Source organism: Dasypus novemcinctus, chromosome 21 (genome assembly GCF_030445035.2).
Source record: "Dasypus novemcinctus isolate mDasNov1 chromosome 21, mDasNov1.1.hap2, whole genome shotgun sequence".
NCBI classification, from domain to species: Eukaryota; Metazoa; Chordata; class Mammalia; order Cingulata; family Dasypodidae; genus Dasypus; species Dasypus novemcinctus.
In genome coordinates this window covers 55,454,089-55,584,102 of record NC_080693.1, presented here as the reverse complement: position 1 = coordinate 55,584,102, position 130,014 = coordinate 55,454,089, and the positions used below count along the sequence as shown (strand labels likewise).

The window sequence follows — 130,014 nt, the reverse complement described above, 5'->3', positions numbered from 1 at the left end:
AGAGACCAGGCAGAGATTACCAACCATCTTGCTTCAACATGTGGCAACTGACCTTGGTGAGAAAACAACTTCGAGTTGGACTCTTTAGGGCCTTGTAACTGTAAACTTTTACCCCAAATAAATAACCTTTATAAAAGCCAACAGATGTCTGGTACTTTGCATCACCACTCCTTTGGCAGACTAATACACCCACCCTCATGATATCCCTAAAGGGTCACTGTGAAAGACACAAGATTTGTTTGGACTATGAAGCCAAAAAGGCATCTCATTTTTTCAAATGTCCAGGATATATATATATATGTATACAAAAAAATCTCCTTATATAGGAAAATATAAGCTTAAATAAGCTTCCTAAGGGGAACAGGTGTTTCTCTTAGTCATCCTCTACTTTCTTCAACACCTAGCCCTGTGAGCATCAGGCAGATGGTGCCCATCAGACAATGCATTAAAAAACACCATTTCTATTGCCTAGATCTGGTGGCATGTGACCTTGGGTACCTTATGGAACCAGCTAGTTTCCAGAGCAGCACCTCCCTGGGAACAGTTTGTATCCCCCACATCTGGCTTTCCCAGGACCCCCAGAGATGAAAATCTCTGGAGAGGATCAGTGATTAGGTATATTCCCAGAAGACTGTGTATAAATCAAAAGGCCTATTGCTTTATACAACTCCCCCCCCCCCCCATTAGACCTCTGTTCTCCACTCATTCCCACTTATCTTCTTCAATTCTCTCTGCCTCAAAAATACAACTGCCCCTGGGGTAAATAAACTACAATACCATTAAAATTCTCTGCCTGATCCCACATCCAATCCCTCTTCCCTTCCCCTCACACCATACACTAACTCAGGCATCAAATATCAGGAAAATCCAATCCAAAGATATCAGATTTCCTTTAGACCCAAGGCATACTCTTCAGAGCTGATTTTTAGTGACAAAAATATTACCTATAAAGGGCTTTTGTAATAGAGAACTGCAAAATAGCACCACAGATTCTTATTCAATTTCATCTTCTGTGCCAAGGTAAATGAGATTTTCCCCTTCCTGCAACTGTCTTCCTCTCCATCATCTTCTTCAACTTCCAATTAGACCTCATTTCCTCCAGATGTTCCTCAACTGACCCTGTCACACACGAATGATTCTCTTAGGTCTTGGGTAGTCTGTTTGTAGTCCACTATTTTGTATTAGCTATAGGTAGCTTTTTAATTTCTCCTAAGTCATTTTATATATTTGTCCTTTCTTCCCAACTCTGTGAGCAAAGGGACCCATTTCTGTTATTTCTTGTCCACATCCAGTGCAAGCCATTGCATCCAGCAACACTGAGGTAATGTTGCTTACTTAAGCATTCAACTGTTTCTCCAACTAATATTTCTGACCACTCCTGAGAGTTGAGGCTAAAAACTCTGCTGACTGAAAGTGGGGGAGGCTCCAGGTTTTGTGAGGCCTGACACATATCATTTCAGAGTCCCTCTTCAAGGAAAAGAGTAAAAAGTAATAAACATAGAATTAGTCCCAGGGCCTTGGAAGGGGCCTGTGTAAGTGAGGGGCTCTGACCCTTAAGTTTCATTTGCTGTGCTGTAAATCTGCTTCTGACTGAAAGAATAAAGCCCAGAGACATTCCGTCCATCTCCTCAGCCCTGACTGAACTAGATGTCTATTCCTGGTCTTTCCCGTGGATTTCCTGAACCCGACACATCTAGTCCATAAGATGGCTCCAGCTCAACAAAATGGCTTTGGTACCAAGTCTCTCTAATGAAAAAGTCCCTGAAGGCTGAATTGACATTCCTCCCTCTTAGTAACTTGGTGGCACTTTTAGAGCAGGTGGTTTCTCCTGCCATGTATGTTAGAGGGTGAGGATCTTATAACCAATTTGGGAAGCCCCTGATGGCTCAATGCCTCCAGGAGTTGTGTTGTGCAGCTGAAGGGCCTGGAATGTTCCAGCACATTCCACCAGTGACCTCTGTGACCCCTGCTTACATTCAGTTTGGGTAAAGGCCTGTTAGTCTACAAAATAGCCTGTATTCTGGTAGGGTAGGAAGCAGCTTGGCCTTGCTTCCTCCATGCCACTCTGATAATATCACACAAGTTGGCACCTTCCCTGGAAGTCCCACCCAAATATGCTCCATCCAATTCTCTGGCCTCCTGGGTGTTTGCCCAGAATGTTGAGTCAGGGTTTAGATACCAACCCTGCCAATTTCTTGACCCTGTACACCCAATACTGAATTCTTCCCTAAATAAGTTAGAGAACTTGGAATCACTGAATCAGTGCTCAAGAAGTTCCCTCTACATGTAGAGACAGTAACTTCAGGACCCCAGGAAGGAAGCAATGAAACAAGGACAGTACAAACCATGTGTCCCCACTACACAGCAGAGAAGAAAGCATCCTCTTATTGAATGCTTACTATAGGCACATCATCTCATTTAATCCTCATAACTACCTTATACAGTAGGTATAATTATCCTCATTTCACAGATGAGAAAACAGAGGCTCAAGAGAGGTTAGGAAAACTGTTTAAGGTTTTATAGCTATAAATGGTAGAACCCTGGTCTACCTGCATTGAAAGCCTGGGTTTGTAATCACTACTAGGTTTGTAATCAGTGAATTAGGTCAGAGAGACCCAGCCCTAGAAGTATACTTCTGACCCAGAGATTGAAGGTCAGAGTTAGGAAAACAGGCCAAGCCAGCCATGCCACACCCTACTTCTCTGCCTCTCTGTTAAGTCTCCCAGCCTTAAACTCCCTGGAACCCTGATTTTGTTTATATTGTGGGGAAGCAGTGCTCAAAAATTATAAGGTAAGTCTGGTGGGTTCTAGCTGCTCCTGGTGTAGGAGTTGAACATTTCTTGGAACTTCTCCTGGGTGAAAGCATTACTATTATGTCTCCATCTCCAATGTACTAGCCTAGAACCAAATCTAGACTCCTGGGAGGAGGGAGAGAGAAGGGAGCTGGGGATTTCCATTAAGGAGAAACCAGAGAAAGATTAAAGGAGGTAGAAGGGTGGTGCTGCCCTTTAAGAAAGCCTGCCAGAGCTCAGGAGTTGGGGACTCTTAAAAAACTTCTGAAGTGTTCCAGGTAAAATGAAAAAGTTCTTTGTGGGTCAAAACAGAAGCTACAAGAGGAGACCCTGAGGGGCAGGAGGGACTAGACAGAAGAGGGTAGGAGAGGAGCTATGAATCCACCCAGGATGGAATATGTGCTTTAATTCTGAAACCACCAGTATCAAAAGAGAAAGGTATTCACCCTTTGCCTCTGTCTCTCCACCTCTAGGGGTGGGACAGTCAACTAAGGGGAACTCTTGATGGACTGTGCTTTCCACTGCCAGAAAACACTGGCTACGTGGCCCACCCAGCCAGCCAGAGCGCTGCTGGAAAGAATGACGGTCCACTGTGTATGGTTGATGAATGATGGGCACCCCTGCCTGCTGTACATTCTCTCTGGAAAGTCTTCAGCCTTCTGCCTGGTAGGGAGCCTCAGGAGAGGGGTGGGGGAACAGAGTCCTGGAGACAGTAGTTACTACTCTGTGATTTATAGGCTGCTGGAAGGGGAGGGGTGGGAAGCTTAAGAGGGGAAACCTAGTTTCCATGAAGCATCACACCATTGACAAGATTCCAGGTATTAATATCTATTTTCTTGATGCCTTGTGCCTTCAGGCCCATCTTGTCACAAAGCTGCTCAGCTTTGCGACAAGATGCAGCTCTCACACCTCCTGGGGCTGGAGACTCTGGTACCATCTACGGTGAGACTAGTGGAGCCAGCTAGGAGAAGGCTGGGACGAGGCTAATGGAAATACATCTAAGTCCTCAACCTTTCTTTAAGCTCCATTATGCTAGGAAAGGGAAGGAATAAGTGAGCTCGAGCAGCTCAATAGCTGTTTTGGGAGGATTTATTTTTTTTAATGTGCAAGAATTCTTTTGAACCCTCCATGCCTCCAAGTAAAACTATTTGAAATGTCCCTGCTTATGGGGCCAGGGGGTTAAGTGCCAGGGATGGAAGGCTAAATGCCAGGGATGCTGGTTGCAGGGATTCTTGGGACTGGGGCTAATGGCCTCCCTGCTGTGGGCTCAGGAATACCAGGCTCAGACCCTGGTTGCCCTTAGAGATGCAGCCATTTTTACTTTTGATTGAAGGGTACCACCTTCTGAGACTTCCCCCTCTCTGGTGGGAAAAAGTGTGGAATATGCTCAGGGGACTGAAAGGGCATATGCCTACGAGTCTGGAAGGCACTTAAGGAGATACCAATGTGATGTTGGGTGAGATCAACGGTTTACACAGTTTGAAATTCAGTCCCCGCAAGTGGAAAGAAGATGCATTTTAGGAGAGCACATTGTAATTGCCCTCCACAAGGATGATCTCAAAAGGTCAAGGGATGGCCCTTGAATAGCCCTAATGTTCCTGAAACAGTCCATTGTGTGGCTATTGTCCACACATGTAAAGGAACCCTTCTTGACCCTATTCATACTTTTTTCTTCTTTTATTTTTTTGTCTCTGGGGTTTCCCAAGTGAATAATTACATACTACTTATCCCCAGACCCAAGTGTATCTTCTTTAAGCTTCAACAACAAAACAATTCAAAACATATTTCTCTAGTCCCTACTATGTGCCAGGCATTGTGCTAGATGCAGGAGCTATAGAGCTGAGTAACACATGGCTCCTTCTCTGGACACTCAAGAGTCGAGATTTCAAAATATTTTCCTTAGCACTAACATTTTGGGGTTTGGTAAACAAATCTGCATCTATTTCCTCTATATTTTCATGTACATAGATCATATCCTCAGCCTCAATCTTCCCACCATCTTTTAAATCCTGCCTCATATGGTAACATTCCATTTTTCCCTTGACCAATTTAGGTGACTTTTCTGTACTCTGATCTGCCTTCTTTGGGGGTAAAATGACAAGAATTAGACACTATATTTCAAATGTGAATGCTATATAAATGTGTACAAGAGTAACATTATGGTTTCTAACTTTTCATTTATTCACCCACCATTCATTCATTCATTCATTCATTCATTCATTCATCCAACACTAGTTAGTTACTGGGTGCCTACTAAGTGCCACATACTCTGCTAGGTCCTGAGGATGCAATGTTAAGTAAAATGGGCATTGCCCTTATGAACCTACAGTTTTGGGTATGTGCTGGGGAGATAGATATAAAGAATCAAAAGAGTACACAAATAAACATATAACTACAAACTGAAACAAATACTATGAAGAGAAGTACAGGGTGCTAGGAGAGTGTAGAAGTGGAGATTCTGATCTAGTCCAGGAGTCTTAGGGAGGGCTTCCCCAAGGAAATGACATTTGAGCTGAGATTTGAAGGTTTAGTGGAAGTAGATGAAAGAGAATATGGGGGAAGAACATTCCAGGCAGAGAAAAGAGCATGTGTAAAGGTCCTGGAGTTGAATGAACCAGTGAACTCCTAAGGAGTTGCAGGAAGGCCAATGAAGCTGCAGCTCAGAGAATGAGGCAGAGGGTTATATGGGATGGGACTGGAGCTTAGCCAGAAGACAGACCATGCAGGATACTGCAGCCCAGGTAAGGATTTCAGTCTTTATCCTACAGCAGGACATAAAATTCAAGTCTTTACACAAGACCCAATAATGGCTCTTTCCCCCAGGTTGCTAATGCTGCTTACACTTACATTAAAGGAGACCAGCAACAATGGTCTGAATTGTTCAGAACTTTTTCCAGTGACCTAGCATAGTATGGCCATGCCTGGCTGGCACGAGGAAGGCCAAAACTGAAGGGTTTGTCCCAGCCTCTTGCGGGGGTGGGGGTGGGGGGATGGCCCCTGCCAGTGTGGACAGAGGGACAAGGGCGGAGGGTGGGTGGGGTGCTTTGCATGAAGTATCAGCTTCACATTGACATTTGGAATGGTCCCAAGACTATGGCTCTTGTTCCTAGATAACGCTATCATGTGTACCCCATTTCAATGGGTTGCTGGCCCTGCCACCCTTTCTACAGCAGCTACGCTCCCCACCCAATCTGGGAAAGGTCCTCTGGATAAGAACTCTGACTCCTGGGTCTTGATCTTTTGAATTCAAGCCTCAGTTCTACTGTCTGTAACCATGTGTATACATATATCCTTGATTGCTTTCCAGAGGTAGTAATAGAAACCATGTGAGAAAAGATGAGGGTCAGATCCAGAAGTCCTATCTTTGGAGAATGTGGTTTGGTGTAGTGACATCTGCTGGCAAGGCTGGGCAGGTAAGGAAATGATTGGATGCCCACTCATCCTCATGAAATTTCCAGACTAGCAAGGAAGTCATCATTTGCCATTGTGACAGGAACTTTAGCAGATAGAGCATGGAGCTAAGAAGCCCAAGGTTGTAGGTTTGGACCATGTATGTTTGCCTTAAACAGAGGAAATGTTTTTCCCGGTGGTAACCTACATTCCTTGCCTTGGCCAGATGATTCACACTTGGGTACAGTTAGTCACAAGGGAGATTGGTAAGCATGTATAAATGATTCAGAGTAGACCCATTCTTAGCTATCATTCCTGGGAATGCATCTCCCAACAAATCATCCTCATTTTACAGATAGCAGAATGCAGGGTCATTTTTTATCCTCCTGAGGTCGATTTGTTTGGGAAATATTTTTTCCTGGGACTCAATTTCATACATAGTGTCTACAGAACTATCTTTATGGTTCCTATAATGGGCCAGACTTAATGTGGCTTTTAAAGTGGCCTCTCAACACTTGCTGAGGTGAAGCATGACCTACCTTTTCACTGCTTTCATCCATGTCATTTATACATTCTGTTCACAAGTTCACTCTCTTTCTCAATAGCATGGATACAGGACAGACAGAATTTGTCACTAGATTTACTTGGGAAGCCAGAGTAAAAGAGCAAGAAGAGGAGAAAATAATAGAAAAATAACCGACTCTGTAAGTAAATGTATAGATAGCTATCTATACATATCTACCTATCAATCTATCTTTCTAACTCTCATTCAAACTTAAAATCATTAAGACCCCAACAGAGAAATTAGTAATGAACAAGAGTTCACAGAAGAGGGAACAGAATTAGTAGATTATTGCATGGAAGACTGAAGCACATCCTCACTAGAAATGAAAATCAAAAGCACAAGTGAGGTGCAGTTTTCATTTTTATTAAAATGGCAAGATTTTAAAAAATGGCAAGTTTTAGGAAGAATGTCTTAAAATTGGCATCCTTACACATTGCTGGTAACACTGTAATTGCACAAATTTTGGGAAAAGAACGAAGGCAATATGAAATAAAAGGCAGAAATAAAATTCAACAAGAGAGAGCTATTGATGCATGCATGCACTCACTGCAGCATTATCTGACAAAAAAGACCCCCAAATAGCCCATAATAGGGGAATGAGAGCACATTATCCCATAGTACTGTGGTGCAATATCAGGCAGCAATTACCAGTAGGAAGGGAAGCAAATTTGGCTCAACTGATAAGAGTGTCCACCTACCACATGGGAGGTCCAGGGTTCAAACCCAGGGCCTCCTGACCCATGTGGTGAGCTGGCCCATGTGCAGTGCTGCCGTGTGCAAGGAGAGCCATGCCACACGGGTGTGTCCCCTGCATAGGGGAGCCCCACGCGCAAGGAGTCTGCCCCTTAAGGAGAGCTGCCCCACACAAAAAAAGTACACTCTGCCCAGGAGTGGCGCTGCATACACAGACAGCTGACACAGCAAGATGACACAACAGTAAAAGAGACAGATTCCCAGTGCCGCCAACAAGAGTACAAGTGGACACAGAACACACAGCAAATGGACAGAGAAAGCAGACAACTGGAGGATGGGGGGGGGAAGGGGAGAGAAATAAATAAAAAATAAATCTTAAAAAAAAAATACAAGACTAGAGGGTAACATGGAAAATGTTGAGAATATGTAAAATATATAAAATTTCATTTAGACAATGAGTGTATCTATATAAAAATGTACACATATAGTAAAATGTATGCATGTGGAGAAAAACTGGAAGGCAATAAACGAAAAAATAAAAATAAAAATAGCCTTAGTAGTTATTAAGAATGACTATTTGTTTTCTCAAAAATGTATTTGGTGGGAAGTGGATGGAGCTCAGTGGTTGAGTACCTGCTTCCCATGTACAAGGTCCTGGGTTCAATCTCCAGTACCTCCTAAAAAAAATTATTTAGTGTCATTACACCGGGTTAATAATTTTTGACAAGGTGGAGAGGGTTGGGAATAGGTGAAAGTCATACTCCCCAACCCCTCCTGTACACACTAGTGCTACATCATCAGCCCCAGGAGTAAAAGGACCACATCTGTTCATTCACAGTGTATACTCAGCTACTAGTCCAATACCTAGTACATATATATGCTCAGTAAATATTTCTTGACTAAATGAAAATGGCTGCATTCTAAAAGTCTCCACCCATGGGTCACTGAGTACATTCTATCTTGGGGAATAAAGAGAAATCAGATTTTGCTGGAATCCAACTCTGAAGCCCCATCCATAACGGCAATTCCCTGGTCTTTTTCGTAAGTGAATGTGGGCATGGAGAACCCAAGGAGACACAGTCTGTTAAAGCAAACCCAATTACCACAGAGGAACATATGTTGCCCTGAGGCTTCTGCTGCCATAACAACATCATGTAACTATAACTACAGCCCCGGAGGGCTCTGGCCCTGTCAAATATGGAAAAGGATGTCTTCATCATAAGTTGACTTTGTGCTCAGATTGACTTCCCTGGGGAGCTTGGATCAGGGAAAGAGGTAGATAAATGGGGGAAGTAGGAGATAAAGGGCAGGGTGGGAGAAAAACTGCTATTGAATCAGGATCAGAGTAATTTTCTAAGCAATTTCAAAATGTGGTTATTTGTTTAGCTTTGGTGGTTATTTATAACTACAGCTGCAGAGATGGGGAGCTTTGCCTAAACCCACTAGGATCTGTCCAATAACTTCCCCTAAGGTGGGGTTGGGGATAAGGGTGATTACAAGAACCAAATTAAGAAGTGGCCAGGAAGGTAAGAGAAGTTCCAGCCCATCTCCAACAAGAAAAAGAAAGGAGTGTTCATCAATGGCTGTGCTGACTCTATTTTTAAGGCAGCTGTAAATGAAAAGATTTCAATATGAATTATGGTCACATCAGCAACCTCTTAAAGATTCTCCCAAAGGAACAGATACTAGGCCAATACTTTTTGTCAGAAATTATGGGTGACACTAGGCTACACTAGCATTGCCTTAAAAAGGTCAAGGTCCATTTCCCCCAACTCACAGGCCAATTATTTGCACACAGAGGAAACTGCTGTTCCTTAACTGCTCCTAGGCACATTACTGTCAAAAGGAGATTTAAAAGAGAGAGGATGGTTGGTTCTGTGCAAGTCTTGCCTAACTGAGCCATCACCTGGCAGTGGGGTAGGCAATATTCAATTCGGTGCCACCCCATTTACTGAGTGCCTTCAGGTTCCAGGCAGCAAGGGAGAAGCTGGAGTTGATGGTGGCCAGACAAGCAAGGCTTCCAACCTCCAGTAGCTCCCAGGTTTTAGAGGCAAACAATGAACAATTACACTTTATATTTGAAATATATTACCAATCTTTTTACTTACAAAGGGAGTGTTTTAAAGGAAATTGAGGAATCTGTTACGGAACTTATAAATGTAACAGGAGACAAGACACAGCTACAAGTATGACAATACACTAGAACATACATAAAAGACAGTCCCCCCGGCCCCTGCCCTGTTCATTTTCTCTTCATCTTTGGCAGAGGTTATTACAGCAGTGTTCTAATCAGTGGCCCTGCCTTTGGTTTCTCTGCTGTTGATCAATACCCCTCACAGGTGCTAGAAGAGGTCCCTAAAATCCAAGTCTGATTGTATGACTCTTCTGCTTAAGAGTCTTTTAGAGGTTCCCATCACCTTGAGAATAGTTCAGGTTCCCTGGCAGAGCTTTCAAAGTTCTTCATGAACTGGTTCCGAAAACCAACTTTTGATAACCACTCCAACTCCACCATGCCGAGTTAGTCACCCCTATACCCCACGTGGCTCCACATCTCTGTACTTTTGCATATACTGTTCCCTTTGCCTGGAAAGCCCATCCTCTCCTTGTCCACTGGCAAATTTACCCATCCTATGAAATTTCACATCTCTTCTACGAATCCTCTCCTATACCTTCCAGACAAAACCATCCATTTCTTCCTCTTCACCACTTCTGAACTTTGCTCAGCCTTGAACTGAACTAAGATTGAACTGACAAAAACAAACAAGCATTGAGACCATGAAAAAATATATTGACAAACATTAAGATGTTATAGCCATGACCAGGGTAGCTGGAATTATAAATATCATTGACAACAGTCATTTACTGAGCAGGAACTGTGCTAAGTGTTCTACAACAAGAATTTCTTGTAATCCTTACATCAGCCCTGTGAGGTGGGGATTAATGTTCCTGCTTTACAGATGAGAAAACTGAGGCACAAATTAATTACAGTACTTGTCCAAGAGCAATGCAGACCTGAGATTCAAAGCCAGATCTGACATCAAAGCCCTGTACTGGACACCAGTAGAACTGATGATAAATAGGAGTTATGTTCTTATTACCTGTTTGAGAAGGGCAGTAGGGAAGAGAAAATCTACCAAATTGTATAAGGGAAAGCAAAAATATAGCAGTAAGTGCAAAATAACATATCACTATGCCCTACTACCCTAGAAAGAATAAGTTAGGAGAAAACTTTCCAAAGAAAGTAAATTTTCAAGAGGTTTGGAAGATGCATCCAGGCAGGAAGAAAAGCTTGCGTAAAAGAGTAAAGGCAGGAAAGACAATGGAGAGTACTGATGTGAAGTGTGGCAGATGATTGGCAAGGAGCAACTGGGCAGAGATTTTGAAACCAAGTGAGACCTAACTGTTTGAAAAGAAAAAAAGACACTCAAAGTAAAGATTATATTTGGTTTAAAAAAGAGAAAGAAAGAAAAAGGTTTTAGATTCCTCCTCCCCCATTTTAGATATACCTAGCTGGTCTAATCTCATCTAAAGTACACAGTTTTTCCCCTTAGGAACGTATTTCTACTCTCCCCGTGTTAGGTTTTTCATCTTTCTTCCAGAGTGTACACTTTCCAAGGACAAGAACCACATCTAAATTAAACTCTAATTTCTTCAGTGTCAGCTGCAGTTAGAGAATCCAGTGTGTAAGAGCTTAACTAATTTCCAAGGAGAGATACTTGACCATCTCTGAGTGCTGCACTATTCAGAGACTGGAGCGTGGAGATGATACTTTGATTAGCCAGCATTCAGTGTGGTTAGGGCATGGTCTGGGCATTATTAGAGGGGACAGTACAATAGAATTGAGATTTGCTTTAAGCACAAAAGGTCTTTAGAGAGGTGGGGAGCCAGAACATCCAAAACTAAACAGTACAAAACATTAAGTACAAAATAACGGAGTAATAGTGTGAAATTGAAAGCTGGATTACTGAGAGGCTACAAAGGAAGAAATGTGAGCCATTTTAAAATAAGTTCTTTTAAGCAGTTCGACCTAAGTAGGTTATTCCGAAGTATTTATATTCAATACTAAAAGCTAAATACTAAACACTAAAAGCTGTTAGTGTCAATACTAGCCCGGGATATCTCCGAGGAAAGCTCTGACCCTAGCGTCTGGAACTTTTAACCCTTCAGAGTCCTTTGTTTAGCCCATCAACCAGATATTTGCCTTCTGTTGCTTTGTTCTTCAGTTCTGCTCCTTGGGGGAAATCTCCATTTAGCAGGCCTCAGGTTGGAACGCCCGTCCAGGATCCTAACTTAATGACTGAGCTTGCCTGATTCCACACAGCCTCTTTTAGCCAAGTCTTGGTCCTCTCAAGGCTTTTTCTCTAGCTAGGTTATATTCTTGGCCAACTTCTTCCTATACTCTCTCAACGCAGACCCTATCATTATCATTATCACCCTATCATCATCATCATCGTCGTCATTATTATTTAAATATCCATGCCTTTTTGAACTGCAGCTTCAAGAAAAACATCCGTTCTTCTTCTCCCCTCTCCCAACTGCCGGCTCATGCAACTGAATTTCCAGAGGTCACTTAGGCTAAGTGGGGTTAAATGCTTCTCCGACTCTGGTACAACAATCCTGGCCACTCAGTAATCTCAAAACCATACGTAATGGGGGAAGGGAGCATTCACCACAGGGCTAAATTGGAATTCTTTGGAGCTACAGCTTCGGAAGAATGGTTTTGTCTCCTCCTTCCGCGAGAAGCACGACTAACTTACGTACTGCTCGCCAAGGGCAAGGACAATGTCTCCTCTACCAAACACCAAACTTCCTGAACACGGAAGCCACATTTTCCTTCTTTTTACAAGCCCTCCATTCCCTCCCCTATTGAGACGCAGAATGGCTCTTAAAACACGGTTTCTTGTGCAAAATATCCCGTATCAACTTTGAGTTTATATGATAACAGAAACGTCCTTTAGTCAATTAGGCAACGAAGAGGTTAAATTTCGGCAACATGAGGGATTTCGGGGGGTTCTTTTCCCGTCTCCCTTAAATTAAAACGGCCTGGAAGGGAAACTGCCCAAGGTAAAGATGAAAACCGCTACCTTCAACTGTCAAGCTTTTGCCCCAAACAAGAATGGCTAACCATGCCCACAAAGGCCGCCATTCACCTAATCAAACCTGGTTGGCCCGGGTTTCTACTCTCGACGCCTCTTCCTGCCCAATTCCAAAATGGCGCTTACTAGCCTCACCAAAAGGAGCGAACACCTCTCCCACTCCCCCCTCCCCCGCACCATCTCTGGCCGGAACGCAAAGTGACGCGACCTCAGCCGGAAGTGAAGGAAAAAAGCGCCCCAGCCCGCGGCGCCTGCGCAGAAGACTCCAGACGCTGTGAGGCAGGAGGCACTTGGGATCGTCTGCAGGATTGGAACTGCTATAGAGGCCGCCACGGAGCCCGCCGGAGCCGCCGTTCCTACTGCTGCTGCCGCCGCTGCCCGAATCGGAACCGTCGGGCCGCAGCCGCCGGCAATGCCGCGAAGGAAGGTGAGAAAAACGATAGAGGAGGGATGGCGGATTTTTAAGGACAGTCGAGGGAGCAACGTGACGCATCTGGCCACGCCTCACAGTGGTTAGGTTCCAACTTCCCGCTTTCCCAACCCAGCTCATCAGCCCTCTCTTCCGTCCGTACCCTACAGAAAAACGTGGGCCCGACCCTGGCCTCGGCCTATGTTTGCTACTATTCCCGCCCTCTACTTGGCCGAACCGGAGGCGTTCTTATCGTTAATTGGTCGTTGAAACGTCGAGAAGCAAATTGATTGGCTGGTGACACCGCCCATTTGAGTCCAACGGTCACCTCCCCGCGTGCGGGGGCGGTGCCTGGGCCCGGCCCTACCACGCTCCAACTGGCGGTAGAGAACGATTCCTCTTTTCTTGATTGGCCGCGCCTGGCAGTCTGCCCCCCCCCTCGGGGGCGCGGTTCGGCAGGACCTCTATTGGGTGGCACGAGTCCCCTCCCCTCCGGGTGATGATGATGATAGGTGCAGAGGCAGCATTTTTGAGACCGCCTTCCTTTCCAGGTGTGGGGATCAACAAAGCAGAGGAGTAGGTGGTAGTGAACCAGCGCCCATCCCCAAGGGATCCGCTCAGTCCTGTTGATTCTAAGCTTTACTTTTCATTATTTGCTTAGCTCGGTAGCGCCTAGAACATGCGGTTTGTAAAATAAAAAAGAACTTTTATTTATCACCTGGGAACCACCCCGCCCCTCTTAATTGAGTGCAGTGGCAGAGCCAGAACTACACAACAAATCTAATTCAGTTCAGGAAAGGTTTGTTGACTGCTCGTGGTCGGCTGGCTTGCTGGGGATTTTAAAATTACTTAGACATATTCCCTGGCTTAAGGGACTCACAGTCTGATGGGAAAACAGACATAACTGTAGAATAACCTATACATTCTTTAAGTAGAGAAATACACAGTGTATTATGTAAGGGCAGTAGGGAGCAGTTAAATCTGCTCTGGAATAAGATGGGGAGTATATATTGGTGAAAGCCAGAGAGAAAGCCAGGGTAAAGCTGGAAAGGAATGGTCAGAGATGATCAGGGACTGAAATATCTGGAAAATTGAACTAGATGACCTGTAAGACTGCTCCTTCATCCCAGTAATTTTTTTCTGTGTATGTGACTCTTAAGCCTCCATTTATTTCTGCACAGATTACTTTTGAGATATTTGGAAAGCTGGGTGATGGTATTGCTCATTTCTCCAGAAATCTTTCATTTCAGAGAGGCTTTTGAGTTAAAACAAAACCAAAAAACCCAACAAAGTTTCCTAAAATGACCAAAGTTGGTAGGTGGTATTTATGTTAAAGCAGAAATAGTGTTGGTACCTTGGAATAGGTCCACAGTCCCCTTTCTGCAATTTCCAAATACAGAGAGCTCTGGAAAATGTAAGTTCTTTAGTACCTTATTTGGTGGCAAATCTGTCTTAAACTGTCCAGCAGCTATTTATGGTTTTTATATTTCCCATTTTGTGTTGTTATTTATATATTTTCCTGCAGAAATATTAATGAGTTTGATTATGGGGCATTATTTATAAGATTTATGTGAAGTATTCTTTTTCCAACAAACTAAAAAATTGTGAATTCCAAACACAGCTGGACCCAGGCATTGCAAGTAAAGGATTGGAAACTTGTAGTTTGAAGCTCTGTATTTTCTAGTAAATACTCTTCCTTTTCTGATTTAATAAAGGATATAGTGTTAACGCTCAGTTAATAAAAATTATAGCTAATCGCTCCTGAGGAGGCTGCTAATTGCCAAATTTTGAATTGAAAAGATGATAAAATATGCTTTTTAACACCCCCCAAGTTTTCATGTGCAAGCTATGGTTATCGGCACTTTTGGAGAAACCTTCAAGGGGAGGTGACCTAAGAATTTCTTTTTCTACTTAAGTTCTCTTGGGATCAGAGTTGAGGATCTTGATATTTTGAATTAGAATATGGTTTTCTTAATATGTGATAGCTATTCATGGCGACTTAGAACAAATAGCACCAACATTTTTCTCACTATCTTAAGACTTTGCAGGTGCATGGTTATATCAGCCAGACCATTTTGGAGTTGGGTACTTTGATTTCCATTTTGTGGTGCATACCTCCAAGTAAAGTTGTTTCAGAATTAGTGATAATGCAGTAAGAGTTAATTCTCTTTATTTATTTCACAAAAGTACACTATTTGTAAGTTATCTGTTTAAATGTTCTTAATAAAGGATAATTAGCTCTGGACTGGGAGAGGAACTGTTTGTTGAATCCTTTCTGAGTGGAACTTGAAGTTTTCAGCTTCATGGTGTGTTGTATTTCTGGTATTAATCAAACCTACCCAGTAAATGCTTCTGTGCTAATGTATGGATCTGTGGTGTTACAGAGGAATGCAGGCAGTAGTTCAGATGGAACCGAAGATTCCGATTTTTCTACAGATCTCGAGCACACGGACAGTTCAGAGAGTGATGGTACTTCTCGACGGTCTGCCAGAGTCACCCGCTCCTCAGCCAGGCTAAGCCAGAGTTCTCAAGGTAAAAGGCTTTGTTCTTCTGATCATTCACAGCTGACTGGCTGGTCAGTATGTTATTGAACTAGTTAATGTGGAAACGGTCCCCCTTGTTTTGGTATAGATGATAGACTCTGGTGAAATACCAAATGAATAGCCTGCAAAAGTATCAGGTCTTTAAAAATGGTTCTATTGGGGGTGCTGTCCAACTTGTAGACCCAAAGGAACTATGTCTGATAAAACGATACATTAGAGAGTGACATGTATGTCTTGAATCATTTACATTTTTTAGACTACAGTTTTCTCATCACTCAAATGGAAATACTACCTCTTCACTTTCTGTTAGAATGGTTTAGGGACTTAATATTGTCTTGAACCTTTTATTGGAGGAGCTCAGTACTTCTAAAATGATATTTAATTCTGAAATATAGTCAGATACACAATATATACGAGTATTGTACTCAAACATCAGTGTGTGAATATCCATTATTTTGCTTTGGGAGTAAAGAATCTAGACCCTTAGATTTCAAAGGATGTTTAGGTTCTTTAGAGCAATTAACCATCTAGGCTTGGATATGGAGAGCACCCCTGACTCATCCTGCCTCTGCTCTGGAATTCCGATAGGAAAGAAGGTTGTTGTAAATGCACGAAGCTGATAATCAGTAGGTGATACAAGATTAAGAAAAAATTATGATATGCTTTGAGTGCTGAATTGGTCACTGTAATACAAGCGTGTTGCAAAACTGAGAGAAAAACATTAGTTTTTCAAGGAGAGTGGGAATATTCTCTCAGTAACTCTTCCTAGCTTTTTTATTTTTAAATTAAAGAATTTAAAGTTTAGCTGTGTCTTGATTCTCAACTTTTCAATTTTTTCTACAATTGTAATATTGATAAATGCCTATTAAAATTCAAGCACTGTGCTATGTCCTGGGATGCAATGATGGAAAATTATAGTTCCTGCTCTCAAGGTGGAGTGCCCACCTGAGAGCAGGCCTCCCAGAATGAGGTTTTAGAGGATCAAATAGGAAACAATGGGAAATGGTGTTCTAGGCAGAAGGAACAGCATGTGCAAAGGAAGAGACATAATGTTCTTAGAAAATGTCGTGGGTCATGCCCTGGACATCTGAAAGTTGTAAATATTAGAGACAGAAAATTCAGGAGGACTGGGTCTTATACTTAATGGCCAGAGGTTTCCATTCAGTATAGTTTATGTAAGGTGATTCTCTCTAAAGCAGAGCACAGACTACATTGTGAATTGAGGCTCCTGGAGGTGTGCAAACCAACAGCATTGCCGTGTGCTTACTTTTTTTCACCTCGTAGTTAGGGAGTTTCAGTTTTCTTCTTTGGAGAAGCTATAAGATTTATATATTAATGTTATTTTAGGAATTATTGTTATTTAATTTTTGCTTTGAATTTCTTTTATTTCGTGATCAGGTTGGAGATGTAGGGGCTGCTGAATGTGTCAGAATAGGTTTTGCCATCCAGAAGTATTTAAAAAGCCGTATTCTTTCCTTACCTTTATGAATTTATTATAATTTTGCCTAAGTGTATCAGAGAGGGTAATTAGGAAGAAAAAAATAGACCTTAAAGTAAGGAGATATTTGTATATTTTAATACTTTAATAGTAGAACATCTGCTTTGTGATCAGTTAGAATAAGGGAAGAAAGAAAGGATGCAGCTAATATTTATAAGGCATTTTCTGTGCACCATGAATCATAGTTCTTATATCCATTATCTCATTTACTCCTCACAATAACCTTATGAGGATGTACTACTATTATTTTCCCTATTTTACAGATCAGGAGACAAACTTGGAGAGATTAACTTCCCCAAGATGTCACAACTAGTTGGTATGGTGGAGTGGGATTGAATCAAGTTTAGTCTTGATTCCAGAACCTGAACTAGTAATGCTACACTGTACCTGAGCAAGGCTGTTTTGCTTTTATTCGTATAGATGTTTTAAGTGTTTGTTGGATTTTTTTAAATATGAAGAGGAGGAGGAATCTGAAATCTGTGAAATAAAACAGATTTCCTTTTTTCTTTAATTATTTTATTGTCTTTTAAAATTGGGATCAGATTCCAGCCCTGTTCGAAATTTGCAGTCTTTTGGCACTGAGGAACCTGCTTATTCTACCAGGAGAGTGACCCGTAGTCAGCAGCAACCTGCACCAGTGACTCCAAAAAAATACCCTCTTCGGCAGACTCGTTCATCTGGCTCAGAAACAGAACAAGTGGTTGATTTTTCAGATAGAGGTGAGTGGATATGGTATGATTGAGCTTATGCTCAATTTTCCTTAAAGGGGTACTTGGGGGCAACTGCAGATAGATGCCTAAAATTGACAAAGATTTAAATTCATCTAGATGGGTACTGTTTGCCTGATTCCTTTCTTATGTCCTGCTGAGGACAGTTTGGTGCTAAAGTATTCTGGAGATTCAGACCTATAGTAGGAAGAAGGGTCTGGAGCCTCTTCAACCATAGATAATAAAGCTTGAATCAGCTTTTTTTATAGCCATGTTTGTCAGTCCTTTTCTCTCTGAACTTTTGAGTAGTGTTGATCAGTAATGGGGAATGAAAAACTATTGAGATTGTGATTCACCAACTCTTTAAAGCAGAAGTTACACACTGATGAGCTTATTCTAGCCTACCAACATGGTTAGCCTATCAACATGGTTGGTTGGTTAGATTATGTGTGCTTATCAGTGTTTAAATTTTCTAAAAAAAAAAAGTATTGTCAGTATTTGAAAATAGAGATTTCATATAAAAGCCCAGATTACTAGTTTTCTTTTAAAGTTGAAAGATCTGGGAACAATGGGTAGTCATTTCCTCGCTGTGATAATTGGCTGGAGCTCAGTAGTAGTTGTCCCCATTAAATGTGGAGTGAGCTGTTCCACATTGTCTCTTTTCATTCCTATATGTTACTCTTCTATGCCATGTAGGCATTAGTCTTGTAACCCCTGACTTAAAGTCTAGAATTTCAAGGTTGACTTTTTAGATTACCAGTGAGCTGACTCTAAATCCATATCCTATTCTCTTACATCAAGCCTCCTTGTTGTCATCCAGAAAGAAACCATTTTCACTTATCTTCCATCCTGTGAATCTCCTGGTAGGAGAGTAGGATGATAATTTTTTTAAAGTATTTAAATCAAGTCTTTTTTCTTAAAAAAAAAGTTTGTTTTTTTTAAAGTTAGAGCAGTTGTAGGTTTACAGAAAAATCTTGCAGAAAATACAGAGTTCCCATATTCTTCCCTACCTCACCCCAAGTTTGTGATTATTAACATTTTGCATTAGGGTGGTATATTGGTTACAGTTAATGAAACAATATTATTGTAGTTGTAGTATTATTTTCATCCATCGATTACCAATGATTGGGGGCATAGGGGAGCACAGATAAGTGAAATGTATTAGATAAACCCAAGATTTGATTTTAGTCAGAATTTCAAGTTGCATAAAGATGGTGTTAGTGTTTCTTTTCACTTTCTACTTAACCTTATAGCTAATAAGTTGCTAAAAGTTACTGGTTAAATCATAGAATTAGAATCTGGGAAACCCATAAACTCTTCTGAATAATAAACCTAAATAAATTAATCCCATTCACAAGTTCTTACAATTGCATTTACTTTAGAAACTAAAAATACAGCTGATCACGATGAATCTCCACCTCGAACTCCAACTGGAAACGCACCTTCTTCTGAGTCTGACATAGACATCTCCAGCCCCAACGTGTCTCATGATGAGAGCATTGCCAAAGACATGTCCCTGAAGGACTCAGGCAGCGATCTCTCTCATCGCCCAAAGCGCCGTCGCTTCCATGAAAGCTACAATTTCAATATGAAGTGTCCTACACCAGGCTGTAACTCTCTAGGTTAGTGTGGCCCAGCTTTGTGACACCCTGTGTTCTGTGGTTCTTTTCAGAAATGTTTTGTATTCTTTTATAGTCCAGCTTCTTAGGCTCTTCACCGGTCATGTGTTCATAGTAACAATGAGTTGTCCACTTAAATAACATTTTTGCTTCCTGGCCTACTGTCCATAATAATAGTTCTTTGCTGATGTGATTGCAGGAAATTACAATGAACTAAGTTTACTGAGAACTTTTCCTGGTGAAAAATCCCTTCCTTTTCCCAGTGAAAGCGAAAAATGGAAGACCTCCTATTTTCATATATCTCGTATGGCAAAGATGCAAGCTTAATGAGGGCTACTGGAACATAAGTTAGTGTAGAATTGTGGTTGAATGATCCTATCTATTAAGAGAAATGAAAAAAGCAGGTTTTTAATCAAGAACTTATGAAACTAATAGGGTACAGATGAGACTTTGACCTTTTGTAACTTCAGTAGTTTTGGTCCCATGGCTTTGTGAACTAAATATAAACAAGATAAAGTATTTCTTCTCAGATAAGTATCTCATTTATTTCTTAGGACTGACTTTTTACCCCTTATTGAATTACCTTAGAAATTATTGTCATGGTTTTAACCTTGTTTGTGCTTCTTAGATGAGCTTAGATGGCAAATGCTGGTCTTTAAAGTTTGTATCTAGGGTTGAAAGACACTGATTGGGAGATAAGCAGCCTTTTACTCCTGAGACTGCTTAAACAAATTCAGATATTGAATGTGGCCATCAAGTTCAGAAAAAGCCTGCTTTGGAGGCAGACAGTGTATTTATTTGGATCCTTTCCTAATCATAGCAGCAGTTTCTTAGATAATCACAACCCATCAAAATGCATAAAGAGAACAGAAGTTTCCCTGAACTCCATAATCACAACTCAGAGATAGTTGTTTCAGGTCTAAATTGATGTTTTGGGATAAGTAATGAAAAACTAAGAATATACAACCTTTTGTAAACACCAATAGCAGAGATGGCTGATACACTTTGAGAAGGTTAGGATCTACTTGTCACACTGCAAGGAAAGGAACTTTTCCTCAATTTCTGCTAATCACTATCCATGCATCCCTAAATTGTTACCTTTACTATGTTTAGTCAGTCGTTCAACTGATATTTGTTGAAAGTTTGCATATGCCAGACACTGTATTATTAATAAATTCTGGGAATGCAGCTATGAACCCGTCAACAGTTCCTGCCCTCATGGAACATTAAGTCTAACTGCGGAAGGGGAAACAGTAGATAAATTATTGCATAATACATCAACTGGAGATAAATGCTATGAAGGAAAATAAACCAGGGAGTGCCGAGAGGGTAGGATATTGCTGTTATACATATATGGTGGGTCAGAGAAGGCTACTCAGATATAGTGACGTTTGAGCAGAGAACTCACCATAAATGAGAGAGTGAACCATTTGAGTACAGGTAGGGGGGATGGCAACTGCAAAGGCTCTAGGGCCTGAGAATGCTTAAGAAGTTTGAGGAACAATTAAGAGCCAGTGTGCCTGAGACAGAGTAACCAGGGTGGACAGGAAGAGATTAGGTTACAGGAGGGACCAGATTATTATATATGCCCAAGATTTAACTCATCGATTGGGTAGACCATAGGGTAAATAGAAATCTGGTACATAAGGGGAAAGTTTACATTGACTTTTGGTTTTAATGTATTGGCCAAGTTTGGAAAGGATGAATCTGAGCTTCCAGAATTGTTCTTGATCCTGTTTCATTCATCTTAGGCAAAACATCTGTATTTCTTAAAAAATTTTTGTATAAAAATATTACAAGTTAACAAACAATTAAAACCTACAGAAGGCTTTGAAGTATATAAGTAAAAGTTCTCCTTCATTCATTCCCCTAGAACTATGCTCTAGGTATAAAACTACTATTGGTAGATATTATGAATTCTGGATAGTTTGTATACATATGTAAACATATGTATGTATGTACATGTCTTTTATTAACAAAAGGATAAATACTTATACAATGGTTGATTGTGTGTCATGAATATATTACATTATTAGCACTTCCATCTTTTTAATGGATACTGAGAATTCCATTATACTGATACTTAATAAATTGTTTAAGTGGTCCTATGTTGACTGACATTTAGATTATTTCTCAATTTTAGCTGTTTTGAACAATATTGTAATTGATAGCCTTGTAGTTATGTATTTCCTAGAAAATCTAGGATAAGTCATAGAAGTGAAATTACAAGGTCAATATATCAACTATCGCTTTTAAAGTTTTGATATAAATATATTAGATCTGTTTTAAATTACATATTATTAAGTAAGACATAAGACTTGAAAAATTTAGTCAAAAGTATTGGATGTATAATATTAAAAAACGGTCCACTGTAGCAGTGGCACTATACATTTTTTTTCTTTCTTTTCTTGAATTTTATTCATCATGAAAGAATCACTCTAAAGAATGTAACACAGTTTAGTATATACATAAACTTTTTGGTATCTTTTTTGTCCTTCTATGCATTGACAGTAATGCAATGCTGTAGGATGCATGTGTGCCCAACTCCATTGAGGGTATTTTTCTGTGTCTAAGATAAGTTGTATTGATTTCCAAAATTACGATTTTAATATCACAATTCCAGAGAAGTGGCATCCTGTGTGTCTAGATTAATTTCCCCCAGTTACTTGGAATCCTTGTACCCATTAAAGCTCACTCTATAAATCATGTATACTTTTAAAAATCCCAGTGTCGTCTTTACCCAAAATTAAATGTCTTTTCCATGAAGGGTAGAGATTTTTGTAGTCTTGGAAGTCATCTTAGTTATCTTTTTTTATCTCATAAACATTCTATCATCAACTCCTCTTAGGTGTTTTATAAACCTCTTGGTTGAAGAGATGTATAAAAAGGAAATACTTAAAAAAATTAGAAAAATGAAGAGATACTCCTTTAGAAAAAATGAGCTTCTGTATTTTCATACTAACATATTCTCTTAAGAAAGCCTTGTGTTACAGCAAATAGACACAAAGAACAGACAACTGAGGTGGCGGGGGAAGGGGAGAGAAATAAATAAATCTTAAAAAAAAAAGAAAGCCTTGTGCTAATTGCCTGTTTAAAAGTTTGATTATAGAAGAAGCCTAAGTCTTCAAACAAAACAAGTCACCCCTCCAAAAAAAGTATATTTTATCTAGTTCAAAATTATCAAAATAAGTTTACTTTTATAATAGAAAAGGCCATTTCCTTCTCTATTTTTCAGAAAAATTTTTTCAGTCATTGAAAGGAGTTAAATTCAGATTGGATCATGCTGCACAGCAGAAAGAAAATTGCACCTCTTTATCATAAAATTTGATTAATTTAGCATAGAAGAGTTAAATTCCACCCAACAAAAGAATATGTTCCTATTTATAATTTTGTGCCTTTATTATAAATGTACAGCTTTATGATATTTTAAAACTTCAGAAATATGTCATTAGAGCAGAAGGAACTACATTTTATATTGAACATACACAAGTATGATTGCCAGGTCCATCCTGTGGAAGAAAAGAATTTATAGTATGTGTAATTTGTGGCCCTAATAGCACTTACTTTTCATGGATTCAATCTGTGATGAGGCATATATTCGATAAAAATGATACAGCCAAAAGCAGGTTTTCTGTAGAGAAAAATATGTCTTTCTAGGCTTAAGTCCTCTTGCATTTTCAGATGAAATTTTTTCCTTTACAGGACACCTCACAGGAAAGCATGAGAGACATTTCTCTATCTCAGGATGCCCGCTGTATCATAACCTCTCTGCTGATGAATGCAAGGTAATTGTACTTTTCTCACCTATTCATTGATACTTATTGAGTGCTTACTTGTGCCAGGCACTTTGCTAAACACTGGGGATACAATGGTGAACAAAATGAGCAAGGTGCTTGCTCTTACATTCTAGTGGAGGAAACATAAAAAGTAATAGTGTTTAAAAAAAAAAGTTAAAAAATAATTATAACGAATACTTTGAAAGAAATTAACAAGGAGATTAAAGTCAACTTCTAGTGCATTGACTTTGAAAGACTGCTAGGACCTCTTCCACTAGGAATAATTTGCATAAATATGTGATCTCAGTATTTATTCATTGAGTTCTACTAAATCTATGAAATCATTTTGCTTTTTACAAAATTTTCTTAATTCCTTTCTTCTTTCTCTATTTCTGCTAAATACTTGATGCATTTGTTACTCTCATTTGGGCCTTCTCTTGGCTACTTCTTTTAAATTTCTGAAAAATACGGCTCCTAAGTCATCTTTTGAGTTTTGGGATAAAGTATTTAGAAGTAGAGCTTAAGATCCTATCTTCCCTGTTCTTGTATGGGCTGCTGCCAAATAACTGATGATGGGGAAGCAAGAGTTGAAGTGTTATTTATTAAAAGGATTGTATAGGTAGTATTGGACCGGTTATCTAAGCTGTTAGATCACAGTATTATTGTTTTTGTTTTTATTGTTATGCGCTAATGAGGCCAGGGTCACAAGTTTGTTCTTATGTGTGCCAGTTTCATCGTGAGAAAATGTAGATTACCAAGATAACATTAATTCTCTCCAGTTCAGGAATTTGCTCTCTTGTTTGCCAGTAAACCATGGGGGAGGGGGGAACAACGACAGGGCGAGGGAACAACAGGGGAACAACAGGGCAACAAGACGGATGGGGCAAGGAACATTTCCTTATTGTGTTTTATCTTTCCCCAAAATCGCTACTTCAGTGCCTGGGTGGATTTTAAGGTCAAGGGTCCTTACTTTTGTTTTTCTTCATTCTAAATCTGCTATCTGACAAGACATTAGGTATTTTTTTCTCTGAAAATAACTGATCTCTATTTTCTGAGAGTTGTCTTCTGCCCCTTGGCTTTAAAGATCTGATACTATGGATGGTTTTACATAAATATTTTATTAAGATATACTTTTAGGGAAACGGACTTGGCCCAGTGGTTGGGGTGTCCGTCTACCACATGGGAGGTCGGTGGTTCAAACCCTGGGCCTCCTTGACCCGTGTGGAGCTGGCCCTTGCGCAGTGCTGATGTGCGCAGGGAGTGCTTGCCACGCAGGGGTGTCCCCAGCATGGGGGAGCCCACACGCAGGGAGTGCGCCCCATAAGGAGAGCCGCCCAGCACGAAGGAAAGTGCAGCCTGCCCAGGAATGGTGCTGCACTCGCGCAGAGCCGCTGTGGCAAGATGACGCAACAAGAAGAGACACAGATTCCCATGCTGCTGACAACAGAAGCGGACAAAGAAATAGGGTGCAGCAAGTGGACACACAGAACAGACAACCGGGGTGGCGGGGAGGGGAGAGAAATAAATAAATCTTTTTTTTCAAAAAAGATATACTTTTAAATTGTTGGCTTGTAGCAATATGAATATGTTACCTTAAGCAATTTTTTTTTTTTTAAAGGAGAAGGAAAAATTCGGTTTGGGAAGAAAATTCTAAAACAAAGAGAATGTTTCTATTCTGAATTTTTCCCTTTCTCTCCCTGCTCCACCCTTGCAAGGGGAACCAGACTGAGCATAATCCATCTTTACTACTAGAACTTGTGCGTGGAGGATCAGGAGAATTTCTGAAAGATGATATATTTGTATTACATTTAGAATGCCAAATGGCAAGATTAGACTAATTCCTCACAGTTACTCAAAGCTTCTGAGTTTTTAGAGTACCTGCATATCCATGTTTCTTTTGAGTTTCTGTTGAGGTCATATATTTATGTGGCTGCATGTGTCATACATTGTTATAGACATCTGAGGATTCAGTGAATAAGATAAAAGACTGCCTTTGAGGAACTTGCATCCTAATAGGGGAATAGGGGAAGGCAAAATAAACATAAATTAATAAATAAGAATTTCATATAGTGATAAATGCTGTGAGAAATAAAAAGAGTAGAGACAGAGAGAGTGACTGTTTTGGGGAAGAGGCGTAGCACTGCTTTTGCTAGAGTAGGTAAGTCCTTCTGAGAAGTTGGCATTTGATCTGGGACATGGATGATGGCAAACAGGCAGTTGTATGAAGATCTAGGGGAAGAGAGATGTACGTAGAAGGAATAGCTTTCAAGTTTTTTACCTGTTTAGCTGTTTAGATAGTGTTGCCATTCATTGATGTGGGGAAGATTAGGGATGAAGCAAATTTGTAGGGGAATGTCATTTGTTTTGACATGAGTTTTAGTGAAGTTGAATATGTAGTTGGGAATATGTCTTCACTTCCTGGATGATGAAACTGAAACTATTGGAGAGCTAATGTGATTTGTCTAAGATCATATTACCAGAAAGTTATTTTCATATAGACTTGAACCCTTTTCTTTGTACTTCTTTATTCTGTTCCTAATCCATTGTATAGTAGAGTCTAGTCTAAGAGTTACCAGACTTAATTAAAATCTTAGCTTTATCACCATTTAGCTGTAATCATTTCACTTCTTTGATTCTTAATGGCCGAGAAAATGCAAAATGTAAAGTTTGTCTATTTCACATAGAGATTGTGATAATAAATGCAAAAACCCTTTAAATTAAAAGTACAACATAGGTCAAGGGATTATTGTTGTATGTTATTCTTTTAATAAATGTAGTCTTAGAGGCAGGCAGATATATTGATGTTGTTGACGGTTGCAGGTGAGAGCACAGAGCCGGGATAAGCAGATAGAAGAAAGGATGCTGTCCCACAGGCAAGATGACAACAACAGGCATGCAACCAGGCACCAGGTAGGGGCCTCGTTACAGCTCTGGCCATTCACAGTTTGAGATCCATGACTTGGATCTCCCTTGCCCCTCAACTGTCCTTAGGCATGTCCATGCCTATTGTTTCCTATGGTATGTCTAAATAACTAATTTTCCAGTTATAAACTCAGAATCATACATGTTTTTCAAACAGTAAATTTTCAGAAAACAAACAATTGTTGAGGAATGATGCTATCTATAATAATGATAATAATAATGAAAAGATAGTCCAAAATATTTGAAAGTTTAAAGTTGCTGTTCCATCTCCTCATTTTGTATCCATTTTCAACTTATTGTAGTTTGGTTTCAAACCCCTCTACTCTGCTGGCATATTGTTAAGGTCATGGATGACTTCTTTGCATTTGATAGTTGTTGACTAGGTAATTTTTCTTCTACTTCATTCTTTCCTTGATTTCCAGGATGCTTCTTTGTCCTCCTCCTCCTTTTCTGAACATTCATGCTGGGTTGGTTACACTCAGTTCCTTGTTCCTTCCTAAACTTTGGTCTTTATGCTTGCTGTTTTTCTGCCTGGAACTCTACCTGCACCAAAAAGAAGAGATTTTGTTTTTCAAGGCCTTGTACAACTAACTCTTAGCTGCTTTAGGAATCTCTCCCAAATCTCTCCCACCATTAATGAATTTCTTCCTCATGTAGTCCTATTGTAATTTGCTCAAAATGTTAGTTTAGCTCTTGTTACATTATATTGTATATAACTCATCGTATATATGTCTTTTGTGGTTTGGGTAGGATGGGAAGCGAGGAAGCCTGGGTGTTGAGGGAGAAGTTTGGACTTTGGAGCCAAACAGATCTGAATTTGAGTACTGCGATTCTCTTACTCTAGCTGTGAAGTCTTGGGCAGGTCAGCTAACCTCTCTAAATTTTATTTCTTTGTTAATAAAATGGGCTTACTAAAACCTGTCAGGGAGTCAGCTAAATTATGTATATAAAGTACCTATCCCCAGTGCTTGGCAAGTAATAAGCACTCCATAAGTGGTAGCTGTACTTTTCATCATTATATTGAGTTGTATTGTTACTCATTTTTCCTATTTTTATATCACTGCTGATCAGATCATTTTGTATCACTGCTGATTAGAATGCTTACTGGAAAAGAATAAGCATTCAGTGAATGGTTAGTAAATTAAAGTGATCTTTGTTTTATTCCTATTGCTTTGGTGGTGATTTAAATTCTTTATATGTTGTTTGGGTTAATTATTAAAATAAGGTTGTATTCCTGAACTCATAAAATATAAGTGGCAGTAAGGGTAGTAGTCTGGGTGATGAGGGAACCCATTTTGAAATTTTAAAATTGTCTTAGTGTTTTCAGAATACTAGTGTTGACTGAAGTTTTCTCTTGGTTTGAGAATTCTCAGCTCAAGTTGCACTTTCATTTTTTTTCTTTTTTTGTACTTTTAATTTTAAGCTTGCCATCTCAGAATTTTCTAGGTAGTCTTACTTTTCTCCTTTTTCCTTTTAGGCACCAACGGAGAGACAACTGCGATACAAGGAAAAGGTGGCTGAACTCAGGAAGAAAAGAAATTCTGGACTGAGCAAAGAACAGAAAGAGAAATATATGGTGAGGAGAAGTTAAATATTTAATTAGCATGAACTCTTGATGTATTTGATCACTTTTGGTTTCTAGATGTCTGCTTTTCAGGTTTGCCATTTGGTATTCTCTAAAAGGGAAACACTTCTCTGGCAATTAGAGTTTACTATAATCTCCTCAAACTGGGCTGTTGAGAGTGGAAATGGGAAGTCTTAGAAAAATAAATAATAATTTAGATTTTTTTAAAAATTGGATTTTCTATTGGTTTGTAAGCCTCACTATAATACTGAAGGGTTAAATTCACCCATTAGAACAAATAGCATGGGAATGGAAAAATTCCTGCAAGATAAAAAGACCTTTTTGCATTTTTTTCTGGTTATGGAAGTAATGCATGTTTGTAATAAAAAATATAGAACAGTTAAGAAAAGTGTACAGAGGAAAATAATCCTACAGCCTAAAGATAACTACGGTTAACATTTTGACTATGTCCTTTTAGCTTTTGATATGTATATAAATACCTTATTTATATAATTAAGATCTTACTGTATGTTCAATTTTGGATTCTCTTTCCACTTCAACCTCTGGAACTTTTTCCTCATTCCATTAAAAATGGTTCCAAAACTTTTTGCATAAAATTCACATTTTTAGGTAAAGATTTATTTTATTTCAAATTTATTATTACACACTTACTATTGGAAATACCAAAATATAGTGAAGAAAAAATTCCAGTAAAAATAATCCTCCAGCTAGAAACCATTGCTAACAATTTATGTGTTCTCCCAGTCTTTTTCTGATGTGTATTTTTGTTTTTTTCCACAGAATTGGAGATTCACTTATTTAGTTATTATAGTAGATGAGCACACATATGGTTTGTGAATACTCAGTCAGACTGTGGCTTCACTAAGACAAAAATATGCCAGACTGTGCGTTTACTTTTTTGACTCTATCTTGAAAATGATAATCTTAAGGCTATATGGAAATAGATTTATGGATGGATGGGATTTTGGGGTGAATTTGTAGCTAAGCACATACACCAGACTTTTGGGTTTGATGTTGATGCCATTGTAGATGGAGGATTCTAGGAGTGGACTGTAGAATACCAGTTTGTATGCTTGACTCTATCCTGTAGTGTTTTTATCTGATTATAAAAACCAACGGTATAAATAATTATACCATTTATTAATACTTACGTGCTAGGCACTGTGGTTATATTATTCTACGTGTGTTCTTTAATTTTGTAAAAACCCTGTATGAAGGATGTTGTTTTACCTATTTTGTAGATAAGAGAACTGAGGTTTAGAGAGGTAATTTGCCTAAAATCATATAGTTAGAGTATCTTGAAGTAAAATTAAAATCCCTGACATTTTTATCTTTTTTAAGCTTTCTTTTTAACCTTCATGAAACTAGCAGAAATAGTTCATCCTTATAGCCTAAATCTTAGATGACAGTTCCAGATTTAAAGAGATATACATCAGTTTGGCCCAAATTAACCCTAAGAAATTTTAATAGGGGTAAAGGTCCTGGTGAATGGTGCCTTCTTATGCTAATATGTGTGTGAAATCTGTATTGTTCTTCTTGGGATGAGCCATCCACTCCACTTACCAATCATTATCTTCCATTCTCTGGGTGGGAGGGGGAGTCTAGAGCAAAGTGGGAAGGGCCAGAAACAAAGGTTTAAAAGGATGTTTTCTCTTGTAAAATTTCTTTCCTGGGAAAGGTTACTTGGAGTTCTTTGCCATGGTAAGATTTTTAAAACTGGATTATTTTTATGCTTCTAATTTTCTTAAGACTTATCCCTTTTTATGCTTAATATTTAGTAAAGCAGTTTTTAGAATTCAGCTCCTTTTTCCTGTGTACTTGGACTGGAGTTTTAAAGTGGAAGTATGTTAGTCCAGTTGCCCCTCCTTACCTGGAAATTTTCCTTCGAGTCTAAAATCTTAGACTCTAAGGCCTAAGAGGTTCTGTATTTATTTTTTTTTAAATCAGGGAATATCCTCAAAAGTTTCTTGCAGACCTCAGGATTTTAAGGATTTGTACTGCCTCTGGGTTTGTTGTATTTTATTTGTACTGTCATGCCCATTTTCAGATGAAGAAATGAAGGCATAGAGTTCTGATTCTTGAGATAGAAGAAAATAACTCCATTTAGTAGGTGTAGGAGCACTTCTACTCCAGATTCACTAGGGTAGGTAGTAGGTGTTTCTGGTATTATAAATAGTATGTCTTGTGCTGAATCCCTAGCGCCTTATATAATGCCTGGCATATAGTAGGCACTAAATAGTTTATGGGTGTGCTCGGCCCTCTAATTGGCATGGATTGAAATGAAATAAGACAAATTCTTAGAAGCAGAGAGTTATCTGGCTCTGTTTATTTTCCTAGGAACACAGACAGACCTATGGGAACACTCGGGAACCTCTCTTGGAAAACCTGACTAGCGAGTATGACTTGGATCTTTTCCGAAGAGCACAAGCCCGGGCTTCAGAGGATTTGGTGGGTATTAAAACCTCCAAGGACCACTTGTGAAAGGAACTTAGAACTGCCAAAAAATGATTAGGAGTCAGTTTGATGGGAATTAAATGTACTTTGCTGCTTTCTCCTCCCCTCCGCTGTCCTTTTTTGAGACCATCCTTCCCTTTCATAATTAAAGCTAATCACGGCCCCCTCCCTTCCCTTATCTCATTTTTTCCTTCCCTACAACTTAAAATACTCCACCTTCTGGAAGTTCTGTTTGGTTTGAGGTGGTAAAGCCTTATAAAACAATAAGGTGCCCCTTTGTCTTAGTTGGGTAATTTGCAATTCTGAAAACCTCCAGCCTGGGAAATACTCGTCTCTGTTTCTCTCTAAACCCAAACAGGAACTCCTCTTGAGGAGTTTCCTCACAGCCCAACAATACATTTATCATAAAAGAAGAAAAAAAAAAACCCAAACAGTGAAAAGGCTGTTGATAGGTGTTTTGGAATTAATCATTGACACAGCCAAAATTTTTTGTGTTAAGATGATTTTCTGCTTTGATTCTTATCTATAATTAGTTTACACTTTCATGATGCCCTAGACAGAATATTTTTTTTTCAAAGATTTATTTATTTATTTAATTTCCCCCCCTCCCCTGGTTGTCTGTTCTTGGTGTCTATTTGCTGCGTCTTGTTTCTTTGTCCGCTTCTGTTGTCGTCAGCGGCACGGGAAGTGTGGGCGGCGCCATTCCTGGGCAGGCTGCACTTTCTTTTCACGCTGGGCGGCTTTCCTCACGGGCGCACTCCTTGCGCGTGGGGCTCCCCCACGCGGGGGACACCCTTGCGTGGCAGGGCACTCCTTGCGCGCATCAGCGCTGCGCATGGCCAGCTCCACACGGGTCAAGGAGGCCCGGGGTTTGAACCGCGGACCTCCCATATGGTAGACGGACACCCTGACCACTGGGCCAAAGTCCGTTTCCCTAGACAGAATTTTTAACAGCTTTGCTTTAAGAAAATTCTCATGATTGAGTTTACCTCTGATTAAATGTGCTCAGGGAAGCTTCATTTGTGAAGTGAAGCTCTTGTTCACAGGAAGCCCACTGCACTAAGTTCTGGAGACATCAAGAGAAACGGAATCTGTCCTCAGTCCCCTCTCCCACTTCTAATTGCTCTTTATCAGGGACCTCAGCCACTCCCACTGTATCAATTATTCATTATTTTTAGGATAACTCATAACAAATACTTCATTAGAAAAAATCCTTAGTAGACTTGTTGAAAATTTGCAGGAGGATTTAGCTACCATTGGCTACCCAGGCTGTGACTAGCTGCTGCTTCTGGTTTTCCTGGTCCTACCCTAAAATATTTCCAAGGCTAGCATTTCACAACTATCCACCTGGTTATGCTTAAAAATTATTTCTGTAACCTATTCGTAGCCCTTGAGTGGAGATGGATATCCAAAAATTTCTACTTTCTAGACTGTAGATTCTAGAATCATATTATCATTGACATTTCAAATTTTTTAGAAGACCCAAGTGGGAGAGTTAACCACTGTGGCTACTCCTACAGATCCAGACAGTTTTTAAAAACCTGCAGATAAGCAGGGCACATTCCAGATAGTCTTTTCTGTTTCGTTTTTTATTGAATGTTCTGTGAGGGTGGTAAGTTTGTATTTGTGGTAGATTACCTTTTTTAAAGATTTATTATGTTTTTATTTATTTCTCTCCCCTTCTCCCCCAGTTGTCTGCTCTCTCTGTCGATTCCCTGTGTGTTCTTCTGTGACCGTTTCTATCCTTATCAGCGGCATTGAGAATCTGTGTTTCTTTTTGTTGCGTCATCTTGCTGTGTCAGTTCTCGGTGTATGTGGCGCCATTCCTGGGCAGGCTGCACATTCTTTCACGCTGAGCGGCTCTCCTTACGGGGTGCACTCCTTGTGCATGGGGCTCCCCTATGTGGGGGACACCCCTGCGTGGCACGGTACTCCTTGCGCGCATCAGCACTGCACATGGGCCAGCTCCACACGGGTCAGGGAGGCCCAGGGTTTGAACCGGGGACCTTCAATGTGGTAGGCGGATGCCCTATCCATTGGGCCAAGTCTGCTTCCCTTTATAATTCAGTTTGATTCAGATTGATAAAAACGAAGTTTTATCAAGGACTCCTTCTGATGTTAGGTAACACTTCCAGTGTTAGGGAGTAGAGAAGCCACTCTTGTGACATTTGTTCTGGACAATGTGTAGATGTCAAGTTTTCTATAAGTCTGTGGGATTATCCATGCCCATGTAGCTCTCTTTAGTGCAAGTTTCTAGAGGGTAGAAGCCAAATCTGTCTGATGTTTTCATAGCCTAGCATAGTTACTCACACAATCAAGAGCTTGAAACAGGCTTTTTTTTTTAAAGGTGATACTGGGGATTAAACTCAGGACCTCATGCATGGGAAAAAGGTGCTCAAACTACTGAGCTATTCCCACTCCCTAAAAAAAAGGTTTTTTAAAAACAAAGATAATGAATTTTAATCCTTTGAATTCTGATTTCTTCTTGATGCTAGGAGAAGTTAAGGCTACAAGGCCAAATCACAGAGGGGAGCAATATGATTAAAACAATTGCTTTTGGCCGTTATGAACTTGACACTTGGTACCATTCCCCTTATCCTGAAGAATATGCACGGCTGGGACGTCTCTACATGTGTGAATTCTGTTTAAAATATATGAAGAGCCAAACAATACTCCGCCGACACATGGTAAGCTGCCTGGGTTCCTCTCCCATGACTATAATGATGAAAAGTGCAGGATCGCTAGATTTTGCCCTAAAGATGACATCTGTCTAGGCAACTCTCACTGGTCCAGAGGAATGGGAGGAAGAAGGCAGAGGACAATGAAAGCCACATTTCAGGGCAGGGTTGTGCAGCCTGTGGCTTGGCTCGTGCTGGAGACCCCCAAAGCAGCTGATGGTCCTTACCCACATGAAGTTGTGTCTCTCTGCCTGCCCTTTCTCTGCTCTTTTATCTTTATTTCCTCCTTGGGATATGTGTCCCAAACTATGTGAAAATAGATGTCATGAGACAAGGCAGGGACAATGTTATGGTTCACGTATGTATCTCTAGCAGCTAGCCCAGGCAATAGATTAAATGTGTATAGAATGAATACTTATTTAAGGGCTATCACCCCGTGACAAATTAAGAAATTTACAAAATTGGTCCTTTGGTGCCTTCTGCCTCAGTAATGAGCTTTCTCCCTCTCAAGTTATTTGGTGCTTTCTAGTTTCTGAATAGTCTTCCTATTAAAAAGGGATAAAAACTTAAATCTGATTTTGTTTTTGGCATGTGTGTTTACTAGTTTTGCAGCCTAAGCCAATTTTCTTTCCCTAATTGTGAAATGAAGAGCCTTGTCTTAAAGGGAATTTCTGCCATGGAGAAGGGATGGGGAGTAGAGATTAGTCTTTCAAACAGGGAAACCTTTCTTTTTCTTGTTCTTTCTGAAGTCACAACATCATCTAAGTCATTCTAGGGTGTCTCTTCTCCCTTTCCCTTCCATCTTCATTTCCCAGGTTTTCATATACTAATATGTAATACCCAGACTTCCTATATTTCTGTCACTGTACTCTTCTTTCCAATTTGGTGATAATGTCTTTTTGTATGTGTCCGCAACTCCGAAGTACACAGTTTATAGCTCTGTGGCCCAGAACTGCTACTCTTATTAAACCCTCCAGACTCCAGCACACTTGACTTGAGGTGGGAATAGAGTATTGGAGGGGAGATGATGGGCAAGAACTGATGGAGACACTAGAGCACAGGGGATGATGGTGTCAGAAAGAACTGGATACAGACACAGATTGTGGACTGTGAAGATCAACTAAAAATGTGATTTTGTTGTATGAAAGTACGACTGGTGTTTTTAGTCATGTGAACTGCTTCCCACTTGTACCTTTTTTTACCCTTTTGTAATTGCTAACCAATAAAATTGACAAAAAGGACAAGAAATAGTAGTAGTAGAAAAAAGTACAAGGTCTAGATGATTTGAGGACCAAATAAACATTCAGAATAGTTGAGGATTATTTATGCAAATTTTAAAATCACAAGTATATTTTAATCCATGTCTCTTCTAATTACCCTTGCTTCAAGTGTGATCACTAATGGGATTTCTTTGGCTTGGCTTCTGCTTCTAAACAAATAATTGTTGTGTTGCTTTAGTTACTGGAAAAACAGCATGAGTAAAGGGATGGAGGTAGAAGCAATAGATGGACCTCTCAACAATCCCAGTTAATAAATATTTGAATTTATATTATATCACATTAGAGCATGACTCTTGGATTGATAAGAGTTGCCACAAAATTTGTTTAATAGAAAATGCCCCGTGCAGCAAAGTTTAATAGAAAATGCCCTGATTACATTTCAAGAATTCACTTATTTGCAGCAATGGATGACTGGCTGCATTAAATCAATTAGCATTTGAGTGTGAGCAAAGGGGTGGTACTGTGTGCCCCTTGTGGCCAGGAGCCCTCCCCTGCCTCCCCCAGCTTCCTGCTGCTCATGTAGGCTGCCATGTCTTTTTTAGCCACAAAAGGATTTGCTCCTATATCCTTGTATAACAGAGTACTTTGGGGTGCGGGCTGGGGGGGGGGGGGTTGGAGAGGGGAAGCACAGTTTTCATCATTGTAGGTCTATTTTCTAATCTGAAGAAAGACCATACATAATGGAGAGTTGGTAATGAGAAGTTACTGGTAAAGGTGAATGTAAAGTACTTAGCATCTCTTAAGCTGCTGGAAATAAGCTGCTTAAGAATTTCCTGTTGGCGTGAACTGTTTTATAATAAGCAAGGGTATTTTTATTTATCTGGCTTTTATGTAGTGGATGATTGTAATCTTCTGGGCTGGAAACAATGCCAGAATATAATCCAGAAAACTTGTTCTAAACTGCTGTAGAAATGTCATAAGTATATCACAATAACTTTAGAAGCCTTTATTTGTTTTACTGGAAAAATCTCTGCTTTGCTCCATGTTCTCAAGTGTGTTCCAGTATCCCTCAGCTCAGTTAACCAAATTTACCTTTTTTTTTTTTTGAGGTACTGGGGGCAGGGGATTGAACCAATGAGCCACATTGGTTGTTTTTTTTCATATGTTTTGCTTGTTGTTTATTTTTTTTAAGAGCACTGGCAACCAAACACAGGACCTCCCATGTGGGAAGCAGGGGCCAACCGTATGAGCCACATCCACTTCCTCAAATTAACCAAATTTGACCTGTAATTCCTTTTACCTTTTGAGGACCATTCTTGTCTGCAGGGTTTCCCTGATAGGAATTTCCTTCTCTTGCAGGCTAAGTGTGTGTGGAAACACCCACCTGGTGATGAGATATATCGCAAAGGTTCAATCTCTGTGTTTGAAGTAGATGGCAAGAAGAACAAGGTAAAAAATGATGCCTTAAGAAAAAGGGGTGGTAGTGCTATGCAGTCACAGGTTTCAAGAGTGTGTTTTTTCTATCACACCTTGTAAAGATAGAACTTTTCTGTTGGCCAAAATACACAATTTCTGTTGCATGAACAATAATGGTATGACCCTTAATTTCAGGCCTGTTATCTGATAAGCTTAGGAATCCGTGGCCCCACACGTGTATGCTCTTTCTCTGCTTCCAGATCTACTGCCAAAACCTGTGCCTGTTGGCTAAGCTTTTTCTGGACCACAAGACATTATACTATGATGTGGAACCCTTCCTGTTCTATGTTATGACAGAGGCGGACAACACTGGCTGCCACCTGATTGGATATTTTTCCAAGGTCAGCAGGATCTGGAGATTAAGAAGCTGATGGCCAGAGCAGGGTGATTGGTGTTGGCATGTCTGAGCTGATAAATCACTGACAGGAAGAGGTGGTACCCTGGGCAATCATGACATCCGTTCCCTTAAAAAACAATTAAGAAAAACTAACTTACATATCAAAGATTGATGAAAATCCGCATATCTTTATTGAAAACAACTGACTTGTTCATTTCTGGACTTCTGGAATAGAACAATTTTGTTGATACAATTCACATGCCATGCAATTCACCTATTTAAAATGTACAGTTTAGAGGTTTTTAGTATGTTCCCAGAGTTGTGCAACCATCATTGCAACTTTGGAACATGTTCATTACCCTCAAAAATTCCACACCCATTTAGCAACCACTCCCTATATCCCCCAACCCCTCTGAAACTTAGACAGCCATTAATCTACTTTCTGTCCCTATAAAAGTGCCTACTGTGGATATTTCTATTAATGGAATATAAAATAGGTGGTCTTTTGTGATTTTGACTTTTAAAACTTACTATGATTAAATATTTATATTACAAAATTTCCCATTTTTTATGTCTTTTTTGGTCCTTTTTTCAGAATGGAGATTGGAAGAAGTCCTTTCTGTCCTCTACAGGGTTTGTTCCATTCTCCAGCAGGCAGCCTCTTTTTAAATAATTGTTTTTAGGAGGATTGCTGTAGCCTGACTCAGGCAGTCTTAATCTTTTTGCCCTTCTCTGTGTCTGTAAAGAACCTGGAATTGGCCACCTTAAAGATGAGACTGGAGGTCTCTGAGATAGGGAAACCCTGGGATTAATGGCTTTAGCCATCATAAAGCTGTGAGTTTGACAGCCACTCCCCAGACTGGTTAGCCAGATATTTTGTAAGCAGCCTTGTTTTCTATCTGTGATTCCAAACTCTTTTAAGATCTATTCATTTGTTTTCTCTTGATTTAGGAAAAGAATTCCTTCCTCAACTACAATGTATCCTGTATTCTTACCATGCCTCAGTACATGAGACAAGGCTATGGCAAGATGCTCATTGATTTCAGTAAGTGAAACTGCTAAGTCATAGCTTCACAAGGCAGGAATCAAATGAATATTATTGTTTGTCTTGCTGTTTTATGGTCTATACAATCACTGGCATGTAGTGGAAGTACACAGGTAATTCATTAAGTGAACGAGTAAGTGGGGAAAAGCTGAACATTGTCAGTCTGCCTAATACACGTTGAACCCAGTGAATACAGGACTTTGGTTGGTACTAATTAAGTAATTAGTAGGCGATGTGGAGGATTATTCCAGTTCTATGCATACTTGCATAAGACTTAATATCTCCTCCTGAATGTCAGGGATGTTATTATAGCTGTATTATTATTATTACTGTTAGTAGTAGTAGTATTTTAGGAGGTACTGGGGATTGAATCCAGGACTTCCTGTATGGGAAGCAGGTGCTTAACCACTGAGCTGTAAAATGACCCATGGATGTCATTTCGTTATGGGTTTGTCTAGAAGTAATCTATATACCTCATAGAGACTTTGAATGGATATTATTCATTGTCCACTGTCATAACGTTTTGAATTGAGATTAGAATTCTTAGAATTAGCCTCCCAAGTCTTATTTCATTTTTAAGCCATTTGAGAAGAGATGAATCAGGAGATGGCATAAGCCATTGGAGTGGGGGTAAGGGGACAGGGATGTATATCTTTGAATACTTTTGAAAAACTTAATTTTATAGAAGACTTTCAAACTTAGACAAAAGTAGAAAAGTATAAGGGGAGCAGATGTGGCTCAAGCAGTTGGGTGCCTTCCTCCCACATGGAAGGCCCCAGTGCCTCCTGAGGAAGATGAGCAGACAGATAAGGGAGCTGTCTGTGGGGAGGGGGGAATTTTTAAAAATAGAAAAGCATTTTTAAAAACCCTCCTGTACCCATCACCTGGCATCAATAATTACCATTTTATGGCCAATCTTAACCTATATTTCTACCGTCAATTATTTTGCTATATCTGAAAGATAAACTATTATACCTAAAAAATCTTTTAAAAAATTCCATACTATTTATCATTATATACAGTATTCAGATTTCCCTGGTTTTGTGATTTATTTTTTAATCAGATCCAGATAAGCTTGATGTATCAGGATTGGTTCATGTGATTCATAAATCACTTTTTTTTTAACAAATCAGTTTCCTTGATAAGTATTAATAAAGCATACAGTTTATCCAAAGTGTATAATCAGTGGTATTTGGTATAATTACTTAGTTGTGCCTTCCTCACTTCAGTCATTACTAGAGCATTTTCATGATTTCATTAATAGTAATCATAAAAAACAGACAAAATTCTTTACCACTCAGATAAGTTACTTTTAATCTAAAAGTTCCCCCTCTACCTCTCCTTTATTTCTTTTCTATTTGTTGTAAAAAAAATTAGGTTAGAGTATAAATTTTGCTGACTGCATTCCCATAGTATCATTTAATGTATTTTGTATAAATTGAATGTTAGATGTTAAAACTAGTGGTTTGATCAGATTCAGGACCTTCCTCCTCTCATCCGCCTTCCCCCAGTACATAGGTATTACTGACATAATCCGTTCTTTAAGTATAGAGATTTGAAAAATATAAAAAGCTGTTTAATGACAAGGCTTCCCATTTACCTTATTTCCAGTACACACCTAGAGATAACCATTGTTCTAAAGTTTTTAATGAAGTCTTCCAGAGTTTGAAAATGCCTGTTATTAAAGTAAATATACAGGGAAGTGGAATTGGCTCAACTGATATCATGTTCACCTACCACAGGGGAGGTCCAGGGTTCAAACCCAGGGCCTCCTGACCCGTGTGGTATGCTGGCCCACACGCAGTGCTGATGGGCGCAAGGAGTGCCATGCCATGTAGGGGAGCCCCATGCACAAGGAGTGCGCCCCATGAGGAGAACCGCTGTGCGCGAAAAAAATGCAGCCTGCCCAGGAGTAGCACCACACACACGGAGAGCTGATGCAGCAAGATGACGCAACAAAAAGAAACACAGATTCCCAGTGCCGCTGACAAGAATCCAAGTGGACACAGAAGAACACACAGTGAATGGACACAGAGAGCAGACAACTGGGGAGGGGGAAGGGGAGAGAAATTGAAAAAAAAAAAAAAAGTAAATATACATTCTTCTCTTTTTGTTTGTACAAAGGCACAGTACTAAACACCCCCACAGAAGCCCAAGTTTGAATTGGGAAAACTCATGGAGCTTCACGGTGAAGGTAGTAGTTCTGGAAAAGGAACTGGAGATGAGACAGGTGCTAAAGTTGAACGAGCTGATGGATATGAGCCAGCAGTCCAAGAATCTGTTTAAAATTCACCCCTTTAAAAGTGACGAAATGTCTTGTTTGTGGGGAAAAATAAATAATACCCACATAGTATTCCATTGAATGAATGAACCATAATTGATATTGCAAAGTTAACTGTACTTTTTAAAACTTCTTCCATGGTGGCACATTATTCTTTGCCATTAGGATGAGTGTTGCTAGAAAAAGTGTGTATTTGTTCCCTGGCAGGTTATTTGCTTTCCAAAGTGGAAGAAAAAGTTGGCTCCCCAGAACGTCCACTCTCGGATCTGGGGCTCATAAGTTATCGCAGTTATTGGAAAGAAGTTCTTCTCCGTTACCTGCATAATTTTCAAGGCAAAGAGATTTCTATCAAAGGTTAGTTTTTGATTCTTTAGAAAGGTTAATTATTACCTAAAATGTTAAATCCATTGCATAGTCTAACTTTTCTAGTTGGCCATGTGCATTCTTCGTAATCTGCAAAGATACTGTTCCATTCTATGTTTCATCTGCATGTAAGAATGGAAGACCCAATGTATATGGGCCACTGTAGAGATCCTCACTAAAGGTATCTAGGATTACAGAACATTTGGGCCCTGGGAATGTTTTATAAATTGGTTTCTCAAATCCAGGGTTGCTAACACTAATTCTTACAGAAAGTCATAAAGATGGAAAATTTCCTTATCTTTAAGTGTGCTACCACATGCAGGCGCTTCTAACTAAGTAAAATGACTTTTTAAGTAGAGAATATTCCTATGTATTTATGCAAGGTAGGAAGCATTTATTTTGGTCTATTTTTGACCTTGATTTCTAAGGGGCCTAGAGTGATTTCCTATTGTAATATCCCTTTTCTGTAGTTACTTGGAATAGCAGGTGATTGCTTTATAAACTGTTGGCTAAACATGTTATGATTGAGTGCTAGATTTTGGATTTCCCCTAAGGTCGAGTGGTGTGCAGTTTGGCCATAACATAATCTGTAGCTCTTCTTTTTTCAGAAATTAGCCAGGAGACAGCTGTGAATCCTGTGGACATTGTCAGTACTCTGCAAGCCCTTCAAATGCTCAAGTATTGGAAAGGGAAACACCTGGTTTTAAAGAGACAGGTAAGGTTTTTATCAGCTGCTTACTCATTGCTAGATGTCTGCTAAGACTTACTGGAACAAAGTGGGGTGGGCCTTCAGATCCAAACGGTAGCCTTCCCTCTTAAAGGAGTTTTGCTTACTTTATTTCTTTAGCTGGCAGTGATGTCTCTGTTTCAGTTGTTAAGCTTATCTGTTACCTTAGATAATCCTTATCAGAAGCTCTGAGTAAGTGCCTGTGTCAAATTTGAGTGACACAAGTTAAGCAGCTTTATGATTGCACAGTACTTTATATCATTTGATTTTTCTTAGATTGGAAAAAATTGCTGATCTCTAGAAGGGAATCTTTACAAACTCCATGGCATGTGGGAAGTAGTTTTAAATTCCTTTAACAAATGCCATCCCTACTATCAATGCCCACTTTTAGTTTTTTTAGTTAATTCCTGTGTGTAATAACGGAAAGCAAATAATGATTTTCTTTTCTCAGTGAGGGAAGAAGTCAGTTAAATAGGAAAGCATTTTGTAAATCAAAAGAATATTTTTTGACATTATTAAACCTTTTTGGAAATTACTTTTGAATAAATAATCATTTTAGAATCCATATAAAATATTTTAGTTGAATGTGTGTAATTTTTCCCATTGTTCTCCCCTAGGACCTGATTGATGAGTGGATAGCCAAAGAGGCCAAAAGGTCCAACTCCAATAAAACCATGGATCCGAGCTGTTTAAAATGGACCCCTCCCAAGGGCACTTAAAGTGACCTGTCACTCTGAGCCAGCGAACCCCAGCAGTAGGAATCCGTACCCTAGGGATCTGTCTGTCATTTCTGTTACTCTTGTGATTGGCAAGTACAGTATCCTTTGGGAAGGCCATCCCCCTCAGGACTGTCCTGGCTCCGACCTTCGTGTACACTGCAGACGCTGGTTCTGAGGAACTGTTGTTTCGGCCTCAGTGAGGTTGCCTGGATGGGAACTGTATTAGACTTGAGTGCAGATCCCTCATAGCACTGACCCAAGGAGTTCTGTTATGGTACTGTACCTGTCCAGTCACTGGTTCTCTCCTCCTGTTCTCTAGCCTCATGAGGTTGTATTGTGTCTTCTAAATTGTTTGTAATATATGTGCTTCTTGCCACCTGGTATCAGACTTCCAAATATGGTTGTAACCACCAGGACCTTTCCAATTACTCCTTAAACGTGTTTTGTGGAGGGGCAGGGAAGAGCACTTCTGAATGTGTGTATACTGGAAGGGGTCCATTCACTTTGGATCTTAACTAATTTTATATATTTTTTGCCTCTGGTTTTATTGAATGACTTACTTTTGATCTGCATCAGGCTGACCAGAGCCATATACTTTTGAAGAGTTTCCTGGGGATTACTCTGAAAAAGATGGAGAGAATTAAGAGTGGTGATTCTGTATTTTGAGTCTGCCTGTGGTCAGTGTCTTGGTGGAAGGGAATCCTGGTAGTAAATATTTTCTTCTTTCTTTACTCCCTGCTCCTTTTACATTTTCAATTTCCAAAATAATTTTCAGTTCTTTTCATGTCATGTGAGCTGGTTAATTATATTGGAGAATCCTTTTCACCTGAACTAGTCTGATATAACTCACCCATACTTCCACGTAAGTTGCACTGAATTTGTCCAAACATCCTCAGAGAAGTAGAAAATGATTGGAAATCACTTCCATATCTCAGACCATAATTCAGCAATGCAGAATGGCTACCCCTGCCAAGGTTTGATTCTCTTTTCAACCGTGCCTCACCCTAGGACTAAGAAGTACTTCTGCCCCTCCAAGAACTCCTCCATTTCCTTTTTTGGGATTTGCTACCATTTCCCTAGTCTCTGGTCTCCTATTTTTGGTATTGTTCAAGTGAAGGAAGGGATGTTCCCTCTAATTTCTCTCTGGCCTGTTATAACCTGCTATCTTGAGGCAGCTTTTGATGTATGACATGTCACCCTTCCCAACTCGGTCTCCTACAACGCTGCTTTCATCTTGTGGCGCCCTCATCACAATCCTGAACTCTGGACATTTGTGCCTTTCTCTTGTCATCTCTGTACACTACTTATATTCACTGTGGGTTGGTGGGGGGTTGTTTTTAAGCATGTTCAGTGGCAGCCCCCCTCCAGTTTTAGTGTCACTTAAATTTATCCAAAAGCAACTTCACTAGGGGTTTTCTTGAGGGGTAAAGGCCTTTTACAAAAGCTGAACCCCTCCCCACATGTAGAATGTGCTGTTATATATCTACTACTCAATAAAGCATGTTCTCTGCTCAAGTCTGTTTCATCCAGGCACTTTTCTTTTACATATGAAAATGATGCAGCTGACCTGTTACTTATAGGAAATGCACTTAGGATTTTTTTTCTGTAGCAGTAAGCGGACTTTGAGGGATATGGTTTGTGGCTATGGAATTTTTTTTTTTTTTTTTATCTATAATGCAAACTATATATAGAGGGAATGCTTTCTCTTAATTCGCCTAGGTGGTGGGATAAATTAGATCTACCTCACTTTGGTTCCAGCTAACAGGTATGCATAGCAATGTCTGTTCAGTATTACTCTTTTGTTAAGTTTATTTCCCCCTTATTTCAAGGGTAAAGGACCCAGCAGGAAGTTAGGATGGGTAGGACGTGGAAACAGGTGCATTTTCCTCATCTCCACATTAATTTATCACAGAGAACAATGACTAATCATTGACTCTTTTCAAGCTTGGGATGATTATACTTCTGAAAATAGCTGCATTTTTCTTTAGCATTTATCCAGTGCAGGAAAAGGAAGAATCTTTATGTAGAAAAGAGGATGATGGGAATTGTATTTGCTCAGGTGTGCTTTTTGGTCAGTGAGGCCAGTAGTGGTGAGTGCCTATCCCGGTTTACAAATTTGAGGGCTCTCCTTTGCAAGACTAGAGTCCTTGGGTGTTACCTGCTAGAGTGGGGGATGGGATGGAGAGAAGCTTAAGTTTGCAAAAAGTCCCTTTTAATCTTAGAATGTCTGCCCAGACCTCCCTGTTCTAGATATTTGCATGAAAGGGAAATTATTCTCATGAGAATGGAATGCTAAGAGGTGATGACTTCCACTGATTTTCATCCCCTTTCCTCACCTAAAGGTAAAAAGATTTCCTTATAGGTATGGAAACAGAATGTTTCCCTTGGCAACTTCAAGTGGCACATCATCCCTCTTTCAGCCCCTTTTACCTGCACAAAACTCAACTGTCTGGTTCCTTCCTTGGAAGAGCAAAAGTAGTTCCTGGATTTAACTCCTGCCTCCCACTCAGTGGAAGCACCTAGTCTATCTGTGGAGGAGGAGACCAGCCCTAGCATGTGCTGATTGCTTACTGTATGCCCAGCATTGTGCTTGGTGCATTCATTCTGCCTCATTTAGCCCTCATATTAGCCCTGTGGATTAGATGTTCACACTGGTTGTGTAGAAGGAAACCTGGAACCCAAGGTGACCCAATCAGCAATTAAAGCAGTGAACTGGGCAAGAAGTGATTTCAATTGATCCTAGAGGCAGCAAACTGGGGGCCAGATTGTTAAACCAGGAAACAAAAGATGTGCCACATTCTGGCTCTGCTTCTTTCTTATTACCTGTACAGGAATGAACTGCGTAGCAGGCACTGGTATCTGTTCTTTTTCATTCCACCCTTACAACAACATTATGAGTTTGATACTATATATCTTTTCCAGATGAGAAAATTTGACAGAAGTCTTGCTATAGGGATACAGAAACAGGATGCGAGCCCAATTCCCATACCTGTGGGAGGTGGAGCCCTTGTCTAGTCATTTGATGCCTCTGTGCCTGTTTTCCCATTTCTTGCATGAGACTATATTATGTACTTTTTAAAACTTTATTTCAAAATAATTTCAAACTTATGAGACAGTTGCGAAAATAATACAAACTCCATATAGAGAACTCCAACCTACTCCCATCCCCCTAGATACCCAAATATACCGATTTTAATATTTTGCCACCTTTGCTATTTTTTGTCATCTATTTTTGGAACATCTGAGAGCAGGTTGTGCACATCAGACCTTGAGCACGTAATACTTCATGTACATTTCCTGTCAAGGATATTCATTTATGTAATCACCTTAAATACAGATACCAAATTCAAGAAATGGGATATTGATATAAAGCTTTTATTCTATATTCTAATTTTAAAAAAAAATTTTTTAGAAGGTACTGGGGATTTGAACCCAGGACCTTGTACATAGGGAGCAGGTGCTCAGTCACTGAGCCGTGTCTGCTTCCCAGTAAGAACTGGCCTTGTTCGTTTGTTCGTAGGAGGCACCATGGACTGAACCTGGGACCATGGAAGCAGGTGCTCAACCACCTGAGATATACCCACTCTTCCCAATATTTTTTGTCTCAGTTATGTCCTTTTGAGTCTTTTCTCCTCCATTCCTGGACCTCACCCAGTATCATGTGTTGCATTTAATTGTCATTATTTAGTTTTCCCTTTTTAAAGTGTGAAAACATACAACATAAATCTTCCCATTCCAAGCCCTCCCAATCATACTAGTGAGATTAATCACATTCACAATGTTGCAATACCCTCACCACCATTACTAGAACTTTCTTTCCCATTATCCCAAACAGAATCCCTACGCTCATTTTTTATTACTTCCCCATTGCCCCTGCCCCTTACTCCTAGTAATCTATATTCTATCTTCTGTCTGAGTTTACATATTCTGATATTTTCTTTGTAGTTATGGGGTTTAAATTTAACATCCTAAATCTATAACAATGTTGTTTGCTTTGATACCAACTTAACTTCCTTAGCATACATGTGAACTATGTTAGCATATGTAGGAACTATGTTCCTATACTCTGTTGTCCCACATTTAGTTCTTGTCATAAATTACTTATTTATACATTATGAGCCAAAACATTGATTTATCATTATGTTTTATGCATTTGCCTTTTGAATCCTGTAGGAAATAAAAAGTTACAAATAAAAAATACTATAGTCATGGTATTATATTTACCCGTGTTATTAACTTTACCAGAGATCTTTATTTCTTCATGTGGTTTCAATATTTTGTCTAGTGCCCTTTCCTTTCAACTTGCAGAACCCTGTTAGCATTTCTTGAAGTTGCTCAGCTTTTGTTTAGGAATTTCTTAATTCCTCCCTCATTTTTGAAACACAGTTTTGTCAGATACAGAATTCTTGGTTAGCAATTTTTTACTTTCAGCACTTTAATATGTCTTCCCATTGTCTTGCCTTCATGGTTTCTGATGAGATATAGGCACTTAATCTTACTGAGGTTCCCTTGTATATGACAGGTTGTTTCTCTCTGACAGCTTTCAGAATTCTATCTCCTTGACATCTGATAATTTGATTGTAATGTGGTGCAGTGTTGGTCTATTTGAGTTTATCCTGTTTGGAGTTTTTTGGGCATCTTGGATGTGTATATACATCTCTTTCATTAAATTTGGGAAGTTTTTAGCCATTATTCCTTTGAATATTCTCTGCCCCTTCTCCTTCAGGGACTTCCGCTATGCATATATTGATATGCTTAATGGTGTCTTAACAGATTCCTCTGGCTCTGTTCACAAGTTTTTTATTATTTTTCCTCTTTATTCTACCTCCTCAGACTGGATGATTTCAATTTTCTTATCCTCAAGTTTCACAGATTCTTCTGCCACTTCCAATCTGCTGTTGAACTCCATGAGTGAATTTTAAATTCCTGTTATTGCGGGCTTCAGCTTTGTCTGTGTTCTTTTCATAACTTCCATCTTTCTATTTATATTCTCTTTATGTTTATCTGTTGTTTTCCTGATTTCCTTTAGCCCTTTGAGCATTTTTAGAACCATTTTGTAAATCTCTAATGTCCTGGGTCTGATCCTCATTAGCAGTTTCATTTTTTTAGGAGGTACTGGGGATTGAACCTGGGACCTCGTACATGGGAAGCAGTTGCTCAACCACTGAGCTACACCTGCTCCCTATCATTGATGGTTTCTAATGCTTTTGTCTTCCCCATTTCCTGGGCCATCACTCACTATTCCTTGGTATGTTTTTTAATCTTTTGTTGAAACCTGGATATTTTGATAATTTTAGTGTGTTGCTGGAATTTAGACTCTGAATCCATTTCTTAAGCTTGTATACAGCTTGCGTTAGGACTGAGCTTTCCTTGAATGCCAGAAGCTACTTAAAAAAAAAACAAAAAACCTCTTTCCCAAACCTTACAGATTGACTTATGAATGCTGTCCTTCAGAATTATCCATATAATGAGTTTGGAGAATAGCTCCAGGCCAAAGCGTAGAGGTTGCCCTGATCCTTTCTGGACATGCATCTTGTTTTGGATATTCACGGGGGTCCCTCCCTTTGTTCACGCTGGTATCAGTGTCTGCTTTTCCCTAGGAAACTGTTTCCTCACGGTCCCAGGCAGTCTACTGTTTGTTCTATAGCCAGCAGTCCCTTACTCTAAGCAGCAGAACTTCACTGCTCTCCCACAGGGTTCTTTAGGGGAGCTCTGTAAACTGCCTTCCAACACTCAGAGCAAGTTCGAGGACAGCGCGTCCCTCAGGCTACCACCAGACAGATTGGGCTAGACATAGATGCTCCCAATGTGTGCATGGGGTTTATTTTGCTCCCTCTGGAACCATGACCAGGGATCTGCAATGAGAACATGTGAATCAGTGAGGAGTGGAAGTAAGGGGTAGAATGGTAGAGGTTGGCAGGATGCCAGGAGATCCTATCACTCCTACCCCCCCCCCTTTTCTTTTAAAAGCAGTTTTATATACCATATAGTCATGGAAAGTGTACAATCAGTGGCTCTCAGTATAATTGCAGAGGTGGGCATTCACCACTACACTCAATTTTGGAACATTTTCATTGGACAAAAAAGAAAATAAAACACACCCCTTATACCCCCACTTATTATTGACACAGCATTGGTGTGGTACCTTTGTTAATAATTGAAAGAATACTAAAATATAATTGTTAACTATAGTACATAGTTTGCATTAGGTGTATTTTCCCCCCATATACTGCCCCATTATTGACACCTTGTAATAGTGACATACATTTGTACTGGTTCCTGGAAGAAAATTCTTATAGTTGTACTATTAACCACATTCATTGTTCACAACAGGGTTCACTGTTAAACCATCCCATGTTTTATCCTCTAGCTTTCCTTCTAGTGACATACATGACCCTAAATTTCCCTTTCAACCACAATCGCACACATAATTCAGGGGTGTTAATTACACTCACAATAATATGCTACTGTTGCCTCTATCCATTTCCAAACATTTACTGTCAACCTTATTGAAAATTCTGCACAAACTAAGCATCAGCTCCTCATTCTCTATCCCCATTCTATCGCCTGGTAATATGTTTTCTAGATGTTAACTCTTGAGTTTGCTCATTATAATTAGTTCATACCAGTGAAATAATTTTGTTCTATTGTGCCTTGGCTAATTTCACTCAACATAATGTCCTCAAGATTCATCTATGTTGCATTCATCAGGACTTCATTTCTTCTTACAGCTGAATAATATTCCTACCATTTTTTTTTTTTTTTAAAGATTTATTTATTTATTTAATTTCCCCCCCTCCCCTGGTTGTCTGTTCTTGGTGTCTATTTGCTGCGTCTTGTTTCTTTGTCGCTTCTGTTGTCGTCAGCGGCACGGGAAGTGTGGGCGGCGCCATTCCTGGGCAGGCTGCTCTTTCTTTTCACGCTGGGCGGCTTTCCTCACGGGCGCACTCCTTGCGCGTGGGGCTCCCCCACGCGGGGGACACCCTTGCGTGGCACGGCACTCCTTGCGCGCATCAGCACTGCGCATGGCCAGCTCCACACGGCTCAAGGAGGACCGGGGTTTGAACCGCGGACCTCCCATATGGTAGACGGACGCCCTAACCACTGGGCCAAAGTCCGTTTCCCATTCCTACCATTTTTGAAAAACCTTTTCCTTGATTTGGCACTTGCCCTCTTACCATAATCCTTTTAACAGTTTTCTGGAGTCCTGAGAAAGTAGTTTTTCAAAGCATCTCACTCTACCATCTTGATCAGGGCGTGGCCCATACTAAGTAATTTTTAACATTACTTTTAATTACTTTTAACTTGTCTTCAACTTTGATTTGTCCTTATAGTTCTGGGGCAGGTTGTATGGTATACGTGGTCCTTCCTGTGGTTGGGGATGGGAAAGATCTTGAATGGACAAGTTGTCCATGTCAAGCATGTTGGTTCAGGTCAACGTTGGGGCCACATATGAACTAAAACCAGTTGTGAAATTAGACCACAGCTTACTTACAGTTCACTTTCCTTTGGGAGCTTGAAACAAATGATAAGCAGCTTTTTGTATGTATTACTAGTAACTTTTCAAGGGTAGTTATAGCCATACCTGCCTCTTTCTCCTTTGGAGAGCAACTGATAAATCAAAGGACATATTAAAGAAGAATAGTGTGATTTTATGACAAGTGTTAAGGATCAAGTAGCATAGTTCTCAGCAGTGAGAGTTGTTCTTCAGAGTTCTTTTGAGAATCTGATCAAAGCATTGGTCCTTTTTATGAAAAAATGTTCATATGCATATTTGTGTACACATTTGCCTACAGTTCAGGAAATTGTGCTCTTCCTGGACATAGGTTTTTTAAAAATGCTGTACAGGATTTTGCACATTCTAAGAATAAAATATGGGAACTCTTTTGCTGTTCATTGGGATCATGGTTGTATAGAATTGTACCTCAACTAGTTTTGCTCCAGCACTTGCTATCACAAACTTATATGACTTCCCTTGCAGGCTGTTTCCTGCTGGCAGGGGCATTATAATTGCCCATTTTCTTTTCTTTTTTTTTTTAGATTTATTTATTTCTCTCCCCTTCCCCGCCCCCGCTCAGTTGTCTGTTCTCTGTGTCCATTCACTCCATGTTCTTTTTTTATCTGCTTCTGTTGTCAGCGGCACGGAATCTGTGTCTCGTTTAGTTGCGTCATCTTGCTGTGTCAGTTCTCCATGTGTGTGTTGCCGTTCCTGGGCAGGCCGTACTTTCTTTGGTGCTGGACGGCTCTCCTTACGGGGGGGTGCACTCCTTGCGCGCATCAGTACTGCGCATGGGCCAGCTGCACACAGGTCAGGGAGGCCCGGAGTTTGAACTGCGGACCTCCCATGTGGTAGATGGACGCCCTAACCACTGAGCCAAGACCGCCTCCATAATTGCCCATTTTCATTGTGTTGTCCTTAACAAAATACCAATGAATGTCACTAAGAAGGAAATAGTACCTGATGATGAAAAATGTCCCTGGTGCTGAAATATTTTTCCCTTCCCTCTTATGCAATACTTAGGCCACCACTTTAGGGTTTGGGATTTTATTTGTGCCCAAGAGTGGAGAAAATAACCTGTGCTATTGTATAACTTAAGCTCCATTTCTCCTTCCAAATGTTCATGTGAGATATGAAGTAAATATTGGTATGTTTTTTTTTTTAAAGATTTATTTTTTATTTATTTCTCTCCCCTTCCCCCCACCCCCCAGTTGTTTGCTCTCTGTGTCCATTCACTGTGTGTTCTTCTGTGACCACTTCTATCCTTATCAGCGGCACTGGGAATCTGTGTTTCTTTTTGTTGCATCACCTCGTTGTGTCAGCTCTCCGTGTGTGTGTGGCGCCATTCTTGGGCAGGCTGCACTTTCTTTCGCGCTGGGCAGCTCCCCTTACGGGGCACACTCCTTGCGCATGGGGCTTCCCTATGCAGGGGACACCCCTGCGTGGCAGGGTATTCCGCTCCTGCGCGCATCAGCACTGCACATGGGCCAGCTCCACACAGGTCAAGGAGGCCCAGGGTTTGAACCATGGACCTCCAATGTGGTAGGAGGATGCCCTATCCATTGGGCCAAGTCTGCTTCTCTGGTATGTTTCTTGACTGCAGGACCTTCAGTAAGCTAATGGCCATTGGGATTTTCCAAGAGGACACAATATAATATTTCCTAAAATAACTTGATATGGGATCTTTTTATTTGAAGGAGTCTCTTGAGGAGCTGGTATTCAGGGGGTCAGAGTTTGGGAGTGTTTCTTTCTTACCTATTCAAATAGGCCCAGTTAAAAAGCGTGCTTTCCTCATGAAGTTCCCCTTACAATTCTGCCTGAGACTTGACTATATTATTCTAATATAGACCATGTAGTGTACAGTTTGAGTGTCTTGGCTCAGATTCCTCTTCTGCCTTTTCCTGTGGAAATTTTGAGCAAGTGTCTTATCCTAATATGCAGAATGGCTGACATAAATTCATTTGTTCATTCAATAAACAAGTATTTATTGAGTACCATTAGGCCTTAGGAGCTGGGTATTTCAGTACTACCCAAAAGATTTGGAACTTGCAGTCTCCTGGAGAAGACAGATACTAAATAAAATTACTAATTATGGTCAGTGTTAGGAAAGAAAAGGACAGAGTGTTGTTAAGGAGGAACGGGAGTGGACTGGATGAACTTGGGAATCAAGGAAACCTTGTCTGAGGAAAGGCCTTTATCCTGGGACCTGAGAGATGAGGACTTAGAGGCATAGAAGGGCTGAGAGTGTTCCAGGCAGAGGGAAGAGCCTGTGTGCAGACCCCAAGAGAGCCTGGTGACTGGAGCATGGTGATTAAGCAGGGAGAGATGAGAGAGCACAGGGTCTGGGAGGACTCATCAAAGATGTCATTTTTTTTTTTTAATTTTAGGAGACCATTGAACTGTGGCCAGTAAGGGATGGATGTGATCCAGTTTCCCATTTTGAAAGGCCATGCTTTAGATAAAGAATGGATGGCAGTGGTTGGCTGGCAGTAAGATAGAATGCAAGGTCAGTTAGGCCAAGGATGATGGTTTGTATTAGTGGTAGTGCAGCTGGTGAGAAATGGATGAATATGAGATAAACTTTGGAAGTAGAATCAACAACCAGGGGATGGAGTAGATGTGACAAGAATCAAAGGTAATTCCCAGCTTTATGGCTTGAGCAGCTGGGTACATACATGGCGGTGCCATGTATAAAGATGCAGAAGACAGGGAAGGGTAGCTTTGGGGCAGCAGATCAAGAATGGACATGTTGAGTTTGAAAACTTATTTACTTCAGTTGTGTTCAGTTTGAGTCCCTCAAGTTAAGGACACTTTGAGGACAGGAAATGTGTGTTCTTTGCCAAACACTCTCCAAGGGCCTCTTATGTTCCAGGCACTATGGTTGGCACTGAGGTACAAAGATAAATGTGGTCCCTGTCATGAAACCTTGCCTATGGGGAGATAAACTGTGAGTTTTAAGACATTAAGTCCTGTAATGGGAAAATGTGCAAGGCTCTTCAGGAGTCTGAAAGAGGGAGTGAATAGGTGGTTTCTGGGAGGGGAAACTTGCACAGAGAGATTGACCTCTGAGTAGGAATTCCCCAGAGTGAACAGAGAGTGGCATATACTGAAACCAGAAGCTTAAGTGAACATGCTAGAAAAAGGTGATTGAAAAGCAGGATGTGGACTTTGCACAGTGAGTAAATTTTGTAACGTGTTCAGGTTTTTAAGGACAAATTCCAGTCTCATACTTCTTTTGTATAACCAGTCCCATCTGAGTGCCTAGCAGAGTGCCAGCACATAGAGGAGAGTCACTAAGTATTTGGTAAATTTATCTTTTCCTAAATGTCCCCAAATTACCAGAAGAAAATCTTCAACCCTCTTTGCTAGTCCTTTGAGCTGGGTTTATCACAGTGACCCTCCTTGGGACCACAGCAAAGGATGTCATGGGGTGGGGGAAACATCCAGTAGCCTGGTAAGTTAGGGAGGGATGGAATGAGAACTACATTGACTGAGAAATTCTGCAGTAATGTCATTCTCTGAGGAGGCAGCTTGCACTGCTTCCTCCACCTATACTGGACATGGTGAGGTACTAGAGTAAGTACACAGTCTTCAGGGAACTCAAAGGTTTACTATCAAGGTTACTGTCTTCTGGGAACTCAAAGCTCATGATAAACAGTCTTGGGACAGACTTGAGACTTAAGGGGTTCTGGTGGTACCATTTGGCCTCCTTTCCTGCTATCACCTTCCCTGGCATCCAGATCAAGGTCCTACCCTTTCCACCAATGCCCACCTTCTCTCCTTTTAACCATAGCTCAGGGACTCCCACTTCACCAAAGAATCACATACCTGAGAAAACTTCTAACTCATTCATTCCCTTTTTGGAAAGGGACACAGAAGCAAAATGTTAATATAGCGTGATGGATCAACAACTTCTTTACTGCTGAACCTACCCACACAACACCCAATTCATTGCTTGGTTCAGTGCCTCAGTGATTTGCACTCTAGAATCTCTGGTTATGTGCCTCTTTCTAAGCATTCTGGAGTCTTTTGTCTCTTGCCTTCCCACAAGCCAGTAGGGCAGGGACAGAGCTCTCCCCAGCAGATGGGGCTTCCTGCGGATGGGAATTGGTTCCCTCTAGAGCTCTTCCCAGCTCACTGGATTACTTAACTGCTTATGTCCTAAATAGCACAGCATTTAGTTAAAGGGAGTTGATGATTGACTTGTGCCCAATTCTTCTCCAAGTCCAAAGGCATATGGATTTGAATTTCTGAGATGACTGGATAAGGAGAGGGAGGCTTCTTTCAGGCTGGGCCTTCATATGATCCTAAAGGGAAAAAGGGCTCTTGCCTTTGGACTCCCACTCTTGCCTTCATCATGTCCTGGTGCCGGTCCATGTGCCCTCTGTGCCCTGCTCTCGCCTTTTTTACTCCGCTGTGATGGCCATGCAAGTAAAACCTGGGCATTTATAATCTATAGTGGGAAATTATAGAATGTAAATTAGCCCCCTTTATCACTTTTCAGCCCCTGCTATCTGGGACCCATAATCTGATATTTTCTCTTATTTCTCATTCCACCCTACCTGAATAAATTACTGGCTTAACTCAAAAAAAAAAAAAAAAAGAAAAGAAAAGAAAAAGGATTCCTTCCCCTCTAGTCCCCTCCAATCAAATGCCTGTAGTCCTTTCTTACCTAATCAGGGTCTGTTTCTCATTTCTCATCCATTTGCCATCCTCAGATGTGTGCCAACACTGTTTTCCCACCCTTGAGTGGGGACCAGGTCTGTTGTATTTCTTTTTGCACTTCTGAAAAAGGCATCCTGGCCTGCTGCTGTGCCAGATGGAGCTCTTAGCAGGGCACAGAGCCCAGGCCATTCCTGCCCTCTGCCCCATCCCAGAGAAGAAGCCATTCACAGTTCATTCATTTATTGAGCGCCTACAGTGTGCTGGCACAGGGGATAAGGAAATGTGTGAGACTCATTCCTGCCTGCTATACAGTGAAACAGCTCAGAGTGCTGAGGGAAGGAGGGTCACTCTAGCTTGTGAGGTGACGATGTTTATGTATGACTGCTGCTTGAGACTGAGAGTCCTGGAAGGAGATGCAGTGAGTTCAATGCAGGCCAGGGGTGAGATGCTGGTACTGAGAACTGGAGACACATGAAGAGAGAGTTGGCCTGGGTGGCTGCTCACTGTGACGTCCAGGGAGGGAGAAGAGGGTTTTGTCCTTCGGGAAGCGTGCAGTTGGGGCTCTCACTCTGAACCTTGGTCCTCATCCTCTTGGTCTGGGGAGAGTTCTGTACCTGGACAGGGGGTCAGAGAAGACTGTGTCTTTCTCCTCCACACTCAGAATCCTGTACCTGGCCCTCGACTTCAGGCCCTCCATTTCCCTGACTCATATTTCTCCTGTTGGTAAATATCTAGGGCAAGCAAATCTCAGGGTCATCTGCCTTGTCTTCCACTCAATTGTAAATGCCTCCAGAGCAGGAGGAACCAGCCACTCACTCAACCCTTGATTGTATCTCTAAAGGAAGGGCTGTAGTAACATTCAAACTTCCCAAGGCCCTCCCTAGGTGTAAAGTGCCCTAGGAAATAGGAGACACAGCTTTTAGTCTTGACTAATTAGCTTACTGTATGACTTTGGACAAGTTGCTTGCTTTCCATCTGAAGAGTGATGACTTCTAAGTTCCTGCTTAAAATCTTACAAGGAAAGGCATTCATTTCTATTTGGCACTGGGATGACTTCCATGAGACTTTGAATGGAATGGCTCAAGTACTTCATGAAAATCTCAAGGACACATAGAGGGCTGTTCCATGTTTATTCCTTTTTCTTAGCCTTCCTCATTTATTTACTTCATATCTGGCTCCTTGGAACCATTTAGCTATGTGGCTTCTGCTACATACCTAACTCCTTAGGGTTTTATCCCACTCAGGATTATTTACAGTTATAATTGTTGAAGACAGGAAAATATCTTAAAACCAAAGGCATGACTCTAGTGATCAGTAATGAGAAGTTTAAGGACGGGAAAGAAAAAAAAAGGTGGGAGGGGAGCAGATGTAGCTTAGTGGTTGAGTGTCTGTCTCCCATGGATGAGGTCCCAGGTTCAATACCTGGGACTTACGAAAAAAAAAAAAAAAAAAAAAGACAAAGTAATAAGGGAAGTGCCCCAGGACCTGGCAAATTACACAGCATTCTCTGTGGGTTCAGCTGGCCCTGTGTGGGGCAGTGTGCCTGGGTGTGTTGGGGATGGGGAGGGTGCATCTTCAGAGTTCCAGCTGTTTCAGGTCTGAATCATCAAAGGGACTAACTCCCTGCACCCTGGCGTGGCACTCTGCCTGATGGCTTGTGGGAAGCCTATTCTTTCTATCCAGGTGAATGATTCCTGCCTTGGAGACTGGCAGCAGAGTATCTGGCCACTTTCCCATAATGCCCTTGCCACCCACTAGAAACTCACCTTCTGTAGATGGTTCTTTCCTGCCCAGGAGGCCCTGAACTCTTTGTCCTGTCTGATGGCCTGGTGATGGAGAGAGGAGAGATAGAGAAAAGATTGCAATAGAGGAAGGCTGTCTTGGGTGCGAGGGCAGGTCAGGGCCAGGACCAGAGCTGGGACCTTGTAAATGGTATCATTTCTTGATCAAACAGAGTTGGAAAAACCATGAATTCATTAACTGATTGATTCATGGATTCCTCCCTCCTCCTCCATTTTCCCTCCCTTCTTTCCACAAACACCTACTGGGTGCTTCTAATAGGCAGAAATTGTGCGGGGCCTTAGGGATACCGAGCTGATGGCGGACCTAACTGCCTGTGGGAGTTTCCTGTCTGGGGACCCCAGGCATGTGACCCAGCAGGATAGTGCAGTGCAGTGTACCGAGGGCAGCAGCATGCCTAGGCCATGGAGACAAGCTTCCTCTGGGAAGCATAGGTGGTTGGGGAAGGAGAGCCATGAGAGATGGGGCTCGAGCTCAAGTCAGTGAGGGTAGCCCGGAAGGGTCTGGTAAGGCATGTTAGGAGGTCAGACTTGATCCTGAGAACAGCGAGGGGATGATGGATAAAGACTGGTTTGCTTTCTTCTGTTTTTGCATTTCCATTTTCACTATACACTTTCAAGCAAAGGAATGACTGCTCAGATTTGCACTTTTAAAATCCTTCTGGATGCAGGGTGAGGAATGGATTGAAGCTTTGAGAAGCCTTTGGTGATTGATTCACTTTCCAGTTCCAGGCCTTAGACCCAAGGTAATTTTAAACATTTGGCAGAACTAGTTTCATCCTGTCTCCTCCTTATCCCTGCACCTACCCACCAGGCACGCATAAACCATCCGCCTAAGGAAACAGCCAAAAGAGCCTGTCCAGGAAGCCTAGAATGTGGCCAGACCACATTGACCCCACCCTCTGCACAGCCTGCCACACTGACGTGCCCCTGGCCAGAGCTTCTCCCCCACCCCACCTCCCTGTCTTGTTAGAGGCCAGGAAGACTCTAGCCCTCCCTAGGACACTGGAGGGAAGGTCTGGGCAACACTTACCTGTTATGCTCACTAACTGGATGGGAGATATTCCTGGGGGAAAAGAGAAAGAAAGAATGAGGATTGTACTGCTTCACTGGGGGCTTGGCAAGGTGGGAACGGCTTGTGGCTCTTTGGAGTTCGGTGCCTTTGTGGGGGCATCAGTCACTCCCTTTATTCTTGTGGCGGAGCCACTAGGCTGTTCCTAATGGGAGGCAGTGGGGAGTGGTGGTAAGTGCACAAACTTTTGGAGTCAGGGGTACCAGCTGGCATCCTTGGGAAAAGTACTTAACCTCTCTGAGGCTGTTTCCCCTATGATTATAAGGGGGACATTGTTGTGGGATTTAATTATGTGTGAATGTAGTAGGTACTCAAATATTTCTCTTTTACCCCCATCCCCTGCTTCTGTTGGGTTGTTGGATTTGGAGACGATCTTGGAAATGGCCCAGTCGAAAGCTAATTTTGCAGAGGAGGAAACTAGGCTAAAAGTGTTTGGTTACAGAAAGTTGGTTTTCTCTATTTTTCAAATAGGCACTTTAAAAATGACAAAAGCCGTCCTTGAATACATGCCCACAATTAAAAACAAAACAAAACAAAACTGCAAGTAATGTAGGGTTTGTACAGTAAGCCCTTCTTCATTCTCTCTCTCTCACCTTCACTTCCTATTCTAGATGTAACCATTGTTGATAATTTGATATTAACTCTTCTAGCAGTTTTTCTAGTGTTTATATATATGTGTGTGAGCATGTAGTTTTTTAAAATAAGTAGGTTCCCATCATGGATATTGTTCTGTAACATGTTTTTTCTTTTTAACCATATTATCTCAGAGTGCTTTCCATATCTGTCCACAGATCTGCCTCATTCTTTTTAATGGCCACAAAAGTTATAGAAGTACCTAATATATTTCGACCATTCTATTGATGGTTCTTTATGCTATTCCCAAATTCTTGCTATTACACACAAGTTGGCAATGAACATTCTACTGCAAACCTCCCAGGGCTAATGTATCTAATAGTATTTCTGTTTGATAGATGCCCCAGAGCAAGCCTACTATTCAAAAGAATGCACACTTCCTACTTTGCTGGACACTACCACTGTGTCCTCCAAATAGACAGTGTATAAAAGTGCCAGTTTCTTCATACCCTCATCAACACTAAGTATCCACTTTAAAAAGTAATAATGTGAAGAATAAGAAAAGAGTAAACTGCTCTTTATTTTTTCCTTGTCCCCTAGAGCATGACACCCAGGTTGAGAGTGCCCTCTGAACATGGGCTCATTTTATTAATAGTTTGAGCCAAACAGTATTGACTAGAAAGCTTGATCTTTGGCTCACATTTTGATGCTAATCTCTAACTTCACCACCATTCTCCACAGTCATTCATAGTATTCAAGGCAAGGTCACCAACCAAGTTGCAAAGCCTCTGCCCCGCCCTGAGGGTGACTACTCCCTATATGCTGGGGGCAGCCTGGTTTATGCCTGTTGCCTGGTATAATTATTAACATTCAACCAAATCATCCTGGTTTGCATGATAATGTATGTGGACACTCTTATCCCCACCCCATCAGGTAAGCGACCCCTGGTGGACTGGTATAAATGACCTAGGGCCTCTGCTTGATTATGGAACCCACTTAGGACCACTCCTTGCTGGACTTCTGCCCACCTGGGTCACTCACCTCCCGCCCGCTTCCCCATCAGCCCAAAGAACTGGCTTGCCTTGCCCGTCTTCACCTCCTGAAGCTGGAACTGGATACTGGGGACATTGCCTTCCTGGAGAAGCAGAGAGTGAGTTAGAGTTGGAAGGTGAAGAGAAAAGGGAGGGCAGCCAGAACAGTAGCAATCTCAGTACAACAGCTCACAGTCATTGAACACCTGCCCTGGACTGGCACTGGGCTGGTTTCCATATTTTACACAATAATGCACATAATAATGATAATTGATAGCTAACTTTTCATGTACTATGTTCCTGGCACTGATCTAAGCACTTTAATATATTAATTCAGTCTTCACCAAAACCCTATGAGGAAAGTCCTGTTACTTTCCCCATTTTACAGTTGAGAATACTGAGGCCCAGAGAGATGAAATAGTCTTATCTAAAGGCCACCCAGCTAAGAAGTGAGAGGTAGAGCCAGAACCTGAACCCAGGTCCTCTAGCTTAGAGGCCAGGCTGTCAAACACTATATTCATAATCTTATTTAATCTTTACAACCATCATTTGAAGTAAGGACCATGATTTATCCCCATTTTAGAGTTAGGGACATTGAAGCCCAAAGAGATTAAGTGACTTGTCTAAGATCATACATAAAGTGATAGATCCAAGATTCACAGTCAAAGTCTGGCTCCAGAACATGGATTCTGTTTCATCTTGGGAAATGTATCTAGTATAGTTAAGAAGTGGGCAGCCAGTAGGCAAGATGGAACTGCTTTCCCTTCAATTCCCAGCCTCCCTTCTCTCTCCTCTCCCCTGGCCTTCCCCCATTGTTGCATATCTACCCTGCCCTAGTCCTGGACCTCCCATGAACATGGCGTGCAGTTTGTCAGGGGGAGGGCTACTATCCTGGGCAAAGACAATTTAATTGTTGAGCTGATGGAAAGTCCTGGACCAAAGGCTCTGGGTTTAAGATCTAGGTCCTTCTTTAGCCTTTGTGACCTCCCCCTCTTCCTGCCTTAACCTGAACTGTTGAAGAGGGGCCTGCTCAGCAATGCTGAGAGGGAAAGAGGTCATTCGTTGAGAGAGTGAGGGTGGCTACTAGTCATTAGACTGTCTTTGCATTCTTGTATCCCTAGTAGTTGGCATGGGGCTTGGTACACAGGGGCTTAGTTCATGTAGGAAACAAAATGCTGAATGAGGGGCCCTCTCTCTGATAGTCTGGGACCAGGGAAGGGAATGGGAGCTTCTTTTCCAGGAAAACTGCAAACACAGCTCTGGAGCAGTACAAGCTGCCTGCTGTATCCTGGAAGCAGGGCTTGGATCAGGGGCTCTTTCTTCCATCCCGTTTCCCCAGGTGCAGTGCTGAGATCTGGGACCAGGCTGGGGTACCATGGAAACCCCTTTGCCTCTCATGGCTCACCTTGTACCAACTTTTGGGATCAGGAGTGGATTGTTTACTGAACTGAAGTCAATTCCAATGTCGCCTCCCTGATATGTCAGTGGCTGGGGTAGCAGTCTTAGACTGGAGTCGCCCAGCCTGGCCAGGAACCAAAAAAGTCTCTGGAGACTTGGACCCATTTCTGAAAAGTACATGAAAACCACTTTGCCTTGGTAAAAAGGCTGCCTTCAAATGGCCATTTATGAATTAAACAGGACTAAGCCTTCTCCCACTCGCAGCATTTCTGGTGGCCATTAGGAAGCATCTGCTCCCTTTCATTCAGGAAGGACTCTTCCCTCCACCCCAAACCCTCCCTATCAATTTAATTCAAATCTCCAGCTCCAGGGATGTCTGCAGAAGGGGGAGCCCTGATTGCTAGAGGGGCAATTAGATTATTCTCGAAGGTGCTTCTAGTCCTTCCACCACCTCACTCACTTGGATTCATGTTTAGCAACCCACAATGTTTGTAAGTTCTTCCTGAGTTCTAACCCAGTCTCTCCTCATTCCAAGCCCTGCATCTTGGGAAGCAGGGGTATTAGGGAGTTTGAAAAGAGAATAAGGATTGGATCCAGTTGCAGGCTGAGGTACTTGTGGGTGGAAAGTCCAGCAGCAGCACTAGTTGAAGTTGGTGATGATGTTTCTTGTGTGGCTGTGTAGAGAGCTCCCCATCACACCGCTCAGCCTCTCTGTCCCTGACCAGGTACCCTGATGTCTGGCATTGACTCTGTAAAGCATGACAAAGCTCCAACAAACAAAAACACTTGGGGATCATCTAATTTTCCCTCCCACCTGTTTTACCAGTGAGGAAACTGGTGTCCGGAAAGCTGCAGTGACCTTCCCAAGGTCACACGGAATAACTAGGAGCCACTGCCTCTTGGTCCTTTGCCAAGCCTAGCCCCAATGTCCTCACCTTCCTGAGAATTTTGAGGAGCCAGGCTCAGCCTTGTCCCATCTGCCTTCCTCCTTCGAGCCTTCTCTGAGCACTAATTTCTTATTTACCTCGTCTCTATATTTGTGTCTGGTCTGTTGGTCTCTTTTGCCTGAGTGGGCGCTCCCTGAGGTCAGGATCTGTGTGTCTGTCATTGGATTGGGAGAGAGATGCTGTATCTCTTAGATCTCTCCCCAATGATGGCACTCAGGTCAAGTTATTAGAAAAGACAGGCAGTCAAGCCAGTACTTGCTAGTTGTCAGAAAATTAAATAAAGGAGTTTCTACATGTGAGACAAAATGGTATCCTGTCCCCAGTTGATCCCCTTAAAAGGAGATTCTGGAAAATTTCCTCTGATGCAGATTCAGACCTTTGGGTAAGGAGTGTGGTTGTGATTTTTAAGCTTTGAAACCTTGGACAAACTACTTGACCACTCTGCGCCTCAATTCCTACACCTGTAAAATAGGGATAGTAATAGTTGGCACCTACCCTATAAGGTTGACACGAGGACTAAATGAGTTAATATTTATAAAGCATTTAGAACAGTGTGAGGAACACAGTACATGTAAATAAGTATTTGTTAACCTTATAACGCACACGCACATCCCCACAGGCTTTTGCTCCCTTGTGCATAGGGCTCTTTAGAGGTGTGCCAGGCCACGGGCCATGAGCTCCTGGCAGGGGGGAGTCAGACATCCTTCCTGGCAATGTACACCTGCTCTCCTGCAGTCTTGGAGGGGTCGTCCACCCTTTCGCTATGGATCCACCCTGCTCTGCTCAGAGCCTGTCCCCCAAGGTACCTCCAGGGTCACAGTGACCCAGGGTCCTGCTTCAATGCTGAGTGCCAGCTCCTCTCCTCCATTCCCTGCCACAGGGTAGGCAGACAGCCCCGTCAGGAGCAGCAGGGTGAGACGCAGCAGCATGGGGAGCAGTGCTCTGTTCTGGGACCCTCTGGGAGTCCCTGGCAGTCTGAAGACAGCGGCCTCCAGCAGGCCCAGGGCCTCTCTTTGGCTCCTGTGGTATAGGTGAGGGAAGTGCCACCTGTTCTCTGGTCCTTCCAGCTGTCAGTTCTGTCTGTTCCCTTCCTTCAGCTTATCTGATCCCTAGGGCCTTTTCTTGCAACTCCCCTCCCTCCCTAGCTGGAAAGGCCAATGATGTCCGGAAGCTGCCTCAGAGGGAGGGACCCGCCCTCTCCCACTGCCACCCCCCAACATTCAACCGCAGATCTTGGCACACTGATGCAACACCAGCCTCACCTTTGGCTGCCTCCCATGGCAGGTACACAATGGGACAGTGTGTGGGGCCTGGAGACTGAGCTTCCTCCTTGGAGGCCCCAAGGGGCCCTTCTCATCTTGGAAATGGGAGAGGAAGACTATATGGCTTCTCCTTTCTGGTACGCCCCTCCCCTGTATAAAGAGCCCACCTCTCCATCCCCTGAATTTCACAGTATTCCATCCCTTGTTTCCCTCCGCTTAATGAGCCTCCTTCCTCAGCCTTTTCCTCCAATAATCTCAGTGTGTGCATAGAAACACATGTTTTGCCCTGAGAGAAATAACACTGAGCTTTTTTTTTTAAAGGCTCCATACAAAAGAGGATTAGGATTTGCCAGAAAAGTGGCATCCTCCCTATCTAAACTTTCTTCCTGCTACTGTCAAAATGATTTTTCTAAATCCCTAATCTGACCTGTCTCTCCCTGTTTACAGTGTCCCTCCATTGCCCCTGGGATAAAAGTCAAGCTCTCTAGCGTGAAATTCAAGGCCCTTCTTAACCTAGTTCCTCCTCTCCTATCCATCTATCCATCTCGAACAAGGGCTTTGCAGTCAGAGAGACCTGAATTCTAATCCTAGCTGAACCAGTAAATAGCTGTGTGACCTTAGGCACTTTACTTAACCCCTCTGGCCCTTAAAATCCTCATCTGTTAAATGGGATTAATAACACTTATTTGTAAGTTGTTTGAGGATGAAATGAGAATATGCATATAGAGCACTTAGCATAGTGCATGATAGTAAATATTTAATGCCTGTTAACTTTTGTACTTAGTGTTACTGACACTGAGTGAAACACTGGGCCACAGAGAATAAAAGTCTGTCCCTGCCTAGCATCTCACAGACCAGGTGAAGACAGCTCTGGTTTGCAGATGATCTATGTTCAGTATGGTATATAACAGCACAGAGTGAGAGCCAACTGCTGTGGGGGAAAGCCATTCCCCAAGCTTGCACCAGTGTGTCCAGAACATGCCAAGACCTCTCAGTGCTATGCTGCTGCCTTGGCTGTTGCATCTACCTGGAATGCCTTTTCCTCCCTTTCTACCTGGGGATCTCCACTCGTCCTTAAGAGTCCACTTTAATGTTCATCTTAGAGACAGCCTCTACTACTGTCTTCAGCAAGAATTACTTGGCCCCCTTACTGCGCTTTCCGTTCCTCTCACATCTCTTGCAGCTCTAGAAGGCTGCCTTGGAGAGGTTGTGTCCTGTACAAGGGTGGCTGCCAAGGAGGAAAGTGGAGGTGAAACCCAGCCCTCTCTGCTCACTGAGCCATACCACCTGGTGGAAGAAGGGTGTTTTGCTCCAGTTCTCCCAAAGGGACCAGCTGGGCTGAGGGCAAGCCCAGCTGGTATGGTAGTTGATCATGCCATGAGCTCAGAGCATGGGGATGTGAGACATTTGCTTGGCACATAATAGGTCCTTAATACATGTGTAATCATTCTGGGCCCAGGCTAGTGAAGGCAGAGATGGGGTCAATGTGGAGCATTTGGGGAGGACCCCCCCCCCAACACCACCTGCACCCCCTTCTGGGAATCTCTTTGTGGACCCCAAACTTGATCACTTGAGTATCCTTGCATTTGCTAAAATGCAGATTCCCTGGCTCAGGCTAATTCTGACACAGCCAGCCCCAGTTAGGGGTCTGTCTCAAACCCCAGCGTGGTAATTCGCTCAGCTTCCCACTCTACAATCCCAAGGACAGGGCACCTACTACTTATGTTCCATTTTGGGTTTTCCACTGTAGTTAAAAAGATCTTCCTTAGAGCAAACAGACTTTTCTTTCATCCTCATCTTACAGATATGGAAACTGAGGCAGGACAGGCTTACACCTCCTAACAGGGTGACTTTAGAACCTAAGGAGTCTCTCTCGGCCTCAGTTTCTCCGTCTGTAAGTTGGAGCAGCCCCTCCCAGGGCGGTTGTAACGATTTCATGAATTCCTGCCGGCCGAATCCTGAAGCACTCGGCAAGGATTGCTGGACCTCCTGAACACTGGACGCTAGGCTCCCCGGCCTGCCGGCGCAGGAGCCAGCCTGCGTGGGGCAGGATGTGGTGGGCGCACAGCCCGGACGAGGCGGGGGGCTTGGGGCTGGGCGGAGCGGGCGGCGGGAAGAAAGAGAGAAAACCCCAAAGGTCCGGAAGGCCGGAGGCAGGCAGGGCACGGGCTGGAAACCGCGGCTATTTGCAGCGTCGCCGTCAGGCTGCGGTCAGGCTGGCGCTCGCAGCTGTGGAGGCTGGAGCCCGTCGCCCCGCCCGCTGCCCTCGGCCACCCGGGCATGGCCGTGGCCGGCGCGCCCCGCTTCGCCCAGTCCTCGTGGCCCCGGCGGCGGCTGGGTTGGGGCGCCGCAGCCCGAGGAAGGACGAGGCGGGCGGGCGACGAATGAGGTAGGCCGAGGCGGGGCGCGACCCCCGGCGGGGCTGGGCCGGGGGCGGGCGCAGGGCGGCGGTCTGGCGGCGAGGCGGGTCGCAGCGGTGGCGAGGCTCCCCGGGCGCCGGGTGGGCGCGCAGGATTGCTAAGTGCTGCGGTCTGGCTGAGAGCGTGGAGCCGGGAAGAAAAAGGGCTCAGGAGCCAGGGTGAAAAAAAAAAAAAAAGCGGTGGGAGAAAACAAAATAGGGAAACACCAGATGAGGGTAGGTTACAGGCAGGAAGCTGACGTTTCCTGAACGCCTTGCCTTTCCTGTCCAAAGTAGGTGGGATTATCGGCCCCTTTTACAGGCTGGCTAGTGGAGACCGAGTGTCTCCATAAGGCCACTCTGCTATTAAGTGGCAGAGTTGGGATTAGAATGTAGGTCTGCCTCCCACTAGAAGGCTCTTTCACCTTGATGGAAGCGCGGAGGCAGGAGGGAGGGGACTTCAGTGAAGGATCAGGCTTACGGGCCCCGGGGGAAAAGGACAGCCTTCAGGCTGACACTGATGTCTGGGCCCTACCGCCCCAGGTAACGCCCAAGGGGCCCTGCTTCAGTCATTCTGGCGCCGTCTTCCACGTGGAAGCTTCTGACTTCCTTGATTACCCCCTCCTAGAACACCGTTGGTGGAATCCAGGAGAGGACAGAGCTGGATCCGGGGCTCTGATGGCCTGTCCCCTGGATTAAGGGACAGGAGGTAGGGGTGGGCAACGCAGTCCTTCCAAAGGGGATATTGGGATGGTGTGCATAAAGGTAGCCTGGTGCGGGGTCGGGACCTTGATTGGCCCTTCCGTCCCTGTTGTATCCCTCCAGTTGTGATGGCTTAAGAGAAAGACAACGGCCCCAATTCTTGAGACTGTGTTCATTCATTCATTTATTCCAGATTTACCTAGCCCCTGTACAACAAGAGGGTTGTCAGATAACAGAGATCAAAACAAAACAAAACAGTCAAGCATTATAATTTTTTAAATAAATTTTTAGAAGTATTCTGTTCTTTTGTTGTTTCTTAAAGGTTTTTATTTTTTATTTATTTCTCTTCCCTCCCCCCAACCAGTTGTCTGCTTTCTATGTCCATTTGCTGTGTGTTCATATGTGTCTGCTTGCCAGCTGGGAATCTGTGTCTCTTTTTTTGTTCCATCACCTTGCTGCATCAGCTCTCCGTGTATGCAGCGCCACTCCTGGGCAGGCTGCACTTTGTTTCGCGCTGGGCGGCTCTCCTTACGGGGCGCACTCCTTGCGCGTGGGGCTCCCGTACACAGGGGACACCCCTGCGTGGCACAGCATTCCTTGGGCACATCAGCACTGTGCGTGGGCCAGCTCCACATGGGTCAGGAAGCCCTGGGTTTGAACCCTGGACCTCCCATGTGGTAGGCGAACGCTCTATCAGGTGAACCAATACGCTTCCAGCATTATAACAATTTTAACCCAGCATTCCATTGCAGGGGTATTTGGGGAGAATGGAGGAATGAAGATACACGTCAGATACTTGTCCTAGACAGAGCACTTTGAGTTTGGAAAAGTGGGTCTCTGCACCTATAGTGCAGATGGAGCAACCGTCCTTGCCCACTGTTCCCTGAGGTTGTATGGGCAGAGATGTCTCTGCCCACAGTCATGGCAGATGATTGGTCCCAAGCCTGCCTTGCCCTTGGCATTTATATCCACTCAGATATGCCGAGTATCTCTTCACAGATCTGAAATTTTCGAAAAGAAATTTCACTACTAACTCAGAGTCCAGAGAATGATGCAAAACAATCACTGACCTCACCCTCAGCATGAAGCACCTCTCTGACCATCAATGACCCACCTTGGCCTGGAGGCCTGGGAGTCTCTCACCACCGTTCTCCATCACTCTTCCCGCTGGGCCCTGGCACACATGCACTGACATCTTTTTTGTTGTGGTGGTTGCAGTTAGACTCTATAAGGAAAGACAAATGTGTGCAGTGGGGAAGTATTTGTCCACATAACGGATTTAAGGCAAGAGTGGAAGCAAAGCAGAACATAGTGGTTAAGAATAAGACTTTGGGTTGGAATTCTGGCCCATCCACTTACTGGCTGTGTGACACTAGGCAAGTTACTTAACTTACCTGAACTTTACCTTACCTCATCTATAAGATGGGGATGATAATATACTCACTCCAAAGAGTCGCTAAGATGTTTAAATTAGATAATGCATCAAAGTATTTTGTGCAGCATCTGGCACATTGTAGGCCCTTAATAAATGGAAGCTAATTGTATTAATGATATGATTAAACAACAACATTCACCCATGTTTCATTGGAAAGCCCAGATTAACGAAAGCCATTTGGGGACATTCCCTGATCACCTGCCTTCAGACAGTTTTCCAAGGACAGGAACTAGGTCTCTCCTAGTTCCTAGAAGCTCCCTGTGGCCAGGGCTCAGTTTCTTCCTTTGACAGGGTTCTTTAGACAAGGTTCATCCTTAAAGGTGGGGTTTAGAAGCGTGGAGTCTGAAGCTGCAGGGACCTGTGAAGTCCCCCTTTTTGGGAGATATGGATGCTATCCTGCCCCTGCCTCAAATGTGGTGCCCAAGAAGCCTCTCCGCTGAGTGTTGGCTTCTCCCTGAGCCTCTGTGCCCACAAGCCACCCAGAGTCTGACCCCATTAGTAAGAGAAGAGAAGCTTGTGATTAAAATTGGCCTTTTCTTCCTGGATCTTGGTCAGCAAGTGCGAGAGAAAAGTGAGCGGCTAATTGAAAATATAATTAGAATGCACTGTCCTTTGTCTACCAAGTCGAGCCTCCAGACCCCACTGTCTGCAGAGCAACGCTTCTGGTGGTGGGGCGGACTCCAGAGCTAGCCGCCTGGAGCCAGCAGCCCTGGGTTGGGTAACTCTGGCTGGCTGGGGCTCAGCCTGAGGAGCATGTGGTCTTGCACTTTCAGGACTGAGTCCCCTCCTGCTCTTCCTGATCACTGTCTGGAGCACCTGGCCTGAGGGGAGGGGCCCTGCATTCCTTCCTTGGAGCTGCTGAGCTCCTCCGTGGTCTGGGGAGAGCAGGGGGCAGTCTGGGGATGGGGAGGGAGGATCTCCAGTCTCCTGGCCTGAGGTGTGAGCTCACGAGCAGGGCACAGAGATGGCCGTTAATGATCCTCTGAGTCGACAGGGTAGATGTGATTCTGGGAAAAGAGCTCAGGTCTGGAGGCCTGGCTCCCCCTTCCAGCAGTTCTTCCCCTCTTGCAAATGGAAGACAATCAGCAAGGTTTATACTAGCTCTATACCTAGCACTTGATGGGCACTAAAAAAAATAATCTCTTCCCTTAGGGACTGTGCAATCTTCACGTCTTGGTAATTTTCCTCCACCAGCCTCCAGATACCACTTCTCTCTTCTCTCAGCCCCTTCTATTTCTTTCTGTTTCTCTTCCAGCTCTGGGTACCCTTGGGCAAAACCCTTCTTCTCCCTTGAATCATCTGTAAAATGGACGAGTCTGTTCAATGGAAAGATCTGAGGTTCTAAGGATCTAAGCAGGGTGGAATGTGTGTGTTGAGGGGGGTGAGGATGGGGATGTGAGGAGAGCATAGTCTCTATGCCAGCCTGGGGGCTGCACAAATCGTGAATAGACAGGGCGCACGTGTTCAGTCTTGCTTATTGAGTACTGCACAAGGGTGCCTGGCTGAGGCAGAGGGTGGAGGCTGAAATGCAGCCCCTGCTCACTTCACTGAACCAAATGAATGGGCTTGGACTGCTGAACCCGAGGAGGGGCTGCCTTTTCCCAAATCACACAGAGGTTTCTTATGGACTAGCAGAGCCCTGGTAAGGCATGTCCAGAGGCACACATGATGAAATATTAGAGCAGAAACCCAAAAGGGATGAAGGAATATACATCTTGGAGCTCCTTACATCCCCAAACAAGAATTGTTTGAATCCCTATTTGAAATGCCTGTGCCAGGCATGGGGAAATGAGAGAAAAATAAGACATGCCACAGCCCCACAAAGCTTGCCTGCTGCTGGGGCAGAGAGGCCTATGGCCAGGTGATAAAGCAAGATGCATCATTGCTTTAGCCATGGTCACCATATTTATTTGACAGGACATGGTGTCCACAAGTATGAGTGTACACATGGGCCTCACAAAACAGAATCTTTGACGTTAGGGTTATCCTGTTCAACTCAGGCCATGTGTCTTCAGCAATTAAAGTGGAGTTTTGTCCAGAGCATGGTGGAAGCAGAGAGGTTTGCTGGGAGAGTCAGGAAGAATTCTCAGAGATTTGCCAGTGATGGGGAAGGATGTCCCATGCAGCACGAACTGTGTAACACAGGCATCGAGGCCTGGAAGTGAACAGCTCTCGGAGGAATATGGAATTCAGTGAGATCCCGTGTGGCTGCCTGGAAGTTGGGGAGGCAGGAGATGAGACCCGTCTTCCCATGAGGCCTTGAGTGCCATGCTGGGGAGTTTGGATTTTATCTAGCAGATAAATCACTGAAGATTTTAGAATAAGGGATTTTATGGTTTTTCCTTTCATAGTCTCGCCAACCCTTCTCCCCTCAAAGGGGTGAGGAGGAGGGACTTGAGGTACGGAGGGGCTGGAGGCAGGGAAGCCTCTTAGGAGGTTATTGCAATAGTTTAGGGGGGCATCAAGGGCAGTACTGGGGACTGGAGAGAAGAGGGCTGGGCTCTTGACACTGCAGAAGGTTCAGCAGGTCTGGGATCTGGGGGTGGGAGAAAGGGTGGTGTTGGGTTATGGAAGAGGAGGGGGAGCAGGCTTTGGGAGGGCAGGGAGGGACTGGTAACTGTCAATTTGGATGAGTTTGAAATGCCTGTGACTGTCCAAGGGGATACACAAAGAGGTCGGAGGTCAGGGGCAAGGTCATGGAGCTTTGAGATCATTTTAAAGGACTGTTGAGGCTGGGGAGACCAAGAAAATCCAGGAAATAGACTAAAAGAGCTGAAGTGGGAGGCCTGGGGCGCCTCCATGTTGAAGAGGCAGGCAGCAGGCAAGGTGGTGGGGCCAGAAAGACTGAGGAGAAACCGAAAGGATGGGCGCCTCAGGAGAGAGGAGAGGTGCAGATGCCAAAGGAGGGAAATGCCTAAAGAAGATAGATATGTATGTGAACGAATATGCATATGTTAATGCCTAGAAAAAGGACTGGAAGGGCAACACAAATGGTTGGCAGTGGTTCCTTCTGAGATGAGCAGGAGGTGAAAGGGGCTCGTCACTTTTTGGCATTCTTCTATATTATTTAACTCTTTTACAATAAGGATATATTCATGTATTACTTGAACAATTTAAAGCAGAAAAGAACTAATCTAAATGTCCATTAGGGAAGCGGACTTAGTGGTTAGGGCGTCCGTCTACCACATGTGAGGTCCGCGGTTCAAACCCTGGGCCTCCTTGACCGTGTGGGGCTGGCACATGCGCAGTGCTGATGCGCGCAAGGAGTGCCGTACCACACAGGGGTGTCCCCCGCGTAGGGGAGCCCCACGCGCAAGGAGTGCGCCCCGTAAGGAGACTGCCCAGCGTGAAAGAAAGTGCAGCCTGCCCAGGAATGGTGCCACAAAAACGGAGAGCTGACACAACAAGATGACGCAACAACAAAAAAAAGAAACACAGATTCCCATGCCGCTGACAACAGAAGCGGACAAAGAAGATGCAGCAAATAGACACAGAGAACAGACAATCGGGGGTGGGGAGGGAGAAATAAAATAAATAAATAAATCTTTAAAAAATAAATAAATGCCCATTTATAGGAGAATGGATAAATCAGTTGTGGCAGTGGAATATTACACAGCAATGAAAGCGAATAAATTAGGGTGCATGTACCACATAGATAAAACTCATAAAATGTTGAACAGAAAAAGCAAGTTGCAACAGGATATCTACAATGTGATTCAATAGATGTAGAATTTGAAAAACCTGAAAAACGTATGTCCATGTTGTATATGGATACATAATACAAGTGCTGACAATATTACAATATTCATGAAAATAATTGATAAATTCAGGAGAGAGGTTACCTATGGAGGAGGTGGAGGAAGGAGAATGGGATCTGGAAGGGATTCACAGGGGATTTCAATTTTCTCAGTAATGATTTATCTCTTAAGTTGGGTAATGGTCATTTAGGTTTTTCTGTACTCTTACCTATACATTTTTATGTGCCTGATACAGTTAATACATTTAAAAAATATTTTTAAAACTTTTGCTGTGGTACATATATATGTCAATTTGCCATTTTAGCCATTTTTAAGTGTACAATTCAGTGGCATTCATTAATACATTAATACATTTTTAAAAAGAAGACTAGAGTAGAAATATGAAAAGTCTTGGGGTAGGTGGTTTTCAGACAGAGGGAAGCTGGGTTAACAGAATCCAAGGAGGCAGAAAGCCCTGCAGTGTGGTGGGGCCGGGTACCGAAGCTGGTTGCCCTGGGTGGGAGAGTGCCCATCAGTGTCGCAGGTCCACAGGCATTGGGTCTGCTGTCAGCATTCCTGCTGAGAGTCCTGTCAAGAGGACCCTGAAATCCCAAATCAGCCAGTGGTCCATTTGGGGATTCCCACTGTGATCTGGGGCCTCCACTGTCTCTGGGAATCACGAGGGAGCAATGAGATTCTTTGATATTGTTGTTAATGATGATAGAGTGAAGCTGCCCTTGTCTCTAACCAGAGAGTAAATGGAGCCATCACTCTGGGAGAGCATTATTTGAGGAGCTGAAGAGGTGACAATGGGGGATGTCTCCACTGGTCAGTGCTGCTGGAAGTGTAGGTTGGCCCTGAGCCAGGGGGCTGGCCAGGCTGGCTTTGGCAGGAGTCAGTGAGTCTCCAGCACGCAAGGACGGGTGGGCGAGGACAGTGTTGAGGCTTGAAGATTAGGGAAGGCAAAAGCCAAAGCCTGGTGCCTGGGCATGGAGAGCGGGTGATGCCCAGGCTTGGCAGACTGCAGGCTGAGAGACACAGTGCCAAGCTGGGGAGAGGGGCTGCCAGGGCTGGAGATCAGAGGAGTGTCTGGGGAGGGCCGGGGCACTGTCAGGGCTTGAAGCAGGAAGCTGCCGGGGGCAGGGAGGCAGTGCCGCGGAGCGTGGGGGATCAGTGAAGCCAGAGGGTGGCTGGGAGGAAGTGGGCATTGCCAAAGGAGAAATGGAAAAGAGTCAGCGCTAGCTTGGGGCTGCGGGAGCAGGCAAGGGAACCCACATGTTTATTCTTTCCTATGTCTCCTTCAGTTTTGCAACAAAAGCAGATGCATCTGTTGATGAGTTATAAAACCCCAGTTTCAGGGTTCAAAGGACCCTCTGGGGTTGTCTTTTCCAGTCCCCTTTTGGCACAGGTGGGGACACTCCCTAAGGCCACCAGTGAGTCTGGTGACAGGACCCAAACTGAACCTGCCTGTACGAGCCCCCTACTCACATCCAGATCTATACCAGTACCTGTGGGGTGGAGTGGGGAGCTGGGGGGAGCCAAGGGGGTGCCAAAAGTGAGGGATTGTGACCACAGGGAGCCAGCAATCCTTTTGGGGAGGTGCAGTCCAAACACGTCCAAACCAGCCCACAGTGGGAGGGCACAAGTTCTGGGTGATAGTGGAGTGGGCCTCCTGTGAGCTGGGGTCATTGGGGGAGGGGGTCCCTTGGAAGCTGTAGCTTTGGCAAGGTCCAGATAACGGGGAGACCTTTAAATCTATTAAGAGTTTATTTTCAATAGAAATCAAGAGAAAACATCAATACTAGAAATAGAAAATAGAAATCAATAGAAAAGAGTTCAAAAGATAGGCACAGCATCCTGAAGGAGGGGGTTATTGCTAGGTGTCTGCAGCTGACCTTGGCTCCTCATGCTGTCAGAGGGGCACCAGGACCTGGTCCTCTGATCAGCACATGCTCCAGAGGCCTGTGGTTTGTCAGGGACAGCACTGAGGGCCTTCTCTTAGCTTCCATCAGACGCAGTGCTGGGAATGCACTGCAGGCCAAGGTCAGAGGGCAATTGGGAAATGTCCCTGGAGAACCTTGACCCACCTCATTTTACAATGGAGCAGACTGAAGCCCAGGAAGAAGTAACATAATCTCCAATAGAACAGTTTTTTCACAGTTTCGTTTATATCCATGGTGTGTTTGGGGCCTCTCAGGTGACTGAAGGAGCACTTGACATTCTAGGAGGGCAGCGGCCTTAACCAGGATGTGCTGGGGGCAGCTGGGGTTCCTGTGATGGGTGCTCAGGGGAGTGGGCCTAGCTGGACTGAGGTGGAGGTATGGGGTCTGTCCTGTTGTCCTCTGGTCAGGGAGGGGCCAGCGGTGACCTGACCCCTGCACTCTGCCCTCTGCCCTTTTGGCCTGGGGTGCCTGGCTGCTTTGGCAGGGTGGGGGGAAGGGTGGGGTGGCCGGCAGCTCCCAGGGGCTGTGGGACGGAACCCATTTAGTCTCCACAGTCATCTGACCCCATGACTCAGGCCTGGCCCTGCCCGTGGAGGGCATTGGGCCAGTCTGAGCTCATCACCACTGCCCAGTGCAGAAGTGGTAAACAAGTTCACCCCCTGCCTCCTGCATGAGAGAGGAAGCAAGGAAGAGGGTGGGGTGAGGAGCCCCCAAAATTCCTTCCAGCCTGAATCTTCTTGACGCAGGTGCATGCCATGGGCATCCGATCAGGTGTGGGCAACATGTTCAGAAGCATGTTTGCCTTCAAACGGGCAAGTTGGCCTGCACTCCCGAAGACACCTCTGGTGTGCGGGGCCCAACAGTGCAAGGCTCACGAGGCTGGACCTAAGGACTGGGGGGTCCACATGTAGTAACACCCTGTGAAGTTGACTGCTGAATCCTGGCCTCTCGGTCTTCAGGCCTCATAGCTCAGACCCATGAGTTTTGAAGTCCCTTACGGTCCCTGGGAACCCCTGAGATGCCACAGGAAAATATTCTTGGGACATTGTTTCTAGCCTGCCATGGGCCCACACCAGCTTCCAAGAGGGCCCAATCTTCTTTAACAAGCCCCTCCTTCCTTCTCACTTCTCTCTCCTTCTATCTTCCTGCCCTCTCCCTCCCTCCCTCATGCCTTTCTCAGTCTTCTTCCCCCTTTCCTTCATACTGCTTTATCTTTCCCTCTCTCTCTTCTCAATCCAGTAACTGTCATTGCTATTTGCAGCCACCAGATGGCACCATTGCATCATGTGTCCCCTCCTTGCTGGGGTACCCCTCACCCCCACCCCAGGGCGATTAACCATCTTTAACGCTTCACAACACCCTGCCCAACGACTGACTGGGGCTTTAAACATGGAAGAAAACGGAAGCTGCAAATACTGGCGAGCAAGGGGTGGGGGGCCCGGAGCTCCCGCCTCCCTGATGAGATGCTGCTAATATCCCATTTGGGGTAACACCTCACAAAGCGTGTTCACATGCATTATAGCATTTGCTACGCACACGCTGTGAGGTCCTGGTTATCATCCCCACTTTACACAGGAGAACAAAAACCAAAGACATGAAGTCACTCGCCTAAGGTAGGACAGCAAATCTGTGGTGGAAGAAAACTCCAACCCAAGGGCCACAGGTTCTGTGTGCTCAGGCTCCTAGGCCTTGGGGCAGGAAGGAGGTGGTGCCTGCCGGCTCCAGAGCCTTTGAAGCCTCTTTCCTTTGCTCAGTCTCTGCCATGTCCTTTTGATGTCTCTCGGTTTGGTTTAAACTCAAAATGCTCCTTTCCCCACGGAGATGCCCATGATTACCTGTGCCCCTGGATCTTCTCAGAATTTCGGCATCTTTACACTAATGAATTTCTCTTTTTCCCTGTGGTCTGTCTCTCTATATCTTTTTGCTCTTTCTCTTCTAATGAGGCTGAAATGTCCAAGTAGCAACCTCTGCCCTTTGGGAGCATACAGAATGGGGGAGACAGAAGCATGGCCTTCTGGGAGCCCCCACTAGATTGGTGTTGAGCCTGATCTAGGGGAAGGTAATTCAAGGCAGACTTCCTGGAGGAGGCAGGGATGGGACTAGGGGAAGATAGGCCAAGTGAGGACAGTGCCCTCAGTGGCAGTTATCAGGATCCCCAGGTACTGGGAGCAGAGTGGGTGGGGCTGCCTGCCTCTGGCAGGGGACAAGGGCAGGGGACAAGGCGGACCATGGCAGCTCTAACTCGGGCTTTGCTCCCCCTGGCTTAACCCCTGCCCCCACCCCCTTGTCCCATTGGGAGGCCAGCTGTGGGCTGGGGCCAGGAGGGCCAGGGTGGGGCCCCTCCCCCAGGGCACGATCCTGAGCGGTGCTGTGGCAGTGCCCAGGAGCCAGAGAGGAGCCGCCGCCCCCCAGCCCCTTGGGCCCCTCTGTAATTAGGTCTATTTTTAGGCCCCTCTTCCTTCCTATTTCAGGCCTCAGGACTGGGCCGGAGAGTGGGCTGTCCTGGGGCCGCGGGCTGGAGCCGCTAAACTGGGCCGTGGCGTGGGAGCTGCAGCCACAGCGCAGACCGCAGGCTGGGGCGGAGTCCTGGCGGGGGAGGGGGCCCGGGACGTGGCCAGGCCTGGGGCCAGCCGGCGGGGGCGTGTCTTGGCCCCTCGCTGATCTGCCCCACAGTGGTCCATGCCTCCGCCCAGCGCCCCCAGCCCTGCTGACTTGAGGCAATTAGCTCTGGGCCTGCACTTCTGTGTGTGCCCAAGATTGTGCCATCCCAGCACCTTAGGGACAGTGTTGGCCCCAGGAGGGGTCATAATAATGATCATAATAATGGCCAGCACTTACTGAACTCTTACTGTGTGCCAGGGGTTACCTGTGGTAACTCATTTGCTGCTTACAGCAAGCCTATGAGGGCAGAGCTATTTCATCCCCCTTTTACAAATGGGGAAACTGAGGCTGAGAAGTTACCCATTTTTCATGTGCCAGGCATAGCCTCACATGCCCTGCTTTTAGGGAGCATTCTTTTGGGGGTGGGAAGACCTGACTTTCTTCCCCATCTTTTGCAGGCGGCACTCCACAGGTCCCCAGCGGGCTGTGAGGCCGCTGCCTGCTGGCCAGCCTCCTGCCTTTCGGCCGACGGCCCTCTGCCTGTCCTTGAGGCGGAAGGGTGGGTCTCACCCAGCTGGTTCCAGTTAGGCACAAGAAAGCCAGCAAGGGGTATATTTAGCCCTGGTTTCTGGAGGAGCCAGAGCTCTTTCATCCTTGGAGGCGCTGGCCGCAGGAGGACTCAGCTTGCCAACGCTCGGCTCATGCGCTGCCCGGCGGGCAGGCTCCAGGGCAAGAAGTGGGGTCAGGGAGGAGGGTAAGGGGCAAATGTGACCCTGCCCATCACTGGGGCTGGAGTGGCAGGGAGAGGCAGTGCCAGCCCGGACAACTGCAGCTGGACCGCCTCACTCAGGGTGTGTTGCTGCAAGCTTGAGGGCCCCCACGGGTGCCAGAAGGCAGGAGGCTGAGGGGGAGACCCTGCTGCCTGCCCCTTCGGCCCGCCCAGCCCAGACCCAGCCGTGCCACATCCATGGCCTGGGCCTCATTCTCTGGGGCTGAGTCCTGGCCTGGGCTCCTGGGAGCCCCTTAGGAGGGGTGGGCAGGGGCCAGAGTCCAAGGAATGGGAAGGGGCTGCCCTTTCTATTCTTAGGAGACAGGCATGCTTGGGCATTCATGTGTGGAGAAGGGCATAGGGCTGCAGGCAGGTGTGTGTGCAGGAGAAAGAAGCAGGCCGAGAGGGACGGCAACACGCTGCTGGCTGGGCCACGTCTGTGTGAGTGTTACGTGCTCGACTCGGCACCACTGCTTCTGGGCTGTGTGGAGCTGCTCAGCCCCTGTGCAATGGGGGTGGTGGGATGGGGCCCTTGGGGCACGGATAACGTGGCGTGTGCGGGTGGGATGACCCCCGAGTTACTGCAGCATCACTCCACGGGGGTGACAAGGACAGCGCGCGTCTGCATCGTGATGTTGCCAGGGGACTGCCTATGAGAATGATGGCAGATGAGCAACTATAGCTGTTTTCATCTGTACAGCTGTGGGCTTCCGGGGTTGTGTAATTATCCCCCTGGACGTTTCTCTGTGAGACTGAATAAACACTTGTGTGACTGCACAGTTTGGGACTCTGGTTGTCTGTCTGTGAGTGCGTGTGCAGATTGTGATTCTGGTGGGACGGGGCTAGCAGCCACCGCAGGTCCCCACTGCAAACAAGGTCTGCTCCCCACTGAGGTTCGTGCCCCACTGCCCTCCCGGGGACCCCCACCCCAAAGCCACAGGCCCTGTGCGCCTAAAGGAGGGAACCCGAGAAGCCCTAAGCGCCTGTCTCTGCCCTAATCCTCTCGCCCCCACTGCCTCCGACCATCCCCACAGACAGCAGGCTTCTACCTGCCCTGGGGCGGGAGGCAGGGGAGAGAAAGAGGAGCCTGCCCGCCTGCCCGCCGCCCCTCTGTCGTCTCTGCGCTCAGACAAAGAGCTCACCCTGGTCTCTGTGGGCGTCTGGGAGACGCTGGGGGGATTAGTGGCCGCGCCGCCCTCTCCCCACCATGTGCCAGCCCACCCGGCTGGCACCAATGCCTCGGAGCCCGGGGGCGGTGCCCTCACACAGCCTCTCGTGCCCAGGAGCGAGTGAGCAAGAGAGTGTGTGTGTTTCCCCTGCCCCAGCATCGCTGTGGGAGCAAAGGTGGGGCCCACTGAAAAGTGGGTCCTGGGACCCACAGCCGCCACCCCTGGCCCCACCTTGGTTTCTACTTTTCTGCCATGCCACCATGCCAGCACGTGCTTGACTGGCCCAGTCGTCGCTGGCCGCCTTTCTTTGATCTCACATACCCTGCTCTTGTACCTCTCCCCGTGATTATGCCTTAGACCTTCCATTCTCTCCTCTGGTTCCTGAGAGAGGGTGTGAGCCAGACAGTGAGCTCTGAGAGCGAGAGAGCGAGAGAGCGAGAGAGCGAGAGAGCGAGAGAGCGAGAGAGAGAGAGAGAGAGAGAGAGAGAGAGAGAGAGAGAGAAGCATAGGCTCCCCTCTGGTGAGGGCCCGGCATACACCAGAGAGGCCAAGCTTCTGTTTCAGCGCAAGCTCAGGAGCTTGACGGAGGAGGCTAGAGAATGGCACTGGGTCTGGGTTGTTCCTTGTGTCTCTGGGGGAACTACCTGCAGCTTCTCCTCCATCAAGGAGAGTGACTCAGTATGGTTAGTTGCTGCATCATGTCTTTTGAGGCCTTAAGTCTAGCAGTTTGTTTGTATTGTGCAAGACCTGAAAAGGGTCAGACCTTTCACATTTACTCTCATTGGATTTTCAGAACAGAAATGGCGGTTATTACTCCTGTTCTCATTTCAGAGGTATTTAAGCTGAGGCTCTGAGAAGTTAAGGGATTTACCCAAAGTCACACAGCTGACCAGCACAAGTGCCAGGAGTGGAACCCACGGTCTTGCTCTGCAAGTGTCAGAAGAGACCCTTCAGATCCTTTGTTCCTGTGGCAAGGCCTCTGCCTCCCCAGCACCCTGCACCCTCCACCCCTGAAGAGGCTTGCTGTCTTGGGAAACTGGAGTGGATGTGGTCCTGTGGGAGCTGGGTGAGAGGACCCGGCCCCTCTCTGAGTCACGTGGTTGCTTATGACACGCCCTGACCTTAGGCATTCGAGACACCATGGCAAGGACAGTTCTGGTAGTCTGTTCCATGTTTTTAGTGGCACTTTATGGAAACCCCTTTCCTCTACCTGCCAAATGGGCCAAGATCTACTTTGTTTCTAAAGACACCTCCACATTTTTTCTTTTCTATCAAAATATTATTCTATAGGTTTAGTCCCCTCCTTCCGTGGGTGAGGCCTGTCTTTTCTTTGGTCTTCAGTGGACTGGTAAAGCACTGGCCCCATCCTTTCCATGGGAGTGTGCTGCTAAGAAGGAAGCTGGGCTTTTACAATGACTGGGGAAGGCAGCGAAGATTAGGGATCTGCCTCAGTACCTTGAAAATAAGAAGATGATCCATAATGTAGATTGACATATAATGGCGGGTAAGTGGAAAAATATAAAGAAGTGGGTGAATACCCAGGTGAGTGGGTGGGTGCATATGTGTATTGATGGGTGCATATGTGTATTGATGGGTGCATATGTGTATTGATGTGGATAGATGGATAAGTGATCAGGTGGGTGTGTGGATGGGTGAGTGGGTGGCATTTGGATGAATGGGTGTGTTTTCAGGTAAATGGATATATGGGTGAATGGGTTGGATGGATAGATTGTTGGGTGGGTAGATGGATAGATTGAAGGAAGGAAGGGGAAAGGATGAATTAATGGAAAGATGAATGAATGTATGGAGGATGGAAGGAAGGGAAGGAGGGAGGGTAGATATATGGGAAAGTAGGTAGATGGGTATGTGAGTTCATTTTTTTCTTTTTTTTTAAAAAGATTTATTTTATTTATTTATTGCTCCCCCCCTTGTTTGTACTTGCTGTCTGCTCTCTGTGTCCATTTGCTGTGTGCTCTCTGTGTCTGCTTGTCTTCTCTTTAAGAGGTACCAGGAACTGAACCTGGGACCTCCTATGTGGACGACAGGCACTCAATTGCTTGAGCCACCTCAGCTCCCTGCTTTGTCGTGTCACTCATTGTCTTTCCTCTTTGTGTCTCTTTGTTGCACCATCTTGTTGCATCAGCTTGCCACGGCTACCTGTTGTGCCAGCTCTCTGTCTTGCTCATTATCTTCAGGAGGCACTGGAAACTGAACCTGGGGTCTCCCATGTGGTAGGTGGAAACTCAGTCGCTTGAGCTACATCCACTTCCTTGTGAGTGGATTTAATGGGCAGAGCTTCGGGACAGAAAGTAGACTATGCATAGGGAATGAGTTTTTCACATCTACTTTGATTTTGGTCAGCTGTCAACCATCTAGACTAATTAAGAGGCATCATACTATGGAAAATACTAGAAGATGCTGACTAGTTTGAAGCTTATTTATGTCTTACTCAGGGGTGGGTTTTGGTCCTCACCTTGTTCTGAGGGTCTAAGCATTGTGACATGTCAGGCACACATATAGGTGTGGCTCATCTTGGGAGACTTGCTCCCTTGGCTGGCCATCACCTTTTTCTCATCTGGGGATAGACAGCATATCTTCCCAGAAGGGTGCAGAGTGCAGGCTGGGCAGGTGTGTTCTCCTGCATCTCACTGGTGGCTCACTCCTTCCCTAGAGGCAGGCAAAGTTGACTGGACTCTCTGAGGATCTAAGGCTGTTTCTTTAGTCAGCAGTGGAGGGGTCCTGAATCACAGAGATTAATCCAGCAACTGCAAGATGGTATGATGCTGATAAGACATGGATAGCATCGAAACAGTGTGGTACTGGCACAAAGAAAGACATATAGGCCAATGGAACGGAATTGAGCATTCAGAAGTAAGCCCTCACTTCTATGGCCAATTGATTTTTGACAAGGGTGCCAAGTCCAGTCAAATGGAGAAAGAATAGTCTCTTCAACAAATGGTGCTGGGAAACCTGGATACCTACATGCAAAAGAATAAAAATGACCCTTACCTCATACCATATATGAAAATTTACTCGAAATATATCAAAGGCTTAAATATAAGAGTCCAAACTATAAAACTGCTAGAAGAAAACATAAGGGAATATCTTTAGGACCTTGTATCAGGTAATGGTTTCTTAAATGTTATACCAAAAGCAAGAACAACAGAAGAAAAAATAGATAAATGGGACCTTATCAAAACTAAAGTGAAAAGACAACCTACAGAATGGGAGAAAAGTGGTGGTGGACTTTGCCCAGTGGTTAGGGTGTCTGTCTACCACATGGGAGGTCCACGGTTCAAACCCCGGTCTTCCTTGACTCGTGTGGAGCTGGCCCATGCGCAGTGCTGATGCACGCAAGGAGTACCCTGCCATGCAGGGGTGTCCCCCGTGTAGAGGAGCCCCACGCGCGAGGAGTGTGCCCCGTAAGGAGAGCCGCCCAGCGCAAAAGAAAGCGCAGCCTACCCAGGAATGGTGCCACACACACGGAGAGCTGACTCAACAAGATGACGCAATAAAAAGAAACACAGATTACTGTGCCGCTGACAACCACAGAAGTGGACAAAGAAGACGCAGCAAATAGACACAGAGAACAGACAATCGGGGTCGGGGGGGGAAGGGAAGAGAAATAAATAAAATAAATAAATCTTTAAAAAAAAGAATGAGAGAAAATATTTGGAAATCATATATCTGATAAGGATTTAATATACAGAATATATAAATAATATATAAAGAACTCCTACTGCTCAACAAAAAAAGAACAAGCAACCCAAATGAAAAATAGACCAAGGACTTGGATAGACATTTCACCAAAGAAGATACACAAATGGCTAATGAGCACATGAAAAGATGCTCAGCATCATTAGGCTTAGGGAAATGCAAATCAAAACCACAATGAGATATCCCTTCACACACACTAGAATGGCTATTATTAAAAAACAGAAAGTAACAAGTGTTGGCAAGGATATGGAAAAATAGGAACCCTCATACACTACAGTGGGAATATAAAATGGTGCAGCTGCTGTGGAAAATAGTTTGGCGGTTCCTAAGAAAGTTAAGTATAGAATTACCATGTGGGAAGCAGATGTGGCTCAAGTGATTGAGCTCCTACCTACCACATGGGAAGTCCTGGGTTCAGTTCCCAGTGCCTCCTGGTGAAGACTAGCAAGACAGCGAGCTGGTTCGATGAGCAGGCACAACGAGCTGAACAAACAAGATGAAACAACTAGGACACATAAAAGGAAACACAATGAGAGACCACAACAAAGCAAGTGATTGAGCGCCTCTCTCCCACATGGGAAGTCCCAGGTTTGGATCCTGGTGCCTTCTAAAGAGAAGACAAGAGCACACAGTGAATGAGCACAGAGAGTGGACAGTGAGCACAACAACAACGGGGGGTGGGGAATAAATAAATAAAATAAATCTTAAAAAAAAAAAAGAATTACCATATGACCTGGCAATCCCACTTCTAGATATATAACCCCCCCAAAAAATATGAAAGCAAGGACTCGGATAGATATCTGTTTACCAGTGTTCATAGCATTATTCACAATAGCCAAAAGGTGGAAAGAACCCAAGTGTCCATCAACAGATGAATGGATAAACAAAATGTGGTTTATATATACACTGAAATATTATTAAGTCATAAAAAAGAATGATGTTCTGATACATGAAACAACATGGATGAACCTTGAAGACTTCATGTTGAGAACTAAGAGACAAAAGTCCAAATATTGTATGATTTCACTTATATGGAAAAAAATGGAATATGCAAATTTATAGGCACAGAAAGAAGATTACAGGTTACCAGGTGTGGGATGGGGAGCTAATGCTTAGTGGGCACAGAGTTTCTGTTTGAGGTGATGGGAAAGCTTTGTAATGAATGGTGGTAATGGTAATACAACATTTGAATGTAATCAATATGGCTGAATTGTATACTTAAAGTGGTTAAAATGGGAAACGTTATGTTGTATATATATTACCACAATGCATTTTTTTTTAAAAGAAATTGGTAGTAGTAAAGCTGCCCTGAGATCAGAGGGTGAGCACTGGTAGAAACACCCTAACCTGGGAAGTGGATGTGGCTCAAGAATTGGGCTCCTGTCTACCATATAGGAGGTCTAGGGTTTGATGCCCAGGGCCTCCTGGTGAAGGGAAGCTGGCCACGCAGGAGTTCGGGCCCCCACGGAGTACCCGCTCCCCAGAAGTGCCAGCCCGTGCAGAGGGCTGGCGCAGCAAGATGACACAACTAAAAGAGACACAGAAAAGAGACAATAAGAGATGCAGCAGACCAGGGAGCTGAGGTGGTGCAGCAGAATGATCACCTCTCACTCCAGAAGGCCCCAGGATGGGTTCCTGGTGCCGCCTAAGGAGAACACAAGCAGATACAGAACACACAGCGAATGGACAGAGAGAGCAGACAATGGAGGGAGGAGGGAGAAATAAATTAAAAAAACGAAAATTTAAAAAGCCACCCTGACCTGTCCCCCCAAATGAGAGGAGGCAAGCAGAAGCTGTAGTGCACCTATGGAGGGTGCATGTGTCTTCGTTTCCTAGAGCTGCTGTGACAGCATCAAACTAGGTGGCTTCAAACAGCAGGTATTCATTGTCTCACAGTTCTGGAAGCTAGAAGTCTGAAGTCAGGACTGCGCTCCCTCTAAAACCTGAGGTGGAGAGTCCTTCCTTGCCTCTTTGCTGGCAATCCTTGGCATTCCTTGGCCTACAGATATATCCCTTCAACCTCAGCTCGGTTTCCACGTGGCCTTCATTTTTGTCTCCATCGTCACGTGGCCTTCTCTCTGTGGGTCCAAATACCAGTCGTATTCCATCAGGGCCCACCCCAATCCAGTTTGGTCTCACTTGAGCTAATCCTATCTTCAGAGCCTATTTCCAAATAGGCGTTCACGGGTCTGGCTGAGGGCCTGCACGTGTCTTCTCAGGGGACACGATTCACCGGTAACACGGGGTGGGCTGTGGCATCATCTTTCTGTCCCTTTTTGCTGCCAGACTTATTCCTGGGTTTGGGAGAACTCTCCTCTGCCCTTCTCTTGGGGAGAGTCTTCCTCTGTGGGACTCTGGAAGGGAGTGAGGGCGAGAGGCTTTCCACGACGAATATAAGAGCCTCTTGTATTGAGTGCCTGTTGGCTGCCAGGCACTTTAAATACTTCATCACGTTTAATTCTCACAATAGCCCTTCAAGGCAGGGGTTATTTCCCCCATTTTACAGCTGAGGAAACTGAGGCTCAGAAAGGTTAGAGTGCGTGCAGTATTACCCATAGAGGAGGTTGTAAAATCAGGATTCCTATTCGAGTCGGCCTAATTTCTCTGCCCCAAGCCCCCTCTCATTTCCAAAACCACCACCCTCTCCCTGCAGTCCCAGGACCAGCTGGGGAGACAGGTTCAAGGAACAGCAGCCAGAGGCATGGCAGCGTGACGGACACGTCAGAGATGTAGGTGAGGCCCCAGAGCGTGAGGGGGCTAGAGAACAAGGAGCTGGGCCTTGGCGAGGGAGGCTCTTCAAGCGTCTTCAGGACTGTCGTTTCAGGGCCTTATCTGAACCAAGAGATAGCGTGAAGGATTTGAGTGTGACCATAACAGGACTTTAGGACATAGAGGAGGGTGTAGGCAAATTCTTTGGAGAAACAGTCCTCTGGTGGTTTTAGTTAGGGCGACTTGCTGACCTGAGGCAGTGGGTTCCGTGGAGACATCCCCCTGCAGCCAAAAGAGGCAGGAATTCCTTGCTTGGGTAGGAGTCCAGAATCTTGAGAGCTGGAGTTTTCTGGATCCCAGGAAAGGGAAATCGTGGGAACTGGTCCTGGGATAGTGAAGCTGGAGAGATTTGGAGCCAACATTCGGTCCCAATGGGTGGTGGGAGATAGCAGGACATGGATTCTGGGAGACGAGAGAAACCCCGCACCCCCAAGCCGGAGCCATCGCTGAGGCTAGAAGCCTGCCGTGCTCCGGGGATGCGGAGGGCAGAGGGGCAGAGCCGGAGCCGGAGCCCCAGGCCTCTGCTGGTGACCAGGACACTCCAGACCTCTGGCCAGACCTGAGCAGCTGGATGGAGAAGGGCTGAGGTGCTGGGGCAGACTGGGGGTGGATACGGAGGTCCAGGAGGGCCTGAGCAGAGGGCAGCCCCTCCTGCCTCTCCCCTCGCCCTGCTGGCCTCACCTCCTCTCCCTTTGATGCTTCTCTCACCACAGGCTTCAAACAGGCTGCCCTCTGCTTCTGCCCGCCGGTGCGATAATTAGAGCCTCTCGCCCTCACTCCCTTTCCTGTTCCCCGGCTCTGGCTCGCTGCCTCGCTGCCTCTAGCCTCCCTGCTTGCTCACCCTTTCTCCGTCTCCATCCCTCCTCTGCTTCTGGCTCCTCCATCCCTCCTCTGCTCCTGGCTCATGCGCTCTCCTCCCTCCTTCTCTTGACACAGCCCTGTCTTTCCTGTCTTCTGCATCCTCTCTGCTCTCACTCTGTCTTCTCCCTGCCTTTGTCGCCTTGTCTTCTTCTGGCTCTCTCAGGCTCGTTGGCTCCTCTCCTTTCTCTTTCACTTTCCCCTCTCACCGCCCCTCCTCACCTTGAAGCTGCCCTCACCAGGGCCCCCATCCCCATCCCTTGGGGATCCGTGCAGGCCCATGGCCTCTGGTCAGTTCTCTGGACTGCCTGGCCTGGAGGAGGGGGCTGCCCAGTGCCTCCCACACCCCCAGGGCTTCCTTCAGGCCCCTGGGGGTCTGGTTTTTCTGGTGAGGCTGCCCTCCTTCCAGAGAGCCCCCTTCAGTGCCGCATGGGAGGGGGTGCCTTGTGCGTTCTGTTTCCTCAGGGAAGAGGGTCTCTATGGTCTGATGAGAGATAAGGGGTCAGGGACCCCAGGTTCCCCCACCAAGTCTCTAGGGCCTGGCCTGGATCCTGACCCTTGCCAAGGCCACGTGTCTCTAGCAGTGTCTGCCGGTTAGGAACAGGGTCTTACTTCTCCTGGGGGAGAGATTCACCCTCCCCCATTCCCACCCCTAAGGGCATCCAGCACCACAGACTCAAGGCACTGGGGGAGACTGGTTCTGGGGCACGGGCTTTGGGCAGCGAGTGGCCTGGCTGTGGAGAGACCCCAGGGCTGAGATAGCTGGTGGAGTCCCCCTTTGACACTGGGGCACTGGGGCCCTTGGCCTCTCTGGGCTGCAGTTTCCCAAGGATGTGATGAGAAGGAAGGCATGACTAACCCCTCAGGTGGCAACGCCCTTCCCTGGTCACATGAGAGCCTCGTGACATCCAGCGTGGGGCGGGGCATGAGATGACCCCGTCCTTTTTTCACAGATGAGGACGCTGAGGCATGAGGTATGCCCAGGGGCTCTTCTGCAGGGCCCCTCATGGAAGGGGTGAGCTGGGGGCTCTGAGCCCTGCTGGGAGTGCGGGTTCCAGACAGTGGGGAGCAGCTAGGACACCTGGCCCTGGCTGGAGCCTCACTGACCCTCAGGCCTGGGGGGGGGTTGGGCCAGTTCTAGGTGGCAAAGATGGATGCCCACTGGGTGGGTGGGGGCTGGGGAGTCGAGGGGCTAGATCAGGGACCCCAATATTGGGCATCTCTGGGCAGGCACCTAGAGAGGCCCTGCTTGAGGGATACTTAGGAGGTCAGGAACTAGCAGGGCTGGGGAGCACCCCCTCCTAGCTTGGCCAGACCTGGGCAGAGAGGACCTGGCTGGCTGCCCCAAACTGTGTGATTGTGTGTGTGTGAGTACGTGTACAGGAGCATGAGTGACTGTGGGTGTGTGTCCGGGCTAGCACTTATGGGCCTGCATGTGAGTGTGTGCACACGTGTGCATGCGCATGGGGCTGTGACTGTGTAGATAAATGTGTGTGAGGGTGTGCACGCAATGGTGTGAGATTGTTTCTGAATGTGGATGAGTTGAGAGTGGTTGTGTCAGCGGACGCGCCCTGAGCGTGTGTAATTGCGTGTGCAGGAGCTGACGAGGGTCTCTGGCGATGAGAGGAGAGTTCACTGTCAGCACGAACCTGGGTAAACACGAGTGCGAGCAGGAGCAAGAGAGGAGGCGAGTGCGTGCCCGTGTGTGCCCGCGAGTGTGCATGCGTGCCCAGGGCTTTCTCCCCCCATCCAGGGTCTCCCTCCCCTCCTCCCCCCTTTCCCTTCCTTCCCCCTTCCTCCTCATTCCAAGGCACCTCCTCAATTCCGGAGGCACCCTGGGGTCATTCCCCCCTTTGCTAGCGGGAAGGGGGTCCCCAGAGCCCAGTGCCCAGCAGGGTGGTTGGTTCAGGAAGAGTGACTTCCTCCATGATCCCTTCCTCCCGCCACGCCGAGGCCCAGAAGGGGGACCCTGGGTCCGGGAGGTGGCCCCAGGCAGTGGCCTAGACGTTGGCCCCTGCGCCTGCTGAGCTGTGTGGCCCTGGAGCAGGCCGTGGCCTCGGCGGGCTCCTGCTGATGTACGGCGCCTGTCGCTTGTGCCCCGGCCTGCTCCTGACTCAGCACCTGGATCCCTGCTTCTCACCTCTCCTCCACCCCGACAACTCCGGCCTGTGTTCCCGCCGCTGCCGACTTGGTGGGTCTCGGGGCTGAGGTTCCTGGCTGGGAAGAAGGCCTGCAGCCGCGAGGCCGTTTATTCTGCCTTCACAAAGCAGGGATTTGGGCCGAGGCTGGCTTGCTCAGCCCCGTCAGACCTGCCCATGCACACCTCTGCTGCAGGGAGGGGTGGCTCGGATCATTCAGTCAGCGTGCGCCCCTGCTGCCACCCTGCCCTGCGGGTGCCCCGGTCCGAGGGGCGAGGCACAGCCCAGGCCTGCCCCCCCCCCAGCTGATGGGAGAGATAAGACACCTGGGATATTCACAGTGAAATAAGTATGGGCAAGCTTCCCAGCTGGACAGTCATTCTACGCGTAGTGCCCATCGAGGACTTGGCAGGAAGTAGTTACTCAATTCTTTGAATAAATGAAAGAAAAGAAAGGAAGGAGGGAGGGAGGAAAGAAGGACGCCAAGCTAGAGGGAACAGGGCAGGGAGATGGACTTGAGCCGAGTGAGGAACCCGGCAGCTTCCTGGAGGCACCAGGGCGCAGCACGGCCGGGCTTGACCCTGGCACGCTGGCATGGGTTTTGGCCATCACGGCTCTCCAGGACTCTGGAAATTCCCTGGCTAGGTTCTCTCTCCCTGTCTTCTTTCGGCTCAGTTTCCCACTAATATTTTGGGGAGACTCCGCCTCAGAGGGCGTGTGAAGGGGCCCCTCCTCGGCTGGGATCCCTCAGCTTTCGAGAGGGCAGCAGGGTCCTCGGCAGTCGGGTGAGGAAGGGGCTGGGCCGCCTGGGACCCCCACTTTCCTCAACACCTTGTTCCTCTCCCCCTTGGCCCCACTCTCTCCCTCCCTCCCCAGGTCCTGGAAAGCGGAGCCTGCCAGGCTGGCCTCCTCCCTGACATCACCATCCTCCTGGGTGGCAGGGAGCAGTCAGGGAGAGGCGCTTACAGCTGGAAGAACTGCCGGCCCGGCCCTGCGACCCATCCCAGATGCTAGGGGGGCTCTTGCGGGGTAGGTCAAGAGAACAGGAGCCCCTGGGGGTGTCAGGGACCCGCTCGCCCCCGCTCTTTCCCTGGTGGCCTTCAGGGCTGCAGCCTTAAAAATCAGGCCCCGAAGAAACCCAGAGGAAAGTGTGGCAGAAAGCAGGCTCCAGGCCGCTCTGTCCCCTCGCCGTCCCTAACCTCCACTGCCGAGCTGCTGGGCCTCCCTGAGCCCTGCTCTGGGCCCTGGGCCTTCTCTGGAATCAGATGGGGAGGGGGGTGCTCCTGAGACCCGAGGCTGGATCTCCCCAATCAGGGGCTCCGGGGGCAGGAAATATGTATCTTCCATCCAACTGGTTCCAGCATCAAGGAAGAGGGAAGTGGGGAGTGTGACCGAGAATAGAATCAAATCCTGATGGAAGACCCGCCCCCCGTCCCGCATCCCCTCCTCGGTGGAAGACGAAGGCTCTGGAGGGCCAAGGGTGGACGGGCCCTTCGTCCAGTGTTGGAAGCTGTGCCTGACATTCATGCCAACTCGCGGAGGAATGGCTCTAAAGGCTATATTTGAAATTAATTGACACAAACATACCTCAAGTAAGAACTTCTCAGGGTTGTGAGCACTGTAACCTTTACACATTCACATACCTGATCCCATTTTGAGTCCTCTAGCCACCCTGAGATGCAGGCAGGAGAGGGGTTAAGTGTTTCCACCATTTTGCAGGTGAGAAAAGCACGGAGGAGCAGCACGTGTGGTACAGGAAGTGCGCGAGGAAGTCTGGGATCCCAGCCTACTTCTTCCCCACCCCGCCTTACTGTTTACCACACTCACAAAATCATGGGGTTTGGTGCTCAGTGTGGGGAAAGCCTGCAGTCCCTGTTGGGTGGGTGGGCTGTGGGACGGGGCAACCCGAGGAGTGGGTGGGCTCATCTAAGGCTGGGCCAGAGCCCTCTGCCCCAGCCCCACACAGCCGCCCCTCGGTGTCAGGCCCCCCCGACAGTCTCACTGCCCAGGCTCCCTTCTGGGGAAGTTCCACAGGGTAGCTGCTCTCTTTTCTCCAGGGGTAGGGCCAGGCCGACCCCAGCCAGCTCCTCGTGGGCTGCGACTGGCTCTGGGCGTAGGTGGGGGCCTAGTGGGAGCCTGGGGCCTGGGTCTGGCCCCAGACAGGACTGCTGGTCCGCAGAAGGTGGGAGGTGGGAGGTGGGAGGTGGGAGGTAGGAGCCAGAGCCCTTTCATCTGGAGCCCTCGTCCCCTGGGAGTGGGAACTCCAAGGGCCCCTGTGGCCCCCTGCTGGCAACTGGCCAGGCCTCTTGAGCACATTCCTTTCTGGGAGACAGCCCCACCCCCACCCCTGGTAGGAGACCCCCCCCCACACCCACCCAACAATCCATCATTTCAGAACTCTCCCTTCATCTGCCTCCTTCCTGCGCTCCACAGAGTCCCTGCTAAGTGCCAGGCCTCGGAGACCCCTTAGCCAGGGGACCTCATCGAATCGGCAAGGCTCACTGTTCTCATATTTTAGGCAAGAGAAGCCAAGGCCCAGGGACGTGGAGCAACTCGCCCAAGATCACACAGCTGGGGGCAGGCACTGGTGGGATTCAGTGTGTCAGGCTCCTAGGAGGGAGAAGCCCGAGGGGCCGCTGCCGAGGGAGCTCAGGCTTGGGGCAGGGCCTGGAAGGCCGGGCCAAGGAGCCTCAGCTTGATCTGCGTAGGTGAGGGGCTTTTAAGCCGGGAAGTTGAGCAGCAGGAGCCGTGAGCCGGCCTGCGTGGGCGCGCAGCCTGCCTTGGACGAGCTACTTGACCTCTCTGTGCCTCTCTTGTCATGTGTCTAAAGGGAACGGCCACAGGCTTGCTATGAGGAGGAAGTGATTAATGGGCCTCTGGCACTTGGAGCAGCCAGCAGTGAGTGGCACACACTAAGAGCGCCATGTGTTTGCATTGGCACTGGTGGCTCCGAACTGGACTGCTCCCCCCTCCCGCTCTTACCCCCACTCTGCCCGTCCTCTCTCTGAGGGGTGAGAGCTGCACCTTGAGGAAGGACATGGGCCTGTGACCTGCGAGACCGAGTCCCCCTGTGCCCCGCAAGCTGCCCGAAGCCCCCGCCCCTCTTGCTACGACTCAGGGTGCCTGGTGGGCAGAAGACACACATATCTGAGGACTGTGGGAGAAGGGCGGCAAGGAGGAAAGGTCTGTAAGTCACCTGAAAGAGTGGGTTGCTATACTCGCTCCCTGTGGCTTTCTAATTGGTCGTGGGTCTGGGTGCAGCAAGAGGGACTGAGGTTAGGGCTGAAGGGGACTGCCTCCTTGTCCATCCTGTGGGGCAGAGAAAGGAGCTGGGGCCGGCTTCCAGCAGGAGGGCCTGGAGTAGCAGGGCTGAGCAGGAGGGAAGGGGCAGGCCGGGAGAGGAGGGGCGGGGCGCAGGTGAGGGAATGGAATGATGGGGGGACTGACACCCCCCTGGGGGTGGGGCAGGCAGAGGGCAGGCCTGCAGGCGGAGGAGGCCTGGCAGACAGATTGGTGGAGACAGCACCGCCGCCCAGGTGGGGAGATGAAAGCGTCTGGCGAGGCTCCTGAGCCCTGTCCCCTAATCCCTGCTCGCTCCTGGAGAGGCTGGGGCGTTCTCCCCAGAGCTCCACGGCCCCCGCCCTCCCCCACCACCCCGCTGGAGCCCGGGAGGGCCTGTGCGCCGGGGCAGACGGAGCCCCCGGATCAAAGGGCTGGCCTCCCGGGTGACCTGAGCCAGGGCAGTGTCCCAAGGCTTGGGCGGTGCACGGCCTTTCCTGATGGGGGGCAGGAGGCGGCGGGGGAGAGCGGCAGGACAGGACCTCAGCCTTCCGGTCCAAGGAACTAAGAGGGGAGCCACCTGGTCCTGCCCTCCTTCCCTTCCTCCTTCCTCCCCTCTCCCCCTTTTTCCTTTTTCTAGCCCTGAGTACCTGCCTGGCACATGGTGGGCATTCAATAATTCTTTGAATTTACAAGCAAAGCTAAGGATGCACATTTGATGGCTTCTGCTGATGACTGACTGCCCAAATCCAGCTTCTTGAGCTTCAGGGCAGAGGGGGGGACAGGAATGGGGACGGAGCTGACGAAAGGAGGAGTGGTGAGACCAAATGGAGTGAGCTCCAGCTAGAGACCCAGAGAGGATGCATGGCTCGCCCAGGGTTTTTTCTCATCAGCTGAGATTGGGCAGGCGAAAGAGATGGAAATGGGCAAAGGGTTAGAATGTGGAGGGGGCTATGAATAAAGACATTCTTTTATTTTTAAATTAATCTTCACAATTACAGAGAGAAATAATTGGACATAGTGATGTTCCTTCTAATTCAGTGCTCCCTACGCTTCAGCTGTGGGAATGCCACCGTCATCATTTTTGTACTCTGGGTACCTTTAAAGTCCCTTGACTTAGACTTATCACCTTCCTCTTTAAACTTAGCTCCACCACTTATTGGCTGTGTGACTGGGGCAACTCCCTTGACCTCTCTGTACCAGCATTTCCCCATCTGTGAAATGGGGATAATAGTACTTTCTTACTTCATCAGGTTATTGGGAGGATTAAATGAATTGGGATTTGTAAAGTGGCTTGAAGAATGCCTGGCACATAGAAAGCACTGTATGAATGTTTATTAAATACAATAAAGCAGAAGTGGATGAGGCTCAAGCAATTGGGCACCCACCTCCCACATGGGAGTTCCTGGGCTCGGTGTTCAGTTCCTCCTAAAGAAGATGAGCAAGACAGTGAGCTGACAAAATAAGCTGGTGCAGCAAGCTGTTGCAATGAGATGATGCAAAGAGATGATGCACTGAGATGACACAATGAGGAGACACAACAAGAGACACAACAAGCAGGGAGCGGATGTGGCTCAAGTGATTGGGTTCCTCCTTCCCACAAGGGAGGTCCTGGGTTTGGTTTCCAGTGCCTCCTGGAAAAAAAAAAAAGAGGAGCAGACAGCGAGTACAAACACCAGTGGGGTCAGTGTAGGGGAGAAAGAAATAATTCCTTTTAAAAAAACACAATAAGCAAACAGATAATCCTGACATCTGTGAAATCATGGTTTGATGCACCAGTTACATTTTTCTCATACGCATTAAAATAGAGAACTATGAACTCTTATGATGCCTAAAATCATCTTTCATACTGCCAATGGGAGATGGCCCCAGGTTAACCTTCCATTGCCGTCCGTGTGCACAGGTGTGTTCTTACGTGGCTTAATCACGCCTTACTCTTTTCCCACACACTCTTTCCTTTGGATACCACCACAGGCTGAGTCCTTATCTTTGCCAGAGCTCCCATGCCATGGGATGTCAGAGCCGCTTGTACCCCATGTTTGCAGCTGAAAATGGCAGTGCTCTAGGGAAGGACTCTTCCCGTGAGGCACTGATGTAGGTGGAACATCCCCCTTGGGAATCTTTTCCCAGAGTGTCTACCCTGGGATCCCGGATGGCCCATTCTCTGCCTCTAGCCCCTCCATTCAGCCTTCTGCCTTTTATGAACCTGGGAGAAAAGGGAGCTGGGAGGGGAGAAAAGGGAGCTGGGAGGAGAGAGAGCCCGGGAACTGAGAATGGGAACCCACCCCCCTGGGTGGCTCCTCTCTGATTGGCTTCGGGACTTCAATTGGCCTGTCCTTGGAGGTGAAGCACCTTCCTTAATGAGGCTGGGGGTGGAGAGAGCAGGTGGGCAGAGAAACCCTTGAAGGTGTGAGGCATTGTGGTGGCTTTTCCTTGGAGGCCCCCGTGGAGTGGTTAAGGAGGCAAAGGTGCCAGCCAGCATGCCCAGAGAAGGGTTGCATGATACTCGATTGCAGCAGGAAGATTCAAGGGCAGACACCAGGGTAGACTTCCCACCAGATCCAGTGTGGGTAGAGTAGCTGAGGGAGGATTCCAAAGACGTGGCAGCTTGAAGATAGCTGTGTTGGTCAAGGACCAAGGCAAGAATCTAGGCAATCAGGAATCCAGGCAGTCGTGGCCGTTGCGGATTCAAGCCAGGCTCGCAGAGTCTGAGGGAGAGGGGCTGGGCTGCCCTCCCCAGCGCCAGCGTGAGGTACACAGCGCGCTCCTCAGTCTCCACATTCACCTCATGTCCTGGCGAGTGTGTGTGTCTGAGAGGGAGTTGCCTCTTCCATCAGATTAGGAGTTCCCCGGCCGCATCCCCAGGGCGGCCCTCCAAAGCCCAGAGTATCTCCTAACCCTTCCCCACTCGAGGCCTGATCTGGCACGTTTCATGTCACGCACCCTATGACCTGGGCAGTTCCTCCTGACATCGATCCAAATTCTTCCTCCAATAGTGTGGCTATGATCCCCTTACTGGGGGGCTCCCAGCAGGCAGGGGCAGTGCTGCCTCAGTGCTCAAGGGAGCACTGGGCTTGGAGAAGGGCCCCTGGCCCTGAGCCTCCCACTGCCACCCTGGTGGCTGCCCCCGCCCCCCTCACGGCCCTCCCTGTTCTCCTCGGGCCCACTCCCGCCTCCCTCCCTCCGGCACACGCACCACCAGGAGGCTCCCTTTGAAGTCTTGCTGAATCGTGTTGTTCTAACGACAAAGAGTAAACAGGCAGGGGCAGAGCCAGGAGCTGGAGCTGGTAATGAGGTTTTTCCCGGGGGGGGGGGGGGGGGGGGGGCGGCGAGGGGGCTGGGGCTCCCATCAGATAAGGTAGCCCTTTGCTGCCACCTCATTTGCTATTCTAATGAGGGACGCACCTAGGGGTACAGACCCGGCTGGGCATGGGGCACCTGCCTTCCCCTCCTGGCTGGGACGGACCCTGTGACCACATGACCGGCAGGCTCCCATGAAGTCCTGAATCTAAGGCCTGTGGATGGGTCCTCCTACCTCCCATGGAAGGCAAGGACCATGGTGTCTCCCACTCCGTGTAGAGCTTCAGCCACACAGTTGGAGAGAGGATTTGGGTTAGACGCCAGGAGGAACTTCCCCAGTTATGAGGATACATGACCTGAAATGCACCAGACATGGGTACATTGGTGCCCCTGGGGTGGTGCAGGGTTAGGGGATCCCTCTGCTCTGGCTTTGGAGGGCTGCCCTGCTGGTGTGGCCCATGGGCAGTGGATGGGAGAGGGGAGGTGGACAGGAGAGGACAAAAGGAGGCAGCTTAAGAGTTAGCACTAGAAAGATCTGAGCGTCACAGGTACACAGTTAGAGCCCGCCCTTCAGGGAAAGGGAATGCACTTGATCTTCATCTGGCCCACTTTCTTCAAGGCTTAGTGCTCAGGTCTGTAAAACTGTTGGGGAGAGTGAGGACTGCAAGGGGACCTGCTAAGGCTCGGATCCTTCGGTGATCACGGGGAGACGGGCTCAGGCCTGCTGGGGGTGACTTGTACCAAGAGCCTTGAAGGGAAGCAGAAGGTCCCTCCCGTAGCCCTTCAAGAAGCCCTGCAAGAGGGAATCCCAGACATGCCCCTGCCTCCGGACTGATGGCTCCAACGCTTCTCCAGGAGTCTGCCTCCGGAGTCAGAGTTCCTAGGCTTGAATCCTGACAGTTCCACATGCTTCCTGACTGGTCTTGGATAAGTGGCTGCCTCAGTTTCCCCATCTGTCGGATAATAATTATGGTGACTACCTCACTGATAAGCTAATTCCCATAAAGCCCTTAACCCAGTGCCTGGCACTGCCTCCCAAAGGCCCCTTTCAGGAAACAGACTTTGGCCCAGTGGTTAGGGCGTCCGTCTACCATATGGGAGGTCCGCGGTTCAAACCCCGGGCCTCCTTGACCCGTGTGGAGCTGGCCATGCGCAGTGCTGATGCGCGCAAGGAGTGCCGTGCCACGCAAGGGTGTCCCCCGCGTGGGGGAGCCCCACGCGCAAGGAGTGCGCCCGTGAGGAAAGCCGCCCAGCGTGAAAAGAAAGAGCAGCCTGCCCAGGAATGGCGCCGCCCACACTTCCTGTGCCGCTGACGACAACAGAAGCGGACAAAGAAACAAAAGCAGACAAAGAAACAAGACGCAACAAATAGACACCAAGAACAGACAACCAGGGGAGGGGGGGAAATTAAATAAATAAATAAATCTTTAAAAAAAAAACAAAAACAAAAAACAAAAAACAAAGGCCCCTTTCAAACTCCTATTTCACAGCTCTCTTCCAGGAAGTTCTTCTTGTTGTCCACCCTTTATCCCTCCTGTTATCATGGCAGAGTGTCACCTTTCTGGATTACTTGGGGAAGCAGGGCAGGTGGACATGTCAGTCTTTTCAGGCCTCAGTTTCTCCCTTCTTAAATGCTGTCTCCCCACTTCTCTTCCTCCCTCCCTCCCACCCACCAGGCCTACATGGTGAGATAATGTCTAAGAGATACTTGGAGTTTCTTGGAGGAAGAGGCCAGACAGTGAGTGACCAGAGGTGATTATCTGGCATGACTAAAGCAGTGGTTTCTTTCCCCCCAGCTCGGGAAGAAGGGAGCGGGACATCCGAGGTCATGCTCCAGAAGGAATTTCCCAAGAAGGGACAGACCTGGGGAAGCCTAACCTGAGGTGGGGGAAAGGGGAAGGAGGAAGGTGGAACTCTTTGTTTCAGTTGGATTTTCACAGAAGGGAAAAAAAAAATGGCGGCATGGAGGCAGGGGACTGGCCAAAATGGCCTCCGGGGCCTCTTGGTTGTATTTCTCCCTTCCAATAGCCCTCAGCCTGCCTCCTCTGCAGAGAGGGCTGCCTGCCCCTGCCCTTGACCCCAGCGCTTCTCCCCTGCCCTTCACCCCCTTCAGGAGCCTCCTCCTCCTCCCCACCCCTGCCCTGGAGTCCCAGCGACTGGCAGCCCAGGTCCAGAAGCAGACGCCCTTTCAGACTGGGCGCTCCCCTCTCTCTGCACCTCCCTGCCCACCCCGGCCCCTGCAGGGTGCTCCCAGCTGGGTAGCTGGCCTCATCCCGCTCCCCCAGCCTCCTCTCCACAGGGTGCCCAGGATGGGGACAGCATGCAGTGCCCTGCTCAGGCCTCTGGGTGCTGCTCAACAGCTGTGGCTGTTCCCTCCCCTGCCCCTGGCCGGGACTCACCTTCACTCCAATTCTCCCTCTTCCCGCCCACCCAGAAGGGGATGCCTTCCTTTAGGAAAAGAGAAGCACCTATTAATACTAAAAGTTGCCACAAGCATTGCCTCATTTGATCCTAGCTACTGGTATTACTGACTCCCATTTCACACATGGGAAAGCCGAGGCACAGAGAGGCCCAGGGATTTGCCCAAGGTCACACAGAAGGGCAGGGAAATGCTGGTGAAGCCACAGAAAGGTAGGAGTGAGTCTCTGGAGTTGGAGTTACTTCCAACACTCTGGCTCATTTGGGCCCCTTGATACCCCAAAGAAGAGAATGAAAGAGGAGGGCCTCCGGAGGGGAGGGGCCCTGCGTGTGGTGCGGGGAGGCTGGGGTTCGGTCCAGCCTCAGCTGGGCAAGGCCCCTCTCAGCCCTTCCCTTCTATCAGTTAGATTTACAGAAGGACTTCCCATCCACACGTGTGCCGGGAAAATCTCTTTTGGTGGGTTAATAAAAGAAAAAAGGCAACTCCCAGGACATTAAAGGCCGTTCACGGCAGGTGTGGGGTGAAGGACTTTTGTTGCCTCCTGTGCCCAGTGTCGTCAGGACCTGTGCCCTGCCCCTGTCTCTGAGGGACCGGCTCAGACCTCTCCTGGGGGGCTGTATGAGGGTGGAAGGGAAAGGCGGGAGCAGAGCCTGGAGGGAGGGGCTGATTTGCATCCCTGGGGGCCCCCTCCTCCTGCCCCTTCCTCCCCTTCTCCCCCACGGGACCTCCCTCTCACCTCTCCCCACCATGCCCAGCATAGTTTGAGCGGGTGGCAGCAACTCTGAGCGCACAGTATGGCATCAGTGTGTCGGCAGACAAGCGGGCCCAGCTGGCAGGCTGTGGAGCGCCGGGCTAGGAGCTCGCGTGTGAGTGGGTGTGTTGGCGTAAGTGTGGGTGCCCTGCCCCATCGGGGTCCTTTCCAGGCTTTCTTCACTGAAGAGTCCCAACACTCTATCTCTAAAGCCCCCCTCCCCTGAGACCGCCAGCCCCCTCCTCACCTGGGTGTGGCGCACCTGTCCTGGGGCCTCCTGCTCTGCGCAGGCAGGTGGAGGCTTGGTCTCCCCCCCTGCCCCGGGGCCTCTCGGCTCCAGAACCGGTCTCATTCTTCTCTAAGCCCTGTGCCTGGCCTGGGGCAGGTGCTCAATAAATATTCAGTTGAGCTGAGACAGTGGGTTTGGGCTGAAGGTGGGAGTGCTGGCTGGGGAGGGGAACAGACCTCTGTTTGAGCTGAGAAGGGCGTCCCCAGAAGTCATCTCTTCCATTCAGTTGCCTTATGGGTTGGCCTGCCCTTTCCCTTCCTCTCTATCCCCTAAGTTATGTACACAGTACCAAATTGTTTCATTTGAGAAATTACACAAATGCTACATGCTTGCTATAAACTTCAAACTACAGAAGACTGTAGAACACAAAGTGCTCCATTCAGCAGCCCATCAGAGGTCGCCATTGTTAACAGTTGATGTGCTTCCTTCCAGATGTTTTCTAAGAATTTCTTTTAAAATGCTGAGCACGAATGGGACTTTACAGATCATTCTTCCACCTGTGTTTCCATCGTCCCCTCTGTCCACACAGAGCCGTCTCGTCCTTACGGAGTGCTGGGTATCCAGCGCATGGATGTACTCTGACTCGTTTAACCTCTCTTATCAAGGGGCATCTGGGCCAACTCTGCTATTTCATCATCACAGATAAGGCTGCAGCCAGGATGTGCGGACGCATGCCTTGGTGTCTGTGTGAGCATACTTCTAGAGAACCAAGTCCTTTAGCGCAGAATGCTGCAGCCGCGGGCGTGCGTATCACACCTCGTGGTAGAAACTGCCCACGCATGGGGCGTATTCTCCACCATCTTTAGAGGAGGGCAACCTGCCTTCTCCCTTGGGGATATAATCCTGGGGGCAGGGTTCTCCCGGTCAGGAAGTCCTTCTTCAAGTCTAATTCAAATCCCCTAAGATGGAAGTTGAGCTCTTCCCTATGCAGGTCTCCTGGGCGGTCATCTTACTTGGGGTGGCACGCGTCCGGCTGAATGAGAGACCGCGCTCTCCCCACAGAGGGGCGTGTGTGTGCTGGGCGAGCTGCCCTCTCCTCTCCCCGTAGGCACTGCCCGTTTACTGCAGAGGTGGTGAGGTGAGGCGGCACCTTCTGCTGCCCAAGTCTGATGTCTGGGAAGTACAGTGTAGTCCTCCCAGGCTGGAAACTTCAAACCACTTCCCAGATACACGCGAAGGCCAAGCAGGGAACTGTCCCCTCCACAACGCCCAGCTGAGTGGGGGGAGGGGGTAGAGCTTGGGCAGTCCCAGCAGTCCCTCCCTCCCTGCCTGCCTCAGGGGTGGCTCCCACGGCGCCCCCGCCCCCTCTTTCAGATGGCGTGGAGGTCGTTCTGTTCCCGTGTCTGTGTGTCTGTCTCCACAAACACCTGGCAGCTTCGAATGCCCGGGTCCTTGGGACCGAGAGGGTTAGGGGAGTCATGGCGTTAACCCTCTGTGGGGTAACCTGGTCCACAGGGCTGCGGGTTCTTAGTCAAACACCAGGCAGTGGAGTGGATCAAAGCCCGAGCCTTCCAGCCACTCCCAAGTCCTTCCCGAGGCTGGTGCCGAGTCCCGTCCTTTTTTTGCGCTCCCAGCGCCCCTTCCTAGAGCAGACGCTTACTGAGCGCCCAGGTCCCGGGACCCAGTGCCAGGTATGTGCTTTGCATGAGACTCAGTCTCACGAATGTGTTGTGTGTGTGTCGGGGAACAGACAAGAGACCAAGTCACACAGTGTGGCGAGTGCTCTGACTGGGGGAGTAACAGCAGAAGTCGCTGAGGAGAAACTCACTTACTGGAGTCTGATGCCCTATTACCTCAATTACCCATAAACGACGCTGCGCCTGGCTTTCCAACAAGCCAGGGAAGTCCCAGGATGGTTGTCGCCAGAGTCCAAAAGGCTGGATTCGAACTCGGGGTTCTCTGAACAGTGGCCCATGTTTGGAGAAACAAAAGCTCAGTGCCCACCTGCCTGAATGCTGGAAAATGACCTTGATCAGATAGCTGGTCTCTTCCGGGAGGGTTTTCTTTCTAGGGAAGAAGATCCACGGAACCAGAGAAGTCTTGGGGCACGGTCCATTACAACCCAGCCCACACTTGCTGAGCACATACTGCGTACCAGCACCACAGCAGGCCCTGGGGAAGGGAGGCCGTGGGTGAGCTCCCAGGACCGAGGTAGAAGAGCAAGAATATTCTGAGAGATCTGGGCTTGACATGGCCCCTGGGCCAATTTCAGGACTTAAGTTCTCCTTTGACCAGCATTCCTTCTTTGGGTCTACGCTGAATCCCCCTTGCTGCAAAGGATATTATTTATAGAGGCAGTATTGGGGCTGGGGCTCTTCTTAGGTCTAATAGTCTAGAGGCCCAGGAAGCAGGAGGGACCCCGGAGGACAGCAGCCCATCCCGTACTGTCCCCTCTTGTGGGAAGGAAGGGTGGCAGCCAGGCACGTCCTAAGATTCCACCTCCTGGGCTCACCCCAGGCTGAGAGTCACTCTCCTTTTCTCCTCAGAGAATACTTCTCTCCTCCTTCACAGACACCCTTTTCATCCCTTGGGGGAAGTCCTTCTTGGTATCTAACTTGAAGCTTTCCTGCTTACAAGCAGGATGTCTTCACTCTCAGACTAGAGGAGGGAAAAGGATCTGACTCGCATCTTGTCTAGCTCCTGAAGTCTTTTAAAAATGTCCCACCATCCAGTCAAGTCATGCTCCTTACTATTGTCAGAGAAGTCCCTAGTTCCTGTCCCACTTCCTCCCCGCCAAGTGCCTCCCCAACTCCCTTCCCATTCCCATCCCAGGTGGAAGATAGGGAGCCTCCCGTTCCCACCACTACCTCCTCAAACTCCAAAACTCCAGGCTGGTGGGATGGGGGGGGGGGCGGGTGCAGGAAGACCAGTTTTTCCAGCCCTAGGATGGAGGAGAGACCTGCTTGCCCCAAGGGCTCTTTGGAGCCCAGTGGGAAGGCAAGCTGGGCCTCCTTGGAATGCAGCGGATCCGGCTCTTGCCCCAACAGGGGGAGGTCAGAGATAGCCAGAGCCCAGGCCTACTGCGAGAAGGAAAGGTCTCCTCCCAGCAGGCCAGGAGCCAGCCGCCCCAGCCCCCCACCCCTTCCCCTTGTCCAGAGGCTCTGGCGGCTTTCAGAGCCTGCTGGCCTGGCCAGGCGTCCCCCTCCTTTTCCTCTCCTTGTGGGGTGGTGGCCAGTTCCCCAGGGTGACCTCTCTGCCTTCCCACATTTCCTTCTCCAATCGGTGCCCCTCCTCTTCACTCTCTCTTCCTGTCCAGCCTGATAGGCGTCCGGGGGGCCTTCTCCGATTGAGGGCCACTGCTTCCGCCAGGCAGCAGGCACCGCAGCCACAGGGACCCTAACCATCTTGGTCATTGCCATACATCCAGGGCCTGGCACACAGCCTGGCCCAGTCAGTGCCTGGTCAATAACGCCCACCTGCCTGCCAGACTGCCGACCCGAATGCAGGGAGCTAGACGCAGCTTGCAGAGGCTCGCGCTGGCCGAGAGCCAGGCTCCCTGCAGCCCCTGCCGGTGTGACCCACTGGTACCCAGCCTGTCCTGGCCAATGCCAGGCCTGGAAAGGGACATAGCGAGGCCCCAACCCCTCACCCGTTTCCTCCTCCCTCCTCTTCTCTCCCTTCCCCTTATCCCTACTGTATGCCCCCAGAATCCACCCCGCAATCTCCTCACTTCCCAGCATCCCTGCACCACATCTTCTGCCTGCCTCAGGAAGCACAGTGCCACTTTCCTCTGCTTGTCCCCACTGCTTCTGGGCGCCCCCTCCTCCAGGAGGCCTTCCTGGAAAGTGACTGACTGAGAGGCTTTGGAGCCTTTTTGCTCCCACTGAGCCTTCACCATTCCTGGCCAGGAACCAAATGCACTCTCTCCCCCAACTCCTACCTTTGCCTGGGGGTGCAAATTCCCTCTGGTAGTCAAATGGGTCAGCCTGAAACCGGGGGTTACTTCGGGATGAGCTGGAGGTGGAGCAGCAGGTGCAGGGGGAGATTCATACAAAGCCAGGACCCACGCGGTTAGTGAGCATCCGGTCGGGTCCACCCATATGTGGTTCCCTGTATGTAGCAGCATATATAGTCACCCCATGAGTGTAATAAATGCCATTATTGAGTGCCTACTATATACCAGCAGGACCTGTGCTAAGCACTTTATGTGGTATTTCATTTAATCCTCACAGCAGCCTTATATGGTACTATTATAGTTCCCATTTTACAATGAGCAAACTGAGGCTATTAGCCGCCTTAGAGAAGGAAGTCTTTTCCTTAAGCCAGGTTGCCTCGCATGGCCCTGCGCACCTGCTGCTGTACCTGCGTGAGGGTGCAGGTGTTCAGCTGGCATGCAGTCTGCTTAGGGGGTCTCTGCTGAGGACAGGAGGCTCCGCGCAGGCTGGTGGACCTAGGCCTCCTCTCTCAGCAACCAGGACTCCACAGTCCAAAGGAGCCCGTGCCACTGGGAAGTGGCCTCCCTCTGCTGGTTTCCTAAGAATTCAAGGAGGAGGAGAAGAGAAGACAGCAGGAAGAACTTTGGGACAAAGCTAGGTGTGGCCTCTTGAGGCCCCGGAACCCACCTCTGCTCGCTGCTGGCCAGGGGACTCTGAGTGCTCACGGGGGCGAGTGGGTGCGTGCGTGTGGGCGCGTGTGTGTGCACGGGGGTGAGCGGGTGTGTGCGTGAGGGCTCCCGGCACGTGCTGGAGGAGTGGGTGGGCTGACCCGACTGGGCGCCCCGCTGGGTGGGGCTGCTGTCGAGCCTGTGGGGTGATGTTCTGGGCGGGAGGGCGGGGTGCAGGGCAGGCCCTGACCTGGTTGGGCAGGTTGACCCACCCCCCGTGGCACCTGTGACCAGGCGGCAACCCCACCCACCGCCCTTTGAAGTGAGAGACAGGCGCTCACAAGGCCCAGCCCCTCTTCTGTGTCGCCTCTCTAGAGAGAGTCCTGGGGTCCTCTCAGGAGAAAGCTTCCCTCGCCTGGGACAGCTCCAGGGTGGGGGGCCAGGCCTGGGCACCTCAGGAGGAGGTGGCAGCCCCTGCCTGCACTTGGATTGGTCCCTGGATGGGTTTACACAGGCCAGAGAAGAGGGGCTAAATGAGGGGAGGGGCCTCAGGGGAGGGGAGTGGGCCCAAGGAGAGCGGAAGGTCAGTGATGGGGGGATTCTGCCAGGGGGGCGGGGACTTGCTGAGGAGAAGCCCCTCTCCCACACCCGGACTCTCCGAGCTGCCCACCCAGGCTTGGCCCGTCCAAAAGTCCTCTCGGGCTGGGCTGCAGGAAGCAGAGCTGGGGGTACTGTAGTCGCTCTGCAGCGCTCTGCAGTTGGCGTTTTTGTTTTTGTTTCCGGTTTTCTGTAAGGTGTTGGGCAATCACAGCTTTGAGACAAGTCCGGTAATCCCCTCTCCCCTCGGAGCCTCCCCTCAGAGCTTCACCCTTCCCTTGGCCTCTTGAAGCAGCAGCTCCTGCGTCGTCTGCTCGGCCACGGGGGGTAGGGTTAGCTCAAACAGAGAAACCCCACCCTGACTTGGCACGTGCAGAGTTCTGCCCATATCCCTCCCCAAAACCAGGACTCTGTGCCCAGTCCAGAGCCCGACTGCGGGCTCCACAGTCCCGTCCCCGCCCGCCCCGCCCAGCGCTCAGGCGCTCTAATCCCACAGAAGCCTCTGCAGAAAACCATTAGGCAGCCGGCCTCAGCCCTGCGGGTCTCCAAGCCAACCGTCGCCCCTCCACCCCCACGTGGGCTCAGGGCCCACCGCGCCCCAACCCAGCTGTCCTGGGCGTCGGGCCCAAGCAGACCCCTGCGTTCTGGCTCCGCAGCCTGGCGTCTGCTGATGTCTTCTTGGATCCGGAGCCCCAGGGCGGCCCCGCGCCTCTTCCCCGGGACCTGAGGGTGGGGAGGGATGGCCGAAGGAGCTCAGCCTTTCTAGCTAGGCTTCAGGTCCCCGCCACTTCCTGCCAACTTGGGGGAGAGCAGGGATGCCCTGCTGGGGGCGGGGCGGGGCTGGGGACAGGAGCCAGCGCGGGGCCCTCCGCAGCCTCGCCGGGTCCAGCTGTCCAGCCCTGGGCCCGCGCAGGACCCCCCCCCCCCCCGAGGCCCACACCCACAGCAGCCTTCTAGTCGCCCACTTGGACACTTAACTTCTGTCTCTCAGCCCCCTGGCCTCCTCCCTTGTCCCTCCCATCCCTGGGGCTCCAACTCTTCCCTGGGGAAGCCTGCTCAGGGGGCCACACTGTCCCCCTTCCCATAGCCCGCATAAGGAGCCCCGGGCAGAGTCAGAGAGACCCGGACTCCAACCCTGCTCTGGACTTGGGCAAGCCTCTTGACCTCTCCAAGGCTGTCTGTCGGCAAATAGAGCCATGAACCACCCCCCATCAGCATTAGGGTGTTAGAGGAGCTGGGCCCAGGAAGTGTTTGGTGACCTTATGGTGTAGCCACCAAGGGCAGGGACCTGTTTCTCTCCTCAAATCTGGCAGGGACTGTCGCCCTCCAGCTTGTGCCCAAGGTGGTGTCTTCGGGGGGGAGAGGCCCTCTGCCTCACAGGTTATACTGGACACCAGCAGCAGGTGTTTCCCCATCTGTCCTCACAGGCCAGGGAAAGGACACCGGCAGCAGAGAGGATCAGGGCAGGCTCCTCGGCATGGCGTGTCGGGGATGAGGTGTCCTTCTCCTGGGCCCTAGGGTGACAGGACGCAAGGCTCAGTGAGAGGCAGGACTGGCCAACAGGATTCCTTTTATCCTCCTCTCTTTATATCACTGGTTAGCAGCTTTCCTTGGGGGGTGGCCCAGGTGACTGTGAAAGTGACATCTCACTGAGGGCCCAAATCGCTGTCAGAGGCTGGATGAGGGAGGCTTAAAGAAAATTAAGAATTGGTAATTGCTGAGCAGGCTGGATTTTTGGAGCAAATAAAGTGGAATGATAGCAAACTATGTTCTAGTCAAGATGGATGACAAAAATGACAACAAATATTTGTTGCATTAAGCAATATGTATAATTTTGGCTGAATCTTGATTTTCTCCTCATAAAATTCCAATCCTTTCCACTCAAGCACAATAACAATGTCCAGTAATAGCTGCTCATCACTTGCCAGGGACTGTGCAAAGCACTTTACATGCTTTAGGCTTGCTTAGTTTCATTATCTCCCCATTCATTTAATTCAAGATTAATTCAAATAAATATTTATTGTCCATCTATTATGTGCCAGGCATTATTCTAAATACTAGGGCCAGTATATAATGTTTAAAAAAAAAAAAAAGGCAAAAGTCTTGGGCCTTACATCCTAGTAGGGGAGAGAGAGAAAATAAATTTAAAAATTATTATACAATGTCAGGTAGTAATGGGTGCTCTGAAGACTCCCAAAGCAGCATGAGGGAACCAAGAGTGATGGAGAGGGCTTCCTGGAGGGGGTTGACTTTGAGTAGAGGCCTGAATGAAATGGGGGAGCCAGCCATTTGGATACTGGGGATCAAGAAATCCAGGCAGGAGGAACAAGTTTAATTGCCCTGAGATGAGTGCTCGCCTGGCTTGGCACACTGGGGCAGCAAGAAGGCCGGTGTGCAGAAGCATGGGTGCAGGGGGTGGGTGGGGGGAGTGGAGGAGAGGGGTCTGGAGAGAGGTACTATTGTTAGATCCATTTTACAAGTGGAGAATCTGTGGTATGAAGAGGGTAAGTAATAAGTGCAGGGCCTGGATTTGAACCAGCTGTCTGGATTTCAGCCTGAGTGCTTAATCACCGCCCTCTCCCGTGTCCAGTCCCAGGATGCGGTGCTCTGCACACACGGGGGCAGGCCGGGCCGGCCCACCTCACCAGGCCTGTGGACGCGCTGGTACTTTAAGATTCGTTAAGAGAATGCAATGAAAATAGAAAAAAGACAGACTCCCAACATAGTAAAACTCCCCAGCTTTGAGCTTCATTTGGGCTGGAACATGATCTCTTTCCCCGTGGTCCCAGTCCTTACTGCTGGGCACATAGCAGTTGCTCAATAAATGCCTGTGGCATGAATGGAAGCATATTAGTTATGAGGTAAAGAAAGTGATTTTCTAGTGAGGCCTACAGTTTCTATAAGTCAGTTAAGAGTCTTGCTGTCGGAGTGGGAAGGGTCCTTAGAGACCTGAGTCCAACCCAACTGGTAATGCAGATCAGGAAACTGAGGCCCAGCATGGGTGGCTGATGAAGAATGTTGTTAGGTGGTGGTGGTGGGTGACTGGGCTGTCTTTGGTACTTGCCAGGGTTGGACCTGCCAAGGCTTTTCTCTGGAAGGGGGCAAAGGTGTGGTTGGGTTGGAACTGGGGATGGGGTGTGGCTTGAGGGAAACCATGCTTATCCTCCTTGTGGATAAATCTGAGATAAAGAGGGAATGTCTGGGAGTCTGGGCTTCCGTTAAGGGCCAGATTAACAAGGGAAAGGAGCAATTGAGGGTCAGGTCAACCCAAGGAACAGTCTCAGAATTTTCCCCAAAACCCTTTGCCCACCTGGCTCATGCCCTCTACCCCAGACCTCTTCTTCTCTGTTCACTCAGCCTGAGGCATAGATGTGCCCTGGGGTGCAAGGGGTGTGCCGGGGAGGTACCCAAAGCCATAATGCATCTTTCTGACATGTCTATTTTACTCAAAGATACTTGGAGGAAAAAAAATAATTTGGCTAAGTATATATTTTAGAGCATGCTTTTTAAATTAAAGCAAACTTGGAGATAATACGGAGTAAAATTTCTTGAACATAATGTGCATGACTATTGAAGATAAAACAGACATCTGAAATGAAAATATTCATGAGTGGGCTGCTTTGGGCTGTCCCCCCTCGGACCTCTCCCTGGCCCTTGCTCCTAGAGGTGCCCCCGGGGAAACTTTGAGAAACACCTTCTTTCCTCTCCCACCATTTGGTACAGGGCCCCTCTGGAATGAGGGTGTGCCAGCTGCAGGGGCAGGACTGCTCAGAGAGGGCTAGAGCCCAGGCAAAGACTACAGCCCCATCTGGGGTGACAAGCTCGCAGAGTGGGGGGAGGTCCCCTCACAGGAGCCAAGTAGGAAGTGCCGGTTTCTAGGCAAAGGGGTTTGGAGCTTGGTGCTTCCTGGAAGCGATGGAAGGGGGCAAGTGTGTGTCCACAGGAACTGAGAGGCAGCAGGTTTCAGCAGGAGGAGGCCTGAGCCCCCGGCACGGGCTGGCCCTGGCACCCCATGCTCCGCCCAGGCCTGCTGTGGACCCAGTCAGCACGCCACCGCCACCCGGGGGAGAGAGGCGCAGGTGCCAGCCAGAGGGTGGAGGGTGGAGGGTGGAGGGAGGTCACTGGCTAAGGGCAGGGCCGGGCGAGGGAAGGATCAGTCCCCGAGACAGGGCCAGGAGGCGGGCAGCGGCAGGAGCCAGGGCCTGGGTGGGGCCCGGCGAGCTCCCAGGAGCGTGAAACCTGTTGGGAGTTTCCCGAGTCTTGGAGAGTATTTGAGAGAAGGCGCTTACTGAGGAAAGGACTTTTTCTGAGCTCCGAGGTGGGAAGACTGGGCCAGTAGGACTGCGGGAAGAGGAAGGGCTCAGGGGCATGTCACTCCTCAGCAATTTGAAGCTCAGGGTGGTGTGGGCCGGAGGGAGTGGCCTGCTCTGGATGCAGGGGATGGACACAAGGACCTTAGTCTCACAGTCCCGACATCTGCTGGACTCACACTAAGTTCCAGACCCTATTCTAAGAGCTGTACCTGGATTAACTCATTTAATCTTCACAATAAACCCAGGAGGTAGATACTTTCATTATCACCCATTTTACAGATGAGGACACTGAGTCATGGAGGGGTTGAGCTCCTGTGCCGCTGGGGATGTGGACACCTGTTCCAAATGGTACCCTAGAATCTGTAAGGAAATCAAGCAAAAGACACAGACAGAGAGCCTTTCAAGCCCATTCACTCACTCAACAGACACTGATTCAGCCTGCTGTGTGCTGGCTGCCACTATGCAAAAAGCTTAGAAGATCTCCTGTGGTCCTTGCCATCATCTTCTGAGGCTGGCTTCCCACAGATGAGGAACCTGGGGCTCAGAGCAGTTACATAACAGCTCGAGGTTACGTAATAGCTCACAGGCTCAGAGCAAGTGGCAGAACTAGAATTCATACCCTGGCCAGCATGGCTCTGGGCCTGGGGAAGAGCTGCTGTACACAAACCCACAGATCAGCCAGGAGCTGGGTAGGAAACAGAAAGGGGAGGGGGCTTCTGTCAGGCCTCAGCAGAGTGCTGGGACAAGGGGCAGGGCAGCTGGGAAGTCCACCAGCACCCATCAAGCTCTGCCTTGGTTCGGAGGCCTGACACCTGTCATTCTTTGGGAATCTTCTGCCCAGCTGGGGCCCCAATGGAACTAGGGAAGAAAATTGCTCCCTTCTCCAGCTACGTAGACCAGCAAAAGGAAGAAAGGCTGACGAAGGAACCCCAAAATGCTTATTTTTCTTCCCTTTCTCCTAGTTCCCTCTCACTGAAAGAAAAGTCAGTTCAATAACCTTCCCTTCCCGGGGAGTAAGGTTTTGTTTCTGTTTTGTTTTTCTTATTAAACTTTAATTACACAAGTAATTCAAAATACATTTTTCGTGCAGAAAAAGTAAACAGATAGTATTTTTTAAAAGCCACATACACACACAGGCAACAGACTCAAATCCAAGGACTTCTCTTCTTTCTGACCTTCCTATCCGGGCTCGGCTCTCAGGAATCCAGGTCTAGAGCCCTGCCAGGAGGGGCGCTCTGTGTAGCCGGGGAAAACTAGGTAGGGGCAAAGGAGGTGAAGTTGGGAGAAATGGGGTTTATTAAACAAAAACAAATAATCAAAATCAAGTTGTTCATTGAGCAAGATGGAAACTGTTGGGTACTTTCCTCCTTCTTTCCCAGCTCCTCGGCTGTGCATTTCTCCCCCAGCTTGCCCCGGGGTCCTGTTGCCTCACTCCTCCTTCCCGCGAGCGCCTGCTTCTCCAGCTCTGTCCAGTTCCTCCTCTGCCAGGAGCAAGCCACACCTGGTCCCACAGGTTATCACAGCAGGTGACTTCCCTGCTTTCCAGAACCTGGAGGCCTATGTCCCCTCAGGGCTGGCCCCACCCCCCACAGGTTTCCTGGAGTAGAATTCCCCCTCAATAAGTAGCATTGATTGCAACAGGATCCGGCCTGGAGAAGACCGGGAATTTGGGGTGAAAGTTGACCTGCGAATGTTCTTGAGGGTTGTTCCCAGGTATAGGCATGGCTTAAAGCCCTGAGGCTGGGGGAAAGAAAGAGTGGGGCAGGGGGCGTAAGGACTGGAGGTATTTTCTTCCCCAGAGCAAGCCATGCTCTTCACTTCTCCCCAGACCTCAGCAGCAGTCGAGGGCCTTCAGCAGCTCCACTCTGCCCAGTGCCCCAAGCCTTAATAGTCCCAGTCTGCCCCTTTTTCAGCCCTCTGTGCCACCCTCTTCAGACCACGGGACTCTGGAGTTCTCTGCCCAAACAGCCCTGCACCCATTGCTAGGAGCTGCATGGACTTCTTCTTTTATTCCAGGAAGGGGCCCATGGACAGCCCCAGGCCTCAGGGTGGTTGTTTGGGTGGACGGTGGGGGTGGGGAGGGGAGGTGGGTGCACCCCAATCCATGTGCATGGTGCCCCTCCCCTGGAGAACTCAGTTTATGCTCCTGCCTAGCTGACTCACGTCCCACCGGTACCCCATCCTACCTCCTGCAACCCCTCGGCCCCAGGAGATGCACAATCCTGGCCTCTTGAGAGAAAGAGAGGCCCAAGTGGAGTGGAAGGCAAGGAAGTTCTCCAAGGCCCACTGGCCACACTGCCGTCTTCTGTAGAGGTGTTATGACATAATCCTTTATGAATCAGTTGAGCTCAGAGGTGGAGAGGGGTCAAAGGCTCTGCTTTGCCACCCCCTCCAGCAAGCTCAGAATTGTGGCCCTACTGGATACCTGGTCCACTCTGCCAGCTCAAAGAGGTGACACTGTCTTACCTTAAATGATCCCCTAGACTTTCCCAAGATTGCTCCCTGCCCTTCCCAGTAAATGTCCCCAATTCTCTAGTGCCTGTCTGTGCCACCCATTTCCCAGAAGCAAATGCCCTAGCCCCTTCTCTTGTTTACCTCCCTCCCCAGGGTTCCTAAGCTGGGTGACTCTGAGCACCCAGGGCTCAGGGGACTGGCAGAGAAGGAGGGAAGCCCAAGCAGACTCCCAGGGTCCTGCGGGGAGGGAGGGAGGGTAACTTTGGCCTCATTCCCTTTCCCCCAGCCCTGCTGTCAGCTGGCCAGCCCTATCCCTAGAGCAAAAGTGCTTCCATGCAGGCGGGAGGGAAGCCTGCTTGGTGGAGAGAGATGAAGCTGGTCCCCCCACGTGTCAGTGAACAAATTGGGCCAATTTGGTGTGATTAGTGAAGAATTCACATCTGGCCAGCAGAGTCATCCCCCCCTGTTCGCCCTGCCCCCCACAAACCAGCCTGGCTCCTGCTCCCCATTAGAAGCTATTTTCTCTGACGGCTCCATTTGTCTCTGTAGTGGGGGATTTGACAGCTCCCTGGCCAGCCTGTGGGGCCTGGCTCTGAGTGAGGGGCCCAAGGCCAGGCTGCTTGCCCAACCCCCTGACCTGATGCCATGAGAGAAGCTGTGTGCCAGGAAGCGCCCAGGCACCTGCGTGTCCCACCCTGTGTGTGCGCGCGCGTGTGTGAATAAGACGCTGAGGGGCCTGTGGCGGAGGCGCAGGGAACCGTTCCCTAAGCCCTCCCCAGGTCTCTCTTGGACCGTGGTTCCTCATCTTGCACAATGATGCTTGTGCTTTGAGATCAGCAGAGACTTGTGTGTGCATGCGTGGTGGCAGGGGGGAGTCGGGGGTCTGGTGTTTCCTAAAAGAAAACAGCTGGGCCTGGAAAAGGGAGGGCCTGCCCCCACTTCCTCCACCCTTTCCCCATCCCTCCCAGAGACCTGGCTGCTGCAGCTACCCTCAGGAATGCCGGTGGAAGGCTGGTGCACAGCTGGGAGGCTGGCCCCAAAGTGGCTTTAAGGTAGTTAGTGCCATTGGGGGGTGTGGCCTTCAAAGCCTTGGGTTTTCCTCCCCCAGCAGGACCCCAGGTTGCCTGTGTCAAAGGCAATTTGGGGCTATTTAAAGGAAACTGACCCAGGGGTCACCTGGGAAAATCTCCTCCCTGGGGAATTGCCACCAGATGGCAACCTGGGGCTCGTGTCCTCGCAGGTTCACCGTGGTCGGCTGGGAGCCACAGCAGCACTGATTGTTGCCGGGGGTGTGTGCCAGGGGGAAGGGGTCCAGGACCACAGGCCTTGGGTGAGAACTCTCCTTGGAGGAGCGTAACGGGGGCAGGGGGTCCTAGACTTGAGCCAGGGTCGGACTGCTTTTTGGGTGATGTCATGTGGTCTGGGGGTGGGGTGGGCAGTGAAGGTTTCCCAGGCCTCCAGCATTTTTTCCCTTGTCACGTGGATACCTACAAGAAACTAGGTAGTGTCTGAAGGGAATCAGGTATCTGTGATCTCTCTAATCCAGGAATTCGTCCAAAGAAAGTGTGATCAACCATCCCAGTGTCCCCTGGACTGAGGAGTTTCCCTGGATGTGGGGCTTTCAATGGCAAATTCAGGACAGTGGGAAAATCGAGACAGCTGGTCACCCTACCTAAGCATAGTCCCAGAGCCAGGTGGAGGGATGGAGGAGAGACAGATCGAGGTCTGCTGCCTGATTTCTTATTTGGTCCTGACCTGATTTTAGCCTGATGCCTTATTATTTGTAGGCCCTCAGTTAGGGTGTTGGAAGGATGGCCTGACTTGGGGGACCAGTGGGGCTGAGGGTGGATGGCTTGGATGGTTCATTCCATTTCAGGCTGAGGACCACGAGCTGGGGTGTGGTAGCAGCAGGCAGCTGGCCTGCTCTCCCAAAGCACTGACCACCCAGCACCCATCTCTAATTAGCAGGTGAATCTTCAGAACACCCACTGTGTGGTAGCTGGAGTTATTATCCCATTTTAGAGATAGGAGAACTGAGAAGGAGTCACTGGCCCCAGGGGAGAGCGAAGCAGAAACTCCTGGATACACACACACATACACACGTGTGTGCATACACACTGCCACAACATACGTACACACCTCACCCTGTTTCCTGCTCAGAGCTGTTTTCTTGAAGTCAGGAACAAGCGTTTGGCCCCAAGTGGGAGTAGGGGGAAATCTGCTGCTCCTCTCCTGAAAGGTGGTCCTAGCCTACTCCCCAAGCATTAATTACAACTAAGGATGGAGCAGGAGAAAAGAGGTCACCCTGGCAAGGAAGGACTTTGGAAAATCTAGATATTAGACCAAAACTCTATGTGCTTTCACAGCAGAAATTAGACTCCAAGAGATAGGACCTAAAGAAGCCAGGGCTTGGCCCAGTGGTTAGGGCGTCCGTCTACCACATGGGAGGTCCGTGGTTCAAACTCCGGGCCTCCTTGACCCGTGTGGAGCTGGCCCATGCGCAGTGCTGATGCGCGCAAGGAGTGCCCTGCCACGCAGGGGTGTCCCCCGCGTAGGGGAGCCCAATGCACAAGGAGTGCGCCCTGTAAGGAGAGCCACCCAGCGCGAAAGAAAGTGTAGCCTGCCCAGGAATGGCACCGCACACACGGAGAGCTGACGCAACAAGATGACGCAACCAAAAGAAACACAGATTCCGGTGCTGCTGACAACAACAGAAGCGGACAAAAGAACATGCAGCAAATAGACACAGAGAACAGACAACTGGGGCTGGGGCTGGGGCTGGGGCTGGGGGTGGGGGAAGGGGAGAGAAATAAATAATAAATAAATCTTTAAAAAAAAAAAAAGGAGCTGCTGGGAAGGACTTTCTGTGGGAAAGCAGAGCCCTGCTTCTGCTGCCCCTGGAGTCAGCCTGCTGGGGGCTGCTCACTCCCTGCTCCTGCCCTCACACTACCTCCCCTCCACATTCCCTTCCCCCCAGCCTCTTCCTCTCTCTTCTCCACACACATGTTCAGGAGCTCACGGAAACCAAACAGAGAGGCTGAGATTGCACTTCAAATTGGGCTGAAGTGCCAAATTGAAGGGAAACTTGGAGAGTTCTTGGGAGGTTCATCTCTCCTGATTTCCTACTTGGCCTGATGACTCTGGAACTACTAAGGCATTTGGGGAGTTGCCTCTTTTAGGGCTGGGTTGACCAGTCCCTTTTCTGGACAGTCCTAAATGCCCCTTCTCCGGAGGCCTGGGGTGGACAAGGTGACATCTGGAGGGATCGCCTCTCGGAGGTTGGGTGCCTTGCAAAACTAAGGGAGTCCGTGCTGGGCCTTGGGGCTGAGCTCCTCTTGGAGGAAGGCTCTTCTTTAGGGAAGAAGATCCTGCTTGGAAGGGCCCTTGCTAGTCCTGTCCGGCTTCTTGGAGAACCCTGAGGGCCTGGGAGTGGAGGGAGGCTGCGCTTTCCAACCCCTCTCGGCCAGCAGCGGCCTCCCCTGTCCTGGTGCTGTGGTCTCCATCTCGGAACCTCCCTCCACCCTGGCTGCTAAGGGAAGCCTGCCGGTGGGCGCTGGCCTAGTCACACCTCATCTGGGTTTGCTTCCAGCCAAACGCAGCTTCCTGTTTCCACCAGGAGGCCCCAGGAGAGATCAAAGGCAAGGGCTGGTGAGTTCAGGGAAGAGGCATTGAGGATGGCCAGGCCCTGGTGTGTAATAGGAGGGCTGAAATTTATGTGGAGACCTGGAGCAGGGTGGACACGGGACAGAAGCCGAGTTCCCAGGGGCCCGGGCCCGCGCCTCAGGGTGCCCGGCCTGCGCCGGCCCCTCCTGCTGGAGGCCCTGGTCATTTTTTCCCACCCCTCCCCCAACCCTTCTTTCCTGCCTCCATCCTCGCGACTGCGCCCCTCTCCTCCTCTGTGTCCCTCTGCAGGGCCCTTGCTGATCCCTCTCCTAGCACGCAGCGGCAGCAAGAGACGAGACTGAGACTCGGGTGCCCTGGGCGCTCCCCCGCCCCCGTGGGCCGCCCCCACCTCGGCGCGGCGCGGCTCCGGCGCTGCGGCGGCCGCCGTCACTCACGCACTCACGCGGGAGGAATGCAGACGGCAGGGCTGCCCTGTGGTCACGTCTCCGCCCCGCCGACGGAGGTAGGCGCCCAGGTACCCAGCCTGTGGGCCTTGGGAGCCCGCCAAGCTGCTGATGAAAGGCGCTGCCAGATTAACCCTTTCCTGGCCGCACCCCTTCGCTGCCGCCGGCTGGTGGGTGGTCGCAGACCCGCAGGGGTGAGAAGCTGGAGCGGAGTCTGGGCGCGCCGGCTAATGAGTGGGTGGCCTCGGACCTGGGCGCTTGCGGGAATCCCCCCAGAGCCTCAGGTCCCTCTGGCTCTGGGCCGTCCTGGGACTCCCAATAACAGATGATGGCTCCCACCGTAGGGATTCTCCTCTGGGAGCAGGACACTCTCCAATGCCCCCGAGAATCACTGAAGATAAAGCGCACTGGACAAAGTGTCCAGAAATTCATGTGTACACATAACATACACATTTGAAGAGCTAAGAGGGAGGGCTTGGCTGTTAGACCAGGGGAGCGTCAGTGAGCTATGAGGCTCAGTTTCTCCAGTATCAAATTACAAGGGCAGTAATTCAAAATGTGAGGTTATTTATTTGTGCATCTGTTTTAGCAGCAATCTTCCTTTCTCCCCCCAGCAGAATCGTAGACAGATGCCTAGTATATAAAGGAAACAAAATGGAGAGTTTCTGGTTGGGATGGGGTGTGAGGTCCCTGTTTTCCTCCCTCTCCTTCCATCTCAAGGAAACCCCGAGGGAGGGTTTTAGGTATCACAGTTTGCAAAATCTGGGTCTAGGTATAGGGTGAGATCCTCTTAGGCTCTGACATTTTCCTCTTCCTCTTGTCTGCATCTGCTGGGTGATCCTTGCTCTCTGCTCTCTGTTCAGTGGCATTTGCTGTGTTCAGACTCTGGGTGGGGTATCCTTGATGCCTTGAGGTCTGGGCTCCCCATTCTGAGGTCTGGGAGCTGCGTGCCACTGGGGGTTCAGCATTTGACCTTGCGGTCTGGGTCCTGGGTTCACTCTCTGTTCCCTGAATGTTGCTGGACCCAAGTGGTGCCACCCTCAAGCCGCCTATCACCCGTCTGTCTCGCAGACACTCTTCTCCTTCTGTCCTGCTAAGAGTTCCAAGGATCCAGGGCGCCAGGAGACACCTTTTGTTTTAACATGCTCTGTGGTATGCATTGGGGTATCTGGTTGGCAGGGTGAAGAGAGCAATGCACTTGGGGCTAAACTTGCTTCAGGGTTCAGATCTTTTCCCCCTCTTCCACCCCTGCTCAACCCCCTAACTGTAAGCAAAATTTCTAGAGATCAAAGCACTTTGTTGTTGTTGTTGTTTTTAAGATTTATTTATTTATTTATTTTCCCCCCCTCCCCTGGTTGTCTGTTCTTGGTGTCTATTTGCTGCGTCCTGTTTCTCTGTCCGCTTCTGTTGTCGTCAGCGGCACGGAAAGTGTGGGCGGCGCCATTCCTGGGCAGGCTGCTCTCTCTTTTCACGCTGGGCGGCTTTCCTCACGGGCGCACTCCTTGCACGTGGGGCTCCCCCACGCGGGGGACACCCCTGCGCGGCACGGCACTCCCTGCGCGCATCAGCGCCGCGCATGGCCAGCTCCACACGGGTCAAGGAGGCCTGGGGTCCGAACCGCGGACCTCCCATATGGTAGACGGACGCCCTAACCACTGGGCCAAAGTCCATTTCCCTTGTTGTTGTTTTTAATATTTATTTATTTATTTCTCTCCCTTCTTCCCCAGTTGTCTGGTCTCTGTGTCCAGTCGCTGTGTGTTCTGTGTCCACTTGTATTCTTGTCAGCGGAACTGGGAATCTGTGTTTCTTTTTGTTGCGTTATCTTGCTGTGTTGGCTCTCCGTGTGTGCGGAGCCACTCCTGGGCAGACTGTACTTTCTTCACGTGGGGCACCTCTCCTTACAGGGCAGACTCCTTGTGCACGGGGCTCCCCTACACAGGGGACACCCCTGTATGGCAGGGCACTCCTTGCGCGCATCAGCACTGTGCATGGGCAACTCACCACATGGGTCAGGAGCCTGGGGTTTGAACCTTGGACCTCCCATGTGGTAGGTGGACGCCGTATCCATTGGGCCAAGTCCTCTTCCCCAAAGCACTTTGTTAACCCTCACTGAATTGGGCCTTGGCCTGGGAGTACACAGATCTCTTCTCCTATCTTAACCAGCCATACCAGGGATCCCCTCCTCCAGACCTTCAGGGTCTGGGAGTCTCGAAGAGGGGCAGGAAGTCAGAGGTCAAGTCAGAGGCAGCACCAAGTAGAGAACAGGAGCCAGGAAGCCGGGTGTGCAACCACCACCACCCTTGCCCACTCACTCTCCAGTGGTTTCTATGAGCCTCACTGCCCTGGGGGAAGCCATGCCACCCTGAAGCTGGGTTTCCAGGAGGGGCAAGAGAACATGGGCTATGGCTACAGCAGGAGAATTGGAGGCTAAATATCCGGAAGGACTTCCCAACCTACATGTCCAAATACAACTAATCTCTCTCAAAAACTGGTGCCTCAGGTTTGCCTTTTGCAGCTTGAAGGCATCATCATTTCCAGGACAGTGTGATTGGAAATTTTAGAAATAATCCTTGATGCCCTGTTTCTTCCTCCACCCAACTGGTCACCAAGTCCAGTTCCTTTCTGCTTTAGTGGCTTGAAGGTGCCCTCTTTTCTTTCCACTTCTATTGCTACTGGCTCACTTGGGGCCTTTCCTAATCAGGCCTTGCGTCTATTGCAATAGTGGCTGGTGCCCCTGGCTCCAGGGGATTCCTCCATCCCTCCTCTGCACTATGCTTGCTAGAGGGATCTTAGAGTACAGGTTGAAGCATGCCACTCTCATGCTCAAAAACCTTTGATGGCTCCCCATTGCCAGGAGGATAAAGTCTCACCATTGCCTGGTATTTGCAGTCTACCCTGATCTGGTGCCAACTTAAGCCTGCTAGCCTGGTCCCCCTCTATATACTTCACACCCCTTTAACTCCAGCCACGTCCGACGACTTGTCCTACCCCAGACATGCCATGCACTTTGATGGCCGACCACCTTGGTTTACAGACAAACTTGTTCCTGGCACTTACGTGTTGTGGGAGAGAAGGATTTTGTCACACCATAACTAAATATATCTTTACAAACTGTGGTAAGTGCAAGATGTCACCATAAAGGAACTCAAGAAGTTCTAATGAGGGGACACATTTTGACTGGGTCCTCAGAGAAGGCTTCTAGACAGAAGAGTCACTTCAGAGTACAGGATGCCAGCTAGCTTCGGGGTGTTTGGAGAGGCCATCTTTGATCTCTCATCAGAAGAAATTCCCCTGTCTGCACACCCAGATTTCTTGGTGTCTCTGACCTAACCTGTATTTTGTTCTTGAACTGGAGTTTTGTCTCAAGGGTTAAAAAGCTCCTAGACTGTAAGCAACTGAGGTCAGGGAGTGTTGTTCATGCAGGCTTAGAACACCATTTTTCAGCACACAGTAGGCCTTTAGTAAATGTGTTTTTATTTTTGAGGTGAGGTCGTGATGCACTGAACGCACCTGGAAGTTGACTTTAAAACAGGAGACATTCTCCAAGAAGTATTTCAGTGAGGTTTGGCACGGAGGCAGTGGGATGGACGAAGTGATCTCTTAGTCCTCCCCTCTGTCCCCTCTGCCTAAATGACCCAACCTGTACCTTCCAAGATGCCTTAAGGAATGCTCTGAGTTCTGGCCTAGGAATCAGCATTTCAAGTGGCCCAGAAGCCCCCAGCCCCAGAGGATCCATACTTGGATAGAGGGGCTATGGGGAACGGTGAGGAGGGGGCTCTGTTTCCTGCTGGGGGACTGAGTGCTGGCGTCAGAAGTTATGGGTGCCATCAGCTCCAAATCTGGGCTTCCTATATCATCCTCCAGGTGGCCCCAACCATCCAGGAGCTCCCCCCACCCCACCCCACCCCGCCACTGCAGGCTGTTCTGAGGGGCCTGACTGCTGGTCTGGGGGAGCTGTTGGTAATGACCCCAGTAATGGCCCCACTACTGGGGCAGGTGGTCCCTACCCTGACCCCAGCTCCTTGGGGGCAGAGCACAGAGGGAAAGAAGGGGCTACTTGGCCTGCTTTGAAGAGAGAAGGGAAGAGGAGGGAGGTTTATTTGGAAATGACCCTGATTCTGAGGCTGCCTCTTCACACATACTGTACTGCCACCCCCACACCTCACCCATACTCTCCTTCTAGCCATTTCCAGAAAAGGGGACAGCAGGCATTTTCCCAGGGTTTCCAGTGCTCAGCATCTGCGCTGACTTTCCCATTGGTGGAGGATTTTGGATTTGAGCAAGGGGTGAAACTAAGGCTGTGGGACCCATGAAGGGTGCTGGACTGGCCTGTCAAATCTCCATCCAGTCCTCCTAGGCACATTTTTCAGTTTTGCTACTTCTTCCAGAATCGTCCCTGTCTGATGATGAGGGCCCAACCCCTGCCACAGGGGGACTCAGGCCCTGGCCTCTGGGAGCCTCCTAGTCTGAGGGCAGAGACCCCGCTCCTATTCTGAGGATGTTCCCAGGCTGCTCAGCTACACAGAATGAAACCAGGACATCGCGCTCAGCCCCTCCATGAGGGCCAGAAGCCAAGGTGCCCCAGAGGGACCTGGATAGGACCTGCTCCCACAGTTCATTCCTTTCCTGGGGGGGAGCCGTGTCTGGTAGTCTCACTGCACTCTCTCATGCTGCAGAGGCCAGATAAGCAGCAGTGCTGGTGTTACAGGTGGCATCCGGCTGGTGGGGAGCACAGGGGAGGAGGAATGTGCCTGGGGCCTGGGCAGGATGCCACCCAGACAGTCCCAGCAACCCCACCCCCTCCCTGTGACCTGCTCACCCCACCCTTGCCCGCCATGTCCTGGTCCCTATGTAAGGGACACAGCCAGGTCCCAGGAGAAGACCTACTCAAGGGACATCTTGTGGGGCATTAGTCATTGCAGAAGCTGCCATTTCATAAGCGCGGATCCTGGGCTGGCCTACTTAACCCCAAGCCTGCCAGCGACCCTGAAAAGGCACAGCCTTGGCCCACCTCCTCCCTTCCCTGTTCCTGATGCTGAGGGAACAGGTGGCTGATGGTGGCCACTTAGGGCCCCTGACCTCAGCAGGGAGCCTGTCCCCATTGCAGTGGGCCCCTGGCCAGCACCCCAAGGCCCTCATGTGCCTCAGGGTCCTCTCCTTGGTAATGCCTCCAGAACATGGGCAGGGGCTCAGCCCACTGCCTGACTTGACTCTCCTGCCTCCCCTCTTCTCTCCTCCCTCCCCACTGGCTTCCCTCCCAAACACTCAGCCATTCATTCCCCAGACCACCTACAAACCACCCATTTGCCCGGACCACACAGCTCCGCTGCCCAGCGCAGCTCCTGAGGGTAATGGCTGCCCCACTCCCTCTCTTCCCATCCTTCCAGGACCCACCCCCAAACCTAATTACCACCTTGGCACCTTGGGGGGCGGGGCGGTGGGGGGACGCTGACCTCTGTTTGTGCTTGGAATCTCTTGGGCATAGGGAGGGCTGTACTCCTCTGGACATCAAGGGGCAGGAGCAAATTAGAGACCCTCAGCTGAGCTCCCCTCTGGTCCCCACCACCCCACTCTCCAGTCTCTGGGGCCAGGCTGCGGCGGGGGTGGAGGCAGGAAGGCAAGATGGCAGACACCCCAGCTTGCTCCTCCGTCCTCCTGGGCACAGTGAGGGCATCGGCGAGGGGCAGACCCAGATCTCACCCTCCAGGGGCAGGGTCAGGAGGACTCCCCAGAAAGAGCACTGGAGTCAGGAGACCAGGGTTAGGTCTGCTGCCCCCCGTTGGGGCATCCATTTCCTAGTGTGTAAAGAGAGAGCTGACTCCATCCTCTCTAAGGGCTCTCCAGGCTTGGGGACTTGAACCCTCGGGAGGGGACTGACAGGTGCCGACTGAGCACCTCTGCTCTAGTGGAGGGAGCCCTGAGCGAAGCAGCAATGAGCACCGAAGGGGATGGAGGAGGCCGCTGGAGGAGGGCAGGAGGTCGGGGCCGGGCCAGGCCTCATGCCTGGCAGCTCTGCCTGGGGGGGATTGGGCGCCATGGCACCTAAGCAGCTGCAGGGTCTGGGGCCCCGCCCTGGCTTCTGGGGCTGCTGGGCTCTGCTCTCTGGGGTCAGCAAAGTAGTGGTGAGGGAGGGGCCATGGTCCTGCCCTCCCCTGAAGTGGCTTGTGATCCTCGAGGGAGCCCACTGCCTTTCCAAGGCTACACCCGTTTGCGGCAATGTCTACACCGACCCAAGTCCCAGTGGCTACTCCATGAGGGCAGAGGCCAGCATGGGCCCATCTCACAGGAGGTGCCCCCAAAATGTGGAATGAATGAGGAACATCTCAGGGAGGTGGAGGCAAACCCCTGTGGGTGAGCCGTTCCTGTGGCTCCAAGGGCTGGGATTGGAAGGGAGAGAGGGAGCAGTGGGGCGGGGGGTGGTGTTGGTGGGTTCAGCCTCCCCAGTCAGGGCTGAGCCAGGCCCTCGGCCCTCGGGGCCAGGGCCACCAGGGCTGGGCCAGGGCGGATGAGGTGGTCTCCGTGGGGTCCCTCTTAGGCTCCCTCCTTCCCCCATAATTACTCCTGATTAGCTTCACCACAACAGCCAGGCTGGGCTGGAAGGAGAGGGGTGTTCGGGATGTGGGGGACGGGGCAAGGTGGAGGAGAACACTCAGGACCAGCCAGGGCCCCCAGCTGAGCAAGCCCCTGCCAGCACAAGGCACACGTGTGCGCACACACATCCTGACTGACCTCGAAAATTCCAAAGCAGCCCCATCAACACAACCCCAAGAGTGGTAGTGACCCAGGGATATCAGGCTCTTTAGACAATTCATCCAGGTATATTAACTCAAAATGTCCCCTCCCAAGTTTCTGGGAGGGAAAGAGGAGAGGGGGAACAGAAGAAGCACTTCAGGTCAGAAGGGACCCTCGGGCGGTCATGTCCGTGTGACAACCTGAGGCCCCTCCCTAGCAGCTCGAGAAGTTCTTCCTCGTGTCCAGCTGCCGTTTCTGCCTGTTCTGTGCTAAGCCGAGGAATCTGCAGGTGATTCAGCTGGGTCCACCTGCCCTCACCTACCGCCTTCTCCTGAGACAACCCATGCCAGGGCCTTCTCTGGAGTCCAAGAGGCTGAGGTCCCCACCTCTCTAATCTGGGGCTGGACCCTCCCTCCCCCTTCCTCAGCAGACCATGCAGGAGTGGCGGCTCTGCTCCCTCTCATTCCCTGGATGGACCGTTGGGGTGGGAGGAGATTGCTTCCAGCCCCTGTCCTGGGAGAGACTAGCGTGATGTAATTAATAGTCACAGTTTTTTGGGAACACTTACTCTAGGCCTGGGCACCATGATTTACAAACATTGTTTCATTGATGGGTATCTTTTAGGGAAACTCCATCCCCTGCCACCAGGGATCTCCCCAGTCTGACGGCAGAGGCATGCCCCAATTCCTTCCCTCGCAAGCCTGTCAGAAGAGGAGACTCAAAGCTCGCCCTCAGGGAGCCTCCAGTCTGGCAGGAGAGACAAAAATAGCCTAAACAGAATGGACACTTGCTCCTGGTCCGGTCTCCTCCCCATTTCGCCCCTCCCCAAAAGAGAGCTGGGCCTTGGAGCGGGAGGGATCTCCGAGGCAGCCGCGGTTTGGGGAATGCCTGCAGGATTCCGGGAGGAGCGGCTCCTCGGTGGCGGTGGGCTGCCTGGAGGCGGCGGCGGGGGCGGGCCGGGCGCGCGGTGGAGGCCGCCGGGGCGGCGCTCCCACGGCCCGGACGCAGCAGTCTGGGCGCCGTCTCCGGTCTCTAGGCCTGCGGTCGGGGCACCGCGGGGCCGCGTTTGAGCCGGTCAGCTCCCCGCGGAAATTACAGGGGCGCTCGGCGCTGCGGTCGCGCCCCCCGGGGCAGCGCCCGCTGGTTGGAGGCATTTAAATTGAAAGCAGCTTTGGGGAGAGGGGGCGGGCGCGGGCCGCCGAGCACAGGGGAGGGGGCGACCGGGCACAGCGACCCCATTGTCTGCGCCCGCCGAGGGGCGGAACCTTGCGGTGAGCGCGGCGCGGCGCCCCCTCCGCGTGCTCCGGCCCAGCGCTGCTCCCGGCGCTGTTCCCACGCCGCCCCGGCCGGGCCGCGGCCCCTCGCCCCTCGCCCCTTCTCCACCTGGACCTCGCCTTCCCCACCCCGGCCGGCAAACTGGAGCGCCCGCGCGCGCGCACACGCGCGCACACTTCTTCCAGGAGGCCCTCCCTGAGACAGAACAGACGCGGCGCGCCTGGGTCCTGGACGGTCAGGAGGCCGGGGTTGAGTCCCAGCCTCTGGGACCTTGCGCCTGAACCCGCCGCTCTCTGGGCCCCGCCTCCTGCTCTCTGCCCACCTCTCTCAATGAATCATTTTAAAGATGATTTGAGCCAATGTGTGGGAAAGTAGTCTGAAAACTGTGAAATGCTGTAAAACCTGAGAATGATAAATAAGAACAACCCCCTCCCCCTGCTACTCTTTCCTTGCTGTGCAGGTTCATTTGCGCACGGGTGTGCTCGAGCTGGAAATCTAGCCCGCTGGAGGTGGAGTGGAGGAGGAGTTAAAGAGTCAACATTGTAGAGGTGGGGAAACCACAGGGGGCTTCCAGGAGGGGAAGGTGGACCAGGGCTGGAAGGAGTGAAGGGCACCGGTTTTGGGGGCTGGAGAGCGATGTCTAGGCCCCTGCAGGGGTGTGGGGGCAGGGGGACAGGGAAGAGGGAAGGGTTTTGTAAGAGGAACAGATTCTGCCTGGGGGCTGCAGCCCTAGGGCAAAGTGAAAGGAGTGGTCTGGGGAGCTTGGGGGTTTGCTAGGTGGCCTGTCTCCCAGGGGGGTGGATTGGTGGCAGGTCCTGGTGCAGCCTCTGGGTGGTGGTGGGGGTCTAGGCCTGTTGCCCCTAGGGAGTGTGGGGTGCTCTCCTAGGCCCCTTCTGGGTTCTTTATCCAAGAGCTTTGGGCACCCAGAGCTGGTCCCTGGGCTCTGGGCACCAGGTGCAGGGAGCTCGGCTTTGCTGTTGCCTTTGCTTCTAGCAGCAGTGGCGGAAGGTTGTTTGCCAGGCCCAGTGCCCAGGGAATGCCCGCTTGCTCCACATCGGAGCCATGTGTTTCTGCTCTACTACTTCCCAGGGCGCCCGTGATGGGCAGCCACGTGTGGGGGGCAAAGCCCAGGGTGCCAGAGACTTGCAGACTTGGTGGCAAGAAAGAAAGCTGCGCCTGGCCAGAGCGAAGAAGTATCTGGTCACGCATTCCAGAAATGGAGGCTGATAGCAGCCATGGAAAAGAAAGGACGAAGAGGAGAGGGGGTCCCAGGCAGAGACATGGCCTGGCAGGGGCTTGGGGACCAGGCACTGTCAGGAAGGGCAGAGGAGAGACCCCCCAGGCCTGGGGGTGAGGCCAAGGGGTGAAAAAAGGCAGAAGGGGCTGGGCAGACGTTGCTGCCAGAGAGGGGCTGCCAGATAGAGTTCCCAGTCCTCTCCCGCTCTCTAACCGCCAGGCTCAACCCCTCCTCCAGAACCCAGAGCTGCTCAAAGGCCTGCAACAGGCTTTGATCTGGTAAATGAGACGAGATCTCCAGGCTGGCTTCAGGGAGCAGTTGGGGGGCTGGGCCCAGGGGCTCTACCTGTCCTCTCTCACCTCCTTTTTGGCCCCAGCCCAGGGAAGGTTCATCAGCCTGTAGCTGATGAACCCACCCACTCAGGCTAGCTCACTCACCACCACCCCCCAGCATGTCCTGTCCTCATGCCAGCTGGGCATGGGACAGTGATGCCATGGGAAAAATCCCAGGGAACCCCATCAAGAGGTGGTTACTTCCCAGAGAGGACAGACTGGTTAGGGCTGAGCCACCCCTGTCCCGAGAGCTGGGCAGGCTCAAGGAACCTCCCTGACCACCAGGCATGTGACCCACTGGCTACAACCCCTCGGGGGACAGAGGCCCAGGCTGCCCTTGGGGGTGGGGAAGGCATGACAGATGGTAAATAACCTGTCCACGCAGCCACAGGAATCCTGGGGAAATAATCCTCTCGATCATACATACCCTTTCCTTTGGAAGCTCTCCATGCACGTAGCCTGGCTGGCTTCTCCTTCCTTGGCCTTCTCCATGGGAGCCTGGTGGCATCGGTAATTCATTCCATTTTATTGGGGGTGGATAAACTGAGACCAGAGAGCCTAGAGGCTTCTTATCACATGCTGATCCAGGCCAAAGTTTCCCCAAGCACTTTGAGGGTGCCTCTCTTGCCCCTCTCACCCCCACTTCCTTTGGCCCTCCTGTCTCCACACCACCACCTCCTCAGCCCCCAGACTGCCTTCTGCCCATACAGCACATGGCTCTGACCACAAATGAGTCTCTCCTAAGCCCCATCATGCAGGAAGCCCCCAATTTGCTCAGGGATGGGGCAAGGGGCTACCAGCCCCTGGGTGGACCAGGCCTGAAAGAGGCAGCGTCCTGTTCTGTCCTTGCCCACCCTGCCTAGCCCTGGGATCCCAGGGGCCAGAGCTTTGAGCAGTGGGGAGAGGGTGCTGAGATTTTGGCCGTGTCCACTCAGGTGTCTCCAGGCCCTGGCCCCAGAGGATGGACTGAGCATGGGCCAGGGGGCGACTCTCTTGGTGCATACACCCGTGTAGGGCCCAAGGAGAAGTTTGGGAGAGGGGGCCGGGGCAGGGATAGGAAGAGGCTTTGTTGTCTACCTGGGTCGTCCCTGTCATCAGAGTGCCCATGGGGAGGTGCAGTGTTCAGCCACGGTCACAGAGGACTCCTCGCCCTTAGAAACTCAGGTCTGATGACTCTAGAAAGAGCAGGCTGGAGGAGGGGGACCCAGGAGGCCCAGATGACCCCCCAGGCTCCCTCTGGAGCTAAGACTCTGTAGTCCTATGAGTCTAAGAATCTTAAGAGCCCAAGACGTGATCCTGAGATACTAGAATTGTAATCATCATCACCATCGTCATAGTGCCAGGCACTGTTGTAAAACTTGACATGCACGAACTCACTTCCTCCTCAACAATGAGGGAACTGAGACACAGAGGGTAGTGAGCTTGTTGCCTCTCTGACCTCAGACCCTAAACCCTGCTATTCATAGGGACTGTGACTCGGTATATCCCCAAATCAAAGACCATGGCCTGACCCAGAGCAGCCCAGCACCTGGGGTGGGGCAGCTGCAGGAGGAAGGGTGGGACCCTGGCAGGGGAGGGAGGCAGATGGCAGTTATCTGTCCTCTGCTGGTCCTGGAGAGCTTCCTAGGGGAGGAGGACGGGCAAGAGGGGGCAGAGAGGAAGAGGGTATTTGAAGGCGGTTGGGAGGATGGCCTTTCCCAGGCTGCCAGGTGGGTAGCTGGGAAGGAAGCGGCACTGTCTGAGAATAGAGGACTGGAAGAGACCCAGAGGGGGAGGGGCAGAAGGGAGTCTGGTCTGGCCGATTCCCCTCCTCCACCAGCCCATGGGCCCAGTGGCTGAGGACGCAGACCCTGAAGGGCTTGTGTCCAAGGCCCTGGGAAAGCGCCTCCTGTCCCCGCCCCTCCCCCAGCTGCTCATCCCTCTGCCCGGGGCTGGAGGCCACTTCCAGCCACTCTCAGGCAGAACCCCTGGGGAAGGACCTCGGCTCTCCCCCAGGGCTGATTAGCAGCAAACAGCTGGAGGCGAACATCTGCTCTTCTCCTGGGGGAGCCAGTCCTTGTTCCCCCAAAGGGACGGAGCCTGCAGACATGCCCCTCTCCACGACGGAGACAGGCTCTAAGGAGATGGACAGAGGAGAGAGAATGATGGAGTACCTGCCTTTGGGCAGGTGGGGACACCGTCATTTTGCAGAGGGGGATACGTGGCACAGGCAGGGATACGTACTTGTCCGAAGCCCATTGTGAGAAAAGGCTGTGAGTGCCAGCTGGTCTGGCTCTGAATCCAGCCCTTTCCTGGCTTCGGGGTGCTAGGGCTCTGTGCTCAGGGGGTACACTCTCCCCCTCCTTCCCAGGCCAGGGCTCTGCCCATGAAAGAGCCCCAAACTGACCAGCCGTGGTGTTGATTGGGGTTCTTCCAGGAGCCAAGGGCAGAAAGCAAGCCTGCCGGGTTCTTCTCGGCGCCCCCAGGGGCAGGTCTACCTCCCACTTCTTGTTGACACTGCCAGCTTTTCTGGCAGTCCTCGCTGGCCTTTACTGAGGGGTACTATGCATCGGGCAGCGGGCCAAGCATTTCACGGATGTAGTGTTTAATTCTTGTTCAGGGCTACAATTAGGACCCCTTCATTTTACAGAGAAGGAAACTTGAGACTCTGAAAGGGGCAGTAACTTGCTCAAGATCACCTAGGTGTCAGCGGTGGAGGTGAGATTTGCACCCAGAGCCCATCCCCTCTCTTAAGCTCTAGACGGCAGCTCCCTTTGTTGATAGCATCACGACTGTGTGCCTTTCCATCTCCCCTAAGGGAGTCCAGGTAGATTAGAAGAGCAGGCCCTCTCTTGCTCCCCTGACCTCCCTCAGGTGGGACCAGCCCCGGGTGGGTTCTGCCTCTAAGAGGTGAGGCCATCCTTCCAGCCCAGGGGCCGGGTGGCACCAGGCCTGTAGGAGGAAATCGGACAAATTGTGAATCCAGCTCCCTGTGCACACTGTCCTGTCACATTTTGGGGTTCCAGCTCCCTCCAGGGTTAGAAGGAAATGGGTAAGGGTGCAGGTTTGCATCCTGCTAAACTTGCGTGCTGCGGGACTACCTCTCTGGCCTCAGTGGTGGCATGTGTGAAGTACCAGTCCACAGGGAAAATGAGGTGGTTGATCCTGGAGAGTGTGCAGAGTGTGGATGCTGCCTGATGTACAGCAAGTGCTGATGCTCCTCTCTGGCCAATCAGGAGGGGACTGGCCAAGAGGAGGACCAGGAAATACGGGCAGGTCTCCAAAGAGGACAGGGTAGATTTTGGTACTTTCTCAAGAACGTGGGTCTCTGAGAAGGAAGGAAAGCATGGCTGGTTTCCAGTGACTTTCCTCCTTCCACACCCCCATCCCCAGGTGGATAAAAATTCCTCCCAGGTCTCTGTATGCTTCTAAGTGGAGCTGGTCAAGCTTTCCTCGGCCTCTCCTGTGGGTGGGTGGAGGGTGTCGTTAGCCCCTTTTACAGCTGTGTGAAGTGCGAGGGTGTTCAACCCGTACCTGAGGTCCCAGCGTGGACCTGCTTGAGGCACGTGGCCCACCCCCAGCAGAGGGGCTATAAGGCTGAGGACGGGGCTGGAAGTCCATCGGGGCAGGCGGGGGTGCCTGGGATGGGAATGGGTCAGGTATGGTGGAACTCGGTTTTCCCTGCCCTGATGCCCATCCTGAGGTTCCTTGGAGACAGGACTCCATGTGGGCACCAGGGGACGAGAAACCCAGCTGCTCGGAGCTGGGAGCTCAGGGTTGGAGTAGCAGGAGGGATGGAGGAGAGAGCTGGGGAGGTGGGGGCATTAGGGTAGGAAAGATCAGGGCCTGGAAGGAGGTCAGGAGGGCTGGACTACAGGGCTGGATGTGGGGAGCACCTCCTCTTTAAACCTCTGCCTCCATGCGTGAGTGTGTTTTCTGCACACATCCATCTATCCATTCATTTCCTGACCTGTTTCATAGGTACTTATCTGAACAGGACCCAAAGCAGTGCTTTCCCTATTAGCCTGAGCTGCCCCACTGCAGGATGGGCTGAAACGACAGGTCGTGAGCTTCCCCTCACTGACGTTCTGTGAGCAGCTGTTGCAGGAGGGACGCTTGCACAGCACGGGGGCTTGCTTAGGTTTCCTCCAAGGCATCCTTCCTGCTCCTGGGTCAGCCAGGCCCTGGTGGGCTTCACGATCCCATGGGGGAGATTTATGAGGCCTCTGTCCCAATTTTCAGAGTTGAGGCTACTGAGCCGAAGGAGGCTGAGTCTGCTGCTAAGCTCACCCAGCCAAGGTGGCCCAGGAGAGTCCTCTCGCTCAGCGCTGCCTCCCGCTGGGTGTTCAGTAAGGGAGTAAATCCACAGTATTGAATTTCTTTCATAAATGGTAGCAAATGCAGCTTCTAATTTTGTTTGGGATCTTTTGATTGGGAATCCAGTTAGTGCTCCAACTAGGTGTGGAGCCATTTTTATTTCTGACATGAGAAGAAGTTTCAAGGGCAATTTGTTACTTTCTGAACCAAACTGAACTGCGGGCCACCCTTAGCCTTCCACCTGCTTCCTCTGTTGCGTCTCTCCTAAAGGGGGAGTCTGGCTTCATCCCTCTGGAATCTTCTTCCCACACCTGCAGCTGCTGTGATGGGGGGTGGGCTCCATCCAACCTGGGAAGTGGCTCTCCTGCCCCACCCAGGAGTCAGCCCCCGACCCACCTGCTGTGGTCACATCTCCTGCTGCTCTGGCCCCCGAGGGAGGAGCAGAGCTAGGCGCCCACCCTCAGGGCCTCCCCAGGAAGCCTCTGCCCTCTGGACCCCTGGCTCTGTCTCTGAGGTCCTGCCTTCCTTATAGGAAGTCAGGCTCCCAGCCCCCACCAGGCTCACCTGCTTGGCTCCCGTCCCGGGGGACACAGAGATGTTATCCCTGGGGTGCAGGCTTCAATGGGGGCATTGTTCCCACCCTGTCCAGAGCAGGATCAGGGAGGGACAGGGCACAGACTGGGAATGTCCCAGGTGCCACACAGGCTGGCTTTGTCCTCTTCCTCCTCCCCCTCCCTCCCTGCCTTCCTCCCTGGCCAGGCCCCCTCTCTCCCACCCCCACCCTGGCCACAGACCCTCCCTTGACCCCTCCAGAGACTCCTTGATGGCCTGGGGCAATGCAGCTGTTGCAGGGGTGGGGTTCAGGATGGCCCTGGGCAGTTGTACAGAAGCTCGGTGTCCTCTGGACGTGACAGGGCTCCTTGCAGTACGCAGCCCTGCCTGTCCAACTTGTCCACCTGGAGCTCCCCTGTTTGGGCAGCACTGCCTGCTCCTATCCACGCACCATCCAGACCCAGCCCAAAGCTTAGCTGCCCCGTGGTGACCACAGACAGGCCCCGGGAGGCAGGACAGGCTGAACATAAAGAATTCAAGAGTCGAACCCAGAGCCAGGGCTCCTGGCTCCCCATCCTGGCTCTGCCAATAGCTGCATGACCTGGGTGCGTCACTGCCCCCTGAGCCCTCTCTGGACCCATCTGTAAAATGAGTGTTGGACCATGCTCTCCAGGCTCCCATCAGGCTTTGATCTTGTGCGGCCGCCTCCTGGGAAGTGGGGATGCTGCTAGAGACTGACCTGGAGAGCAAAGAGCCCCCCCACACACATGCTCCCAGGGCCCTGCCTCTCCTTAACATCCAGCCTGGGCTTTGTCCCCAAAGCATGAGTGACAGCCAAAGAAAGCTAATGGAAACCTGCGCTACTGCAGGTGAAACTGATCTCCAACTCCAGCTCCAGTTTCTTTTTCAGCGGGCCCCTAGGCCCGCTCACACCTGCTCTGGTCCCCTTTGTTCCTTAGGCCAGGAGCACTGGCTGCCTTTCATCCACCTCCTGCCCCATTCACGTCTTAAGCCTGGGGCACCGCCTCTGCCTGCTGGCTGGGGCAGGGATTGCTGTAGGCTGGCCAGGCGGGGACCCCAGCACCCCAGCTTTCCTCCCCCTTCCTCTCACCTGGAAAGATCACAGGGAAGGGAGTTCAGGGTGGGGGAGTGAGAGGGCAGGAGGGAGGCACCGTACCCTGTTGGAGGTAGCAAGATATCAACATTAGGTTTTTTGTTTCCTGAAAGAGGTACAAATTCAGGAGGACTTCTTGGTGGAGGGGAAATTCCTCACAGGGCTTTAGCCTCATTCCATACATATTTAAGCTCAGCAGGCCCTGCCCTTCCCATCAGGACTGGTCAGAGCTATTCATTGGTTCATTATTTATTCAGCAAATATTTATTGATGTTGACTCTGTACCAGGCACTGTACTAGATGTTGGGAGTATAGCTGCAAACAATCCAAAGCCTCTGCTTTTCCTGAGTTTATGTGCCTAAGTGAGATTTTGGGCAGGGAGAAGAGAGGAGATAAAAGAATAGATAATATGTTGGTTATAATTGCTTATGAGAAAAATTAAAATGCTTAAGGGAACAGGGAGTGACCAGGTGATATTTTAGATAAATAGCTCATCAGACTTCTCTGAAAAGGTGACATCTGAGCAGAGAGCTGACGGAATGAGGCAAAAAGCCAGGTGGACAGCTGGGGGAAGATATCCTGGGCAGAGAGAGAAGCAGGTGCAAAGTCCCAGAAGTGGGAGTGAGCTTGCTGTGTTGAGAGAACCTCCGGTGCTGGAGTCCACCATGCTCATAGCAAGGAGTCCACCATGGCGGGAGAGGAGCGAATGGAGGAGAGGGCGGTGGGAGCTGAGTCCTGATCAGGTCACACAGGGCCTTGTAGACTATGGTAATGAGTTTGAATTCTATTGAGTGAAATAGGGGAAGGAAAACAGCCAGGTGCCTTTCCTCTTCCCCTGGAAGTCTCTAGCACTCCTCTTGCCCTCATCTGTCCCCTCTCCCATCTGCCCTTGTCCGGGAAACTTGCTTAAAGAAGTGCATCCCAGGATTGAGGAGGGTTAAGAGCCAAGTCTGAGAATCAGACAGGCCCAGGCTTCCTCCACTCATCCACCTACCCATCCCTCTATCCATCTACCCACCCACCCACCCACCTCTCCATCCTTCCTTCCATCCATGTTTGCATCTTTCCGTCTTTCCATCTTTCCATCCATCTTTCCAACCATCTGACAAATATTTACTGCACACCTTCCATGTGCTTTGCACTGCCACTTACTAGCTGGGTGACTTTGGGCAAGCTTATTTTCTTTAAAATGGGAACAGCAATAGTTCTTACTTCAGAGGCTCATGAGGATTAAACAAGCCAGCTTGCTTAAATTGTTGAGCACAGCCCTGGATACACAAAGTGAGAACTTCATCCACGGTTATTAGCATGACCACACCCCATCCCTCTTTGCCCCACTTGGGGGAGACTGACCTGTGCCCCCTCTACTAGAGGAGCTCTCCTAGAGAGGGCTCCCTGCTCTGTGTCCTCAGAGCTTCTCTGCTTTCTTTATCCTGCTTCGCAACCTATCCTACCCCTGCTCCCTGCCCCTGCTTCTGCCTCCTGCCCCTTGTGTGGTGTCAAGTTTCAGTAGAACGTTCTCTCTGGATCTCATTTTCGTATTCACCTGTACTTGTTCTGTATTGGGCCCCAAGTAGGCGCACAAAGGCTGGAGACAGGAACTTACTTTCTAGGAAGCAAAACCTGGAAAAAGCCCAGTTCTTGAAGACCTAAAGACCTTTGGTATCAGGCATGTTGAGCAAACCCTTGGTTCCACCACCTCCTTGCCCTGGATTCTGCAAGTCACTTCATGTCTCTGGACCTAAGTTTTCTTATCTGAAAAGGGAACAATTACCTGTTCCTGCAGGGTTGTTATGTGGATCAAAGATAATACATGTAAAGCCCCTGCGTGAAGAACATGTTTCACACTCTACGATGGGCTTTCCCTCACTAAAGCAGGGCTTCTAGACCCGGGCTTGGGGGTGTGAATCCCAGAAGTTGTATTCAAATGTGTTGTATTTTTGTCTGAGGTGAGGGTCCATAGCTTTCATCAGATTCTCCAAGGAGTCTTTGTTTTTTTAAAAAGATTTATTTATTTCTCTCCCCTTCTACCCCCCACCCCAGTTGTCTGTTCTCTGTGTCTGTTTGCTGCGTCTTCTTTGTCCGCTTCTGTTGTTGTCAGCGGCACGGGAATCTGTGTTTCTTTTTGTTGCGTCATCTTGGTGTGGCAGCTCTCCGTGTGTGTGGCGCCATTCCTGGGCAGGCTGCACTTTCTTTTGCACTGGGTGGCTCTCCTTATGGGGCTCGCTCCTTGTGCGTGGGGCTCCCCTGTGCGGGGACACCCCAGCGTGGCACGGCACTCCTTGCGCGCATCAGCTCTGTGCGTGGGCCAGCTCCACACGGAACAAGGAGGCCCAGGGTTTGAACCGAGGTTTGAACCTTGGACCTCCCATGTGGTAGACAGACGCCCTAACCACTGGGCCAAGTCCGCTTCCCCTCCAAGGAGTCTTGGGCAGAAAAGATGAGAATGGAAGGATGACATGACCAAGAACTTAAAGAAGAGTTGAAGAAGTCAAGTCTAGAACATTCATTTGTTCATTTCTTTATGTTCAATTATTCCAACATGTTCTTCATACCTACTCTGGTCCCAAAGATACACGGGAGCGACCCCCACCCCCAAGTGCTACCCCTCTACTGGGGGAGCCACTGTACCTTACAGTTTAAGGAGCACCTCGTCTCGGTCATCTTCACTGATCCTTTTGGATCCCCTGTGGAGAGGCGGTGTTGGGATCATTACTTCTGTTTTACAGATGATAAAATTGAGGCTCAGCCAGTCACACAGCTAAGTCAGGGTCGGAACTGAGAGTCCTGCTCCCTGGAGCCCTGCCTCCCTCCTGGCCTGTTCACTACCCAGTGGGAGCAGAAGCCCCATGCTGGCAAGGGCACATGGGGGGCCCTCTCTCCCTTCAGCTTTTGGCAGCACGAGGCCAGTTGTCCTCCTCACCCACGAAGCAGAGGCATCCCACAGGCCTCAGATGCTTGAGGCAGCCCCCTGCCCACTGCCACCACCATGGGCCTGGTAGGGCCTGGCCTGGCCAGGGTTCCCTTCCGTGCTCCAGTCACTGCCTGTCCTTTTGTCTTTCCCAGCATGGAGTGATGTATTCTGGAC

The 130,014-nt window shown here is 48.8% G+C and overlaps 2 protein-coding genes across 4 annotated transcripts; one reads left to right on the top strand and one right to left on the bottom strand.

Annotated features, from left to right (window-relative positions):
• Positions 1-12,727: 12,727 nt before the first annotated feature.
• On the top strand, positions 12,728-42,410 carry KAT7 (lysine acetyltransferase 7). Of its 3 annotated transcripts, XM_004446577.4 has the most exons (15): positions 12,748-12,963; positions 15,330-15,477; positions 17,529-17,705; positions 19,076-19,315; positions 23,015-23,097; positions 25,909-25,998; positions 27,488-27,586; positions 29,933-30,043; positions 32,545-32,736; positions 35,307-35,396; positions 35,624-35,764; positions 36,712-36,805; positions 39,294-39,440; positions 40,058-40,164; positions 40,794-42,410. In XM_004446577.4, exons 1-15 carry the CDS (start codon positions 12,949-12,951, stop codon positions 40,893-40,895), a joined length of 1,836 nt encoding a protein of 611 aa, XP_004446634.1. In that variant the 5' UTR covers positions 12,748-12,948; the 3' UTR covers positions 40,896-42,410. The 3 variants fall into 3 exon arrangements, with proteins under 3 accessions (XP_004446635.1, XP_004446634.1, XP_058140000.1); XM_004446578.4 differs by lacking the exon at positions 25,909-25,998 and having other exon boundaries at positions 12,728-12,963; XM_058284017.2 differs by lacking the exons at positions 39,294-39,440; positions 40,058-40,164; positions 40,794-42,410 and adding an exon at positions 38,548-38,748 and having other exon boundaries at positions 12,767-12,963.
• Positions 42,411-53,511: 11,101 nt separating this feature from the next.
• TAC4 (tachykinin precursor 4) lies at positions 53,512-60,942 on the bottom strand. The gene is made up of 5 exons (XM_004446576.5): positions 60,685-60,942; positions 57,544-57,637; positions 55,891-55,923; positions 54,825-54,884; positions 53,512-53,672 (listed from the first exon to the last, which is right to left on the bottom strand). The coding sequence occupies exons 1-5, from the start codon at positions 60,805-60,807 to the stop codon at positions 53,623-53,625; spliced, it is 360 nt and encodes a 119-aa protein (XP_004446633.2). The 5' UTR covers positions 60,808-60,942; the 3' UTR covers positions 53,512-53,622.
• Between the last annotated feature and the right edge of the window lie 69,072 nt (positions 60,943-130,014).

Excerpts from the sequence above, each read along its gene's own strand:
- TAC4 (XM_004446576.5), bottom strand. The coding sequence starts at position 60,807 with ATGCTGCTGCGTCTCACCCTGCTGCTCCTGACGGGGCTGTCTGCCTAC. Across the intron at positions 55,924-57,543 it reads GATGGGGAAGCGGGCGGGAG|GAATATCTCCCATCCAGTTA; the intron begins GTGAGTGACCCA and ends CTTTTCCCCCAG. Across the intron at positions 53,673-54,824 it reads GAAAGAACCATCTACAGAAG|GTACAGAACTCTCCCCAGAC; the intron begins GTGAGTTTCTAG and ends CCCCCTGTCCAG.
- KAT7 (XM_004446577.4), top strand. Across the intron at positions 15,478-17,528 it reads GCTAAGCCAGAGTTCTCAAG|ATTCCAGCCCTGTTCGAAAT; the intron begins GTAAAAGGCTTT and ends AATTGGGATCAG. Across the intron at positions 35,765-36,711 it reads TGATTGGATATTTTTCCAAG|GAAAAGAATTCCTTCCTCAA; the intron begins GTCAGCAGGATC and ends CTCTTGATTTAG.